At 33.3% G+C, this 144,179-nt stretch overlaps 3 protein-coding genes and 3 long non-coding RNA genes across 7 annotated transcripts in view; 2 read left to right on the forward strand and 4 right to left on the reverse strand.

Annotated features, from left to right (window-relative positions):
- Positions 1–14,254: 14,254 nt before the first annotated feature.
- On the reverse strand, positions 14,255–16,508 carry LOC127730878 (uncharacterized). The gene is made up of 2 exons (XR_007995341.1): positions 14,798–16,508; positions 14,255–14,474 (listed from the first exon to the last, which is right to left on the reverse strand). It is a non-coding gene; the product is annotated as an uncharacterized LOC127730878 (long non-coding RNA).
- Positions 16,509–18,598: 2,090 nt separating this feature from the next.
- LOC127730872 (uncharacterized) lies at positions 18,599–114,056 on the reverse strand. 2 transcript variants are annotated; one of them, XR_007995335.1, is made up of 5 exons: positions 111,907–114,056; positions 109,146–109,307; positions 90,923–91,123; positions 85,505–87,086; positions 18,599–18,979 (listed from the first exon to the last, which is right to left on the reverse strand). It is a non-coding gene; the product is annotated as an uncharacterized LOC127730872 (long non-coding RNA). The 2 variants fall into 2 exon arrangements; XR_007995334.1 differs by lacking the exon at positions 18,599–18,979 and having other exon boundaries at positions 85,217–87,086.
- Positions 37,787–40,114, forward strand: LOC127730867 (uncharacterized). The gene has a single exon (XM_052239477.1). The coding sequence runs from the start codon at positions 38,895–38,897 to the stop codon at positions 39,972–39,974; it is 1,080 nt and encodes a 359-aa protein (XP_052095437.1). The 5' UTR covers positions 37,787–38,894; the 3' UTR covers positions 39,975–40,114.
- On the forward strand, positions 56,707–59,575 carry LOC127730868 (uncharacterized). The gene has a single exon (XM_052239479.1). It carries the CDS (start codon positions 58,378–58,380, stop codon positions 59,395–59,397), a length of 1,020 nt encoding a protein of 339 aa, XP_052095439.1. The 5' UTR covers positions 56,707–58,377; the 3' UTR covers positions 59,398–59,575.
- On the reverse strand, positions 96,113–108,452 carry LOC127730874 (uncharacterized). Its single transcript, XR_007995337.1, has 2 exons — positions 106,846–108,452; positions 96,113–99,816 (listed from the first exon to the last, which is right to left on the reverse strand). It is a non-coding gene; the product is annotated as an uncharacterized LOC127730874 (long non-coding RNA).
- A 29,167-nt stretch (positions 114,057–143,223) lies between the features above and the next one.
- Positions 143,224–144,179, reverse strand: part of LOC127730869 (calaxin-like) — an 11,339-nt gene continuing 10,383 nt past the window's right edge. Inside the window, exon 7 of the mRNA XM_052239480.1 lies at positions 143,224–144,179. This exon is cut by the window's right edge and continues 1,547 nt beyond it. The gene's annotated coding sequence lies outside the window, so the exon portion shown is untranslated.

Below are 144,179 nucleotides of genomic sequence, written 5' to 3' on the forward strand. Positions count from 1 at the left end.
CATGGTTAGATTCAGCATATCAAAGAACCCCAAGAATTCAATTTTTGATGAAATCAAACAAAGTTTAATTTTGGACCCTCTTGACCTCAATGTGGACAAAGTTGATAACGGGGCCCAAAAATCAAAAATCTAAATACATGGTTAGACTCAGCATATCAAAGAACCCCATATATTCAATTTTTGTTGAAATCAAACAAAGTTTAATTTTGGACCCCGATTTGGACCAACTTGAAAACTGGGCCCATAATCAAAAATCTAAATACATATTTAGATTCAGCATATCAAAGAACCCTAAGAATTCAATTTTTGTTAAAATCAAACTGTTTAATTTTGGACCCTTTGGACCTTAATGTAGACCAATTTGAAAACGGAACCAAAAATTAAGAATCTAAATACACGGTTAGATTCGGCATATCAAAGAACCCCAATAATTCATTTTTTGATGAAATCAAACAAAGTTTAATTTTGGACCCTTTGGACCTCAATGTGGACCAATTTAAAAACGGGGCCCAAAATCCAAAAACTTAATACACGGTTAGATTCAGCATATTAAAGAACCCCAAGAATTCAAGAATAAAACTCCATTGAAATTGGTCAAGAAATAAGCAATTTATACGAAGTATCTTCTTTTGCACAATACTGTGCAATTGAATATTTCTTGCTATAGCGCAATACTGTACAATTGACAATTTCTTGCTATTGCGCAATACTGTGCAATTGAAGATTTCTTGCTATTGTGCAATACTGTGCAATTGAAAATTTCTTGCTATTGCACAATACTTATTATATAATAATTTACACATCCTGTTTGGTGTGTATCTCCTACCATATCATTATTATTTGCTTTTAAATATAAATCAGAAATAACCAACTTAAAATGGAAAATTTTAAAGAAAAAAAAAATCCCTCCCCTAAATTTTTTGAACCCCCTTATGATTCATCACCCCCAGCCTTCCCTTTGTGGTATGGTACCTTGCAGTACAATTTCAGAGAGATCCATACACTTGCACACAAGTTATTGTCTGGAAACTAGAAAAATGCTTGTTTTTAGGCCCCTTTTTGGCCCCAAATTCCTAAACGTTTTGGGCAATTACCCCCAAACTCAAACCCAGCTTTCCTCTTGTGATATGGAACCTTGTAGTACAATTTCATAAAGATACAGACACTTACACACAAGTTATTGTCCTGAAACTAGAAAAATGCTGTTTTTTTCCCCTTTTTGGCCCCGAATTCCTAAAATTTTGAGGCAATTATCCCCAAAATCAATCCAAGCCTTCCCTTTGTGGTATGGTACCTTGCAGTACAATTTCAGAGAGATCCATACACTTGAACACAAGTAATTGTCTGGAAACTAGAAAAATCGTATTTTTGGCCCCTTTTGGCCCTTTATTCCTAAACGTTTTGGGCAATTACCCCCAAACTCGATTCCAGCTTTCCTCTGTGATATGGAACCTTGTAGTTCAATTTCAGTAAGATCCATACACTTACACACAAGTTATTATCATGAAACTAGAAAATTCGTAAGGGTTCCGCGGAACCCAGTGTCTCGCCTACTTTTGCTGTTAATCGCAGGCTCAACAAAAATGAGGAAAAAAATTAATAAAAATATTCCTCTCTATACTATCTTTTGATTGTAAGTAGCTTCTGTCCAAGTTTGATAAAAATCCAGGAGAGTTTATGAATCTAATAAATGTTTTGAAAACTTAAACTGCAGACTGTATGTAATGTTAACTGGAAGAAAAACTAAGTCCATTTATAAGTAAAATACAGAAAAAATGGAACAAAATTTCCATGTAGATACTAGCTTTTAATCATAAACAAGCTTCTGTCCAAGTTTGGTACAAATCCAGGATAGTTTAAGAAAGTTGTTAAAATTTTAAAAACTTTAACTACAGAGTGAATGTAATGTTAACTGGCAGAAAAACTAAGTCCATTTATAAGTAAAATACGGAAAAAATAGAATTTTTATTATACAAAATTTCCTTCTGGATACTATCTTATGATCATAAACAAGCTTCTTTACAAGTTTGGTAGAAATCCAGGATAGTTTAAGAAAGTTATTAAAATTTCAAAAACTTTAACCACAGAGTGAATGTAATGTTTCCTGGCAGAAAAACTAAGTCCATTTATAAGTAAAATACGGAAAAAATGAAATTTTTTTTTTACAAAATTTACTTCTGGATACTATCTTATGATCATAAACCAGCTTCTTTCCAAGTTTGGTAGAAATCCAGGATAGTTTAAGAAAGTTATTAAAATTTCAAAAACTTTAACCACAGAGTGAATGTAATGTTTCCTGGCAGAAAAACTAAGTCCATTTATAAGTAAAATACGGAAAAAATGAAATTTTCTTTTTACAAAATTTACCTTTGAATATTATCTTATGATCATAAACAAGCTTCTGTCCAAGTTTGGTACAAATCCAGGATAGTTTAAGAAAGTTATTAAAATTTCAATACTTTAACCACAGAGTGAATGTAATGTTTCCTGGCAGAAAAACTAAGTCCATTTATAAGTAAAATACGGAAAAAATGGAATTTTTTTTTTACAAAATTTACTTTTGAATATTATCTTATGATCATAAACAAGCTTCTGTCCAAGTTTGGTAGAAATCCAGAATAGTTTAAGAAAGTTATTAAAATTTCAAAAACTTTAACCACAGAGTGAATATTTGTGGACGCCGCCGACGACGACGACGACGACGACGCCGACGGAATGTAGGATCGCTATGTCTCGCTTTTTCGACAAAAGTCGAAGGCTCGACAAAAAAATGTTTGTTTTTTGCCCCTTTTTTGGCCCCTAATTCCTAAAATTTTGAGGCAATTACCCCCAAAATCAATCCCAGCATTCCCTTTGTGATATGAAACCTTGTGGTACAATGTCAGAGAGATCCATACACTAACACACAAGTTATGTCTGGAAGTTACAAAAATGCTTATTTTTGGCCCCTTTTTGGCCCCTAATTCCTTAACTGTTGGTACCATTACCCCCAAAATCAATCACAACCTTCCTTTTGTGGTATTGAACCTTATGGTAAAATTTCATGGAGATCCATTCACTTAAACTAAAGTTAGAGTGCGAAAACCAATGTGTCTTCGGACGACGACGACGACGCCAACGTCATACCAATATACGACCAAAATAATTTTAATTTTTGCGGTCGTATAAAATCAGTTGAAAGAGGCTTAACTCATCAGATGGATAAAAATACAAATACTACAACTACAAGTGTACGTGGCCGGGTACTTGTACATCCAAACAACAAAAAGACACTAAGTACAGATCTGAGAGTACTCGCAGTTACTGACAGCTAGTTCAAAGCCACTTACAACTAATAAAAAAAATCATGCATCTAAGACTAAATTATCAATCCGTACACATCCAACATCCAATGGATTTAGTGTAAAGGCGTCATAAACAGTCAGAGAAAAACATGACCTTGTGCAATGCCAAGATACAGGTATCGACAGATTGTTGATCCATGCATGTGTATATGTATATAACAATAATATTTAGTTTGCTTTTAATTTACTGACAACAAAATCAATATGAGTACCAATATTTAATGATCTAATTACAGTGTTGAATTGGCAACCTTTCAGAATAAGTTTATTTAAAGGATCGAGAAGTTTACCAGGATCATTTCTAAATTTCCGGGCACGGTAAACAATATTGCAGTGAAAATGAGGATGTGCAATCCCGTTTGAAATAAGTTTTCTGCAGGTACAACCAAACTTCAAAACCAGATCTTTATATCTGTGGAAGAATTTAGTAAAGGTTTTAAGTAATTTGTGGTAACGAAATCCCTGGCTTAATAATTTACCAGTAGTACATAGATCACGTTCGTTAAAATCACAAACGTCACAACAGACATGGGCATAGCGAACGAGTTGTGAAATATAAACACCTTAAGATGGTGCCAAAGGAACATCACCATCCAAAAAGGGAAAATTAACAATAGGGAACGAAAAATCGTCCTTTTGTCGGGGAATGTGTCAAAGAGACAACAACCCGACCAAAAAGAAGAAAACAGCGCAAGGCCATCATTGGGTCTTCAACAAAGCGAGGAAATCTCGCACCCGGAGGCGGGCTTTAACTGGTCACTGAACAAAAATGTATACTAGGTCAGAGAAAACATGGATGTCGCATTAAACTCCGAAACATATAAATGAACCAAAATTTAAAAAAACAAAACATATAAGAAAACAAAGGCCAGAGGTTCCTGACTTGGGACAGGCGCAAAACTGCGGCGGTGTTAAACATGTTTTGTGAGACCTCAACCCTCCTCTATACCTCTAGTCAATGTAGAATAAGCAAACACACACCAATACGAACAGTAAAACTCAGTTTAAAATTAGTCCGAGTCCAATTTTAGAAAAGTTAACAGAAGAAACTACGCAAAATGACAATGATCAACATAAATTAACAAAGGACTACTAGCAGTTACTGACATGCTAGCTCCAGACCTCAAGTAAACTGATTGAAAGATTATATGTCTTCATCATATGAGTTTAGTATTATATCATCTCAAAATATACGAGACTCCTAATTTACATAGAAATGCAGTTTATTCAATTGAAAAGATGTGATAAACTGGGTAACCAGTTCGGAGAAGATAGTAAGACATCTGTGTTATTAGCACCTCTTATTTAAGAGCTGAAGAGCTTTAAAATCCAAAATATATTCGGTACGTTATTATGAATTGAAAGTACGTGTCAACGATTTAGCAATTGATACTCCAGAAGATTTAATGTCCATCAACATTAGTATGTACAGGTCGTAAATCAAAGACATGCATAAAAGTATGCAGTCCGGGATATTGATCACAGAGTCAATGTTCGCTTTGTTTCAAGAACATTCAACCTTTATTGCAGAGCTTCTAATCATATTAAAATCGCTGATTTCATTCTTAACTGTATGTGTTGACAATTCAAATGAAGGACCATTCAAACTAAAATGTGGCATTATATTTAAATTATGACGGGTATTCAAGTATATTAGAAATAAACTATGATTAAAATTGTCATAATAGTTCATCTTCATTGGAAATCCAAAACTGTTGCGGGGTTAACTAAGGGAAACGAACCAATCAAAGTATATTCAGACATATCTGATAAAACGTGCAAATGAACGGGCAAATTAGAGTTTCTAGTATTACTGAATATGCTGCATCTCCGTGTATTATCGATTTCTTAAAACATTGAATCGGGTTGAAACATGCCGATGCAAGGAGTAGACACCGTTTATGTCAATTCGAGTCATTAGGACAATTTAAAGACAAGAGGCTGTCAGAGAGACAGCAAACCGGATTTTCCTTCACAGGTCGAACCCTGAACAGTTGAGCAAGTATGGACACAACATTTAAACTTAAAACAGCTCTGAATTTGGATTGTGATTGAATATTTGATACAGCATAGGTTTGTGACACAAAATAAATGTGGTCAAAGAACTGAAAATTTTGAAATTGGACATTTACCTATTATCATGGTCCAATATCCAAAATATATGTACATTGCTAGAATCAGCATATCAAGAAACCCCAAGAATTCGATTTTTGATGAAATACTTCTTAGTTAAACCATTTCTGTTCAAAGGGAAATAACTTTATTTCCATGAACCAATAATGTAAATCTAAAATTAGATATGATTTAACCATAGTTCTCTAAAATTAGATATGATGTAATTACATATGATGTTATATTTATTTTCAAATTATAATCTAATATAATTAATAGTTTTCAAATAAATCTGTCACTACAATTATAATTGAGTGATTGACAATTACCAGATGGTGTGTTATCTTGATTAAAGGTCAAAATCATTTAAAAACACTTAGTGTAATCAAACTTTATACATATATATATATATAGTTAATAGTTACCAATATTTTTTCTTTCATTTGTAACAAACTCATAAAGATCTGCAACTTATCTATGAAATTCTACACCATAGGACGAAAAGATGGCGGCAGGTGTAGGCGGTGTATTAACAGCTCTTACAATTTTTATCATTTTAAATCGTCTACTGGCATCACCAACTGAGCCAGTAAACACCAACATCGAATATAAAATAGAAGATCTGGGTTTTTATGCAACAAGGTCGATTCAAACATACCTTCATAGAGAACTTTTAATAGATCTGCTGCACCCCAGAGTACAAACCAAACAGACCCGTCATACATGTTATAAAAATAAAGAACAGATTACGAACTGTAAATATACAATGACTATTTGTATTAGATTACTCTTACTATCAGGAGATGTGTCTTTAAATCCTGGACCAGTAAAATTTCCATGTGGAACTTGCGAGAAGGGAGTCAGAAAAAACCAACGGGCAATCCAGTGTGATGATTGTAACTTGTGGTTTCATCTAAAATGTATAAATCTACCCTTAAAAGAATATGAACTACTTGGAAATTCAACTGACAGCTGGTTCTGCAAAATATGTTATTTACCAGATTTTAGCGATTCGTATTTTATTGATTTTAACGAGGAGTCAAACGCACCTATAAATGACAGTCTATCGTCAAACTCTACTTCCGGTGTAAACAAACTTTTGTTCCAAGATTTGAGAGAGACCAGACGTCTGCATCCAAAGAACTTTATTGCGGCATATGTAAACATAAACAGTCTCAGGTTCAAATTTGATGAGGTAAAAGAACTTCTCACAGACAATATAGTTGACTTATTGATGATCGCCGAATCGAAATTGGACAATACCTTCCAAGACAACTTATTTCAAGTTGATGGTTATAAATTACAAAGGCGTGACAGAGATCAGCACGGCGGTGGTTTACTTACCTTGATTAAATCAGACTTTCCCTCCAGTAGAAAACAATGTTTTGAATCTGATAAACTTGAAAATATTTGCTATGAAATTTATATAAATGATGCCAAATGGCTTATTATGGGAGCATACAAACCTCCATCCATGAAAAATAATGACTTTATTGATAATTTTACAAAATCACTAGATAAATGTTTTGTGTCATATGAAAATATTATTATTTTTGGTGACCTTAATTTTGATATGTTGTCTGCTGAAAAATCTCAGACTTTACATGATATATGTGATATTTTCAACTTATCACAACTGGTTAAAGGTCCAACATGTTTTAAAAAGGGTTGTAACCCATCCCTTGTGGATGTTATTATTACAAGTAAAAAGAATTTGTGTTTTAAAACAACAAATAGTCCAAATGGTGTTAGTGACTGTCACAATATTATTTCTACAGTTGTGAAAGGGAATTTACCTGCACAAAAATGCAGGGACGTAACATATAGAAGTTACAAAACTTTTGATATTGACAAATTTACAAATGATTTACAGAAAATAAAGATTTCAGAAAACTGTACTGAGAAAGATTTAAATAGTATTTATGATGATTATGAAAAAGATTTTAAAAATATATTAAATAAACATGCACCTGTCAAATCTAGGTGTCAAAGAAGAAAACCACTGCCATGTATGAATAAAGAACTGAGAGGGGCCATATATAGAAAACAAATGCTTTATTCACAATATACTAAAAACCGGAGTGACAAAAATTGGGAGAAATTTAGAAAACAAAGAAATTTGGTAACTAAGATAAAGAGAAAATCAATAAAAGTATACTTTTTAGAACGTTGCTCTGGTGGGTCAAAATCATGCGAGTTTTGGAAAACAGTTAAACCATTTTTCTCAAAAAAGGGGAACTGTGGAGAACAAAAAATCTTATTGTGTGAAAATGACAAAATTGTAAATAGTCCTAATGAAGTTTCAAATGTTTTTAATAATTTTTTCTCCACAGTAGCAGACAAAATTGGAGCAGATGTGGTATATGACCCCTCAAATCACCCAAGTATAAAAGAAATTTTGAGTAACAGAAAGCATGTTTCTGACTTTGAATTTAAGAAAGTATCTAACGAAAATGTCAATAAAATCTTGAATAAAATAAACATAAAGAAGGCTACAGGAGCTGATGGTATTCCAGCAAAAATAGTAAAAAATTGTAAATCTTATATTGCACCACAGCTGACAACTCTTGTAAATTTATCAATTGAAAATAACTGTTTCCCTGACAAACTTAAAGAAGCCCAAGTGACCCCCCTTCATAAAAAGAGTGACCCATTATTAAAAACAAACTATAGACCAGTTAGTGTCTTACCCATATTTTCTAAAATCTTTGAAAAAATATATGAAATTCAACTAACTGAATACTTTGATAAAATATTTAATCCTTTTTTGTGTGCTTTTAGACGTGGACATGGATGTCAGACCACACTTCTCAAAGTGTTAGAAGATTGGCGTGAAGCTCTCGATAAAAACCAGTACATTGCAGCGGTATTAATGGATCTTTCTAAGGCTTTTGACTGCCTGCCTCACAATATCTTGCTAGATAAATTATCAGCATATGGTGTATCCCCCCATGCAGTTGCTCTTTTAAAGTCCTATTTATCTAATCGTAAACAACAAATTAAAGTCAACAATGTTCTGAGTGATTTGGCTGACATCCATAAAGGCGTACCACAGGGTTCTATACTAGGGCCATTGTTGTTTAACATATTTATAAATGATATTTTTCTTTTTGTTAAAAATGGTAGTTTATATAACTATGCAGATGACAATACTTTGTCGTTCTGTACTCCAGATTTTGATTTATTAATTTCAACTTTGGAATCTGAGTCAAAAATACTTATTGAGTGGTTCCGGGTGAATAAAATGCAAGCAAATCCCGATAAGTTTAAAGTTTTGGCTGTTGGCAAAAAGACCTTTGAACAAAACCCATCTATACGTATTCAAAACTCGAACCTTACATGTGAAAAAACAGTTAAATTATTAGGCATTGAAATTGACTATCAGTTAAATTTTGATGTTCATATCAGCTCAATCTGTAGGAGGGCATCACAGCAATTAAATGTTTTAAAACGTTTGGGCTCAGTTTTGGATAGACTTAGTAAACTTACTATTTTTCATACCTTTATTCTTAGTAATTTTAATTTTTGTCCTTTGGCATGGCATTTTTGCACTGAGAAAAATTCCAAAAAATTAGAAAAGGTGCAGGAAAGAGCACTCCGTTTTGTATATGAGGATTTTACCAGCCCCTACGAGGACCTCTTACTTAAAGCTAAGGTGCCCTCCTTGCAGATTAGACGGATTAGAACAATGGCTCTAGAAACTTTTAAGATTATAAATAATATAGCTCCTGTGTGCTTACAAAATTTGGTGAGTGTCAAAAAATCTAAGTATTCTTTCCGGTATGTAAATATTCTAGATGTTCCACAGGTAAAGTCAACCCGTTACGGTAAAAAATCTTTCAAATTTGCTGCTGCTACTTTATGGAACAGCCTTCCAAACCATTTCAGGACTGAAAATAGTTTTTCACATTTTAAAAGTCTTGTTCAGTCCTGGAATGGTTTGGAATGTCGATGTTCTGCTTGCAGATAATTCTTGAGATGTTTATTATTTATGTTGCTTTTGTTTGCTCTGGTCTAGCATGTTTTATTTCATTTTAAATTTGTTGCTAAATTTTATTGCATGCTATGTAAGTGAGATTTAACTTCGTATAACAGGTTGTTTTATATGTCAAATTAGACTGTTTTTATGTTATGTATATGTTTTTATATTCGGTCAAAAGCTCTTTAGAGCTTGTGTTGTGTCTTTTAACTTATGCCGAATCAAAATAAAGTTTTCTTATCTTATCTTATCTTATACAACTTTATCTACACAATGTCATGTAATGAAATATATTCTTTAATACAAATAGATTATTATCTAATGAATTTGTAAATCTGGAACAGGATCGAGTAAAAATTAAAATTAACACACACTCAGATAATTAGTTCATACAGAATATCAAATAAACTAAAAAAAAATTCTTCGAGGCGTTTTCATCTAAATGAACGGACACTGTTTGGCAGCCGCCCACCCGCCCGCCGTACATCGCCAAATCAATAACCGATTTTTACTTCGAAAAACCGGTTAAAAAACGAGGATTCCGTTAAAAACTGCACGAGTTGACCGATTATATTAACAATTCTAATATGACGTCCTTCTTTCGCATTGTAAACAACAGCGTGATAAACTTCTCGATATATCTAAACTTTGCGCAGACTCAGAGATGTACATATTAATGGCTGTTACTATTTACCTCCCACGTAAATCCACATGTATCGTAACCCATGTGCAAACACTATGTGGATTTCGTTGTGTTCCAATTGAAATTGAAAAAGAAACTACAGTACCGTTATTCCTATTCAAATGCATAAAAATAAAATGCTTCGCCGAGCGCAGCCTGATACGACCGCAGAGATCGAACCCTGAATAGTTGGGGCAAGTTTGAACACAATATTCAAGCTTGATACTGTCTGAATTTGGATTGTGATCAAATTTTTGACATAATATAGGTTTCTAACACAAAATAAATGTGGTCAAAGACCTTAAAAATTTGAAATGGAACATTTAATTTACCTAGTATGGTCTGATATCCAAAATCTTACAACATGCTTACATTCAGCATATAAAACTATAGGCTCTCAAGAGCCTGTGTCGCTCACCTGTATTTACTGATGCTTTGGAAATCATGTAAAATAAGGTTAAAATCATAATTAATAGTATTAGATATTAGATATTATAATGATATCTAAGATAATAACAAAAAAATGCAAAATTTTTGTAAAATTACTTTCTCAGGGGCAGCAACCCAACAACGGGTTGGCAGATTCGTCTGAAAATTTCAGGGCAGATAAATCTAAATCTGATGAACATTTTTGCCACCTGTCAGATTTGCTCTAAATGCTTTAGTTTCAGAGATATAAACCAAAAACTGCATTTTACCCCTATGTTCTATTTTTAACCAAGTCGGCCATGATGGTTGGAAGGCGAGGTCATCGGACAAATTTTTTAAACTAAATACCCTAATAATGATTATGGCCAAGTATGGTTAAATTTGTCTCAATAGTTTCAGAGAAGAAGATTTTTGTAAAAGATTACAAAAATTTACAAAAAATTGTTAAAAATTTACTATTAAGGGCAATAACTCCTAAAGGGGTCGACTGACAATTTTGGTCATGACAACTTATTTGTAGATCTTACTTTGCTGAACATTATTGCTGTTTACAGTTTATCTCTATCTATAATAATATTCAAGATAATAACCAAAAACTGCAAAATTTCCTTAAAATTACCTATTCAGGGGCAGCAACCCAACAACAGGTTGTCAGATTTGTCCGAAAATTTCAGGGCGGATAGATCTTGACCTGATAATCAGTTTTACCCTTTGTCAGATTTACTCTATATGCTTTGGTTTCAGAGATATAAGCCAAAATCTACATTTTATCCCTATGTTCTATTTTTAGCCATCTTGGTTGGTTGTCGGGGTCATCGGACACACTTTTTAAACCAGATACCCTAATGATTATTGTGGCCAAGTTTGGTTTAATTTGGCCCAGTGGTTTCAGAGGAGAAGATTTTTGTAAAAAGCTAACGACGACGACGACGACGGACGACGGACGACGGATGCCAAATGATGAGAAAAGCTCACTTGGCCCTTCGGGCCAGGTGAGCTAAAACACCAAAAATTTAATTTTAGTTGAAATTAAACAAAGTTTAATGTTTGACCCTTCAAACCTTAATATGGACTAATTTGAAAACAGGGCCCAAAATTAATAAAATGCTTCGCTGAGCGCAGCAGGATACGACCGCAGAGGTCCAACCCTGAACAGTTGGGGCAAAAATGGACACAATATTCGCGCTTGATACAGGTCTGAATTTGGATTGTAATTAAATATTTGACACATAATAGGTTTCTGACACAGAATAACTGTAGTCAAAGAACTTAAAATTGGTTATACAATTTGAATTTATATTCAATTTTTTGCTTTTGTGCAATACACTATGCTGTTGAATATTAACCCCCCCCCCCCCCCCAAAAAAAAAAATATTTGAAGAAATTTTCTTTTTAATTTCTGAAATCTGAAATGAGAAAAATTGTAGCCCCCCACAAATTCTTATTTACCCCCCCCCCCCCCGAAATTTTTTTCAACTCCCCCTTTACCTTATTCCAAAAATAATCTCAATTCAAATTTCTAATAGAGTTTGCAACCATAACTACTCATTTAAATACATCATAAAATATTAAAATATAAAATGACATACAGTCATGGTTAAAATTAATATTAATTAATAGTAACTTCTAAAATAAATTTACAGCTAATCATCTCAAGACAATCATTATTTCTTAATACACAATTTACAAGCAGTGTAAGGGAGGTAATCAAACATATATACAACATTATTCTTTAAATGGATTGGATTACCTCCCTTACACTGCTTTTAAATTGTCTAAATTTTCCTTTAACCATTAACCCTTGTTTTTCCCCCTTTTTTGCCCCTAATTGCTAAATGGTTTGAGCCATAACCCCCCATAACTATCCCTTTGTTGTATGGAAACTTGTGGTATAATTTCAGAGAGATTCATACACTTAATCACAAGTTATTGTCTGGAAACTGCAAAAATGCTTATTTAGGCCCCTTTTTTGGCCCCTAATTCCTAAACCTTTGAGACCATAACCCCAAAAATCAATCCCAACCTTCCTTTTGTGGTTATAAACCTTGTGTTAAAATTTTATTGATTTATATTCACTTATACTAAAGTTATTATCCGGAAACCATCTGTCTTCGGACGACGCTGACGACGACGACGACGACGACGACAACGTGATACCAATATACGACCGAAAATTTTTTAATTTTTGCGGTCGTATAAAAATCTAAATGCACAATAAGATTCAGCATATCATAGAGCCGCAATAATTCAGTTTTTGATGAAATCAAACAAAGTTAAATTTTGGACCCTTTGGACCTCAATGTAGACCAATTAAAAATGGGGCCCAATATGCAAAATAGTAATACAAGGTTAGAACCCCCAAAAATTAAAGACTTAATTTAATCCCATTGAAATTGGTTAAAAGAACAGTTTTCATTTTCAATTGGAGATTTCTTGCTATTGCGCAATACTGTCCTGTTGCACAATACTTAGTTAATCTGTTATATATAATAATTTATACACCCTGTTTGGGGGTGTATCTCCTGCCATATCAGCATTTGTTGCTTTTATATATAAATCAGAAATAATCAATGTAAAAATAGAAAAAAAAAAACAAAAAATTATGAATAAAAAATCCCCTGAAAAAATTTGAAATTTTGAAAAATCTTGAATAAAAAAGAATGACCCCCCCCCCCCCCCCCCGTCCCCAAAAAAAATCCCCCACCCTCCCAAAAAAATGATTTTTAAAAAAAAATTTGAAATTTCAAAAATTTTAAAGAAAAAATTTGAACCCCCAAAAAGAATTTAGAAAAAAAATCCCCCCTAACATTTTGAACTCATCCCCCATCACCACCCCATCCCCCCCCCCAATTTTTTTGAAATTTTGAAGAATATTTTTTGTCAGGAAAAATGTACAATTTCAGAGAGATCCATAAACTTTAACACAAGTTATTGTCTGGAAACTAGAAAAATGCTTGTTTTGGCCCCTTTTTTGCCCCTAATTTCTAAAAGTTTAAAGCAATTTACCCCAACCCCAATCCCAGCCTTCCCTTTGTAGTATGGCATCTTGTAGTACAATTTCAGAGAGATCCATACACTTAAACACAAGTTATTGTCTGGAAACTAGAAGAATGCTTGTTTTTGTCCCCTTTTTTGCCCCTAATTTCTAACCGTTTAGGGCAATTACCCCCAAACTCAATCCCAGTCTTCCCTTTGTAGTATGGCACCTTGTAGTACAATTTCAAAGAGATCCATACACTTAAACACAAGTTATTGTCTGGAAACTAGAATAAAATGCTCCGCTGGGCGCAGCTTGATACGACCGCAGAGGTCGAACCCTGAACAGTTGGGGCAAGTATGGACACAACATTCAAGCTTGATACAGCACTGAATTTGGATTGTGATTAAATATTTGACACAGCATAGGTTTCTGACACAGAATGAATGTGGTTTAAGAACTGAAAAGTTTTTAATTTACCTATTCAAACCATATCATTATTATCTGCTTTTATATATAAATCATAAAAATAACCAATTTAAAATGGAAAATTTTAAAGAAAAAAAAATCCCTCCCCCAAATTTTTTAAACCCCCTTATGATTCATCACCACCAAACTCAATCCCAGCCTTCCCTTTGTGGTATGGTACCTTGCAGTACAATTTCAGAGAGATCCATACACTTGAGCACAAGTTATTGTCTGGAAAGTAGAAAAATGCTTGTTTTTAGGCCCCTTTTTGGCCCCAAATTCCTAAACTTTTAAGGCAATTACCCTCAAACTCAAACCCAGCTTTCCCTTTGTGATATGGAACCTTGTAGTACAATTTCAGAAAGATCCATATACTTACACACAAGTTATTGTCCTGAAACTAGAAAAATGCTTGTTTTTTGCCCCTTTATGGCCCCTAATTCCTAAAATTTTGAGGCAATTACCCCCAAAATCAATCCCAGCCTTCACTTTGTGGTTGGGTACCATACAGTACAATTTCAGAGAGATCCATACACTTGAACACAAGTTCTTGTATGGAAACTAGAAAAATGCTTATTTTTGGCCCCTTTTTGGCCCTTTATTCCTAAACTTTTAAGGCAATTACCCCCAAACTCAATTCAAGCTTTCCCTTTGTGATATGGAGCCTTGTAGTACAATTTCAGAAAGATCCATACACTTACACACAAGTTATTATCATGAAACTAGAAAAATGCTTGTTTTTTGCCCCTTTTTTGGCCCCTAATTCCTAACATTTTGAGGCAATTAACCCCGAAATCTATCCCAACATTCCCTTTGTGATATGGAACCTTGTGGTACAATGTCAGAGAGATCCATACACTAACACACAAGTTATGTCTGGAAGTTACAAAATGCTTATTTTTGGCCCCTTTTTGGCCCCTAATTCCATAAATGTTGGTACCATAACCCCCAAAATCAATCCCAACCTTCTTTTTGTGGTATTGAACCTTATGGTAAAATTTCATAGAGATCCATTCACTTAAACTAAAGTTAGAGTGCGAAAACCAATGTGTCTTCGGACGACGACGACGACGACGCCAACGTCATACCAATATACGACCGCAAAATTTTTTTGCAGTCGCATAAAAATGCTTGTTTTTGGCCCCTTTTTTGCCCCTAATTCCTGAACGTTTGGGACAATTACCCCCAAACTCAATCCAAGCTTTCCCTTTGTGATATAGAACCATGTTGTACAATTTCAGAGAGATCCATATACTTACACACAAGTAATTTTTGAAAATTTCTGCCAAAAAAAAGACAACCTTTATAAATTTCTTCTGATTATCAAGTACAGTGAAAGGAATAAAAGTTATCGCCATAGGTAAAATAAACGGGTAATGTGTCCCATGTACACAGATGAGCCCCCGCTTGCATATAACGTTATAAAGGGACATAACTCAAGAACCATAAAAATGCTGCTACCAAAATTCGTACTTGATCTGTTTTGTGGTAATAAGCATTGTGTATAAGTACCATAACATTTGGTTGTGGTAAACTTTATTTAGAGAACGGAAACGAAAAATTCAGTAATTTATCCATTTGTAAAGGGGCATAACTCTAGAACGGTAAAAGTGACGCCACCAAAATTCAAATTTTATCTGTGTTTTGTGGTAATAAGTATTGTGTATAAGATTCATAACATTTGGTAGAGGCAAACTTAAGTTAGAGAACGGAAACGAAAAATTCAACAATTTTTCTATTTGTAAAGGGGCAGTAATTTATCCATTTGTAAAGGGGCATAACTCTAGCAAGGTAAAAGTGACGCAACCCAAATTCAAACATGATCTGTGTTTTCTTGTAATAAGCGTTGTGCATAAATTTCATAACATTTGGTTTAGACAAACTAAAGTTAGAGAACGGAAACCAATTTCGGGACGTACGGACGTACAGACGGACAAGGGTGAAACTTAATGCCGCTACGGCGGTGGCATAAAAATATAAACCTCATTGATAAAAAGGTTGTTATATATTGTGAGGTTGAAAAGCTCAAGAAAAATAGCAAAATAATATATAGCATGCAATCAAGTGCTTTGATTTGATTTATAAGTTTTATATCAAACCATATTTATCTCTATACTAAAGAGAGATTGACGGAACTGTCAAATGTGTTGCTTTGTCAATACTGAAATCGTACGTTAGTAAATCGACCCGTCAATCAACCACAGGGTTACATTAATGTTAAATTGATTTTACTTCAACCTTCACTCTTACACCACTAAATCTGTATACCATCTCGACATTTGAGGACAACATTTTATTTCAGACTGTACATGTTTTCTAAAATCTAATTACCCTTTCGTGATATGACTTGCCATCGATGTGGTTGACTACCACAACGATGTCAACAAACGCTGAATAAATGGACTGAAGTATCATTGTAAATAACGTTTACAAGTTGTAGAAGATGTTATAAAGCTGTATAGTAAATCAAAATATGGTTCAAATTAAATATAAGAACAGAGCTTAAATATCGTAAAGCTATGAGATAGCTTACAATGCAATTTTCAATATAATTAATATTTACATGGGGCATTACACTTTTAAAATTAGTTGATCGGCACCAATTTTCGAATTTGTCCCAGGCATTCCTGATATAAACCTCTGTTATAAATTTGATAAAAAAAACTGGCAAGAATTGTACGCATGAGGGCGCTTACAATGCAATTTTCCATATAATTAATATTTTTAAGGGGCATAACTTTTTTAAAAATAATTTATCGGCACTAATTTTCGAATTTGTCCGAGAGACTGCTAATATAAACCTATGATATAAGTTTTATGTAAATCTGGCAAGAATTGTATACGTGAGAGCGCGTACAAGACCGGACGGACAGACGCAAGGGCGCACAGACGCAAGGGCGCACAGACGCATGGTATTTCTATGTCCCATGCAACGCGTTGCGCAGGACCATAAAGATCAAACTTCAAAGAAAGAGAGACACAAAACTGTTACCCTCTCCCCCCGCAAAAAAACACCAACCAAACTAAAAAATGAAAGTGCTCAAAGGAGGTATAAGTAATCTAAGATGATACATTTCATTTGTCTCGTTCTCAAAGCAAAGTGTTCCTTGTACCTTATATTATCATTGCAAGAGTGCACACGCTGAAATATCTTGCCAGCTTTATTGACCATGACTGATTTAATATTGAATGTCTGAAAGATAATGGTAACAACTATCGCATTAACTTAACATAACCAATGATCCATGACAATAAGGTCAAGGTCAGACAGACATGTTCACATTACAATCATTCCTTACTGTCTGTCGATAATTTTATTTTGGCATTGCACAATTCATGTCTTGTTGTTCGGTGTGAGCCAAGGCTCCGTGTTGAAGACCGTACTTTGACCTATAATTGTTTACTTTTTACACATTGTGACTTGGATGGAGAGTTGTCTCATTGGCACTCATACAACATCTTCTTATTTCTACTTACACCAAATAAAGTTGACCTTTTGTGTGTAGTATAAAAAATAATAAAATGCTCCGCTGGGCGCAGCTTGATACGACCGCAGAAGTCGAACCCTAAACAGTTGGGGCAAGTATGGACACAACATTCAAGCTTGATACAGCTCTGAATTTGGATTGTGATTAAATATTTGACACAGCATAGGTTTCTGACACAGAATGAATGTGGTCTAAGAACTTAAAATGTTTTAATTTACCTATTATGGTCCAATATCCAAAATCTAAATGCATGGTTAGATTCAGCATATTAAAGAATCCAAATAATTCAATTTTTAATGAAATAAAACAAAGTTTAATTTTGGACCCTTTTGACCTCAATGTGGACCAATTTGATAACGGGGCCCAAAAATCAAAATACATGGTTAGATTCAGCATATCAAAGAACCCCATATATTCATTTTTTGTTGAAATCAAACAAAAAGTTTAATTTTGGACCCCAACTTGGACCAACTTGAAAATTGGGCCCATAATATAAAATCTAAACACATGTTTAGATTCAGCATATCAAAGAACCCCAAGAATTCAATTTTTATTAAAATCAAACTAAGTTTAATTTTGGACCCTTTGGACCTTAATGTAGACCAATTTAAAAAAAAACGGGACCAAAATTAAAAATCTAAATACACGTTTAGATTTGGCATATCAAAGAACCCCAATAATTCAATTTTTGATGAAATCAAACAAAGTTTAATTTTTGGACCCCTTTGACCTCAATATGAACCAATTTGATAGCGGGGCCCACAAATAAAAAATCTAAATACATGGTTAGATTCAGCATATCAAAGAACCCCATATATTCAATGTTTGTTAAAATCAAACTAAGTTTAATTTTGGACCCTTTGGACCTTAATGTAGACCAATTTGAAAACTGGACCCAAAATTAAAAATCTAAATACACGGTCAGATTCGACATAACAAATAAATAAATGTGGTCAAAGATTTTACAAATCTAATGCGCCATACTGTGCAATTAAAGATTACCTCCTCTAAATTTTTCAATATTTGAAATTTGAAAAAAAAATAATATTTAAAGAATAATTCTTTTTTAATTTCTGAAATCTGAAATGAGATAACCCCCACAATTTCTTTTTACCCATAATTACCCATTTAAATTTACCATAGTGCTAACTTAATCTATTTTATAATAGAATTTAAAATATGGTGTTAAATCTTTCATATGGATTTTTTTGTAAAAAAAAAAGATGCAACATTTGCAGATATTTTTACTGGTCTTCCTTTATAAATATGCATTTCTTTAAACATAATTTAAAAGCAGTGTAAGTGAAGTAATCAAAACGTTGTATTTGGATTACCTCGCTTACACTGTTTTAAATTGTCTTAATTGTTCATTAACTATTGCTTTACATAATTTAAAAGCAGTGTAAGGGAGGTAATTCAAATGATGTATTTGATTTATCTCACTTACACTGCTTTAAATTATGTTTTGTACTAAAGTATTTGTCCAATAACCAGGACAACCTTGTTTTCCCCCTTTTTGCCCCTAATTCCTAAACGGTTTGAGCCAGAACCCCCCCAAAGCAAATCCTAACCATCCCTTTGTGGTATGGAAACTTGTGGTATAATTTCAGAGATATCCATACACCGTTCCACAAGTTATTGTATGGAAACTTGAAAATGCTTCTTTTTGGCCCCTTTTTGGCCCCTAATTCCTTAACTGTTGGTACCATAACCCCCAAAATCAACCCCAACCTTCCTTTTATGGTATTTACCCTTATGGGAAAATTTCATAGAGATCCATTCACTTAAACTAAAGTTATAGTGCGAAAACCAATGTGTCTTCGGACGACGACGACGACGACGACAACGTCATACGACGACGACGACGCCAACGTCATACCAATATACGACCGCAAAAATTTTTTGCGGTCGTATAAAAACAGGAAAACTTGACACTGATCAATGAACCCTGACAATAAGGTCAATACCAGATAAACGGTGCCAGACAGACATTGACCAATTGCTTATAGTATCTAAGAAACGGACATAACCAGGAAAAATAAATATAAATCAATGAACCATGAAAATGAGGTCAAGGTCAGATAAACCCTGCAAGACAGACATGTTAAACCTTACAATCATTCCATACACCAAATATAGTTGACCAATTACTTATAGAATCTGAGAAGAGGACCAAACTACAGAAACTTAACATTGACCAGTGGACCATGAAAATGAGGTCCATGACAGATGATACCTGCCAGACAGATATGTACACCTAACGATCATTTATTTGTCTACATCAAATATAGTTGACCAATTGATTATAGAATTTGAAAAACAGACAAAAGATCTTAACATTGGCCTATGAACTATGAAAATGAGGTCAAGGTCAGACGAAACCTTCCAGACTGACACGTTACACTTTCAATCATTCCATACACCAGATATAGTTGACCTACTGCTTTAAGTATCTGAGCAACTGACGTTATCACGCAACTTTAACCTTGATCACTGATCCTTCAAGTTGATATAAGGTCGAGGTCAGGTGAACCCTGTCTGACGGACATGCAGACATTTCAAATTACCCATATACAGTATAGTTATCATATTACTACTCATAAGTGAGAAATTTACATGACAACAAGAGTGCACACACTGGAATGTTTCGCCTGCTTTACTTTCGATTGAATTTATGTTGAAAGACTGTAAAAGAAAAGTTTAACTTACTAAACGTATCTGTAAACAAAGTATTCAGATATTCTACCCTCTGAAATATAAAGCTTTATACAAATAGTTTACACCGCCACCGGATTGTAATCCCTATGTCTCGCATTTTGCGACTTTCGTCGCAGGCGAAACAAAATCTATAAACTGTTATCACAGAGATATGTCTCGCCTTTTTGTAATTTTGATAATGCAAATGTTCAAATTAAAATAGCAATACTTTAACATGTAAGTTATGCAAATATTCAAAGTCGATGAACCATGACTGAAGGTACATGGCTAAACAATCTCCATAGAATGAGATGTGCTAATGCTTATACAACTGCATACCAAATACCATTGACTTAATATAAGTCGTTCCCTTTAAACAAACCTTAACACAAACATTAACTTGTAAACTATGTAAAAGTTTCAAAGTTAATGAACCATGATCAGGGGTGGGGCTATATAATCTCCATGGAAACGAGACTTGCAAATGCCAATAAATTTGCATACCAAATATCATTGACTTAACATTAGCAGTTCATCTTAAATTGATCTAATCACAAACTAATACATGTAAACTATGAAAAGTTTTCAAAGTAAATAGACCATGACTGAGGGGGCGGGGCCAAATATTCTCCATGGAAATGAGATGTGCTAATGCTTATACAGCTTAACATCAATTAACATTGGCCTACCACTAATGGTCCCCTTGAACTGACCTAATCACAAACTAATACATGTTAACTTAGCAAAGTTTTCAAAGTCTATAGACCATGACTAAGGGGGCGGAGCCAAATAATCTCCATGGAAATGAGATATGCCAATGCAAATACAACTGCATACCAAATATCATTGACCTACCACTAGTGGTTCCCCATAAATAGACCTAATCACAAACTAATACATGTAAACTATGAAAAGTTTCAAAGTCAATAGACCTTGACTGAGGGGGCGGGGCCAAATATTCTCCATGGTAATGAGATGTGCCAATGCTAATACAACTGCATACCAAATATCATTGACCTACCACTAGTGGTTCACCATGAACTAGACCTAATCACAAACTAATGTATTGTTGACGCCGCCGTCGCCGTCGCCGCCGACGCCGCCGCCGCCGACGCCGGAAACAGCATATCTATGTCTCGCTTTTTGACTCCGTCAAGGCGAGACAATAAACTATTTAGAAAACCAACGTTAGCTGCTTCTATGCTTTTTTAATGGCTCAAAAATTTATAAAAGTCTAGTGACATAACCATTGACAGTCTTCCAAGGTCAACTCAGTGGTTATTTTGATGGCGTCGGATTCTAAAATATGCACGAAATGTTGCTACTTTATCACGATTTCATGCATTGTTTATTGTTTCCTATAAGACTTTAGTTCTGGTCAATATTTTAGAATGTTATAAATCAAATTAAAGAGTTCGAGTCAAATTTAAATCTATGGTAATGCATTTGGCAGCAAATACCCATTTAAGACACATAAAATGTCTATGCAGGTTTCTTTATACACGTAGAGGGAACAGTTACTTTTAGTAATTCTAGGGAAAGTTCAGGTAAATGTCATTTTGTGATCATTACATGTAAAATCATCTTCTCAAAGGTATTCTAGCTTGGAAAATGTAGGCTGACTATAAATCTTTTCTATTTGGATTAAACCTTGCTGCATGAAACGCAATATAAAAATGATGTTTTTAATAAATCAATCAGAAACTTCTAAAGATTTAATGTAATTTTTGATCAGATGACACTTTATACACGTCTTGATTTTATTGTCGCTAAAGAATTACGTATACCGCCTACATTACTGTAACAGACTGGCAATCAGATTACAACATAATAACTAGTTGCACCTACATGTTCATTGGTGTAAGAATTCAATACAGTAAAAATTAGTTATACAAAATAGTTATCATTAAAATTCTAAATCGAAGATCAAATTTAGACCATTCTGCTAGTTACAGTTATTTCTAATTTGAAAGATTCAATTTTTCAGCTTCATCATATTTCTTGTCACGCCTACTATTTCTATATCGTTTAGTAAATACATTGAAATTGCAAGTACAATGTATTACCGTTTCCTAATAAACCATTATAATTTTCTCTTCATCATCAATTAGGTCAACGAGTATTTGGTTAGTTTATCAGTTATATAGAACTGGTTAACAAAACAGATAGGTTCAATAAACGCGGGACCATTTGCTTAATTATAATGCTCAAGCTTTTTGCGAAATCTTTTGATAACAAAAGACTAAAAAAGTAAAAGCCAAAGCTCTTGCCCGGCGAAAAAAAAACGAAATTATTTTACATCGGTGATCTTGAAAGGTAATATAAGGCATAACGCCTGCTGACAAGAAACACTAACAACATGGCAAATGACCTGAAAGCCACCACAAAAGACAGAAACCTATGACAAAAGACAGAAACCTATGACAAAAAACTTGAAAACCAAAATAAAAGACCGAAACCTATGGCAAAAGATATGAAAACAACGATAAAAGACCGAAACCTATGGCAAAAGATAGGGAAACCACGACCAAAGACCAAAACCTCTGTCCAAAGACACAAAAAATATGTAACAAAAGACCTGAATACTACGACAAAACACCGAAACCTATGGCAAAAGACTTGAAAACCACGACAAAAGATCGAAACCTATGGCAAAGCATGAAAACCACGACAAAAGATCGAAACCTATGGCAAAGCATGAAAACCACGACAAAAGACCGAAACCTATGGCAAAAAACATGAAAACCACAACAAAACATCTGAAACCACGACAACAGGCATGAAAGCGATGTGGCAAAAGACCTGAAAACCATGACAATAGACACGAAAATCTTGTGGAAAATGACACGAAAACCACAACAAAACATCTGAAACCACGACAATAGACACGAAAACCATGTGGCAAAAGACATGAAAACCACGACAATAGACACGAAAATCTTGTGGCAAATGACACGAAAACCACAACAAAACATCTGAAACCACGACAATAGACACGAAAACCATGTGGCAAAAGACATGAAAACCACGACAATAGACACGAAAACCTTGTGGCAAATGACACGAAAACTACAACAAAACATCTGAAACCACGACAATAGACACGAAAACCATGTGGCAAAAGACATGAAAACCACAACAATAGACACGAAAAGCATGTGGCAAAAGACATAAAAAACCACAAAAGACACGAAAACCTTGTGGCAAATGACGCGAAAACCTTGTGACAAAAGACCTGAAAACCACGACAAAATCCTGAAAATCACGTGCACGACAAAAAGACCCGAAAACCACTACAAAAGGCACGAAAACCTTGTGGCAAAAGTCCAGAAAACCAATACAAAAGTCCAGAAAACCACAACAAAGATCGGAAAACCAATACAAAAGACCTGAAAACCACCACGAAAGACTGTATGTCACTGAGAATTGAACGCATGCAAAACATTTGATAATAGTCAATGAAGTGTAAAATGTAGGTCAAAATTATTGGAAGCTACGTCCAAAATGCATCCTTTACATCGAGTTATATGATTGTAGGTGAATTAGTGGATATTTTTGCCTCAAACATAATTGAAAACTAACTCTATTCAATTATAGAACTGAAAGTATTTGCATGTTAAGGCAAAATTTCAAATTACTTCTTATCGTTGCTCTTTGTTGCAAATTAATACTATTTTATAAGAATAGAACATATTTGATTGAAAGAATAATTTTTAAATTAGAATTAACTTTCGGTTATGGAAATGGGATTTCAGGAAGGACAAATAACTAATGCAAAGAATGTCAAGAGAAAATGAAATACTTGTCATGAGCATTTCTATGTGATAGTTTTACCCAAATCTTACTTAAAAAACATTACAAAACGTTTGTTAACCGACCAGATAACTTATTTTTTACTTTCTATTCTTGAGAAACACACAAAAAACCAATTTCATTTATAATAAAGCGGTCTTCATGTTTATGTATTTAATTGTAGATCCGAACATCGATATTCATATTGGTCTCATGTGAATAACTAGTCTATTCTAAGAAAAAGCAATCATGTCCATTTCAATTATTCATTATTGTATCACAGACTGTGGTAGTCCTCGACATACATTGAAATAACTGCCACATAACATTCTAATTGGTTATTTTGAAACGAAAATATTTACGTTATCACACACGATATTGCTTTTACATTTCATTTGAGCTCTACAAACTTCCGCAGTAGAATTTTGTGGATTTGGGGTATTTATGGCAAAAGTGTACAAGACTTAGTGTTTGTATTCTTGTTCACCTTCAACAAGTCAGATCTGCTTTTTCATAAGGCAATAGGAGGAAGCCTCCGATAGATACAAAACTGTGTTGCTTTGTAACGTGTAAAGAAACAGCTCACACTTACTGCATAAACACTAATACATATGTTTCAATTTGATTATTTGTAACAAAATAAAATACAAACATACTAGAATTTTATAGATATGATTATCGATATAAAAAAATCATCTATCAGAGATTATAGTTATGCTTTTTTGCAACAAATTTCTTACGATTATCACCAATCAGAAGGAAAGAGGAAAAATATTTGTTTTTTTTTGTTTTTTGTTTTTTTTTATAGCTTTATCTTTACCTAACATAAATTATGAAAACCAAATTAAATCCTTGATTTGTTATTTTGCATTATTTGAGATGAAATATTGATGTTTTTTTCTCTATAATTCAGTAAATGATATGTTTTCTTTAAATTCAATACGAAATATTATTTGAAACATGAAGGAATATATCCTTTCTCGCACTATCTAGCTTATTTTAAACGTTAATTTGTACTGGTTGGTAACAGACAAAACAAATAATGTCTACTTAATTTTATCAATTTGGGAATTGAAAATTTAGTTTTTTGTGTTTATCGCATTCATATATATTTTTCTCAATATATTAAATATTACAAAACAGCAAATAATGAATAAACGAAAGATATGCATTGGATAAAGAGCAATCAACCCGATCACTGAAATTATCAAGCTAAGACATTTACAAAATCACCATAGTCTAAATATTGATGGTAATTGTAGTTCATTTTGACCGTAATGATATATTCTATGTGATAATACAATTACAAAGGAAAGCTTGTGTCCTATAAATGGCACACACCAGATTATACACAAACTACTGATGGGAATTCAGCGCTGTTAGGGGTACAATCGTTTTAAATGTTTTCTGTAATTGTTAACTTTTGGTTAACCATCCGATTTCCAATTAAACGTATCTAAAATAAGTATACATGAAATACCATATATAGGCTTAGTTATATATTCGTTTAACATTTCGGGGATTGGTGTAAGGGGTAATCGGGCAGTGATATGAAAACCTCATGTCGTATTTTTATTATCACATATATCTAAAAGAACCTTTATCACAAATTCATGGAAAGAATGTTCGCTCATCTTGTTTTTAAAAGCCAATTTTGAAAATCTTGTAAAATCCTTTTTTTTCATAAATTTTGATAGAAACTAGAGGCTTCTAAAGTTTCGCTCCTCTGCATCTATAGCAATGGCCACTTTTTGGTAAAAAATTTCATGAAAGGGAAATAACTGAAATTTCAGTCATGTTGATTTTGTCCTGCTGATCATTTTTGCTGTTTAAAACTTCTATTTACATTTGCAACTATCATACTTTTCACGATATTAGGCAAAAAAAAATGGTAACAATTATCTAAAAAGGGCAATAACTCCAAAAACAAGTCGACTTACGATTTCAGCCATGATGGCTTATTTGTAGATCTTGTCTTGCTGATAATTTTTGCTATTTACAGTTTCTATCTGTGTAATATAGTTTTCACAATAATAGGCGAAAATGCAAAAAATTGGGAAAAGTCGTCATTAAAGAGCAATAATTTCAATAAGGAGTCGACTGACGATTTCGGTCATGTTGAATCATTTGAAGAAATTGACTTGTTGATTATTTTGACCTTTTTAAAGTTTCTATTTATCTAATATAGATTTTAAGATATTAGACAAAAACCCCCAAAAATTGTAAAAATCGTCATTGAAGGGCAAAAACTCCAAAAAAGAAGTCGTCTAACGATTTCCAGCATGTTGACTTATTTGTAATTCTTGTCTTGCTGATCAATTTTTATTTTTAAAGTTTCTCTCTATCTATTATAATTCTTAAAATAATAGGCAAAAATGAAAAAATGGGGAAAACATTTGACAATTAAGGCCAATAACTCCTATAAGAAGTTGTCTGACAGTTTGACGTAAATGGACAAATGAAAAAGTGGGGAAAACATTTGACAATTAAGGCCAATAACTTCTATAAGAAGTTGTCTGACAGTTTTGACGTAAATGGACAGCAGGTAGATATCAACATTCTTAACATTTCTGCCCCTGTCAGATATTCTCAATTCATAGCAGTTTTCCAGAAAATAGACAAAACTTGCATTTTACCCTTATGTTCTATTTTCAGGCTTGTCTGCCATGTTGGTTGGCAGGCAGGGTCATTGGACACATTTTTAAAACTAAATACCCCAAAAATGATTGTGGCCAAGTTTGATTAAATTTGGCCAAGAAGATTTTTGAAAAAATAACGACGACTACGACAACGACGACGACGAACGCCAAGTGATGAGAAAAGCTCACTTGGCCGTTCGGTCAGGTGAGCTAAAATGGGTGTTAAATGTGTGAAAAATTTAGAGAGAACTTTTTCCCGCCAAATTTTCTATGATTAGTATCTCAAAACCAAGGTCACGGACCTTGCATATTTTGGGCTTCTAAATTCAATTATAACAGTGATGACAGTATTTTGAAAAGCTTGTTATTTTAAAACAGAGTAGCCAACATCCTTAGGACGTGACTGGTACGGATCATTATAGATGTTGTTCTAAAATATACATTTTCAGTATCAATATGATCAAATATGCAGAATCTATGGTATTCATCATAAATTTATGATAAAGAGTAAACATTTGCTGTATTATAACGAGTACCGATACACGATGAATTATTGATATAACAGAAACGATACGTGACGCTGAAATAATCTTCATTAAGTAAGTTAGAGTCCAACAGATATGGAAACAGAAACAGAAAAGTAAAACGTGTCTAAGGTTTGCCATAAGGTGTTACATACTTAGTTTTAGAACAATTACGTGAATCTATAAACTGAAAACGTACGTTCAAAAAGCGTGATTTATATGATGTTAACATCGTAGTACTGTTTACTGGACGGATTGTACCATGAATTTTCAAAAGTCCATTGACAGATGAACCACCTATCTGGTAACTATATAGGACAACGATTTTACTACGCTCGTAAAATGTTTTTGCAATTTTAAATATATGTACTATATTTAAGGTTGATATCATATAGAGTATGTCATTAACGCAATTATATATAGTTGTTAATGGCGAGTGAGGTTTTCCGAAAATCTTTGAAAAGGAGAATTCAAATACCCTTTTTTACAGCATGTGACATCATATTACTAGTATTTTATTAAAAATGGTATTTTAATTACTTTACATATTCTTTCAAATAAATATTTTCTTTACAAAATCTTTCAATTTTCTTCTTGCTTCAATTCACTAATAAAATATAATTTTCATGTTCACTCACTTTTGCGAACTACGTATTTGCATTCGAATAATTTTAAATCTTAAATTATTTGCATTAAAACAAAGGCATTGTATGCAATAAACGCATGATAAATAAGTTTTCGTTAAGTAACATGCTTCAAAAATCCAATCTAAAAAAAAAGAAAATATACAATGGCGTCACGAATTGTAAATATAATAAAATGCTCCGCAGGGCGCAGCTTGATACGACCGCAGAGGTCGAACCCTGAACAGTTGGGGCAAGTATGGACACAACATTCAAGCTTGATACAGCTTTGCATTTGGATTGTGATTAAATATTTGACACAGCATAGGTTTCTGACACAGAATGAATGTGGTCTAAGAACTTAAAAATTTTAAATTGGACATTCACCTATTATGGTCCAATATCCAAAATCTAAATACATGGTTAGATTCAGCATATCAAAGAACCCCAAGAATTCAATTTTTGATGAAATCAAACAAAGTTTAATATTGGACCCTTTTGACCTCAATGTGGACAAAGTTGATAACGGGGCCCAAAAATCAAAAATCTAAATACATGGTTAGATTCAGCATATCAAAGAACCCCATATATTCAATTTTTGTTGAAATCAAACAAAGTTTAATTTTGGACCCCGATTTGGACCAACTTGAAAACTGGGCCCATTATCAAAAATCTAAATACATGTTTAGATTCGGCATATCAAAGAACCCCTGGAATTCAATTTTTGTTAAAATCAAACTAAGTTTAATTTTGGACCCTTTGGACCTTAATGTAGACCAATTTGAAAACGGAACCAAAAATTAAGAATCTAAATACACGGTTAGATTCGGCATATCAAAGAACCCCAATAATTTAATTTTTGATGAAATCAAACAAAGTTTAATTTTGGACCCTTTGGACCTCAATGTGGACCAATTTAAAAACGGCGCCCAAAATCCAAAAACTTAATACACGGTTAGATTCAGCATATTAAAGAACCCCAAGAATTCAAGAATAAAACCCCATTGAAATTGGTCAAGAAATAAGCAATTTATACGAAGTATCTTCTTTTGCACAATACTGTGCAATTGAATATTTCCTGCTATTGCGCAATACTGTACAATTAACAATTTCTTGCTATTGCGCAATATTGTGCTATTGGATATTTCTTGCTATTGCGCAATACTGTGCAATTGAAGATTTCTTGCTATTGCGCAATACTGTGCAATTGAAGATTTCTTGCTATTGTGCAATACTGTGCAATTGAAAATTTCTTGCTATTGCACAATACTTATTATATAAAAATTTACACATCCTGTTTGGTGTGTATCTCCTACCATATCATTATTATTTGCTTTTAAATATAAATAAGAAATAACCAACTTAAAATGGAAAATTTTAAAAGAAAAAAAAAAGGAAAAAAAGAAAAAAAAGGAAAAAAAAAAATCCCCCCCCCAAATTTTTTGAACCCCCTTATGATTCATCACCCCCAAACTCAATCCCAGCCTTCCCTTTGTGGTATGGTACCTTGCAGTACAATTTCAGAGAGATCCATACACTTGAACACAAGTTATTGTCTGGAAACTAAAAAAAATGTGTTTTTTGGCCCCTTTTTGGCCCCAAATTCCTAAACATTTAGGGCAATTACCCCCAAACTCAATTCCAGCTTTCCCTTTGTGATATGGAACCTTGTAGTACAATTTCAGAAAGATCCATACACTTACACACAAGTTATTATCATGAAACTAGAAAAATGCTTGTTTTTTGCCCCTTTTTTGGCCCCTAATTCCTAATATTTTGAGGCAATTACCCCCAAAATCAATCCCAGCATTCCCTGTGTGATATGGAACCTTGTGGTACAATTTCAGAGAGATCCATACACTTTAACACAAGTTATTGTCTGGAAACTAGAAAAATGTTTATTTTTGGCCCCTTTTTGGCCCCTTATTCCTAAACGTTTTGGGCAATTACCCCCAAACTCAATTCCAGCTTTCCCTTTGTGATATGGAACCTTGTAGTACAAATTCAGAAAGATCCATACACTTACACACAAGTTATTATCATGAAACTAGAAAAATGCTTGTTTTTTGCCCCTTTTTTGGCCCCTAATTCCTAAAATTTTGAGGCAATTACCCCCAAAATCAATCCCAGCATTCCTTTTGTGATATGGAACCTTGTGGTACAATGTCAGAGAGATCCATACACTAACACACAAGTTATGTCTGGAAGTTACAAAAATGCTTATTTTTGGCCCCTTTTGGCCCCTAATTCCTTTACTGTTGGTACCATAACCCCCAAAATCAATCCCAACCTTCCTTTTGTGGTATTGAACCTTATGGTAAAATTTCATAGAGATCCATTCACTTAAACTAAAGTTAGAGTGCGAAAACCAATGTGTCTTCGGACGACGCCGGACGACGACGACGACGACGACGACGACGACGACGACGACAACGACGACGACGACGACGACGACGACGCCAACGTCATACCAATATACGACCACAAAAATTTTTTTGCGGTCGTATAAAAAAAATGTGATTTTAATGAAAACACTTGATTGTACTGAGGAAGTTTCTATATGTAAAATAGTCAATACTGAAGCTGCCTCTAGGACAAATCCAACAATGCAAAGCATAATAACGTCAAATAAATCTAGATATTTGAATACTGCCAATCAACAATTAATTTCATTTCAGTGGTCTTTTTTAAGCATTTCAGGAATTATTGTCTAAAATATCTGAAATTCATTAATTTATTTCTGAAAAAAACCTTGAATCGTTTATAAAGGGTCTTTTTTCTTTTGATTTGCACATAGTCTTTTTTCTTTTTATTTGCACATAATAAGGCAACTACTGAAAAATTTAGTTGTGAAAATAATTTTAATCAGAAAAAACAACCTAAATCTAACCTACACATGTATATAACGCAATTTTCGATAAACAATTCCATTGATTGACGGATTTAAACTAAAGTGTAGGTTAAAAAGCATGGTCTGACATTTAGAAAAAACAAATTACTGTAATGGTTCATTATTCCCTTATCTTTATCTTTACATTGATGACAAAGAGATAATGTCATAACTTTAATCATCTTTATTATTGAGTTGGAAATAATAATTTCAATTTATACATTAAAGTTATTTTCGTGCCTTGATAAAAATCCTAGATTTATCGCAAACAGTTGTAAAGGCTGTTTCCAGCGACAAAAAAAAACAGCAGTTACGATTACCTTTTTTCAGTCAGGTGTCGGAAAAGAGCAAATATTTGATAGTCCCTTCAATTCGGTTGACAGTTATGATTTTTCTACTCTGTACACTACAGTACCACACACTCTTCTTGAGAAGTTTTCTTATCTTATTAAAAGGTCCTTTGAAAAAAAGTGAAATATGCTAGAATAAGATGTAGCTGTGATTAGATTTTTAAAGCTGTACATTTTCTTCTTGGCAACATCTATGTATGTTTCGGCAATTAAGTTTATCGACAGGTTGTAGGTATTCCTATTGGCACCAATTGCGTCCCTTTAATAGCAGACTTGTTCCTGTATTGTTATGAATCACACTGTTTGGCCAAAATAAGTTAAGAACCGTCTAAATTACATTTAATTGATAAATTTAACAACACTTGATGATATTTTTGCTTTAAATAATCGAGAATTTTCCTATGTTACTGCGGAAATTTACCCAAAGGAACCTGGGACTTTTATTTAGTATAAGAGTCCCAGAAGGAACTTACTAAATCAAATACGTACAGCAATACTTGTCCTTTTTATTGATTTGGATGTTTCAGTTTCACACGGGAAAATCTTTACAAAAAAAACCGACAAAAGAGACGATTTTTCGTTTCCGATTGTTAATTTTCCCTTTATGGGAGATAATGTTCCTTTGGCTCCTTCTCACGATGTGTATATTTCACAACTTTCCATGCCTGTATCTGTAAACGCGTTTTAGATTTCAATGAATGTAATTTGAATACATATACATATTGTGTATATCTGGTAAATTATTAAGTCAGGGATTTCGTTACCACAAATTAATTAAAACCTTACCAATTCTTTTCATTGATACACAGATTTAGTAAGAAGTTTAGCTGTACCTGTAAAATTCTTATAAAAACTGAACATAAAATCCGAATTTTTACTGGGATGTTGACTTTATAATGCCGTTCATTTCGATACGATCCATGTAAATTAATTAGTCCCTTAAATAAACTTATTCTTTGAATATTGTCTTTATTGGTACTAACATTGATTTTGTTTTTGAAAAATTAAAACATAACTAAATATATATTGCTATATATATATACAGTTATGAAAACTCAGTATCCTACATCCTACGTCGATACGGTTTACTTATATTTTGGCATTGCACAAGGTCATACGTTCCTGAGACTGTTTTGACGTCTTTACACAAAATCCGTTGGATGTGAACTGATTGATACTTTAGTCTGGGAAAACATGATTTATTTATTAGTTGTAACTGGCTTTGAACTAGCTTTTAGTAATGAAGAGTACACTTATATCGGTGCTTTGTGTCTATTGTTTTTATCTTTGTAGTTTTTGTGCATCGTACCGATCTTTTGAGTTAAGCCGATTGCAGCGGATTTTTACAGTTTGTTCTTTTGTTGTGCTATTCCACCACCTTCCCATGTTAGAGGGAGAGCTTGAGCGCTCACAAACATACTCAACTCCGCCGCACTCTACATGTGCCGTAGCTTAGTGAGGAGGTTGTAATTCAGTTGTTTTCGTTGGTTCATGTCTGACATATTTGTTTTTCGTAAATTGTTTGTTTAGTTATAGATTAGGCCTTTAGATTATCTCGTTTGAATTGTTTCACATGTTTCATGTCGGGGTCTTTTATAGCCGACTCTACGGTATGACTTTTTTTTCTCATTGTTAAGACCGTACTTTAAATCAAAGTTTGACACTTAAAGAGTTAGCCACTATTTGATGCTATACCTATCTTCACAATAGCACTGGCAGCAACAGTACAACAAAATCACTACACTTCTACTCCAAACATTACGGAAAATGATGAATTTCAAATCAAGGAAATACAGAGTAGCAATAAGTGGTTTTTTTTTAAATTAAATATTGATTACAACTACTCACTGTTTCCAGAATGTAACTAAATTTAAAACGAAAACCGATCGTGATGTATTTCCAAACGCAAGTCGTAGGTAATTGAAATTAATGCAGTTGAATAATTACTGAATTTCAAAAAAGAGAAAGTGTTTACTATGATATTAAGAATATTGAATTTTTGAATTATCTTATTCCACAAATTATACAAAATGCTACACCAAACGAGAATCGTAAAAGCTTTATCCGGTTTGTACCTTCTATACAATTTTATATTGACGACGAAAACAAGAAAAGATTAATGACGCTTAAAGCCTGAAAATTCATCATAATAAGAGTATAACCAAAATCATGGGACGAGCAAATTATTGTTATACAGATTAATGTATAAATTATGTATTATATATCAAAAGATCATATAACATTTGCTGTTTGGTATAACTTAAGCTATAATAACTTGTTTATTGTTCATAGGGGAATATTATTACATTGCATTTGGCCTTTAGTTCTGTTATGAATGCGATTTTCAAATGATACACAATTTATCATCTTGTTACAAGTTCTATTTATAGATGCAGATAATTGTACCAGATATTAATATCGATACGATACGAGTAAAACAGTCATTATTTGACCTCTGAACGTGAAAAGACGTTAAAGTCTTCAATCCTTGCAAATCAAAACAATGTTCATTTTATAATAAAGGAATGGGATAAAATAAAAATTGAATATGAACCACAGCCTTACCCACACTTATATTTACTAACATTAACATCTTTGTATAAGTCATCTTTTAGAAAAATATCTCTGTTTTGGGGGAATGGCTGTGACTCATATTTTCATATTAATGATATCATGAGTGATCACAAAATGAAGCTTATTGACAGGTTTTATAGTTTGTTTGAAAACAATCTGAACCCTTACAGCAAATAAGATATAAAGATTATTTCCATCACACTCAAATTACTTTGACCATCTGAGTTCATTCAGTCACAACAACGAACACTTGTCTAGTGGAAATATTTTTCTTTTTTGATTTTTTTGGTACACAATCATTCCCATCATCTTCCCCGGCTAGCCAAGGGTTACGATCCAGTCCCCTGAAAAGAGGAAGGAACTGGATCATAACCCTTGGCTAGCGAAGATGTCCTTCCATTTGAATAGTTTGTTTAATTACAACATTTTGTTAAAAAAAAGGTTTAAAATTCCCTTTTTCCCTAACAAAATATTACGGTGCAGTCCGTTGTATCCGCGCACCTAAGACTTTTGGCTTCACTTTGAACTCATAAAACCAATAATCGGATAATATTGTGTTAACAAATTCATGACAAACTTTAATTTCATAAAATCTTCTTTAAGTATGGTTTCACCTTGAAGATTGTGTGTAATGCTTGTCCAAAATTAGGAAACCCCTGTTTTGACCTTCAATTGTCCGGTGATTTCGCGCATCCCTTCTAAAAATACCTTATTTTGAATAAAGGAATGATTTTATATTACGAAATATAGCTCAGTTTGAACCAAATGGACTGCAAAGGATGAGGAGCAAAATTTATTTCATTTTGATAATATTTGACTTTAGATGAAACCAATTTTATCTGATGATGTAATTTTTTATGGGAAATGGCTTAATATGGTTGACCATTAAATTGCAATTATAAATTTATGCTTGAACTTTTCAATTTTAATATTTTCTGCCCTTTCGGAAGACTAAAACTATTCTGTTTGTGTTACATTGCCGATATGACGAAATCAGGTAATGCGCGATATTACCGGCCGCGCGGACACAGGGGACTCCACTGTAATTCTATTCAGATATGATCGGGTTATTTTTAATTTTCATTGATTAACACATGAAATGGAGGTATAATCCAGACAGATGAGTAATCATTGAAATCAAGAGAATGGCTATTTTTTAGTAAAAATGCAATTTTGTGACAGTCAAAAAAAAAAATCTTTGAAAATGAAATAATGAGTCAAAATTGTTAGCAAGACAAAAGATTAACAAAATATCTCAACATAAAGCTGGCCGGTTGTCTCCACGTAGCTCACTGATACCGCTGAGTAATTACTTTCCCGTGATTTGATGGTGATGTTATGTCTTATTTAAGTAGTGTTTGTTCTTTAGTAGGACATGGTTGCCAATAAACTTTAAGATAATTGATTCAATGGAACTTGATGGTATTGTTTCTTATATAACACGTAATTGTCGGAAATGTTTGTCGTGTCAAATGCAGTTACTGTCCATTCCATGCTGTATTTCTCTGTTTGGTGAGATCAGGGCGTTGTTTGCCATGTTGCGTCCGTCTTCGACTCCAGATATTCTTCATATCTATTTGTTGTGGCGAAGATGTCGTTGTGTTGTATGTATTGCCGCTGTTGACATTTCCATTCATTATCTGTATCTTCTAACATTTGAAACATCTGCCGGGGTAAAACTTTTTTTATTATTCAAACCATTTAAAATATTTCTGTTAAAATATCTTGGAAAGTTGACCGAATTTGCAATTTGTATTTTAGATTGTGTTAATTTCAGTGGCAAATAGCTAAAAAGTAAAATAGCAAAAATACCGAGCTCAGGAAAATTCAAAACGTTAAGTCTTTTATCAAATGGCAAAATCAAAAGCCCAAACCCATCAAAAGAATGGAAAACAACTGTCATATTCCTGTCTTGGTACAGGCATTTCCTCATGTAGAAAATGGTGGTTTTAACTTTGTTTTATAACTAGCTAAACCTCTCAATAGAATTCAATTTACAATATTCTGTTGATTTTACAACATTAAAAGGCCATGGTGACCTTTATGTGTGAAGTATAAAATCTGAAATAGTACAGAGCAGGAAAGATCATTCATTCAATATGCGTGTGTTTCAATGATATCCTTTTCCGAAAGTTGAGCATCCGATTTCGGAGTGTTCTGACCATTCTCCTCTATTTTGATAATGAGTGTTTTACTGGTGTATTGGCTTAGTTAATGTCTCTATTGTTTGTTAAGTGGAATACCACTGTTCAAATTTCCTGAAAACAAATGCTGGAATGTTGGAAAGATTGACGCAATACAAACATGTATGTCATATTGAAGTAACAATGTGATTATTTCCTTGATATGTTGTACATCATTGTTGATCCTGTCGTTCTTTTGTCAGATTAAATAATAGACCTCTGACCTTTATCGGTTATTCTGAATAAATGAAAATTGACACAGGCAATTTCTCCTTCAATAAATTTCTGCTGGTAATTTTTAACAATATCATTTCCCGAATGGCTAAAACAAATCTTCATATTAATTGCGAATATGGAGTAAGACATGTCCCTATAAGATACATTTTCTTGATTATAATACTTTTAAATCTCGCTATCATCGAGTAATGCAATTCCATTCCATATACTTTAGGTAATAAAATAGTAAAAATTTTCAAGAAAATAATTATGAGCTTAGCACTATAATTTCGCCATCAAAGGACCATTTAATAAAACTCTTGTTTTGAGATTAATGAATAAACAAGTCTTTATTTAATGATGTGATGGGTAATAACGTATCTCAGTGGAAGGAAGCGTGGTCAATGAAGGGTTTTATCTGATTAACGATTTTTTTGTGCCATTATTTAAATCATTACTCGAACATATCGCGTCCTGCTGAAAATCATTATTAACAATTTGCTGGCGATAAATCTCGGAATACAAATTACCCTAAGAGGGAAATTTGCAGGTAAAAGGCAACTTATCTTCATCGGATTTTCGGACGTGTAAACGTAGTAGTTAGAAGAGAAATCTAAAGCCGACTTTCGGCATTGTAAACATAATTGTAATTCATCTTGGGAAGTATAATAAAAGTATTTAATTCAGAAACTTGTGTTTTTGGACGTGTACTTAATTGCTCAAGTCGTACCATAATAAAAACAAATTGAGCACAGTGACTTATAATACTAAAGATGAAAAACTTGGCAAGGCATTTAATTTTACAGCAAGTGTAGACCAAATCAAAACGAAAACCAAATCATAACGAGAGTAATGATAGACCGATAAACGGTTAACATCAACACATTGATCCAGTTACCATTCAATTTGAAGACAAAACATTATACTTTTGGATTTGTCGACCAGAGGAGTTCTACATATTAAGTTGACATAAAAGTTGGAATATGTGAGTGAAAACAATTGGCTTTCAGACATCTAGTATTCCAGCAATTGCTGCTGAACTATTTAAGACATTGGTTATCGTAACAGTGATTTGAAAAATAACTTATTTTTAGAAATCCTTTGTTACATGTAAATGACACTAGTAGAACAATGTCGAAGTAAACACTGAGGAAGGAGAATCTACACCATTAACAAAAGTCATTGATGTAGGTTAACAAAAATATGCCGTCTTACTCTTTATTTTATGAAGAATTGAAATGTATAGAAAGTCATGATATTACTAATACAACTTTTGTAAGTCTAAAATGTAATATGTAGCAAATAATCAAAAAAGCAAAATTAATTTAATGTTAATGAAGGTAGCTACGTAGTTTCAAAAATGATTTTAAAACGTGAATTTAGTTATAATACTATGATTAAGAGTTACGTCAATTCAAAGCAATATCTGAAAAAATTAAAAAAGCTATTTAAAACTTTATTTCAAATACACGCGAAGAGAAGTTATACTGTCAATCAAAGAACATCGTCATTCACTTATGTAGTTATTTGATATTTTTTAGATAGTTACAGTTTACATTACAGACAGAGTTCTATGGATAGGAATTAGAGACGACAAGACTCGGATTAAAACGGGAATACTGAGGCTGTATATCAAAATATGTGTACAATGTATAAATCTTAAATTTTAATCCTGTATTATAGATTGAGATTGCGTTTGGATTTTTCATCAGTATATAAAATACATATACTTTTTAATTTCTTCATTGATTTGGATGGAATTGATAGCCTGGAATCAATAAACAACAACAATGATTAGTCTGTGACAATTTTACTGGCTAATTAGTTATACATTGATTATTGTTGGTATTTTTTACTATACGAATGATTTTTGTTGGAGACGAATAGAATTCCTAGGACACAAAATCAAATCTCGAGCATCTCAAGAGTTTACAAAATAAAATAGAGTGGTGCGATCAGCAGTGTTACTTGTAGAAATATTACCAGTGGACAGTTGTAAAAAAGTACGCAAATGTATCATAATTGCTAGCGTCAGTGTAATACAGATATAATATTGTTGTTTTTTGGCGGCAAGATGTAATCTGGAATCCATCATACAAGACATTAGGATGATCAATTTAATATTTTACTCGATAAAGAATGCATGTTAAAACAGAAATATTGCATTCAGTATTTTAAGTATACTTTTGAAAAATCAATTATTTTGCCCGGATTAGTTCATAGCCTCCATAGGATTGTTTTCTAGGATAATTCATATTGACATATTATGTACATTTGATGAATGTATCAAATCAAACTTAGTTTTACATCTATCAATGTCTACGACATTATCGCTCAAAGGATAACGAAGAACAATAATCAAATTAACTTTATTAAAACGTGGACAGTCCCTGCTGGCTGCAAAATACAACAACAACACATCATTTTTCAATACCTTGAAATAAAAAGATTATAATTGTTTAATATATGTAGTCATAACTAAGCTTTTGTGTATTTCTTAAATGTGAATGAAGAAAAAAGTAAATAATCAATGTTAACACAAACATGGGAATTTTGTGACTTATTTGAACTATCAATAAATGGATGCTTCGGAATAATCAAGGGTAATAACAACACAATAAGATACTTATGAATTCTTGTAACAAACATGTGTCAAGACTTACTTCATCTTTACAACTGTGATTGGAATATTTAACAATTGCATTAGTATTCATTAATAGTACAGATCAGCAAGTGTTCGGAAGTACAACTTAGTCAATCCGCAATTCAAAAAGCGGAAAAAAGTTCGAATAAATATCTTTTGCCGTTTTGCTGCTATTTGATTAAGATCTACATACTGCAATAGAACAATAAAATAAGGAAAATCAATCAGAGAGATAACTGTACATTAAATCGGATTTCCCAATACACAGATAAACATCACTGTAATGCTCGTGACATCTACTATGTCATCAGTGCAAAATATATCTCATATCTTTATTGATAATCTGCAGGTGACGGAATCTAAAAGATCGTCTATAGAAATACTTTGGCGAGCAACTGTCCAAAGTCCACTTAATCTTCTTGGGTATCGAGTACATTATCAGAAGATTGCCAGTTCATATATTCAGTACGGACCTCGTTTGCCACCAACAGACCATTCATATAATGTGAACAACCTTGTACCAGATACTTATTACAAGATTTGTCTGTCAATGTTGAGAAATGACAGTTCCCCTTACCAGAAATGTGTAACAGCATCAACACAAAGCTGGGACCTTCCGGTTTCAGTAGGAAGCAGTATAGGGGCTGTTCTTGCACTAGCTATGATAGTGTTGTTGATTCTAATGGTTCGATGTAAATCTGTTCTCCGATGTAAAAGGAAACAACATAAAAGTAATTACGACACGGTATCTCCACATTGTAATGATATATCCCCACATTGTAATGAAAATGTGTTTAATTTTAGTGAAACACACGTCGACGACGATGCCGAACAACAAACCGACATTCAAGTAAACGACCAGAAGCCTCACACAATACATGACCAAGGTGGTACAGCTTCTGGTGCCATTCCAAAAGTACTACCAACAGACCATGGTTATTCAAAGCATAATCTCAAATGTAACTGTGGAATACAGGACAAATATGAATCAAATCCGAATGGCTTTGTACAACAGAGAGACATTATTCCTAAAACATATACAAATAGCTATCATGATCACTACCATGATAATGCGATAATTCTTCACGTGCATGGTAATTCAGGTTCGGATAATGAGACTCCATCATCACATTTTAGTTCTGGAACTAAATATAATGACCAAGTTATAACGCATAGTACAATAGAATCAAACGACTTAGAAGATACTTTTTCTGATCAAGAAGACATTTTTCTAACATTTCCAAATGCAGATTCTAGTTCTACCTCCACAGCAGAAGACTTGGAAATGACAGACATATCTCATGAAGTACCTAGTGAAAAACATTTTCAGACTTCGCTTGACGCTGGTAATGTTTGTAAATAAGGTTGTAATAATCTCTTTTAGGTAAACGTTGTCTCAATTTTGTATTAGAATAGATAACTTTACAACGTTTCATGCGTTTTTCATTTGAACAAAAGCGAAAATTAGAAGACCAGGAAAGTAACCATTAAAATATCGATTTCAAATGCATTGTCTTATGTTTCTGCAAAGTTTATGATTAAATTCAGCTATGTAGAAAGAAAGATATCATTATGGTTTGGGGATTATTTTGGTACTTTGGATGCTAAAAAGATAATAGTTTCATCTTATTATTATTCATGCATAACACCAATTAGAAAATCAGCCGCTAATTTAAAAGTGATCGATACAGATGACCATAAATAAATTTCGGATACCATGATGTCCAAACCTTTTCTTTTTATGGACAATTGTAATACAAAATCTAAAAAAAAGTTTAAAACGTGATAAATAAACGTATTTTTCACTGTTATTTCGCATGTGAAAAAAATTTTGTGACATGTTTCCTGCACCAATAAGGAAGTTATACAAACGATTTGCACTGTTGTCTAACAGTAATTTACACCATATATCTAATTTGTATGCTTCAGTGATCCCGAATTCGACTCAAGTGCTGGATTTCGTAAGGAAATCTGGTTCGTAGTTAAAAATCAATACAATACAACATTTAATTACCGTTCTTAGAATTTGCTTTATAGACGATGGAACATTTCAATTACGGCTCCACATTGTCTCTGATTGTTTGTTGATCATGATTGATCATGTCAATCAGATCGGTTTGGTATCAGTACTCTCACCTAATAAAAATGATCCACTAGCCAGAAAACAGACAAATTTAAAGGCATGCATACTTGAAAGAACAGCATTAAAAATATAAGCCACATTTTTCACAGTTCATATCGATGCCTCATGAAAGAATAATAAACTGTTATCACACAGATATATGTCTCGCCTTTTTTGTAATTTTGATTATGCAAATGTTGAAATTAAAATAGCAATACTTTAACATGTAAGTTATGCAAATATTCAAAGTCAATGAACCATGACTAAAGGTAAATGGTTAAACAATCTCCATGGAAATGACATGTGCCAATGCTAATACAACTGCATACCAAATAACATTGACTTATTATAAGTTGTTCCCTTTAAAACAAACCTAAACACACACGTTAACTTGTAAACTATGTAAAAGTTTCAAAGTCAACGCAATGAACCATTATGAAGGGGTGGGGCTATATAATCTCAATGGAAACAATACTTGCAAATGCCAATAAATTGAAGTCTTAACATTAGCAGTTCATCTTAAACTGATCTAATCACAAACTAATACATGTAAACTAAGCAAAAGTTTCAAAGTCGAAAGACCATGACTGAGGGACAGGGCCAAATATTATCCTTGGAAATGAGATGTGGCAATGCTAATTCAACTGAATACCAATTAACATAGGCCTACTACTAATTGTTCCCCTTGAACTGACCTAATCACAAACTAATACACATAAACTAGGCAAATTTTTCAAAATCAATAAACCATGACTAAGGGGCGGAGCCAAATAATCTTCATGGAAATGAGATATGCCAAATGCTTATACAACTGCATACCAAATATCATTGACCTACCACAAGTGGTTCCCCATAAACTGACCTAATCACAAACTAATACATGTAAACTAAGTAAAAGTTCCAAAGTCAATAGACCATGACTGAGGGGGCAGGGCCAAACTATCTCCATGGAAACAAGATGTGCCAATGTTAATACAACTGCATACCAAATATCATTGACCTACCACTTGTGGTTCACCATAAACTAGACCTAATCACAAACTAATACATTGTTGACGCCGCCGCCGCCGACGCCGCCGCCGGAAACAGCATACCTATGTCTCGCTTTTTGACTCCGTCAAGGCGAGACAAAAACAGTTCCAATCTTTCCAAAAGATTATATTGAAACATTCTTTTTAATATCAAAATAAACAAAAGAATACCCAAACATCTTCAGCATGAGACAAAACGCATTTATCAACTTTTAAACATGTTTTTTTCCTTCGTGAACTTTCTAAATTTTGGTAATCCAAAAATTACGCCAAAGTTGCCAGAACAAAAAAGTTTACAATTTTTCTGACAATAACAACTCATTTGAAAACCAATAGAAGAAAGTTGACATATGGTTGACTTAATTCTCTTTAGCATCAGTATTACTTTTTCTCTCTAGGAGAAACAACAATAATAATACGCTTGTTATTGTTTTAGTTTACCATACCAAGTCATAACAATGAAAAGGACAAGTGACATCCAATAGCTTATAACAACTCAGGAATGTCAATATACTCTGTAATGAAATTCCACACATTTCAAACATTTGTTGTTAAAATCAAAGAAACATTTGCAAGGTGAATAAAAACTGCTTCGCTGAGCGCAGCTGGATACGCCCGCAGTGGTCCAACCCTGAACAGTTGGGGCAAACATGGACACAATATTCAAAGTTCAATTTCTTCTAAATGTCATATTTGAAATTTATGAAAATCAATAGGGAGATTACATCAATAGCTATAAATAATTCACCAAAGTTTCATGAGAACTGCTGAAAGCATGTTTGAGTTATTGTCCAAAAACTGGAAAATCCCCCCTTTTTTAATGAATAAAATCCCATAACTCAGAAATGCAAAATCTAAAATTTATAAAATTCTTAAGGGAGCTTACATCAACAGATATAAACAATTCACCAAAGTTTCATGAGAACTGCTGAAAGCATTTTTTAGTTATTGTCCAAAAACTGGAAAATCCCCCTTTTTATGAATAAAACCCTGTAACTCGGAAACGTTAAATCTAAAATTTATAAAAATCCAAAAGGAGCTTATGTCAATAGATATAAACAATTCACCAAAAGTTCTTGCAAGTTGGTGAAAGCATTCTTGAGTTATTGTCGGAAAACTGGAAAATCATCCCTTTTTAAATGAATAAAACCCCAAAACTCGGAAACGGCAAATCTGAAATTTATAAAAAACGAAAGGGAGCTCACGTCAATAGATATAAACAATTCACCAAAGTTTCATGCATATTGGTTAAAGCTTTTATGAGTTAATGTCTGACATGTTGACGACGGACGGACGGACAGACGGACGGACGGACGGACAGACGGTCAACGGTATACCATAATACGTCCCGTAAACGGGCGTATAAAAAGACTGTTATCAACTATTATATGACTAAAATATTTCTCTTTTCTCATTGGCTAAAACATATAGTCTTCTTTGATAAAACATTATATTCACTGCGGAAAAAATCACGAGAGGTAAATATAAGATTAGGATCAGCTGACGTGTACCTAAAAATAGATATTACAAGGCAACGTCAATGATGTAGGTATATGACGTCCTGCAAATTCTCGTTTTTCTTTTTCTTCTTGTTTTCGGTGTATTTTTTCCTCTTCTTCTTATTTTCGGTGTATTTTTTTCCTTTTTTTCTTGTTTTCGGTGTACTTTATTTTAGTAAACTTTATTGAATATTTCAACTTACGAAATTTAGAAACCACAAAAGCAGATGATATATTTATAAAAACAAGGAGCAGTTTTAAAAGTATCTAGGGCAAATATAAGAAAATTGGAGAAGGTTAAACAGTCATATAATAAAGCAATCGTTGACTTTTTATTTCAGTTGATACAATGATTTATCAACCTCAGATATATGGCATTCACCCTCGGCCGTTCGCCTTGGTGAATATCATATTTCTGGGGATGATAATATATACCTATTGACTGGTTATGAGGGTAATAGCAAGTTTGTTGTCCATGAGATACCAACTATTGCTCGAGGCGAAGCCGAATTAAGTGTTTTGTTATACCGAATAAAACAAATTTATATTAAGACTACATACACCACTTGGAAAAAAAATCAAATAGTCACAAAGACATGCACAAGATGAACTACCAGTTTTTTTTTGCCCGTGTACTATTTGTCAATATTTTATTACTGTAATCAAGACCAGGAATCTTTGTGTAAAAATTCCCGTGCTAGCTAAAATATTTTACCGTACACCAAAGCAATCCTAGATTATGAAGACGACGACATACCCATACCATACATTTGTTATGTTTTAGTTCTTAAAATATGTCGCGTAGATTTTCTTTTTCTTTTTTAAAATTTGCTTCTAGTAAGTAATATATTAATTTCAAATTACGACGACAGATACATTTAAATTATACCGTTTACGATATTTCAGAGTTTAACGTTGCCAAGCGCACAAATCCAACCAGAATAGTTAATTACGTCATTGTTGTCCAATGAAAAATTAGTATGAAACAGTACGGGAAATATGTTTATAAAACTATGGACCAGGGTAATAGTCTTTGAAACTATTGACTGGCAAATAGTCTGTGGAATGGAATTGCAAAAATATTTCATTCTTTTTTATATAGAAAAAAACATACTGAGGTATAATAAATCATTGTATCAACTTCATCAAAAGTCAATAATTGTATAATGTTACTCTGGCTAGTGAAATTTGTACACATGAATGTATCAGCATTGACATACTTATGCTGAAAGTCAAACTTGTTAGCAGAATATGATTTGCAATTTGTTTCTATCATTATAAATGATCAATATTATCTGATAAAACTGCTCGAAATAACCCTGAACATATTAAATATCCACAATTAAACTGATGCATCTCGTAAGAAATATGGTTCAATAAAGAATCCCAAATAATCCGACAAACATTAAACACAATTTGACGTAATTTGTCTGCATGATGTAAAGCTCAAAGTTTTTATTTTGTTCTTTTTATAAAAACGTACACGTGTCAATCACAAATCAATTTCAAATTATACGCATGTTCTGTATGTCTGTTTGATTATGATTTTATATCTTTGGTATTTTGATATCTGAAAAACCATGGAAGTATTATGTTCATTTCACTTCCATGAAAAAACTAAAGGCTTCCATGAGCCTATATCGCGAATCCGACATGTTTGCATCAAATTCATACAGTCACTAAGATTATTTTTGAAAGTTTCTTTAAAATATATGGGTAAACATCATCATTAAAGGGCAACAAATCATATAAGATTCGTGTAACAGTATGTAAATCTTGACATTCTGGCCGTTTTTGCCTATGTCAGATTTTCTACTTCTACAACGGTATACAAGATATTAACAACCATAATAATAATTCCAAAAGTAAATACAGTTTATAGGATACATACATATACATGTAATGATAATTGTATATGCACAAACAGTGAGAGTTTTTAAAATAATAAACAATTCTTGCATTACAATTCTATTTTTAGCCCTGGTAGCCAAGTTGGTTGGCTAGCGGGATCATCGGACAAATTCTTAAAAATCATTGATTCCCATTGGTCCACTTGATTGAAAGGAAAACATATATATATAAGTTAACGAACGACGACATAGGCCAATTGGTAAGCAAAGCTCACATGGCCATTTGGACCAGATAAGCTAAACATCAATGAACATTTGACGTAAGAGTATATCCTTATTCAACCCTTCATTCAAAAATATCTAGCAAGTGTGCACACGCTGAAATATCTTGCCTCCTTTACTAATTATGATTGAATTCTATGTTTAAAGTCTTCGAGACCAAAGACTTACTTCATTCATCCCAAATACTTTTAAACATTGCAATAATTCAGAAAAGGAGGTTAAGGTGAGATAAACACTGTCCAATGGACATATATACTTGACAATGATTTTATAGAACAAAGATGTCCTTTAACTTATAAACGTACAATCTGATGTAATTAGGACAACTTAATAAAGCCATATAAAACGAGTTTCCGGTGGTTTTATGGTGAGAAAAATTCACAACGTATAATAGGCAAAACATTATTTCATTCAGTGATTGTTGGTCGAAACCTTTGGCTGTTAATAAACTTTTTGGTTATGGTGCCGAAGTTCACCGAGCGTGATCTTGATAAACAATCATCACAATCATGGAACACGTGTATAATAGGTGAGATGATAGAGCGATGTTTACTTGTTTATATATATATATATATATATATAAACAAGTCTAAATTGAAAATAACGTTCAAACCTATGATTGCGTTGGATAAAAACCGTAATCTTTATACGTGTGCATGCAAAACAAATTTTTTGTTAGAGGGGTCTAAATACAGAACAAACAACATTTTCCAAAAGACCAAAAAAGTGAAAAAGTATATTTTAACAATACGCATTTGACTAACAGATCGAACAACAAATGATCTTAAATCCTGCTGACTGCCATTGGCGATTGCCAATAAACGGATCACAAGGTGTAATAAATGGATCTTAACTATAAATTTAATACCGAACAGAAAACAGTAAACTTGCTGCGAAGATGGTATACCGCAAACAAAGGTGCAAAGATTTATATATATATAACTTCAATGCGTTCCAAATTGTTAATGAAACTTTGCTTAACAGTTGTTTAATGATTTGGTATAATATTTTTTTCTGAATCGTTTATACTATTTCCACATCTGTTTACTTTTATTTTATCGCGGTTTTCCTTCACTCTTGATTTGTGCCGTATTTCTAACGACAGGTGTCATGGTTAAGGTCACTGCATTTGAAAAAGCTGTCGGCGAATAAGAGTACTCGACGATAATAATTTAATAGCAATACATTTCTATAAATTTGATTATATAAAGAATTTACTTTCAAAACAAAGTATGTGTACACGTGTTTTACTCATCGTTTTTGATATATTTAACGGATCATATGACATCAACGATTACCAATCGAAACATGAAAATGAAGTGTCAAATGAATCCTGTCTGACAGACATGATTGATTGATTGATTAATTTATTTGTGTTAAACGCAACTTTTAGCACTTTTGTGCTATTTCGTGGCGGTCAGTTTCATTGGTGGAGTCAGCCAGAGTGCCCGGAAAAAGCCACCAACCATCGGTAGGAGAACTGACAATCCTAGTCAAATACAATTGGAGTCAAGGGCACCTGCCACGTGCGGGATTCAAATCACAACCTCAGTGTTGACAGGCTAGTGATACAGTAGTTCGACTATTAGACCACTGGCTCTGACAGTCTATCATTTCAAAAAATATATAGCTTTTCAATTACTTACGGCCAATATTTTAAAGAGACATGTATTGTCGAAATGGGCATCTCGTGTACTTCGCTACTGGCATGGCAATACGGATATTGTAATATTGAAATTGATTGTTACAAAATTTTGGAAATTATTTTAAATAAAGGTATATATCTTAATCTTGCATTTACGAGGGGGATAACATGTAACAGCCATACATATTTACAGCTATGTCTACGCTGAATATATATATATAAATCTAGAAAATTTAACACAATGTTGTTTACATAGCGAAAACAGCACGTCATTAAAATTTCAGTTAGCTTATGTCTGTAAGATACTGCCAAGTTGTTTTGTATGGGGTGGAATTTTGGATGGAGAAAGAGAGGTTCCCTGTTCTGTCTGCCTGTTGAATCGGTTCAAACCGAAATATTTTTCACAGCGATGTCACACAACAAATACCAAACCAATATCTTTTAAATAAAAACATTGGAATGAAAAAACGCGTTTCTATTATGTCTGTTTGTTTTGTTCGCACATTTTATGCGACTGTCATACAAGTTTGAAGTTTAGCTAGCTATAAAACTAGGTTTATTCCACCATTTTCTACTTATATTTCGGCATTGCATGATCATGTTTTTCTCTGTTAAAAACGTCTCTACACTTAATCCATTTAATGTTGGATGTATACTTATTGATATTTTAGTCTTAGATACATGATGTTTTTATATGTACATTTCCCAACTCATTCGGTATTCAAGAGCTTGCAGCTGCTACTCAGACTTTATAAAACGTCGCTAGTGTCTGCTCAGAAAGTTGGTGAACCAGGGTTATGTCAAAGAACATCTCGTCCTTTTTCTAGAAACAAAGTTCATCGGAAGGTACCAAGACCTTGGTGATAAATATTCCGTATCAACTTCACAAATAATACATGATGGTCTTGAAGTATAGATTCTAGGTACTGACGTTGCTTAATTACGTGTTATAGTGTTCTTTTATTTATCTTTGTAAATTATTAACCTTTACTGTTTAGTCCATTTTTGGTAATATTCTTTTGGTGTGGCTCGGTACTTGTACATCCCGCCATTGTGTTATTGTGCTATGGTCATTTTTTGTATTCCTGATTTTCATTTTTGCTTATGTGCTTTGTCTATATGCCATTTTGTTTTTCTTTTGACATATTTTTTTGTTTTTATAGTGATTAAGATTATAACACAATGTTGACTGCTGTACCCCTATTTTTGACATTTTTACCTATTTATCAGTTAGTTTTGTTCACACATTGTTGTAAATATAACGGAATTCTTTATACAAGTGAGAGGTTTAGCTAGCTATAAAACAAGGTTTAATCCACCATTTTCTACATAAGGAAATGCCTGTACCAAGTCAGGAATATGACAGTTGTTTTCCATTCGTTTGATGTGTTTGAGCTTTTGATTTTTGCTATTTGATAAGGGACTTTCCGTTTTGAATTTTCCTTGGAGTTCGGTATTTTTGTTATTTTACTTTTTTCTATATGAAGCATGAAAAGGCCTGCTTGCCGAGCTTTCATTTATCTCATAACAATTAGAGACAGTCAATGACACAGTTACGATAAGTTATATGATAAGTAATCACTATTTTTGTTTATTATGTTCAACTTACAGATATATATACAAAGTATAATTACGTGTTAATTATACACGTTTGCTTTGGTTTTTTGTTGTCGAAACAGATTAACAAAGAACCTGTAATAAATATTCTTCAAGGAAATCCAACACCGATCGGTCATTAACCGTATCACATCAATATCTTATACATAATAATCACGTATTGTTAAATATATAATGTATCAGTTGTGAACAGTTTTACAAGCAGCAGTAAATAATCAATATCATGAAATAAGATCTTTCTTTGCTTACGTATACTGAAATAGAGCAATTGGTTTGGTTTAAGATTACTTGTGGATTGAAAATATCCTATGAAACAGTTGAAACCCTTCTATTCGGCACAGGTATACGTGTAATCGTATACCTGATGTTTTCCGTCTGTATACCCATTACACAACTGCAAACATAATCAAGGTCTACCTAAAAGTGAGCACAGCGAGCCATCACATAGTCTCTATGACCAAAGTAAAATCAAAAAGCAAAATCTGTGTGAATCACTAGGTAATAATTTATTACGTATATCCAAAGACGTAATTGGTTAACGACTGCCTTAATAATGAAATTCAATTAGTAACGTAGGCTATCTAATCTTTCTTTCTTTTCATTTTTGGATAGGAACAATAAAATAACCCATATTAATTTAAATTCTGATGGCGGCCATATATATGTATACACTGTTGTATTTTTGCCGATTTTGGTTATTTCCTAAATAAGATAAGAAACGGACTTTTTTGTTAATTGTTGAAGGCCGAAAGTGAACCATAGTTGCTTAAATGCACGTCATTTGGAATCTGGTTGATAGTTTATCATTAGCAACCATACAAACATAATAAACTGTTAACACAGAGATATGTCTCGCCTATTTGTTATTTTGTTATTTTGATAATGCAAATGTTGAAATTAATTTACTTTAACATGTAAGTTATACAAATATTCATTGCTGCAGTGTTATCTGAACTTGGAAGATTTCCAATATATTTTAATATTATAAAAGGAATGTTATTGTACTGGTATAGATTAGAGAATTTAGGTAATAATTTTCCTCTATTAAAAGAGGCATATACACAATCAAAGACACTACATCACATGAATATAACATCATGGTATGGTTCAATAAATGTTATTTTTAAAATACTTGGTATTGACTATACAAATGCCATAAATGCTCCATTTTGTGAATCCTTATACAAATTAAAGAAATATATACAAACCAAGCTATCAATATTGTTTATTAGCTGTTGGAAAAAAACAAATAAATAAATTTTCAGACAGTAAACTGAAAACCTACCTTTTATATAAAACAAATTTTGGTTTTGAAAAATATCTAACATTGATCAAGAATTTTGAACTTAGAAGTTTTACTAAATTACGTGTATCTTCTCATAGATTACAAATAGAATTAGGTAGATATCAGGGTATTCCCCGAATTAACAGAATATGTAATAAATGTTCTTCGAATACTGTCGAAGATGAGGCTCATTTTCTATTTGATTGTAACAAATTTGAGGATGATAGAAATTGTATGTTAGCTAGTATTGCAAAATATAATTCTTATTTTAATCATATGAGCAGTCAAAGCAAAACTATCTGGTTATTTAGTGTAGAAAATGTTGAGTTACTTAAAATAATATGTAATTTTATATACAAACATCTTCCTTAGTGAAGATTAGTTAAAGGAAATCTATGTGTGTGTAAACATTTGATTGGACATAGAAAATTATATTCATCTGAATATCACAAACATACTAGCCGATTAAAAAAAAAAAATTAATTGCTAGAATATATTATTTATTCAAATGTTCTCTTATATCCTTGAGGCATCGTCCCCTGGTATCAACTGCATTCAAGTTACCTATGATGCTTCCTTGTTTGCTTTTGGTACAGGTAGGAAAGAGACATTTACACACATTTTACATGCCTATGGCCCATAAGGTGTCGCCCCCTGGTGTCAGCTGCCTTTAGGAAACCATAATACTTTCCTATTTGCTGCTGACACAGGATGAGTCATGGACATGCTTAATTTCTACTTTCTTTTTGGCTAATTATCATATGTTTAATTAATCCAACTTTTTGTGTACTATACACATATGGATATCTATTTTTCTTTTTTTCTTTTTGGGCTGCTTGTTTGTTATCTATATCAACCACACTTGCAATAAAATGCATTAGTATTAAAAAAAAAACATACTATAGATTCTTTATCTACGTATTCTTTAAGAACTTAAATAGTTCTCGTTAAATTTTTTTTTTTATCTCATTGTTTGTATTGTATTATGAAAAATTATTGATGTTGTAATGTTTATGCCCTTTGGGGCCCATAATTGGAAATAAAATATCTTATCGTATTCAAAGTCAATGAACCATGACTGAAGGTAAAGGGCTAAACAATCTCCATGGAAATGAGATGTGTCAATGCTAATTCAACTGCAAACCAAATACCATTGACTTTTCATAAGTCGTTCCCTTTAAACAAACCTAAACACAAACATTAACTTGTAAACTATGTAAAAGTTTCAAAGTCAATGAACCATAATTAGGGGGTGGGGTTATATAATCTCCATGGAAATGAAACTTGCAAATGCCAATACATTTGCATACCGAATAACATTGACTTAACATTAGTGGTTCATCTTAAACTGACCTAATCACAAACTAATACATGTAAACTAAGAAAAGTTTTAAAGTCAATAGACCATGTCTGAGGGGTAAGAACCAAATAATCTCCATTGAAATGAGATGTGCTTATGCTTATACAACTGCATACCAATTATCATTGACCTACCATTAACGGTTCCCCTTAAACGGACCTAATCACAAACTAATACATGAAAACTAAGCAAAAGTTTGTCAATAGACCATGACTGAGGGAGCAGGGCCAAATAATTCCCATGGAAATAAGATATGCCAATGCTTATACAACTGCATACCAAATATCATTGACCTACCACTAGTGGTTCCCCATAAATTGGCCTAATCACAAACTAATACATCTAAAGTTAGCAAAGTTTCAAAGTGAATAGACCTTGACTGAGGGGGCATGGCCAAACAATCTCCATGGAAATGAGGTATGCCAATGCTTATACAACTGCATACCAAATATCATTAACCTCCACCTGTGGTTCACCATGAACTAGACCTAATCACAAACTAATACATGGTTGGCGCCGCCGCCGACGCCGGAAACAGCATACCCATGTCTCGCTTTTTGACTCCGTCAAGGCGAGAAAAAAATAACAACAATTTTACCATTAATAACCACTTGTCCAGTTGCTTCCTTGTAAGCAGTAATGCTCTTTCGAGGCAATCGCCATAGAAAACGTAACCTCTGGAATATTAGTTTCAACTGGGAAATGAATACTTCACATGCAATCCTGTTTGAATACTTTAGTAGTAATTAGTAGAATGGATAATTCATAATGGGAATATTGTAGTAGTCTCCTTTCACAAAGTTTAGTTCCCACTGCCACTTTGAGACAATTAGATAACAGTTAGTCAAAGTACGAAGCAGACCAAGTTGTATCTCTGGTATCCCTTATTAGACAGGAAGTATAAAACAGATTAAGATATATCACTGATATCTTATATTAGACTGGAGATATAAATCCGACGAAGCTGTATCTCCATTATCCTATATTAGACTGGAGATATGAAGGAGACAAAGCTTTATCTTATGTATCCTTTATTAGACGGAAAGTATAAAAAAGGTCAAGCTATTTCACTTGTATCCTTTATTAGACTGGAGGTATAAATCCGACCAAGCTGAATCTCAGATATGCTATATAAGACTGGAGGAATGAAGCAGACAAAGCTGTATCTCTAATATCATTTATGAGACTAGAGGTATAAATCGGACCAAGCTTTATTCTATATAAGACTTGAGATCTGAAGGAGACAATGCTGTATCTCAGACATCCTTTATTATATAAGGGGTATAAATCCGACCAAGCTGTATTTCTGGTATCTTTTATCGTGGAGGGGATATGAAGCAGACCAAGATCTATCTCTAGTATCATTCATTAGGGTGTCAATGTATGAAGCAGACCAAGCTATATCTCTGGTATCCTTCATTAGACGGGTGTCAATGTATGAAGCAGACCAATCTATATCTCTGGTATCCTTTATTAGACGGGTGTCAATGTATGAAGCAGACCAAGCTATATCTCTGGTAACCTTCATTAGACGGGTGTCAATGTATGAAGCAGACTTAGATCTATCTCTGGTATCATTCAATAGACGGGTGTCAATGTATGAAGCAGACCAAGATCTATCTCTAGTATCATTCAATAGACGGGTGTCAATGTATGAAGCAGACCAAGCTATATCTCTGGTAACCTTCAATAGACGGGTGTCAATGTATGAAGCAGACCAAGATCTATCTCTAGTATCATTCAATAGACGGGTGTCAATGTATGAAGCAGACCAAGATCTATCTCTAGTATCATTCAATAGACGGGTGTCAATGTATGAAGCAGACCAAGATCTATCTCTAGTATCATTCAATAGACGGGTGTCAATGTATGAAGCAGACCAAGCTATATCTCTGGTATCCTTTATTTGATAGGAAGTATAAAGTAGACAAATATGTATCTATAGTATCCTTTATTAGACGGGATGGAAAATGACTGAATGAATTCGGTTACATCGACCATCAGTTTAAATTACTATATATAGGTTCCACTTATTAGTGCATAGTATTATTCTGTTTGAAATGAGTTATCGTTAAGGAAATAAAATGAGATGTAAGTGCCAAAGAGACAATAATACAAAACACATGTTATTACAGCCGTAGATAACAACAACTGTACAAACTATGTTGCCCAACACTTAAAATATCTGTAATATATCATTCAAAAGGAATCAATACTGTTTGCTTCAGACTACTTAATAATTTAACAACTCTACCAAGAACGGATATCATTTCAAATGCCTAAAAACAAATTATAGATATTTCTTTTTAATAGATACATGACTATTTTGTTCACAATGCTAAAAGATGCTTATATAGAAAAAAAACAATTATTGTAAAATACAACGAAAACTAGTTATCTGGAAAGAAGAAAACAAAGCAATAAACAAGAAACTATTGTATGATTGTGCAGGTATACATCTGTTTTCGTAATATCGTAAATACCTATCTGTTGACATATGTGTTGGTATTAGTAATTGTAACGGCATGTCAGTTATTTGTGCATTACTTCAAGTTTACGTGAGAAACGTCTTAGGCTGTTAACCTAACAGTATTTTACTAGTTTTATCTCCGTAAGCACTCTGTCAACACTAGTTAAATAAAGAATAATAAAAGTGTATCAACTGAAGACCTTGGTTAGCTTTCATACGAAGCTAGAAAGACTCCATCAGGCATGCTCGCAATTTAAAGTTTGAAAAGTTAAATATGTTAACTGTGTGGGAGCATAAAACTCAAAAGGGTCTAACAGATCCATACTCACTAACGACATTTTGAAAACAGATCTTTAAACCAAATAACAATAAAAGGAATGTGTTTTCGATAATCAAACATCACAAATTATCAACCATCCGATTCCACAGAAGAGCATTCCCTCAGCCAGGCCATCAGAATAAAGCGGATTTGCTCCACCAATGATACGGTGAAAAAGCGATTACAAGAGCTTCGCGGTCACCTTACAAATCGGGGCTACAAAAGAAAAGATATTGATAGAAGTTTCTATCTTGCTAACAACATCAGCCGAGATAAACTTTTACAATATAAAGGGTTGTCAAAAGAGTCCCGTTTGTGCTAACTTACCATCCTAAATTTGACAAATGATCACACCTTATCCGCGAAAATTGGAAAGAAATCGTACAAAAAACTACAAAAATACTGTGCATCTCCTACAGTGTAAATGTGGTAAACAGTATGATGGCGAGTCAGAACAGCCATTTCACAAACGTATGAATGGCCATCGTGGCGACTTTGAATGTAAGCCAGACCTTCCTGTTAGCCGATATTTGTGTACCCCTGGCCACACTAAGGCAGATCTCAATCGACCGAGTAAGATTTTTGAGAAGAAAAAAAAAACGTTGGCACCAAATGGGATTAATGAAGATGTGTAATTCAAATCGCACAGCGCTAACCACCGCAGCAGGATGTGTTATTTTTTTCATTTGGGATAAATAAATATACGCAGCCATTTTTGTAAATATTAAATATCTGCAGGTAACCAAATATATATTGATACTTGTATTTACTTTTTTAATATTGGTGCTGTTTTGTACACTTTTTAGGCGTATATATATATATTTTATTGTGTACAGTCTCTTTTTTCATAACGATCCAGCGCACTCGTAAGAAATTTGTTGACTAATATCTAGACTTTTAATTTATATGCCAAAAGTAGAAATGTCGCTTTATTACATGTGGACATGATTTCAGGGTAAGGAAAAGCATTTGACAGTATTTATCTAATTAATCATAAGGACAATCTTAACAGAACCAAACATCATCTTGGAAGTAAAGATTTATATTGTCTATCGGATAAAAACAGATTAATTTTGGTTAAACACGTCGTTCAAAGTAACGTTTATTAAAAAACATTTAAATTTTTTAAATCCAAATGTTATCCAACAGCAATATCTAGCTTTGATAAGCATTTTATGAAAATATGAAACATTGTTTTTAAAAGGATTGAAATTGTTTTAGATAACGACCCTGTGAGTTAAACACATACAGGACTAACTGGTCCTACCTCTTTCTTAAACTGATAAGTCTAGTAAATTAAATGATAAATATAATTCATGATGTTTTTTTGCCATGTTCCTAAATTTCAATAGTCGTCCTATTAAATATTGGGGATGGGGCTGGTATCACATTGCCTTGGTGTATGAAGTTTTAATGGGTAGTGATATGCACACAAGACAATTATAAAATGCTTCGCTGACCGCAGACTGATACGACCGCAGAGGTCGAACCCTGAACAGTTGGGGCAAGTTTGGACACAATATTCAAGCTTGATACTGTCTGAATTTGGATTGTGATCAAATTTTTGACATAATATAGGTTTCTGACACAATATAAATGTGGTCAAAGATCTTAAAATTTTGAAATGGAACATTTAATTTACCTAGAATGGTCTGATATCCAAAATCTAACAACATGGTTAGATTCAACATATAAAAAAATCACCAACAATTTTAATTTTAGTTGAAATCAAACAAAGTTTAATTTTGGACCCTTCAAACCTTAATATGGACTGATTTGAAAACAGGGCCCAAAATAAAAAATCTAAATGCTTAATAAGATTCAGCATATCATACAGCCGCAATAATTCAGTTTTTGATGAAATTAAACAAACTTTAATTTTGGACCCTTTGGACCCTTTGGACCCTTTGGACCTCAATGTAGACCAATTTAAAAATGGGGCCCAATATCCAAAATAGTAATACAAGGTTAGAACCCCCAAAAATTAAAGACTTTAAATTAATCCCATTGAAATTGGTTAAAAGATTTTTATTTATTTTCAATTGAAGATTTCTTGCGCAATACTGTGATATTGTGCAATACTGTGCTATTGCGCAATACTGTGCAATTGAAGATTTCTTGCTATTGTGCAATATTGTGCTATTGTGCAATACTGTGCTATTGCGCAATACTGTGCACTTGAAGATTTTTTGCTATTGCCCAATACTGTGCTATTGCGCAATATTGTGCTACTGCGCAATAATGTGCTGTTGCGCAACACTGTGCTATTGCACAATATTGTGCAATTGAAGATTTCTTACTATTGCGCAATACTGTGCAATAGAAGATTTCTTGCTATTGCGCAATACTGTGTTATTGTGCAATACTGTGCAATTAAAGACTTCTTGCTATTGCGCAATACTGTGCAATTGAAGATTTCTTCATCAAAATTTTCAAAAAATTTGAAATTTCAAACATTTTGAAGAAATAATATGAACCCCTCAGAAAAATCCCCCCAAACTTTTTAAACATCCCCCCTCCCCCCTGGAAGTAATTACCCCCCAAACGCAATCCCAGCTTTCCCTTTGTGGAGAGAGATCCATTCACTTAAACACAAGTTATTGTGATATGCTACCTTGTGGTACAATGCCAGAGAGATCCATACACTTTCACACAAGTTATTGTCTGGAAACTACAAAAATGCTTGTTTTTTGGTCCTTTTTTGGTCCCTAATTTCTTAACTGTTGGTACCATAACCCCCCTTCCTTTTGTGGTATTGAACCTTCTCGTAAAATTTCATAGACATCCATACACTTAAACTAAAGTTATTGTCCGGAAACCAAATGTGTCTTCGTACGACGACGCTGATGACGCCGCCGACGACGAAGACGAAATGATAACATTATACTAACGCAAATAATGTTTTGCGGTCGTGTAAAAAATAGATGTCCAGATCAGTCAACTATAGGTTTTGGTTTTCACCTTACACTATCTAAAAACTCAAATTCCCGATTATATAATCTGCTTTCAATTTTTTTACATTAGTGTCATGATGATTTTTAAAAAGATACACCATCAAAAGAACCCCTGTCGATGTTGCGCTTGGCTTCGCTAATTTAACCCGGTTATAAAAAAAATGTGTTATTTCAGAGAGAGAGAAAATATTCTTCCGACTATAATGACTACACTTAGATGCTATTGTTCTTATAACCATTTCGCGATGAATTCGAATTTTGCATTAAAATCAGAAAAGCCTCTTATTACACAGAAGAATTAATCTGATAGGCCTTAACTATAATGTTAGTATAATTATATTTCAACTTAAACCTCTGTGGTAGTTATTCCAATAAACAGATCCTTACAACAACGGAGTAAGTGTATGTTTATATTTTTGCAAGAGAATAATTTGAAAAATATACAAAATTAATGACGTGTAAACATATAATATTGTTGATGTATTTCTATTGGGATTAATCATCACTGCGAGAGGGAAAATCGATGCACGTGTACTTAAATAGATTGAAAACAATAAAGAAGACACTCAAACTATCTATAAAGTGGTAATTTATCATATTGCAGTGTAAGCTGTTGTAATATTTGGTGACAAACGGATATGCTGATTTGAAATGTAAGATCGTGCTGACGTGTAATGCTGATATTGAAAACATGTGTCAAACATAAACTTATTTATATATATATATATATATATATATATAGCATTCATATGTTCGTCATATTGTGAAAATGATATTTATAGTAAACGTTACACTCTCACAGTTGACACCGCTGAAAAACAACAGATATTACCGTAGGCATTTCCTGTTCTAATGTAGATGAATATTTTCTCCGTATTTAATGGAAATATTGTATTTTGTCAGGGACCCATTAAAAAATGTGTGGGGAAAGAATTGATTTATAAATCAAATAGACGACTTGCTGTGTCCGTGCAATCATTATAAGATTCAGATCATGATCTATGTATTATGATGGTGCTGGGATAATTGTTTCACTGTGAATCTACGATCTAGGGATAATATTTAATTCCAAATTAATTCTGGATGTTGAAATAATCGCCGTAAGTACAATTAAAAATACATTTGCTTTCTTCCAACATAACAACATATATCAAGAAATTGCATAGCACTTTGTTTCCGTGAAACTCATACGAGTATCTTTCGGTTATCAGCAACATTTCAGATAGGAATAATAAACTGCAGATTGCTTATACTGAATACTATTGGAATGGAATAATTCACTTTTTATTCGAGTTACAATCAACAACCATTAGATTATAATATTGTTGTGAAATGATACTTGAAATATTGGAAACAATGGCTTCAACCGAAAAATTACCAATTTACATAGATGCAGTGAAAGTTTCGTCAACAAGTACTTCGTCTGTTGAAATACTGTGGAGAGCAAATCCAGATACTGTGTCAAATGTGCTAGGCTATCGTGTTCATTACCAGAAGATTTCAAGTTCCTACATTCAGTATGGACCCCACCTGTCACCAACTAGCCATTCTTATACTGTTCATAACTTAGTAGCTGACACTTATTATAGACTATGTTTAATGATGTTAAGAAACGATACAGCAACGTTACAAAAATGTGTTGACGCTTCAACGAGAAGTTGGCATATCCCCGTTTCTATTGGAAGTAGTATCGGTGCAGTGCTGGCTCTTTCTATGATCGTGTTTGTTATTTTGTTATTAAGATGGCCATCATCGATACACTGGAGAGGGAAACAAAAGACCCGAAAATATGACAGCATGTCATCTCACTTTAATGATGAACTGTATGATTTCAGTGAGAGCGTAACAATGACTGCTGGTCATGACGACATGTTCTCAGACCAAAGCGAAGGTTATGTATTTGAACTTCCAGTTCATAATAATGGGCATTGTAATGGGAACGCAAATTATGTAATTGCTGGCGTTCACCGAAAAGGTTCATCTTCATCTTCTCACAAACATTCCGGTCACCATCACTACGGTCACGTACACTGTACTCAATCAGGACATTCCCATAGTGGAATTCGTCATCATAGTCATCAGGAGTCTAGCATTATGCAGGACCTCAATCATAATCACCATCATCATCGTCATGAGCAAGGTGATGCGATAATTTCACATGCTAACGATGATCAAGAACAAGAACTTGATTGTAATCAAATTAACGGTATGCCCCATGCTCATACAGAGCCAATTCTACTGTCATCGGAATTTTATGAATTTGAAATGCAAGATATGAAAGAAGTCAGTAGTATGCCGGAGCCAGACGTCAGGCCATATTTAGAAACATCGATAGACGATGATATTGTGTGATTTTTTTATTTGCTCAAACTTAGAAAATGCTCATGAAGTATCCAAATTTATTCCACGGAACAGTGTTTTTTCCTATGGTTTGTATTTTATGTGTTTAATATAGGAAATGCTCCTATATGTACAGGTCTTATTTGTAATAACGTTGTTAACCTTTGTCATTATTAAATCCTTCAATTGACTTTTGTTTTTAAATGTTTAGGAATGCTTCGGATTGCTATGGAATATTTAGCATTCTTATAAAAGTGTATATGCAAAGTTCTCTACCAGTCTAATAAAAAACATGAGGAACTGTTGAAGCCGAATTAAAATTATAACAGTTTTGTAATCTATCTTTGAACAATAAAAAATGGTGTGTTTTCATACAAGAATAACGTATTATCTGTTAGAATTCTGCATTTTCAAAACCCTTAAATATATTTGAATACAACTCTTCCCTCTCCAAATTTTTGTCCACTGTTTATGAAAAAAATAGGAAAGCGTTACACATATTTTATTTGAGACGGGAACAATGCAAGAAATTTTAATAAATACATTATTCAATCCATCATAGTATCCATTAACTTTGATTGGCGTATGTTTTGATTGAACTATCATGAATTCTGGATAGGATGCACCATAAATATCTCGACCACATACTAAGTAAACTGCTTGACTAAACCCAAACCCAAAAATTAACATAAAAAAACGGTACAACAATTCGCTATTCGCTATATTCATCTGAAGAAGAGTCACGCATAACAATGGCATACATACGACGTATTGTGAAACTATAACTGAAAGCAATGTTATTGAGAAAAAAAAAGGACATGCAATATAACACATCCTTTGAAGGTCTGCTGAAGCTTGGTTGGTGTCTGTCTTTCTACATAAGAAAATGTCTGTACCAAGTAAGAAATATGACAGTTGTTATCCATTCGTTTGATTTGTTTGAGCTTTTGATTTTGCCATTTGATTAGGGACTTTCCTTTTTGAATTTTCCTCGGAGTTCAGTATTTTTTTTATCTTACTTTTTAGTTAAATAAAGTTCGAGATAAGAAGTTCAATTGCATATATATATATAGAATAACAAGTACCCTAATTGGCAGTGAATGGAAATTATATAAATAAAAAATATTTATAATAAACAAGCATTCTGAGAGTATTGCATGGCAATACATAGTCCCCTACCGGTTAAAAATTCGTTTTACTGGAACTAAATGCTAACTTGATCTATAACAAATATAACAAATATTAAGTCAATATCTTCAAGCATGACGAAAAAAGTGTGGAAAACTGATTATTTTAGTGAATTTTCTAAGTCCAAGGACAATAACTCTGCACACAATCATCAGACCGGAACAAAATTCGAACTTGATACCAATTATCAAATCAATGTCTTCAAGCATGACGAAAAAAAGTGAGGAAAACTGATTATTTGAGGTTTTTCATTGAGTAGAATTTCTGTTATCTATGTTCTCGGCTTTTATAGATGTAGTTGTTTTCTGTGTTCAAATTGGCAAATGATGAAAAGCTGTTTATGACCTATCGCCTTTGTCATTGTTTTTCCGCAGTACCACATAATTGGCGTACCTTGTTTCATGCACTAGTCAAGGAACCTGTGATACAGTGTAGTCCTAGGGCTGTGATCGTATCTTCTCCATCCATCGACAATTCTATAAAGTTTGAATGTTGCCTGGACTGTGATACACGCGTAGATCACTATGGCTAAGCAAATACACTGGTAAGCCGTTATCTGATGTAGGAGGTAGACAGAATAGTGTTGTGAAAAATACTGCAGAATACATATTCCATAAGCGGACATCGAATTAACAACAGTATTGTAGGTAGCTATGCTGTAGTGGTTGCCTGTATTGTATGTCAGTTTCTAAATAGATCTGTTGCCAGAAAAACGTTGTATTTTGGTAGAGATCTATGGTCAGCAGATATATATGATCCTAAGATGTATAATGTTAATGTCCACGTTATGTATATTACTATTATACAGATACTAGTATAAAGGCATGGCTGTTCTTTTCCTGTGTGTGAGCATTTTACGTAATAAACTTGTTTGGTCAAATGTCTTAAACACTACATGTCCATTTTTCTTAATATGCCGATGATTGATGAATTTCATTTTCTATGAACAGTCTTTCCAGTCGTAGGGTTTACCTGATATTTATATATAATTACACACTTTATACAGTGTTCTATATACCAAATCCAAAGTTTATTTTTTCTTTACCTGAAAGGTACTAGGATATATTTCCTTAACCGTGAAGAGACATGTATTTTAGGAGCTTAACGGGATCCTATATTTTTGTGACTGAAAAATATTGTCAAAAAATCTACTTTCAGAACTCTGTATTTGAGGAAATTTTACTATTGTTCCCTATGGGGCATAAATACTTTTACAGTCTTTCCTAAAATACCCAATGCATTTATTACTAGATATCTCATAGAAACAAAATACTTAACAAGACATGTATACCATTGGCAACACTCTACAATAAGATAGGTACATATCATTTGAAAATAATAACAATAATGCTGATAAAGTTAAGAAACGACTTCGGAATTCCATAGGTGGAGAGATGGGTGGATGCTTAGATTCGTATGGCAGTTTTTGCATAATAAAATAAAGAGATATGGTATGATTGGCAATGAGGCACCTATCCAACTAAGTCCAAACGAAGTGATTTTAAGCAACTCAAGGTCACAGTATGGCCTTCAATGAATATCCAAGACGATATAATTTTATTTGGATATGGATATAACTGTGAAGTACTCAAACGATACTGGAGAAGGCTCACATGGTAACAGTCCACCTTTCGCAGTCACATGTGTTTGACTTGGTTTGATCCTTCCGGGGATCAATAATACGACCTTCCGGAGTACATGTATCACACAAAATGCTTAACTTAATTTGTTAGAATTTATGGGAAACTTCTTTATGTCAAAAATTTGTAGCGTCCCTTTGGTATCTTTAACTTTTGTGGAAATATATATTCCTCACTAGATATATAACTGCCAAGTTAAGATTATCTTAATTAATAACCATCTATTATGCAATATTTACAGTAAATATTTATTATTCACTTCCTGTTAGTATTCTGTTTTCCTATAATGAATTAAGACATTTATAACGCTATAATGATGGATATATTTCTCGAGATATATTTCTTCAAACTTATCATGCCATAACATGAACTGTTATCGTTGTTTAAATGATGCACTTGTTTAGTTGAACATATTTTATTTGATAAAAGACAACAAAAAGGACAAGACACCAGCACGTTTAAGTTTTAAATATTACAATTACACTATATGTATGGTTATGCTGGAAAAAATTACTATAACAAAAATACCTAACTCCAAGGTAAATTCAAAAAGGGGAAGTCCATACAAACTGACAAATCAAACGTTATCAACCAACGGAACGAGCGAAAATTAACTGTCATATTCCTGACTCGGTACATGCATTTCCGAAGTAAATGGTGAATTAAACCTGATTCCATAGCTAGCTTCATCTCCCACTGGTATGACAATTGTTTATAGTTACGTTATATTGACAAAATTGGGTGAGCAACCAAGACAGACATAATAGGTTAATGTGACAATAATTGGGATCCAGCAGCCAAAACTGTGTGAACATGGTGAACATGCATCACAGACATACAATAAAACTGACTAAAAAATTCAAATAAACCTACAAATAAATCTAACAAAGACGCCAACAAAAATTGTTCTAGTTGTAATAATACATACATTTCATGAGAGAAACAGAGAGAGAGAGGGGGTGAGGGAAAGTGTGTACGAGGTATTGTAAATCATTTATATGATTGCAAACTTAAGTAACAGTTACACAGTTACAAGATTTGATATTATAATCAATTATTACCTATGGAATAAGTTTAATCTACGGTCAGACATTTTGATTTCATTTCAATCGGAAAAGTCTTTTAACTTCTATAACAATATCAGATCGGGTTTAATGTTCTCAAAGTATTCTATCTACGGTTAATTATTTCCTTCCATACAATGTCCCTAATATTAATTGACTAGTACATCACTGTAACAATAACGATTTTAAGATTGATTTAATATCAGAAGAGACAAACAAGACAAGACATATTTTCTTAATGAATAAGTATAAATTGAGCACATTTTAATGATGTTATAAATGTACTGCCTGCAAACACTGTAATTAGAGATTTATGTAAAACCAATCTTTGTCTCCGTTATAATATCACAAATGAACTTTTAGAAGCAGTATCATTCAAATTACAACTCAGTAATTCCAACAAAACATTCTCTCAAGATATAATGTATATTTTTAAGAACGACTTATCTGGGTTTTTTCCCAGAGGGACATTAACCACAGTGACCAAGCAGTTTTTTTGCATAGTTTGAGCTAGGAGACAAACGTTCTAGCAAAATTAAGAAAAGGATACAGATTATAAATCTATAAACGAAATTATAGCCTGGTTAACATCAACTGAGAGAGGTGAACGTATGATAGACCTCCGCTTTCTGTAGGCAGAGAAATACGCAACGCAATATTTTCAACTTAATCTTGCCTTTAAATTTCATGTAAGCATCTCCCATTTTAAGTTTGCACTTCCATAGACAATTGGGATAGATATCTATCAGAATAACGCAAGGTGAAATTGGTTAATGAAAGACTATATAAAAACTAATTATGCAATTGAACAGAGAATGTTCTTCAACATCATGAATGATTTCATCAATTTGCTTTGTTAAAGCAACAGATGTCTTTTATCTGAAAGTCACATTTGCTTGCCGTTCATTCTATACCAGAAATAATTTATAAACGCAGATAGTCTAGAAACAAAGTTGAGCTCAATCCCTTCGGACACTATTGATTGGAGTTTACGTCTCAATTTACACTTTACGACCGTGCATGTTTTAACTGTCCCCTTTGTATCTCCCGCTCCTTCTTCACACTTCACGGAATTCATTTACATGGGTGTGCTCCTTACACAAACAATACACTAACAGCGAAGAGGAATGATTGATACGATATTCCAGGGCTTGTATTTCCTATCACGATTTCCTTGATAGAGGGTTACTGCTCACATGGAAGCTACTAAACCAAAAGTTCCAAGTGGCCAGTGAAGTTGAAATCATCCCTTCGAAAATTTTACAGACGCCATCACGAGTTGGTTGACCATTATGGAATATCTGTTTCACAGGTGACGACGGATATGTTCCAATTGTCGTAACTACAATCCCGCCCCCTTTGCCCGAATGTGACCTTCCGAATTAGACTTATCACCGGGTTTGTAGTTACATGAGCAACACGAAGTGTGCCACATGTGGAGCAAGATCTTCTTACCCTCAGTGTTTAGTGGAGTTCGTGTTCCTCAGTCTTTAGTTTTCTATGTTGTGTCTTGTGTACTGTTGTTTGTCTGTTGGTGTTTTATTTTTTTTAGCCATGGCGTTGTCAGTCTATTTTCGACTTATGAGTTTGAATGTCCCTTTGGTATCTTTCGCCACTTTTTTTAAATAGACACTAAATAACTTTTACACTCACAATCACGAAATGATTGACAAATAAAATGTGTCCGTGTTTCAAGTCACAAGCATCATGTTTGAGCGGTCTGAAGAACTTTAGATACCAGAAATGTCGTCTGATCTGTACAATTACCGATTATATCCTATTCCCAATTGTGATAGTTTTATTGAGTATGGATTCACGATGCATGTAGCAGGAGACGCTTAGTCTTGCTCCTTTTGATGTTCATGCGATACCCTAATTTGTTTTAAAACCTTGATGTATCATCTTAATGGATTTATTTGATTCGAACTTCAGTAAACTACTGTTGCCTCGAATGTATTTCATATATGACTGCAATTATCTTGACCCAACTTGGTGAACTTTTGCCTTTATCTCAGATGTCTATACGAGGATCATTTATACCAGGATTCAGCTCAATGCAAACATTTCTCCGAACATTATTAGGGACCCATTAGTATTTCCTTGTATGGATCAATGATGAACTCATGTGTTTGATATATCTGATAACAGAACGTGTATAACCATGATAACCTACATCTTACTTATTTTGTAAACAAGTTTGGAATGTAATTTCTTTCGAGTTAAATTAATTAGAGGGTAATCTTTAACTAACTACTACTTTTCAAGCAATAAACAAAATTATATCAAAGCATCAATTAAACCAAGCTGTTTGTAGAATAGATTTTTTGTGCGCTATTTCGTGTTAATATATAATACAGTTGAAGTTAAAGCTTTCCAGGAGGTCTCATTATTTGAAAATACCAAGGATTGACAAAACGTATGTACAGGAATAACTTCCATACGATGAAAAATCATATATTGTTATGGAAATGTCTGTACCAAGTCAGGAATATGATAGTTGTTATCCATTCGTTTGATGTGTTTGAGCTTTTGATTTTGCCATTTGATTAGGGACTTTCCTTTTTGAATTTTCCTCGGAGTTCAGTATTTTTGTTATTTTACTTTTTACACATTATATGTTAGTACTATAAATGCAAAGTATGCCTAATAGACACAATTGTTGTCAACGAACAGGAATCCCCGATATTCGCTTAAAAAGTTTGTGGTTATCAGAAAGTGATGGAAGGACAACCGATGTCTGCATAAATAATCTATAATTTCTTGAAGAGGTAAATATTTTCACCTACGAGATTTACCAAAATAAGTGCCCTATTCACTTTCGAAAACAATACGCCAAGAAAGAACAGTTTGATTACTAAAATTCTCTCTTTACGGAGGTGAGGATGATTAATAAAGTTCAATACAACCTTACATGTATGTGTCTGATATAGAAAACATGTTCACCTTTTAAAAAACAAAAAGTTGTCTGCTAGTACAATTACATGTTTGCTTGTTCTGTATCCAGCAATACATTGATAGGTAAATATATTGAGTACACGCCACAGACATACTGGGCACCAAAAGATTCTTTCATAATATTTAATAACAAAATAGTTCGCACATTAAGAAAACAGATTCTTCCCAAACACCATATATAGCAAAACATAAATGATTAAAGCATATAAGATCCTATTTAATATTATCAGAAAACTATAAATTTGAGCAACTTTTTGGGATATAACTCTTATTATGTCAATAAAAATTCGAACTTGAACTGTATTGAATATAGTGAATAATAGTATTACAAGAATATTAGATCCTGGATACAATTGGGAAATCTTTTTTACTATTTTTTCTACAAAACCAGAGGCAAAACTTTGTAACTATAATTACTTTTAAAAAAGCTTGATTGATTCGTAGTGGCAAAACTTCGAACTGGTAATTAAGACAACGGTTAAACCCAGCATGACTTATACACAGTGAAATTTCACTCACATGAATTTCACGTGCATTTAAATTCATGTGAATTTCACCTTAAACGAACCTATACTTTAAACTCACGTGAAATCAGTTCATGTCAGTTTCACATGCGATTCACATGAAACTGACATGAATTTTTTTCACGTGAAATTCATGTGAATGTTGATAATAAAATTATCAAAATAACATTTAAATTTTCAAATTTAATTGAAATCATAAAAAATACCAAATTTTTTTTTAAAGTTCATGCAAGATTCATGTGAATCTCAATTCATGTGAAATTCACATGAATATTTTCATGTTTCATGTATAAGCTCGTTTGAGGTTAATTTCACGTGAATTTCACTTGAGATTCAAGTTCACATGATATTTATGTGAAACTCACGTGAGCAAAATTTGCCTGTGTATAATCCACAGCACTAATTTAAAAGTAAAAAGTGCAACCTCTGAGCCAACTTAATTCATCATTTGGAATTTTTTTCACAGACAAAAAAAAAGATTCAGAGAACAAAAATGTGTAATATTTGGTGGATATTTCTGCTTCAAAAATCTTGATTCAACAAATATACAAAATGAAGTAAATATATATATATTCGTATTAATGATCGTTGATTATTTAAAAAGTTTGAACTCAATTTTTCAAATAATAAATAGGAAAAACTGTAAAATTATCAAATGAAAAATATTGATTTGCACAGCATGTGATTCAGAAAATGTAACCATATCTAAAATTGAGAAAATACCATATTATTGATCAAAGAGTCAAAATTGATTTTACCTGTAATGATGACAAATTTTGGCACCCGATTAGAAAAAGAGAATTTAGTATTCAAATATTTGCGAAGGAGTTCAAAATCAGACCATGTTTATGATTTAAGTTTTGAAGTCATATTACACGTCAAATTCCACCAAAAAAAAGTGAAATACATTTTACATACTTCAATGGCTAAGTTTGATTTTTAAACGTGTGTACCTATATTTTCTTTTAAAGAAAATCCTCTATTTTATCCTAATCTTAAGAAATGTACTACTATGGAACTATTGTCTTCCCATACTCTAATTTGCAGACAGCTTTACTGTATGCAGTGACCTTACCATGACATCTCTCTAGAATTTTGGTAACTACACAGTGCAAATGCGAAAAAAAAAAAATGTAATGGAAGATAAGAACGGATTTTCTGCAGAACATTTGTTTAACGTTATTTTTCTGAATAAAGTAATTGTATAATATTTGAATTATGATGTGTTTTTACAGGCTTTTGGTTATGATCTACATGTAATCATTGAGACTTTCTAAATTGTCTAAACGATATGATTCTGTTTACTTTCATTTTGGAACAAATAAAAGCAACAGATGCAGCAGGTATAATGGCCGTTTTACTTGTTACAATTTTGCATTTAAGGCAAACTTGTCAGTATACATGGGAACTAAAGAACCAACGGACATTCGGGATTTCAACCATGGAGCTGTTACATCTTCCGGATCAGCTTTATTGCTTACTGGCCTTCCCACCATATGAATACGAATTGTACAAACATTGAATTGATTTAAGCATACTCCGCGATTGTTTCGAAACTAAAATCACATGCAAAACATGAAAATGGTTTAACAAGTGGAGTCATTGTTTAAATTTTCCTGAACTTAAGAAGTATTTTGTAATTCATTTATTTGTATTTACACCAGTGCATTATGTATATTCACGTGTCAACGTTCAAAACATTTAAAATGAGCCTGTGTGACATTGGATCGGACACAACTGTTTATACAATAAATTTCTTTTTATTCTGTAGTGTATTATCAACATATATGTATCAATATGTATTTAAGTATACTCCGCTATTGTTTAGAAACTTACATTACATGCAAAACATGAAAATGGTTTAACAAGTTTCTTGCGTCGTTTCAATAAAGATAGTTTATTCAATGGCAATAGGTCCTATGACGGATCAGTTGACAAATTCCATTCTTAGACTTATTGGTAGATCTTACTATGGGGAACATTTTTGCTGTTTATAACATATCTCAATTTTTATAATAGTTTTCAAGATAACAACCAAAACCTGAGAAATTTCATAAAAAATATTATTTCAGGGGCAATAACTCCAATAATTGGGTTGTCCGATTCGTCTGAAAATTTCATCACTTATAGATCTTGAACAGTTGATAATTTTTAACCATGTCAGTTTTGCTCTAACTACTTCAGTTTTTGGACATAAGCTAAAAACTGCATTTTATTCCTATGTTCTACTTTAGCCATGTCGGCCACATTTGTTAACTGACCAGAATAATAAAAAACTCACAAACTGTATACTATATATCATAAGGATCATTCACCCCTAGTTAGGTTGTAATTAGTTCAGTAGTTTCAGAGGATAAGATCTTTAAATAAAATGCTCCGCAGGGCGCAGCTTGATACGACCGCAGAGGTCGAACCCTGAACAGTTGGGGCAAGTATGGACACAACATTCAAGCTTGATACAGCTCTGAATTTGGATTGTGATTAAATATTTGACACAGCATAGGTTTCTGACACAGAATGAATGTGGTCTAAGAACTTAAAAATTTTAAATTGGACATTCACCTATTATGGTCCAATATCCAAAATCTAAATACATGGTTAGATTCAGCATATCAAAGAACCCCAAGAATTCAATTTTTGATGAAATAAAACAAACTTTAATTTTGGACCCTTTTGATCTCAATGTGGACAAAGTTGATAACGGGGCCCAAAAATCAAAAATCTAAATACATGGTTAGATTCAGCATATCAAAGAACCCCATATATTCAATTTTTGTTGAAATCAAACAAAGTTTAATTTTGGACCCCGATTTGGACCAACTTGCAAACTGGGCCCATAATCAAAAATCTAAATACAAGTTTAGATTCAGCATATCAAAGAACCCTAAAAATTCAATTTTTGTTAAAATCAAACTAAGTTTAATTTTGGACCCTTTGGACCTTTATGTAGACCAATTTGAAAACGGAACCAAAAATTAAGAATCTAAATACACGGTTAGATTCGGCATATCAAAGAACCCCAATAATTCAATTTTTGATGAAATCAAACAAAGTTAAATTTTGGACCCTTTGGACCTCAATGTGGACCAAATTAAAAACGGGGCCTTAAATCCAAAAACTTAATACACGGTTAGATTCAGCATATTAAAGAACCCCAAGAATTCAAGAATAAAACCCCATTGAAATTGATCAAGAAATAAGCAATTTATATGAAGTATCTTCTTTTGCACAATACTGTGCAATTGAATATTTCTTGCTATTGCGCAATACTGTACAATTGACAATTTCTTGCTATTGCGCAAAATTGTGCTATTGGATATTTCTTGCTATTGCGCAATACTGTGCAATTGAAGATTTCTTGCTATTGCGCAATACTGTGCAATTGAAGATTTCTTGCTATTGTGCAATACTGTGCAATTGAAAATTTCTTGCTATTGCACAATACTTATTATATAATAATTTACACATCCTGTTTGGTGTGTATCTCCTACCATATCATTATTATTTGCTTTTAAATATAAATCAGAAATAACCAACTTAAAATGAAAAATTCTAAAAGAAAAAAAAAAGGAAAAGAAAAAAAAAGAAAAAAAAAGAAAAAAAAAAAATCCCCCCCCCCCAAATTTTTTGAACCCCCTTATGATTCATCACCCCCAAACTCAATCCCAGCCTTCCCTTTGTGGTATGGTACCTTGCAGTACAATTTCAGAGAGATCCATACACTTGAACACAAGTTATTGTCTGGAAACTAGAAAAATGCTTATTTTTGGCCCCTTTTTGGCCCCCAATCCCTAAACGTTTCGGGCAATTACCCCCAAACTCAATTCCAGCTTTCCCTTTGTGATATGGAACCTTGTAGTACAATTTCAGAAATATCCAAACACTTACACACAAGTTATTGTCATGAAACTAGAAAAATGCTTGTTTTTTGCCCCTTTTTTTGGCCCCTAATTCCTAAAATTTTGAGGCAATTACCCCCAAAATCAATTACAGCCTTCCCTTTGTGATATGGAACCTTATGGTACAATGTCAGAGAGATCCATACACTTACACACAAGTTATTGTCTGGAAGTTACAAAAATGCTTATTTTTGGCCCCTTTTTGGCCCCTAATTCCTTAACTGTTGGTACCATAACCCCCAAAATCAATCCCAACCTTCCTTTTGTGGTATTGAACCTTATGGTAAAATTTCATGGAGATCTATTCACTTAAACTAAAGTTAGAGTGCGAAAACCAATGTGTCTTCGGACGACGCCGGACGACGCCAGACGACGACGACGACGACGCCAACGTCATACCAATATACGACCAAATAATTTTTAATTTTTGCGGTCGTATAAAAAGTTTACGACGACAACGGATGACGACGGACACCAAGTACACAAATTTAAAAAGAATATTAGAAATAAAAGATAAATAGAAATTTCGGATAACAAATACTTTTGAGTATGAACTAGTACTGTTCGTTGTAACATGGTGTCTTATTCTTTTCTAGCTATTTTACATCAGTCTTAAATAAAAGTAACACATAATCATGCATTTAGTTTCATTTGAGACTGTGAGCTGAGTTTTCTAAGAAAAAAAATAGCATTTAATTCGTAGTTGTTTCTTTGTTCCTGAAATTTTGGTACTCTCTACATAAGCCCACTTACGTGTCAATAAATTGTTATAAAATAAAATGTATTTGTTCTCATGCTCTATTAAAACATGAACATAATATGATATAAAAATATAAATCTGTCAGCAGTTTCCTGTGTTTCTTGCAGACACTTAGGGTTAATTTACAGAAAATATCGTGTTAAAATCTAATAAAGCACGCATGTTGTTACACAACTATCTAGCATACAAAGGGTACATAATGCATAAAACATTCAACAGCCATTAACACGCACAGAAATATACTAAATAACATATTTTTCTCTTAAATTTATGGAAATCTGGGACATAAACGATCTGCTATGCATGCATATAGTCAACACAGAACTATACCTTGTCTACTTTACAGCAAAGGAGAAATCAATTTGATGGACAGTTAGCAATGACATCAACTCTAAATTCTTCTACATGAGGACAAGGTTTGATTAACCCTGTTAGACAGATAAGTACCTTACAATGATTTTTTACAACAAATCAAAATGACCCTACACTTAGAATTAAATGGAATCTGTTTTACTAAAAAAATACATTAATGTTAATCAAATAAACCATGAAATGATGTCATACTCAGTTGTACCACCCTGTCAGACGACTTGTGCATCTTACAATCATAGAATTAACACAATAAAACTGACCTATTACTTATAGAACTAATTCAAAACTTATCTGAGAAATTTCGAGTTGACCCTTGAACCTTGGATATGATGCCAAAGACAGACCAATCAAGTTAGACGAACATGCACGCCTAATAATCATTATATATGCATCTTCAACAATGGACCCTCTCCAACATTGTGGACTAGAATAGAACTCATGACAAAAATCTCTTAGTTGTTGATCTTGTATTGCTGATAATTTTTTCTGCTTGCAGTTTCTCTCTATCTTTTGAAGTTTTTGCCCAAAATAATTGCCCAAAATAATTGCCCAAAATATATGAAACAGATGAAAAATCGTCATTCAAGAGTTTACTAACAATTTCGGCAGAATTAGTCTTTTGGAAGATCTTTTCTTGTTGATCATTTTTGCTGTTTAAGTGTTTATCTATCTATTACAGTTTCCGAGACAATAGGCAAAACACTAATAATGGGAAATAAAATGCTCCGCAGGGCGCAGCATGATACGACCACAGAGGTCGAACCCTGAACAGTTGGGGCAAGTATGGACACAACATTCAAGCTTGATACAGCTCTGAATTTGGATTGTGATTAAATATTTGACACAGCATAGGTTTCTGACACAGAATGAATGTGGTCTAAGAACTTAAAAATTTTAAATTGGACATTCAACTATTATGGTCCAATATCCAAAATCTAAATACATGGTTAGATTCAGCATATCAAAGAACCCCAAGAATTCAATTTTTGATGAAATCAAACAAAGTTTAATTTTGGACCCTTTTGACCTCAATGTGGACAAAGTTGATAATGGGGCCCAAAAATCAAAAATCTAAATACATGGTTAGATTCAGCATATCAAAGAACCCCATATATTCAATTTTTGTTGAAATCAAACAAAGTTTAATTTTGGACCCCGATTTGGACCAACTTGAAAACTGGGCCCATAATCAAAAATCTAAATACATGTTTAGATTCAGCATATCAAAGAACCCTAAGAATTCAATTTTTGTTAAAATCAAACTAAGTTTAATTTTGGACCCTTTGGACCTTAATGTAGACCAATTTGAAAACAGAACCAAAAATTAAGAATCTTAATACACGGTTAGATTCGGCATATCAAAGAACCCCAATAATTCAATTTTTGATGAAATCAAACAAAGTTTAATTTTGGACCCTTTGGACCTCAATGTGGACCAATTTAAAAACGGGGCCCAAAATCCAAAAACTTATTACATGGTTAGAATCAGCATATTAAAGAACCCCAAGAATTCAAGAATAAAACCCCATTGAAATTGGTCAAGAAATAATCTATTTATACGAAGTATCTTCTTTTGCACAATACTGTGCAATTGAATATTTCTTGCTATTGCGCAATACTGTACAATTGACAATTTCTTGCTATTGAGCAATATTGTGCTATTGGATATTTCTTGCTATTGCACAATACTGTGCAATTGAAGATTTCTTGCTATTGCGCAATACTGTGCAATTGAAGATTTCTTGCTATTGTGCAATACTGTGCAATTGAAAATTTCTTGCTATTGCACAATACTTATTTTATAATAATTTACACATCCTGTTTGGTGTGTATCTCCTACCATATCATTATTATTTGCTTTTAAATATAAAACAGAAATAACCAACTTAAAATGGAAAATTTTAAAAGAAAAAAAAAATGAAAAAAAGAAAAAAAATGAAGAAAAAAAAATCCCCCCCCCCCCAAATTTTTTGAACCCCCTTATGATTCATCACCCCCAAACTAAATCCCAGCCTTCCCTTTGTGGTATGGTACCTTGCAGTACAATTTCAGAGAGATCCATACACTTGAACACAAGTTATTGTCTGGAAACTAGAAAAATGCTTATTTTTGGCCCTTTTTGGCCCCTTATTCCTAAATGTTTTGTGCAATTACCCCCAAACTCAATTCCAGCTTTCCCTTTGTGATATGGAACCTTGTAGTACAATTTCAGAAAGATCCATACACTTACACACAAGTTATTGTCATGAAACTAGAAAAATGCTTGTTTTTTGCCCCTTTTTTGGCCCCTAATTCCTAATATTTTAAGGCAATTACCCCCAAAATTAATCCCAGCATTCCCTGTGTGATATGGAACCTTGTGGTACAATGTCAGAGAGATCCATACACTAACACACAAGTTATGTCTGGAAGTTACAAAAATGCTTATTTTTGGCCCCTTTTTGGCCCCTAATTCCCTAACTGTTGGTACCATAACCCCCAAAATCAATCCCAACCTTCCTTTTGTGGTATTGAACCTTATGGTAAAATTTCATAGAGATCCATTGACTTAAACTAAAGTTAGAGTGCGAAAACCAATGTGTCTTCGGACGAAGCCGGACGACGCCAGACAACGACGACGCCAACGTCATACCAATATACGACCGCAAAAATTTTTTGCGGTCGTATAAAAACCGTCTTTAAAGAGCAATAATAATTAGGAGTCGACTGGCAATTTTGGCCATGTTGACTAACTTGTAGTTGAGGGGGCATAAAAATGTGTAAAAATCATCATCAAAAGGTAAAATAACAAAAAATAAACAACTCCTAGTGAATTCTAAACAGAAAGTCCTTTATAAAACGGCTCAATCACATCAAACGAATGGAAAACAACTGTCATATTCCTAAATTGGTACAGACATTTCCTAATGTAGAAAATGGTGGATTAAACCTCACAGGTTTTATAGAAACAAATAGCAATAACTCCAATACAAAGTCGTCGAACAATTTCGATCATGTTTGACTTATTTGTAGATCTTGTCTTGCTGATTATTTTTGCTTATTTAATTTCCGATCTATCTATTATTGTTTTAAAGAAATGAGACAAAAATGCCAAAAATGGGTAAAAATCGTCTTTAAAGGTTAAGTACTGATATAGAGTCATCGGAAGATTTCAGCAATCTGAACTTATTTGTAGATCTTGTTACTTTTATCTATGATAGTTTTTCCTTAAATAGGAAATTTTTTTTAAAAAAATGGTATAATTCGTCATTAAAGGGCAAAAACTCCTATAAGAAGTGGTCGGACAGTTTTGATGTAAATGGACAATATGTAGATCTCGTCATCCTGAACATTTCTGCCCCCTTTCAATTTTTCTCTTTTGAATGTGGTTTTCGAGATAAAAGACAAAAATCCACTAGGTTAGATATTTATAGCCATGTCGGTCATGTTAGTTGTCAGGAAGGGTCACCGGACAATTTTTTAAACTAGATACCTGAATGATGATTGTGGCCAAGTTTGGTTTAATTTTGGCCAGTAGTTTCAGAGGAGATTTTTTTTGTAAAAGTTAACTAAGACAAAGGACGACAGATGACAAACGATGGACGCCAAGTGATGAGAAAAGCTGATCTGTTCTTTTGGGCCAGGTGAGATAAAATGAGGTCAAGGTCAGATGAATGATGTCAGAAGGATATTAAAGTAAATCTAGCATTCATTCTATACACCATAATTAGTTGACCTATATGCTTATATTATATTAGAAACTTATCTAATCAAAGTGATAACTTAAAGTCGGTTTGAGTTCTATAAATTCCGATAATATACGTATTATTACGTTTTTTTTTCTTTTGTTTTTTTTTTTTTTTTGTATTTTGCATTTTCAGTTTATCTATGTTGTCTACGAACAATAAATATCAAAATTGTTTCTTAAGTAATCAAAAAGTGTTTTTATTTGGTCTAATACTGAAAACAATATTAACTAGGTAAACAAGCATAATTCGAATATAAAAGGAGATCATCTTGGTCAAGGGACTGCAATTTGGATTGTAATGAATGATATTGTGACATTGAATGGCTGTTGCGGCCATGAACAGTGCAGTGCCTCCATTTGTACAGGTTTGAACATGAAATACACATATTCTATAGAGACCTTTCGTAAAAAAACAAGAAAAAGATGGGACACAAATCTAGCTAACAAATATTTGGACTAAATAATTTGTTTAGATCATTTATAACTCAATTGGATTATATCCTTGATCACATAACCTTGACATATGACAAAGGACTGAAGGGGTGCAGCCAAATAATCTCCTTGGAACTGAGATGAACCAATGCTAAAACACGTGCATACCAAGTATCATTGATCTACCACTAGTGGTTCCCAATAAACTGACCTAATCACAAACTAATACATGTAAACTAGGCAAAAGTTTCAAAGCCAATTAATATACCAAGACTGAGGGGTTGGCCCAAATAATCTCCATGAAAATGAGATGTGCCAATGTTAATACAACTGTATACTAAACATCACTGACAAACCACTAGTGGTTCCCCATAAACTGACCTAATCACAAACTTATACATGACTGAGGGGGTCAAGGCAAGACAAAAACCCCGACCCGACCGAAGAGTATTTTTTGTTAAAAATCAAAAAAATTCTTAAGTTTTTGGATAATTTTTAAATTTATCAACCCTATACATCTTTGGCATTAAATTTTTTGGCTTTGATCGTTCGAAACGAAAGTAAATTAAGAAAAGCGCTCCTTCTGCAACTGATTTATAAAGTGTTATTTTGATTTAAGAAAAGTATGTATAAATCATGTCAGTATCGAAGCACTGACTACTGCGCTGGTGACAAACAATCCACCAGCAGCGGTATCCACCCTGTGAGTATACTATGTAAAACAAATATCTTCTTTTTCATCTATGTTCTGTTATTGTAATTGACGGCCATGTTGGTTGATATATCGTAATAAAGTCTGTTTCAAAATAACAAGACTGTTATAGATTTATATTACATCAATGACAGAACTCAAAAAGCAGAAAAAAAATGCAAGGTCCGTGTCCTTGTTTTTGAGATATAAGCCATCGAAAATTTGGCGGGAAATGATTCTCTCTAAATTTTTCGTAAATTCAACCCTTTCTTTCAAAAACTATGAGAAAAAACCAAGGATTTTTTCCCATAGTTTCAAAAATAGTTTTTTAACTAATATATATAATAAGATTTTGAAAAGAAAAGTAGGGGTTTAAAGGGGCACTAGCTACGAGATATATAAAAAATCTAATATATGATTTTTTTTGTTCAATCATTAATGAAAGTGAAATAGTGAAATAATTATTCGCTTTTAGCCGCCAGTATGGTTCAATTTTGTCAAAATAAGCTAAGAAACATTGATGATGAATTATTCACTTGCAAGTGATTAATTCGACCTCATTGAATCTGTATTCATGTGAACTTCAATTTAACCCCTTAGCTAGAGATGGATAACACGTGAATTGTATGTGTGAAGTTATTTAATGGAAAAGAATGTCAACATTGAAAGTGAAACAAAGGTAAATCATTTGATTGAACGATCCGATCCACAAAAAATCATTCTTATACAAACAAGGAATTATTTGAATCTGGAATAATTTTGAATTCTGGAAAATTGATGAGAAATATATGATGAAAACTAACCCAACTAAATAGGGTTAGCCATGCGTGCATGGCTAAGGTGGGTTAGTTAGTTCATACTGAAATGATAGTGAAAGTAAAATTAACCTTAGCCATGCACGCATGGCTAACCCTATTTAGTTGGGTTAGTTTTCATCATACATTTCTAATCAATTTTCCGAATTATTCCAGATTCAAATAATTCCTTGTTTACAGGCAAAAACGATGATAAACATATATTTTTAATCTATAATATGAAATTAAACAGACCTAGAAAAATCCAATAGCACGAGTTAGCTTAATCTATTTATATCTTTATTTATGTTTACATCACTTGTATGGTCATCCGATGACTTTGGAGGTCAACTCGATAGTTAATTAGATGGCTTCTAGACTAAAATACACACGAAACGAAGCTATGTGTTATCATGCCCATGTCCTGTTAACTGTTTATTTTAGACTTTTAATAGTTTGGATAAATGTTTTACATTGTTATAAATCAAATATGAGAATTTGAGTCAAAATTGGTGAACATGAATTTGACAGCTAAGGCCCCTTTAATAGCGGACAAAAAGATGAGAAGCGAACATCCTTAAGTTAACTTTGCACGAGGGTGTTTGAACTAAAGTTTTTTTTATTAATTTCTAAATTTGTCACGGGATAACTTATGAAAGTATGTTATAAATCTTGTCAGTACCATTAAATCATACCATCGGGCAGTAGAGTCCATCTGCAGCGGTAAAAACCCAAGTATACAATATTTAACAATTTTTGCATTTTGATATTCCATCTTGAGTCATGACAGCCATGTTAGTTTATAGATCGTAATATAATTTACACTTATCGTCTAACCTAAAAGGTATCATTCATGTCAATATTGGTTCAATTTGGTTCAGTTGTTAGAGGTAAAAATCCTTTTTTACTCTATTTTGTCACTGAAGAACTTGACTAGTTATACATATAACCAGGATATACAACGGTGTCCACATGTGCACGGGTGTTACTTCCTTTTTTTAGGTATAGGGGATGTGCCAAAAATATGGGTCATAATTTTGCGAGATTTTATAAAAAAAAAACGTCATACCAATATACGACCACAAAAATTTGTTTGCGGGCGTATAATTACCCTCCTTTTTAATGACATCCTATATTAAAATGCATTTACGTTTGATAACTGTACACTGATTTGGGGTATGATCTACATATATATAAATATGCTGTTGAGCATCTTTCTTTATTAATGGTCAATTGATATTTTATAGTGTGTCTTTCTATGTTGTGATGTTACACTATTGTTTCAGATAAGGGTGAAGGCTTGGTACCATTAAAACGTTTAAACCCGCTGCGATTGTTTGCACCTGTCCTAAGTCAGGAATCTGATATTCAGTAGTTGTCGTTTGTTGATATGGTTCATAAGTGTTTCTCGTTTCTCGTTATTATATAGATTAGACCCTTGGTTTTCCCGTTTGAATGGTTTTACACTATTAATTTTTGGGGCCCTTTATAGCTTGCTGTTCGGTGTGAGCCAAGGCTCCGTGTTGAAGACCTATAATGGTTTACTTTTATAAATTTTGACTTGGATGGAGAGTTGTCTCATTGGCACTCATACCACATCTTCTTATATCTTATATCTAATCATTTATTATATTAAATTAAATCAATTCATTTGAAAGTTCACCATTCAAATAATTTCCCAAATGAACCCTGCATGTATAAAAACTTATGGGTAGCTGTATATTTATGAATTATGAGTGATGATATAGATTTAGTGCTAATATAACCATGGGTTATATTTTAAATATTGTATATAAGTATAGGTCATTCTTTCTTAAATATTTATATAACTATAGGTACTGAATTTCAGTGAATGTTATATCAAAATGGGTACGTTTTTTGAGGCAAAAATGGCACACCCCTACCAAAAAAATTTTGAAGTAACCCCCCCCCCCCCCCCCCCCCCCGTGAAGTTCAGTTATTTGTGTTCCCATGTTTAAACATTTTTGTGATTAGTTGCTTTTCTTTCATGATTGTTTTGGATCAATGTTCTCCTATGTATAATTAACATTCTGATTTCCCTTTCTATGCAGTCAGTCTAGTATTGCAAACTCTACCTTTGCCAAACATGATTTGTATGTTTAACTATTATGTAAATATGAAAATGATTAAATAATAAGCAACTGCAGCTGCAACAACTAAACCCATGCTCAGAACAACATTAGGTACCATACAATTATCTAAACTGTGACTTTTTTGTTTTGTGTATCAACAAAACAAGACAGTTACGTAAATATCATAAACAGTTAAACATCCTCGTCCTACTGAATAATCTGTATATTACAGAAGTTTGCATTTCAAGGTCTCTAATTGCATCATCTGATCAATTATTTCTACATATGAAGAAGAATTTACCAAGGACTGGTATAGTTCTATTCAATTCATTTCAGCTTCCACTCTCAAAGGATTGTACAAATAATGTATACTACATTACATGTCCAAACATTTTGTGCTTAATGTACATGTAGAGGACTATATCAATCATCAGTGCAAGGATTGTACACAGTATGTACATGTAGGTGTGTATATCAATCATCAGTTCAAGGATTGTACACATAATGTACATGTTGAGGGGTATATCAATGCTTAGTCCAAGTATTGTTAACATAAAGCACATGTAGAAGAGTATATAAATCCCCAGTCCATGGATTGTGCTCGCGCTATACATGAAAAGTAGTATATATTAATCTGCAGTCCATGAATTGTGCAAGCACTATACATGTAAAGTAGTATATTAATCCCCAGTCCATGGATTGTGCACACCCTATACATGTTAAGCAGTATATTAATCCCCAGTCCATAAATTGTGCAAGCGCTATACATTTAAAGAAGTATATTAATCCCCAGCCCATGGATTGTACACACCCTATACATGTAAAGGGGTATATTGATCCCCAGTCCATGGATTGTGCACACCCTATACATGTAAAGGGGTATATTAATCTGCAGTCTAAGGATTGTGCACACCCTATACATGTAAAGTAGTATATTAAACCCCAGTCCATGGATTGTGCACACCCTATTGAGTAAAGGGGTATATTAATCTGCAGTCCATGGATTGTGCACACCCTATACATGTAAAGTAGTATATTAATCCCCAGTCCATGAATTGTGCACACCCTATACATGTAAAGTAGTATATTAATCCCGAGTCCATGGATTGTGCACACCCTATACATGTTTAAAGCAGTATATTAATCTACAGTCAATAAATTGTGCAAGCGCTATACATGTAAAGTAGTATATTAATCCCCAGTCCATGGATTGTGCACACCTTATACATGTAAAGCAGTATATTAATCCCCAGTCCATGGATTGTGCACACCCTATACATGTTTAAAGCAGAATATTAATCTACAGTCCATAAATTGTGCAAGTGCTATACATGTAAAGTAGTATATTAATCCCTAGTCCATGGATTGTGCACACCCTATACATGTAAAGCAGTATATTAATCCCCAGTCCATAGATTGTGCACACCCTATACATGTTTAAAGCAGTATATTAATCTACAGTCCATAAATTGTGCAAGCGCTATACATGTAAAGTAGTATATTAATCCCCAGTCCATGGATTGTGCACACCCTATACATGTTTAAAGCAGTATATTAATCTACAGTCAATAAATTGTGCAAGCGCTATACATGTAAAGTAGCATATTAATCCCCAGTCCATGGATTGTGCACACCCTATACATGTTTAAAGCAGAATATTAATCTACAGTCCATAAATTGTGCAAGTGCTATACATGTAAAGTAGTATATTAATCCCTAGTCCATGGATTGTGCACACCCTATACATGTAAAGCAGTATATTAATCCCCAGTCCATAGATTGTGCACACCCTATACATGTTTAAAGCAGTATATTAATCTACAGTCCATAAATTGTGCAAGCGCTATACATGTAAAGTAGTATATTAATCCCCAGTCCATGGATTGTGCACACCCTATACATGTTTAAAGCAGTATATTAATCTACAGTCAATAAATTGTGCAAGCACTATACATGTAAAGTAGTATATTAATCCCCAGTCCATGGATTGTGCACACCCTATACATGTAAAGCAGTATATTAATCCCCAGTCAATGGATTGTGCACACCCTATACATGTTTAAAGCAGTATATTAATCTACAGTCCATAAATTGTGCAAGTGCTATACATGTAAAGTAGTATATTAATCCCCAGTCCATGGATTGTGCACACCCTATACATGTAAAGCAGTATATTAATCCCCAGTCCATGGATTGTGCACACCCTATACATGTTTAAAGCAGTATATTAATCTACAGTCCATAAATTGTGCAAGCGCTATACATGTAAAGTAGTATATTAATCCCCAGTCCATGGATTGTGCACACCCTATACATGTTTAAAGCAGTATATTAATCTACAGTCCATAAATTGTGCAAGTGCTATACATGTAAAGTAGTATATTAATCCCCAGTCCATGGATTGTGCACACCCTATACATGTTTAAAGCAGTATATTAAACTACAGTCCATAAATTGTGCACACCCTATACATGTTTAAAGCAGTATATTAATCTACAGTCCATAAATTGTGCAAGTGCTTTACATGTAAAGTAGTATATTAATCCCCAGTCCATGGATTGTGCACACCCTATACATGTTTAAAGCAGTATATTAATCTACAGTCCATAAATTGTGCAAGCACTATACATGTAAAGTAGTATATTAATCTGCTGTCCATGGATTTTGCACACCCTATACATGTAAAGGGGTTTATTAATCTACAGTCCATGAATTGTGCACACCCTATACATGTAAAGGGGTATATTAATCTACAGTCCATGAATTGTGCACACCCTATACATGTAAAGTAGTATATTGATCCCCAGTCCATGGATTGTGCACACCCTATACATGTAAAGGGGTATATTAATCCCCAGTCCATGGATTGTGCACACTCTATACATGTAAAGGGGTATATTAATCTACAGTCCATGAACTGTGCATGCGCTGTAACATGTAAAGCAGTATATTAATCCGCAGTCTATGGATTGTGCAAGCACTATACATGTAAAGGAGTATATTAATCCGCAGTCCATTAATTGTGCACGCACTATACATGTAAAGGGGTATATCAATCCGCAGTCCATGGATTGTGCAATCACTATACATATAAAGGGTATGTTAATTCTTCATCCAAGGATCGTACATACAAAGTACATCGAGAGGGTTGCAGTACTTCCAGAACAAAATTTTTATTCAGTCAAAATTAAAATGAATATAACAGATATTATAAATTGACTAACTGCTTCAGAGTATTTCAAATATTTGGGCCCCAAAACATTTTTTTCATTATAGTTCTCTCATGTTGGTTTTATTTTTCAAACAGGAATACGAATGATATCAGATGTATACACATGAGGTTTATAGTAAGATATCATACTATATATGCAAGCTTAATTGTACAATGCTGTTTTCCAATGCTCTGTTGTCTTGTTACATTTCGTCGTAATCCTAAGTTAGGGATGTTTAACGAACTACACTAATTTATGATATAAGTCGGACGGTCTGTGTTTTCTTTTCAAGATGTTCCTTTTAACATAATGACTCTCGACCCCATTGTCCATTAAAGTATTCAATAAATTTCAGGTGTTATCATGGTTATTAGCTTTGTCAAAGGAAGATAACATGACTTTCAAATTATTCAATACAACTTGAATATAAAATGCTTCGCTGGGGCGCAGCTTGATACGACCGCAGAGGTCGAACCCTGAACAGTTGGGGCAAGTATGGACACAACATTCAAGCTTGATACAGCTCTGAATTTGGATTGTTATTAAATATTTGACACAGCATAGGTTACTGACACAGAAAGAATGTGGTCTAAGAACTTGAATTTTTTTAATTTACCTATTATGGTCCAATGTCCAAAATCAAAATACATGGTTAGATTCAGCATATCAAAGAACCCCATATATTCAATTTTTGTTAAAATCAAACAAAGTTTAATTTTGGACCCCAACTTGGACAAACTTGAAAACTTGGCCCATAATCAAAAATCTAAACACATGTTTAGATTCAGCATATCAAAGAACCCCAAAAATTCAATTTTTACTAAAATCAAACTATGTTTAATTTTGGACCCTTTGGACCTTAATGTAGACCAATTTAAAAAACGGGACTTAAAATTAAAAATCTAAATACACGGTTAGATTTGGAATATCAAAGAACCCCAATAATTCAATTTTTGATGAAATCAATCAAAGTTTAATTTTGGACCCTTTTGACCTCAATATGAACCAATTTGATAGCGGGGTCCACAAATAAAAAATCTAAATTCATGGTTAGATTCAGCATATCAAAGAACCCCATATATTCAATTTTTGTTGAAATCAAAAAAAGTTTAATTTTGGACCCCAACTTGGACCAACTTGAAAACTGGTCCCATAATCCAAAATCTAAACACATGTTTAGATTCAGCATATCAAAGAACCCCAAGAATTCAATTTTTGTTAAAATCAAACTAAGTTTAATTTTGGACCCTTTGGACCTCAATGAAGACCAATTTAAAAAAAACGGGACCCAAATTAAAAATCTAAAAACACGGTTAGATTTGGCATATCAAAGAACCCCAATAATTCAATTTTTGATGAAATCAAACAAAGTTTAATTTTGGACCCCAATTTGGACCAACTTGAAAACTGGGCCCATAATCAAAAATCTAAATACATGTTTAGATTCAGCATATCAAAGAACCCCATATATTCAATTTTTGTTGAAATCAAACAAAGTTTAAATACTGGACCCTATCTTGGACCAACTTGAAAACTGGGCCCATAATCAAAAATCTAAACACATGTTTAGATTCAGCATATCAAAGAACCCCAAGAATTCAATTTTTGTTAAAATCAAACTAAGTTTAATTTTGGACCCTTTGGACCTTAATGTAGACCAATTTAAAAAACAGGACCCAAAATTAAAAATCTAAATACACGGTTAGATTTGGAATATCAAAGAACCCTAATAATTCAATTTTAGATGAAATCAAATAAAGTTAAATTTTGGACCCTTTTGACCTCAATATGAACCAATTTGATAACGGGGTCCACAAATAAAAAATCTAAATACATGGTTAGTTTCAGCATATCAAAGAGCCCCATATATTCAATTTTTGTTGAAATCAAACAAAGTTTAATTTTGGACCCCAATTTAGACCAACTTGAAAACTGGGCCCATAATCAAAAATCTAAATACATGTTTAGATTCAGCATATCAAAGAACCTCATATATTCAATTTTTGCTAAAATCAAACAAAGTTTAATTTTGGACCCTTTGTACCTTAATGTAGACCAATTTGAAAACTGGACCCAAAATTAAAAATCTAAATACACTGTTAGATTCGGCATAACAAATAAATAAAAGTGATCAAAGATTTTACAAATCTAATGCGCCATACTGTGCAATTAAAGATTACTTCTTGAAATTTTTCAATATTTGAAATTTGAAAAAAAAATAATATTTCAAGAATAATTCTTTTTAATTTCTGAAATCTGAAATGAGAAAAAATTGACCCCCCACAATTTCTTTTTATCCCCCCCCCCTTTTTTCCCCCCAAAAATTCTTTCCCTCAAGATATGGTCAAAATCTCAATTCAAATTTCCAATGGAGTTGGCAACCATAATTACCCATTTAAATTTACCATAGTGCTAACTTAATCTATTTCATAATAGAATTAAAAATACAGTGTCAAATCTTTCATATGGATTTTTTTGTAAAAAAAAAGATGCAACATTTGCAGATATTTTTACTGGTCTTCCTTTATAAATATGCATTTCTTTAAACATAATTTAAAAGCAGTGTAAGGGAAGTAACCAAAACGTTGTATTTGGATTACCTCCCTTACACTGTTTTAAATTATCTTTATTGTTCATTATCCATTACTTTATACATAATTTAAAAGCAGTGTAAGGGAGATAATTTCAATGATGTATTTGATTTATCTCCCTTACACTGCTTTAAATTATGTTTTGTACTAAAGTATTTGTCCATTAACCAGGACAACCTTGTTTTTCCCCCTTTTTTGCCCTAATTCCTAAACGGTTTGAGCCATAACCCCCCAAAGCAAATCCTAACCATCCCTTTGTGGTATGGAAACTTGTAGTATAATTTCAGAGAGATCCATACACCGTTCCACAGTTATTGTCTGGAAACTAGAAAATGCTTATTTTTGGCCCCTTTTTGGCCCCTAATTCCTTAACTGTTGGTACCATAACCCCCAAAATCAATCCCAACCTTCCTTTTGTGGTATTTAACCTTATGGTCAAATTTCAAAAAGATCCATTCACTTAAACTAAAGTTAGAGTGCGAAAACCAATGTGTATTCGGACGACGACGCCGGACGACGACGACGACGACGACGACGCCGGACGACGACGACGACGCCAACGTCATACCAATATACGACCACAAAATTTTTTTGCGGTCGTATAAAAATATGTTTCATCGTGACTACATCTAGAAATTCATGGTAATATAAATACAAAGTAAAATTTCCTTCAAATAGTAATGGATCATTCAATATTAGAAAACAGGGAGGACGAAGATACCAAACGGACAATCATACATGATAAATCAAACATAGACACTGTCTATTAGACAGACAGCACCGTGTAGCCTGTACATTTATCGCTTGGAGGCAACAGGGGAATAATTATATTTTAAAATCTATTGTTACCAGTGATGGACATATAAAAGTAGGTGATAAGGCTACACCATGGTTAACAAGAGTGCACACGCTGAAATTTGTCACCTTCTTTACTAACCATTGATTTCATGTTGATAGTCCTAAATATAAAGCTTTACTACAAGTAACACATAAACTTAACATGATCCAAGAAAATGAGGTCAAGGTCAGATAAACTAAACGAGAAAAACATGTGCACCTTACAATCATTCAATAAACCAAACATAGTTGACCTATTGCTTATAGTTTCTAAGAAACAGTCTTAACCAAGAAAACTTAACATTGACCAAAGAACCATGAAAATGAAGTCAAGGTCAGATGAACCATGCCAGACAGACATTGTACACCTTACAATCAATTTATTCATTAAATATAGTTGACCTATTGCTTATAGTATCTAAGAAACAAACTTAACCATGAAAACTTAACACTGACCAATGAACCATGAAAATGAGGTCAAGGTCAAATGATACCTGCAAGACAGACATATACACCTTACACTCCTTCCATACAACAAATATAGTTGATCTATTGCTTATAGTTGAAGAAAAACAGACCAAAACACAATAAAATGCTCCACTGGGCGCAGCTTGATATGACCGCAGAGGTCGAACCCTGAACAGTTTGGGCAAGTATGGACACAACATTCAAGCTTGATACAGCACTGAATTTGGATTCTGATTAAATATTTGACACAGCATAGGTTTCTGACACAGAATGAATGTGGTCTTAGAACTTATAAATTTTTAATTTACCTATTCAAACCATATCATTATTATTTGCTTTTATATATAAATCAGAAATAACCAATTCAAAATGGAAAATTTTAAAGAAAAAAAAGGAAAAAAAGGAAAAAAAATCCCTCCCCCCAAATTTTTTGAACCCCCTAATGATTCATCACCTCCAAACTCAATCCCAGCCTTCCCTTTGTGGTATGGTACCTTGCAGTACAATTTAAGAGAGATCCATATACTTCAACACAAGTTATTGTCTGGAAACTAGAAAAATGCTTATTTTTGACCCCTTATTCCTAAACGTTTTAGTCAATTACCCCCAAACTCAATTCCAGCTTTCCCTTTGTGATATGGAACCTTGTAGTACAATTTCAGAAAGATCCATACACTTACACACAAGTTATTATCATGAAACTAGAAAAATGCTTGTTTTTTGCCCCTTTTTTGGCCCCTAATTCCTAAAATTTTGAGGAAATTACCCCCAAAATCAATCCCAGCATTCCCTTTGTGATATGGAACCTTGTGGTACAATGTCAGAGAGATCCATACACTAACACACAAGTTATGTGGTATTAAACCTTATGGTAAAATTACATAGAGATCCATTCACTTAAACTAAAGTTAGAGTGTGAAAATCAATGTGTCTTCGGACGACGACGACTACGACGACAACATCATACCAATAGACAACCACAAAATTATTTTGCGGTTGTATAAAACTTAACACTGAGAAATGAACCGTGAAAATGAGGTCAAGGTCAAATAAAACCTGTGAGACTGACATGTACATCATAAAATATTTCCATACACCAAATATAGTTGACCTATTGCATATAGTATTAGAAAAAAAGACCAAAACTCAAAAACTTAACTTTAACCACTGAACCATGAAAATGAGGTCAAGGTCAGATGACACCTACCAGTTGGACATGTACACCTTACAATCATTCCATATACCAAATATAGTAGACCTACTGCTTATAGTACCTGATAAATGGACTTGACCACGAAAACTTAACCTTGTTCACTGATCCATGAAATGAGGTTGAAGTCAAATAAAGATTGTCTGATGGGCATGAGGACCTTGCAAGATACGCACATACCAAATATAGTTATCCTATTACTCATTATAAGAAAGAAATTAACATTACAAAAAATGTTGACTTTTTTTTCAAGTCACTGAACCATGAAAATGAGGTCAAGGACAATGGACATATGACAGACGGAAACTTCGTAACATAAGGCATCTATATACAAAGTATGAAGCATCCAAGTCTTCTAGCTTCTAAAATATAAAGCTTTTAAGAAGTTAGCTAAAGCCGCCGCCGCCACCACCGGATCACTATCCCTATGTCGAGCTTTCTGCGACAAAAGTCGCAGGCTCGACAAAAACCAACATTTTACAAAACATCACATAGAAATTTAAAGACTTCATGATGCAACACAAATCCAACCTAATACCGGGGTGATATCAGTTGCATTGGAAGGTAAAGAAAATCCTGCTCCACTTGTGCCCTCCGTTGTGTTGCTCATGGTAAATGTAAACTCATTGATGGGTCAGAAATGGATGGGACTGTGGCTCTCACAATTTGAACGTATCCGTGGTCATCAGTAACACAGATATTGCAGAAAGAGCTGTTGGGGAAACATCAGCATATTGAAAAGGTGAATCTCAGCAAGAGCATATATCGATTTCAAGTTTGGTTACAGTATTATACTTAACACAATCATTTATGGCAAAATTCCGAATAATCAGGAATCAGGAAAAAGTAATCAAAATGGTCCCACTCTTTTACGCTGGAGAACCAAAACATAAAAACAAATTCACTGGCTCAATCAAATTCATCAGTTACTGTAAAACTCAATGAGTAACATCAAATCCTTACTGGATAAAACTAAAACTTTAAACATCATCAAAAGTTTCCAAAATCTAATGAAAAAGTGAAATAATGCTTATTTTCAAAACTAGTGGATGCTGTCTTGGGTTTCTTTTGATACTTTAGCAAGTATCATTGGAGACAACATCTCCAAAGTCAAGCTGTCCATTTGTCCAATATGTCCACCTTGCATAAGGATTGATAAGCTATAACTAGTCATGGTTTAAATGCATTTGGAACATAGTGTTTGTAACAGACAAACAAGAGGACACACACCCCTTGGCACAAATTAAATGAACGTAAAACTCTGAGGTTGTTTTGGATAATAAATATGTTATGTCAGTAACTTTTTTTTTATTTTAAAATTGATAATAATTACCCTCAAAACTTTATTTTTTACTTTCATCTAAATAAATGGGGAATGACACCCCATATAACGTTCTAAAGGGACATAACTCAAAAACAGTAAAAGTGATGCTACCCAACTTCGTACTTGATCTGAGTTTTGTGGTAATAAGCATTATGTATGAGTTTCATAATATTTGGTTGAGGCAATTTAAGTGAGAGAACGTAAACAAAAAATCCTCATCTTTTCCATTTGTAAAGGGGCATAACTCTAGAACAGTAAAAGTGACGCCACCAAAATTAAAACTTGATCTGTGTTTTTTTGTAATAAGCATCATGTATAAGATTGATAACAGTTGGTTGAGGCAAACTTAAGTTAGAGAATGGAAACGAAAAAAAAATTCAGCAATTTTTCTATTTGTAAAGGGGCATAACTCTCGAACGGTAAAAGTGACACCACCAAAATTCGAACCTAATTTCTCTTTTTGGTAATAAGCATTGTGTATAAGTTTCATAACATTTGGTTGAGGCAAACTAAAGTTAGAGAATGGAAACCCATTTTGGGATGTACGGACAGACATACAGAAGGACAAGGGTAAAACTTAATGCTCCTCCGCTACGGCCAGGCAAACAAACTGTATAAAACATGATAAAACTACGATATTTTTCTTTGAGTTAAGTCAAAGGGAGTACGCATTTAAAAAAAGACTTCCACATTTGTATTCGCTGCTTCTATTCTGAGCTCTAAGTTTTAAGGAGTACGATCAAAGATTTGTCAGCTCTGAGTCGAGATAATGTGTCAACGTGTTTTCCAGAATGATATCTGGTGAACTCGTAATCTAAAACTTCTAGTTCATTCTGCCTGTCTAGTACACAGAAGGATTAATATTCATATCATATTGACATGTTTGAGACTTGAAAAAAGTCGGAAGATTATAAAAATCCATCTATCCTTATACAATTTATAGGTCATCACTAAGCATTTGATTTAAATTCAATATCCATATTTAACCAAAATCAAAGATGTGGAATCCTTTGAAACTTTGTGAAGTAAATCCTTAGTCAGACAGGGAAATCAAGCTAAATTATAAAATGTCACTCAATTGTATAACAACAGGGCTTCTTGAAGTATAAACTGATCAATATTGAACTTCTGATAGCTCTTACCAACTATTCATAGTTGATTACATTCTTATTAGATTTCAGGTTAACATATTTCTATAAACTTGTCATTTATTGGTATTTCATTTCTTCAAAATTTGAATGTGAATAATTTTAAACTGTGTTATATATGTAAATATTGAATAAAATGCTCCGCTGGGCACAGCTTAATACGACAGCAGATGTCGAACCCTGAACAGTTGGGGCAAGTATGGACACAACATTCAAGCTTGATACAGCACTGAATTTGGATTGTGATTAAATATTTGACACAGCATAGGTTTCTGACACAGAATTAATGTGGTCTAAGAACTTAAAAAAATTTTAATTTACCTATTCAAACCATATCATTATTATTTGCTTTTATATATAAATCAGAAATAACCAATTCAAAATGGAAAATTTTAAAGAAAAAAAAACCCTCCCCAAATGTTTTGAACCCCCTTATGATTCATTACCCCCAAACTCAATCCCAGCCTTTCCTTTGTGGTATGGTACCTTGCAGTACAATTTCAGAGAGATCCATACACTTAAACACAAGTTATTGTCCTGAAACTAGAAAAATGCTTGTTTTTAGGCCCCTTTTTGGCCCCGAATTCCTAAATGTTTAAGGCAATTACCCCCAAACTCAAACCCAGCTTTCCCTTTGTGATATGGAACCTTGCAGTACAATTTCATAAAGATCCATACACTTACACACAAGTTATTATCCTGAAACTAGAAAAATGCTTTTTTTTTGCCCCTTTTTGGCCCCTAATTCCTAAAATTTTGAGGCAATTACCCCCAAAATCAATCCCAGCCTTCCCTCTGTGGTATGGTACCTTGCAGTACAATTTCAGAGAGATCCATATACTTGAACACAAGTTATTGTCTGGAAACTAGAAAAATGCTTATTTTTGGCCCCTTTTTGGCCCCTTATTCCTAAACGTTTTTGGCAATTACCCCCAAACTCAATTCCAGCTTTCCCTTTGTGATATGGAACCTTGTAGTACAATTTCAGAAAGATCCATACACTTACACACAAGTTATTATCATGAAACTAGAAAAATGCTTGTTTTTTGCCCCTTTTCTGGCCCCTAATTCCTAAAATTTTGAGGCAATTACCCCCAAAATCAATCCCAGCATTCCCTTTGTGATATGGAACCTTGTGGTACAATGTCAGAGAGATCCATACACTAACAGACAAGTAATGTCTGGAAGTTACAAAAATGCTTATTTTTGGCCCCTAATTCCTTAACTGTTGGTAGCATAACCCCCAAAATCAATCCCAACCTTCCTTTTGTGGTATTGAACCATATGGTAAAATTTCATAGAGATCCATTCACTTAAACTAAAGCTAGAGTGCGAAAACTAATGTGTCTTCGGACGACGACGACAACAACGCCGGACGACGACGCCAACGTCATACCAATATACGACCACAAAATTTTTGCGGTCGTATAAAAAGGGTACACCTTTAGCATGATTAGCTGGAGGTATTATACATTTTCTCTATAAAAGTATGGAAATTATTTTAAGATAAATCCAAATAAACTGCTTCGCTGAGCGCAGCTGGATACGCCCGCAGAGGTACAACCCTGAACAGTTGGGGCAAAAATGGACACAATATTCAAGCTTGATACAGGTCTGAATTTGGATTGTAATTATTAATAAATATTTGAAATTGGTTATATGAATTGAATTTATATTCAATTAAAGATTTCTTGCTGTTGTGCAATACACTGTGCTGTTGCACAATACTTAGTAAATCTGTTGTCAGACTAATAACAAATAAAATATTATAACTCGGAAACGAAAAATCGAAAATTTATAAAAATCAAAAGGGAGCTTACAAAAATAGATATAAACAATTTACCAAAGTTTCATAAAAAAAAATGCTTAAAGCATTTTTGAGTTATTGTCCGAAAACTGGAAAATCCCCCTTTTTGTAATGAATAAAACCCCATTAATCGGAAACGTACAGTCTGAAATTTATAAAAATCAAAAGGGAGCTCATGTCTATAGAAATAAACAATTCACCAAAGTTTCTTGCAAATTGGTGAAATTGTTTTTGAGTTATTGTCTGAAACTGGAAAATCCTCCCTTTTTTAATGAATAAAACCCCAAAACTTGGAAACGGTAAATCCAAAATTTATTAAAAACGAAAGGGAGCTCACATCAATAGATATGAACAATTCACAAAAGTTTCATGCAAGTTGGTAAAATTTTTTATGAGTTATAGTCCGAAAACTGGAAAATCCCCCCTTTTTTAATGAATAAAACCCCAAAACTCGGAAACGGTAAATCCGAAATTTATTCAAACAAAAGGGAGCTCACGTTAATTGATATGAACAATTCACAAAAGTTTCATGCAAATTGGTGAAATTTTTTTTGAGTTATTGTCTGAAAACTGGATAATTCCCCCTTTTTTAATGAATAAAACCCCAAAACTCGGAAATGGTAAATCTGAAATTTATAAAAAACGAAAGGGAGCTCACATCAATAGATATAAACAATTCACCAAAGTTTCATGCATATTGGTTAAAGTGTTTTTGAATGTCTGACATGTTGACAACGGACGGACAGACAGAGGGACAGATGGACAGACAGACGGTCAACGGTATACCATAATATGTCCCGTAAACGGGCGTATAAAAACGAAAGGGAGCTCACGTCAATAGAATATAAACAATTTACCAAAGTTTTATGCAAATTGGTTAAAGCGTTTTTGAGTTAATGGCAGACATGTTGACGACGGACGGACAGACGGACAAAGGTATACCATAATACGTCCCGTAAACGGGCGTATAAAAACTGGAAAATCCCCCTATTCTAATGAATAAAACCCCATAACTCTGAAATGTAAAATCTAAAATTTATAAAATTCTAAAGGGAGCTTACATCAATACTGAATAGATATAAACAATTCACCAAAGTTTCATAAAAAATGTTGAAAGCATTTTTGAGTTATTGTTCGAAAACCGAAAAATCCCCCCTTTTTGTAATGAATAAAACCCCATAAATCGGAAATGTATGGTCTAAAATTTATAAAAATCAAAAAGGACCTCATGTCGATAGAAATAAACAATTCACCAAAGTTTCTTGCAAATTGGTGAAATTGTATTTGAGTTATTTTCTACAAACTGGAAAATCCCCCTTTTTTAATGAATAAATCCCCAAAACCCTGAACCAACAACAAAGGTTTGGTAGGATTCAACCACCTTAAAGAAGGTATTTAGAATATGCAATTGTCAAAACATTGAATACAGAAACCACTCCAAAAGGTTCAACAAAAAAATACTATATTAGACTATCCTATATCTATTAAATTTGTGTGTCAATTATTTTCTTGAGACTTACATACATACCAAGTTTAAAGGAGTTGAAAGATAGTTTCATTAAAAGTAGGTCTCCTAATGCCGATTTTGAATTAAAAGAGCAATATCTACAAACTTAAAAGATTTATGTCAACCAAAACAGAAAAACCAAAAGGAAGAAGTGTTGTATATCTTCAGACACCAGTATAGTCATCTGACCTGTAATTTAATTGATTGTGTCCTATCCTGATTATGACATTTTGACTGAGTGTGAATTTGCATGGCAAGTGATGCATTCATGGCAAGAGATGCTTGCCATGTTGACACACCAGGTCTCGCTCCTTCTTGGAGTTCATACGATTCCCTCAGTTTTTGTTTGTTACAATGATTTGTCTCTTTTTAATCGATTTACCATATTTGAAATATTATTTATACAAGTTGAAAAAAATTATAAATCAATCATAAAAAGACTTTCTTATTTCAAGTGCTTTCTTCCTTCACAGGACTTCAAGGATGAAAGCATTAGAAAAACAAATTCAGCTTTAGTTATATGTTACTGGGAGTATAAAAGATAAAATCATAACAATATAATATAAAACTGAGTTTGTTGTCATATAAAAATAGGCTAATGACACACAAAACAGTATTGATCCAATCTGCATCATTTTCCTGTCATATATATAGTTTTCAACATATTTTCCAACAGCTGTCCTTTATAAACAGGCTAATATATATGCAAAGGAAGGATTACTCAGTAAATGATCTGTCTTGGGAAAAATCAATCAAGCTCAACCCTGAGAAGATGTTTTCCACAAATCAAAGTTAATTTAGTCAATATATTAACTTTATTGGTGTCATATGGTACAGTGCAGTACTAGATTTAGGTTATATCACATCTAATAACATTAACAATATCAATTTTCTGCACCAGATGTGCATATCCACAAGTAATATATTCTCTTCAGTGATGCTGGAGGCCAAATATGTTAAAGTCTAAAATCTAATACAAATGCTAGAGAGCTGATAAAACCAAAAAGAACAAAAAATAAAGCCAAACCCGTTCAGAGCTATGCCTAACAAACTAAACAATCTATATCTTACTAATCAGTTATTATGCATTATTATATTAACAACCCTAATGAAACCTTATGGTGTATATATTATATCAATTTATCCTCCTTCCACATAGATCATCTGTGGTTTTGAAAAATGTATGCAACAAGCATCCCATCTTTCAGAAAGGATGTACATGATTGTCTGATGTTAGAAGACTGATACAATTACAACATGAAAAGACCCCTAGGGCTTAATTTGTTAAGAGAGGGATCAATGAAAGCTGATACTTAGACTTAATTATCCTATTTATCTCTCTAGCTACTATTTGTGATGAAAATTAAAACCACTGATTTTTATTCTCTTTTCTGTAAAAACCCACATACCTTTATATCTTAAATCATCATAATCATGTTCATCACTTATATAACATGTGCAGCTTCAAACAGTAACAAACAATTAATCATTGGTTTAAAACAATTTTTTCATAGATCTATCTAATTTTAGTATTTTTGGAAGATTTCTCCAACATTACAAAATATTAACAAATAAAGAAGGCAAATGTGAAAACTTCTACAATTTGGTTGCAGAAAAAATTAATTTATCTTCTTCAACTAATAAGATGTAGTATGATTGCTAATCAGACATCTCTCCATCAGAGACCAAATGACATAGAAGTTTACAAATATATAGGTCCCCATACGGTCTTTAACCACATTTGAGAAAAATCAGCTAAATTGAAAATCTGAATTTAAATGAAAACCAAAAAAAATATTCCCAATTACAAAATGAGTGCATAATACATCTATCTGGAGAATTTATCCTGAATTACTCTTTGTTCTCAATAAAATAATTAATAGGTGTTTCAGAATTTTTTCTAAACATGAAAACTTCAAATGATATAAAAAAAAAAATTTGGTCAACAGACGTCTCATTTTCCCCCCTGGAGTATTATTGGGCCAGTAATTAACAACGTCATGGAAAGAAAATTTATAGGAAAGAAAATTATAAATTTTCTTTCATCATAATAGGAGAAATAAATTGCTTCGCCGAGCGCAGCTGGAAACAACCGCAGAGGTCCAACCGCAGAGGTCCAACCCTGAACAGTTAGGGCAAAAAAGGACACAATATTCGCACTTGATACAGGTCTGAATTTGGATTGTAATTAAATATTTGACACATAATAGGTTTCTGACACAGAATAACTGTATAACAGTAGTCAGAGAACTTAGAATTGGTTATATGATTTGAATTTATATTCAATTGTTTGCTTTTGTGCAATACACTATGCTGTTGCAAATTGACCTCCCCCCAAAAAAAAAATTCCCCCCTCCCCACCAACCCCTTTTTTTTCAAATAAAAAATATTAGAAATTTTCTTTTTGATTTCTGAAATCTTTAGGAGAAAAAATTGATCCCAATCCCAAACCCCCCCCCCCCCCTCGACACAATTGTTTTTACCCCCCCCCCCCCCCCCCCCCCCCCCCCGCCTTTCAATTTTTTTTTAACCTGCCCTCCCCCCCTTTTCCAAAAAAAAAAAATTCTTTCCCTCAAGATATGGTCATAATCTCAATTCAAATTTCCAATGGAGTTTGCAACCATAATTACCCATTTAAATATATGATAAAAGTCTTAAAATAGAAAATGACATACATAATCATGGCTGAAATTAATTTACCTTAATCAGCATTTTTAAAATTATTAAAATAGTAACTTCTAAAACTAAATTGACAGCTAATCACCTCTAGACAATACAACATTTCTTTATACATAATTTAAAAGCAGTGAAAGGGAGGTAATTCAAGCACAACATTGAATTACCTCCCTTACACTGTAATTTGTACTTAAGAAATTGTCCATTAACCAGGACACCCTTGTTTTTTTCTCACTTTTTTGCCCCTAATTCCTAAACGGTTTGAGCCAAAAAAAACCCAAAGCCAATCCTTACCATCCCTTTGAGGTATGGAAATTTGTGGTATAATTGTAGAGAGATCCATACACCGTTCCACAAGTTATTGTCTGGAAACTAGAAAAATGCTTATTTGGGCCCCTTTTTGGCCCCTAATTCCTAAACTGTTAGGACTATAACCCCCAAAGTCAATCCCAACCTTCCTTTTGTGATTATAAACCTTGTGTTTAAATTTCATAGATTTCTATTTACATTTACCAAAGTTATTGTCCGGAAACCAAATGTCTTCGGACGATGCTGACGACAACGATGACGACGTGATACCAATATATGACCACAATATTTTTTGTGGTCGTATAAAAATGAAATAACACTTTAAAAGTTGTATGCACCCCAAGCCCTTTTCTTGATTTATCTTCATCAGGAATGCTTAAAGACAAGGATAAGTACCCAAACATGTCAAGTGCTATACAACCAAATGGGAAAGTTAAATAAGACATTCACTTCTTCAAGTACCCCATGAAAAAAATTTGTTGTCTTTGTTGAGTTTGCATGGTAACCTTTTAGATAAGACAGTGAGACTACAAATATTTGCTAATCAATTTTTAGTCATGCAAGGATAACCAAACTTGTTCTTTTCAAATGACTTTCTGGGTCTAAAAAAATTTTTAAACTTGATTATCAATTGCAATCAAGATTATATTCATTGTTATTCAATTTCATTTAAGACAGTTGAATATTGTTAATTAACAGAAACTCATCAATAACTTAAAGTTTCAGTGCCTGCTAGAAAGGGGTGAATAAGTTTAAAGATGAATAATATGTAAATTAAGTAGACTTTTTGGAGATGTAAACATTCAGTTGATATGTTTCAATCAGTATTTCTACCATCCTTATTATTATAACAATTATAATGTACAACCAATATAGTTCAGTAGGTATAATGTTCAACCTTTTTAATAAATCAATTGGTCTAAGGATGCATTTAACATATGAATTCATAAAGAAATGACAATTCTTCCATGTTACACTTGATGACCATAAACTGGCTTTAAATGAAAAGATCCAAAAAGATAATCCAATTCATCTAATAATCATAAAGTCCAACAGAACCATCATCACTCAAGCAAAATATTGATAAAATTTGAAAAGCAGTTTCAAGAAGCTTAGGTATGATTAGATATTATAAGAAGAAAACCTGGTGCTTATTGAATATCCTTTGAGTGCAATTAGAGCTTATAGAAGGTCCTTGAGGAAGTTCAAATCTTAGCTTATTTAATTAAAATTGGCTGATTTGTTTAGACAGTAATGTTTTGATAAGATAGAATCTTTCACTGCCAACTCCTGACCCTGATATCAATTTTACAATAAACTTATAAAATCAAAAGGGTTCATTCTCTGCTCATACAGGCAGATATCCAGTTGTAATTAAACAAAAAGAAATGGAACTCTTTATTAAAGAAGGTAAAAGCAGCCAAATTGGATTGTTCACATTTATTTCTACAAACTTTAAAAGTTTAATGTAGATTTATAAATAAAGATTGTTTGCATCTTATATACTTATTTATACTAAAAATATAGTATGGCTTCCATTATCATGATTGAAAAACTGTACATGTAATGGGGAGACATTTCTGACCAAGTACATTTCTGCCTACATGTGGGTTGAGCAAACCGAAACTTATTAAAATTAAAGAACCTTAGTGAGCGCGCTCACATACCCCACGTCCCCACATTGTCACTGGAGAAATAAAATAACTGTAAGAAAAAAAAATTGTATAAGAAAAAAAAATTGAATCATAATTTCCTGTCGATATGCACATCTACATAGTATGTCCTTATTATCTACAAAGTTTCATGAAATTCTGTTGTGTGGGTTCAGAGGAGTTGCGATGACAAACTGTTGCAGAGGTATATTGAAGCAAATAAGTTCAAAGGGGCGTAACTCCTAGAAAAAAAATTGAATCATAATTTCCTGTCGATATGCACATCTACGTAGTATGTCCTTATTATCTGAAAAGGTATGATGAAATTCTATTGTGTGGTTTGAGAGGAGTTGCGATGACAAAAGGTTGCAGTAGTATATTGGGCAAATAAGTTCAAAGGGGCGTAACTCCTGGAAAAAAAATTGAATCGTAATTTCCTGTCGATATGCACATCTACGTAGTATGGCCTTATTATCTACAAAGTTTCATGAAATTCTGCTGTGTGGTTTCAGAGGAGTTGAGATGACAAACTGTTGCAGTAGTACATTAAAGTAAATAAGTTCAAAGGGGCGTAACTCCTAGAAAAATAAAATGCTTCGCTGGGGCGCAGCTTGATACGACCGCAGAGGTCGAACCCTGAACAGTTGGGGCAAGTATGGACACAACATTCAAGCTTGATACAGCTCTGAATTTGGATTGTTATTAAATATTTGACACAGCATAGGTTTCTGACACAGAAAGAATGTGGTCTTAGAACTTGAATTTTTTTAATTTACCTATTATGGTCCAATGTCCAAAATCAAAATACATGGTTAGATTCAGCATATCAAAGAACCCCATATATTCAATTTTTGTTAAAATCAAACAAAGTTTAATTTTGGACCCCAACTTGGACAAACTTGAAAATTGGGCCCATAATCAAAAATCTAAGCACATGTTTAGATTCAGCATATCAAATAACCCCAAGAATTCAATTTTTGCTAAAATCAAACTAAGTTTAATTTTGGACCCTTTGGACCTTAATGTAGACCAATTTAAAAAACGGGACTTAAAATTAAAAATCTAAATACACGGTTAGATTTGGAACATCAAAGAACCCCAATAATTCAATTTTTGATGAAATCAAACAAAGTTTAATTTTGGACCCTTTTGACCTCAATATGAACCAATTTGATAGCGGGGCCCACAAATAAAAAATCTAAATTCATGGTTAGATTCAGCATATCAAAGAACCCCATATATTCAATTTTTGTTGAAATAAAAAAAAGTTTAATTTTGGACCCCAACTTGGACCAACTTGAAAACTGGGCCCATAATCAAAAATCTAAACACATGTTTAGATTCAGCATATCAAAGAACCCCAAGAATTCAATTTTTGTTAAAATCAAACTAAGTTTAATTTTGGACCCTTTGGACCTCAATGAAGACCAATTTAAAAAACGGGACCCAAATTAAAAATCTAAAAACACGGTTAGATTTGCCATATCAAAGAACCCCAATACTTCAATTTTTGATGAAATCAAACAAAGTTTAATTTTGGACCCTTTTGACCTCAATATGAACCAATTTGATAGCGGGGCCTACAAATAAAAAATCTAAATACATGGTTAGATTCAGCATATCAAAGAACCTCACATATTCAATTTTTGTTGAAGTCAAACAAAGTTTAATTTTGGACCCCAATTTGGACCAACTTGAAAACTGGGCCCATAATCAAAAATCTAAATACATGTTTAGATTCAGCATATCAAAGAACCCCATATATTCAATTTTTGTTGAAATCAAACAAAGTTTAAATACTGGACCCTATCTTGGACCAACTTGAAAACTGGGCCCATAATCAAAAATCTAAACACATGTTTAGATTCAGCATATCAAAGAACCCCAAGAATTCAATTTTTGTTAAAATCAAACTAAGTTTAATTTTGGACCCTTTGGACCTTAATGTAGACCAATTTAAAAAACAGGACCCAAAATTAAAAAACTTATAATAAAATGCTTCGCTGGGGCGCAGCTTGATACGACCCCAGAGGTCGAACCCTGAACAGTTGGGGCAAGTATGGACACAACATTCAAGCTTGATACAGCTCTGAATTTGGATTGTTATTAAATATTTGACACAGCATAGGTTTCTGACACAGAAAGAATGTGGTCTAAGAACTTGAATTTTTTTAATTTACCTATTATGGTCCAATGTCCAAAATCAAAATACATGGTTAGATTCAGCATATCAAAGAACCCCATATATTCAATTTTTGTTAAAATCAAACAAAGTTTAATTTTGGACCCCAACTTGGACAAACTTGAAAACTGGGCCCATAATCAAAAATCTAAACACATGTTTAGATTCAGCATATCAAAGAACCCCAAGAATTCAATTTTTGCTAAAATCAAACTAAGTTTAATTTTGGACCCTTTGGACCTTAATGTAGACCAATTTAAAAAACGGGACTTAAAATTAATCAAAGCACTGTAAGCGCTGTAGGCAGTTAACCAAAAACCAAGGCAAACGTAATTATGAAAACTGTGGCAGTGTTGCTTCAATTTTTTTTTCAAGATTTGAAAGAACAAACATTAAACATTCGTATATTGTACATTTATGTTCATTTAATGAATTGATTATTAAGGCAAATTAATTAATATTTCATCAAGGTTTTCAAAAGCAACTCATATATCAATGTAAATGACCCCCATCTTCACCCCCATATGTATGATGTTACTTCATACCAAGTTTGGAATAAAATGACAGGTGATTATAAAACAGTTGGTCAAACATTCTCGGGCTTTACACTGCTTGAAAGATTTATATGTTTTCTTTAAAATGAGTCATAAATGAAAATTATTATAGGCCCAGAAATAATTTATTAATAGTTAAAGTAAATTCAATTAACCTAGACTCATTTTTTGCATCAATAAAATTTTATAATAAACAAGAAATAATTGTAACAGGATGCCGTTACGAAGTCTCCCAAACAAAGCCCCCATAATTCATCATTCCCATGGTCTCCTGACATTGGGCAAAGTCCAGTTCATATTGGTTTGGTCTAGTAAAGTGATATGCATATGTGACACCTAGGAGATTGACGCTGTATGTCATTCAAATCTTTTTGAAATGATGAACAGGAATAAATATGGTTTAGGTGTGGGTATCTCGACCGTTTACAAGTTCTCAAACAGGAGGGGTGGGGTGACCCCAGGGACTCCCCCTATATTTCATTTGATTTTTTATATTGTCCCATACATGAATACATATGGTTTAGGGGTGGGGATCTCGACCATTTCCAAGTTTTCAAACAGGAGGGGGTGGGATGACCCCAGGGACTCCCTAAATATTTCATTTGATTTGTTATATTGTCCCATACATGAATATATATGGTTTAGGGGTGGGGATCTTGACTGTTTACAAGTTCTCAAACAAGAGGGGGTGGGGTGTCCCCATGGACTCCCCCTATATTTCATTTGATTTGTTTTATTGTCCAATACATGACAAGAAATAATTGTTACAGGATGCTGTTACGAAGTCTCCCAAACAAAGCTCCAATAATTCGTCATTCCCATGGTCACCTGACATTGGGCAAAGTCCAGTACAAATTGGTTTGTGATATGCATAAGTGTATGTCATTCAAATCTTCTTGAAATGACGAACATGAATATGTATGGTTTAGGGGTGGTGATCGCGACCGTTTACAAGATAAAAGCACATTCTCAAATTGAAGGGGGGTGGGGTAAGAATATAAGGGGGGGTGTGTGATCCCCAGGGGACTCGCCCTTTATTTCATATGATTTTTTTTTGTCTCATACAAGAATATATATGGTTTAGGGGTGGGGATCTCGACCGTTTACAAGTTCTTAAACAGGCGGGGGTGGGGGTGACCCCAGGGGACTCACCTTTTATTTCATTTGATTTGTTTTATTGTCCCATACAAGAATATATATGGTTTAGGGGTGGGGATCATGACCGTTTACAAGTTTTCAAAAAGAAAGGGGGAGGGGGGTTACTCCAGGGGATTTCCCCTAAATTTCATTTGATTTGTTTTATTGTCCCATACAAGAATATATATGGTTTAGGGGTGGGGATCTCGACCATTTACAAGTTTTCAAAAAAAAAGGGGTGGGGGTGACCCCCGTGGACTTCCCCTATATTTCATTTGATTTGTTTTATTGTCCCATACAAGAATATATATGGTTTAGGTGTGGGGATCTCAACCGTTTACAAGTTCTCAAACAGGAGGGGGTGGGGGTGACCCCAGGGGGCTCGCCTTTTATTTCATTTGATTTGTTTTATTGTCCCATACAAGAAAATAAATGGTTTCGGGGTGGGTATCTTGACCGTTTACAAGTTGTCAAAAAGAAGGGGGTGCGGGTGACCCCCCTGGACTCCCCTATATTTCATTTGATTTGTTTTATTGTCCCATACAAGAATATATATGGTTTAGGGGTGGGGATCTCGACCGTTTACAAGTTCTTAAACAGGAGGGGGTGGGGGTGACCCCAGGGGACTCACCTTTTATTTCATTTGATTTGTTTTATTGTCCCATACAAGAATATATATGGTTAAGAGGTGGGGATCTTGACCGTTTACAAGTTTTCAAAAAGAAAGGGGGAGGGGGGTTACTCCAGGGGATTTCCCCTAAATTTCATTTGATTTGTTTTATTGTCCCATACAAGAATATATATGGTTTAGGGGTGGGGATCTCGACCATTTACAAGTTTTTTAAAAAAAAGGGGTGGGGGTGACCCCCGTGGACTTCCCCTATATTTCATTTGATTTGTTTTATTGTCCCATACAAGAATATATATGGTTTAGGTGTGGGGATCTCAACCGTTTACAAGTTCTCAAACAGGAGGGGGTGGGGGTAACCCCAGGGGGCTCGCCTTTTATTTCATTTGATTTGTTTTATTGTCCCATACAAGAAAATATATGGTTTCGGGGTGGGTATCTTGACCGTTTACAAGTTGTCAAAAAGAAGGGGGGTGCGGGTGACCCCCCTGGACTCCCCTATATTTCATTTGATTTGTTTTATTGTCCCATACAAGAATATATATGGTTTAGGGGTGGGGATCTCGACCGTTTACAAGTTTTCAAGAAAAAGAAAAAGAAGAAGAATAATAAAAATAATAAGAACTGAGCAAAAACAATAAGTCTCCAAACTTTGTTTGTGAGACTTAAATATATATGGTTTAGGGGTGGGGATCTCGACCATTTCCAAGTTCTCAAACAGGAGGGGGTCGGGTGACCCGAGGAACTCCCCATATATTTCATTTGATTTGTTATATTGTCCCATACATGAATATATATGGTTTAGGGGTGGGGATATTGACTGTTTACAAGTTCTTAAACAGGAGGGGGTGGGTGTCCCCAGGGACTCCCCCTATATTTTATTTGATTTGTTTTATTGTCCCATACATGAATGTATATGGTTTAGGGGTGGGGATCTCAACCATTTCCAAGTTCTCAAACAGGAGGGGTTGGGGTGACCCCAGGGACTCCCCCTATATTTCATTTGATTTGTTTTATTGTCCCATACATGAATATATATGGTTTAGGGGTGGGGATCTGGACCATTTCCAAGTTCTCCAATAGGAGGGGTAAGGACGACACCCGGGACTCCTCCAAATTATTTTCATTTGATTTATTTTATTGTCCCATACAAGTATATATATTGTTTAGGGGTGGGGATGTCGACGGTTTACAAGATAAAAGTACATTTTCAAATTGAAGGGGGTTGGGATGACCCCCAGGGACTCACCCTATATTTTGGTTGATTTTTTTTTATTGTCCTGTTCTCATTACTGAAGACTGCATGTGTCTATCACTTACTGTTTTTGAGAAATATTCATTTGAAAATTTAAAATTAAAAAAAATAAAATCCCATAGGGTTCTATAGTAAATCCCTCCCTTCTTCAGGCCCCTCCAAATACCCCTAAATATACCCCAATGCACAAACAAAAGATTAATGGCTCCGCTAGACATGTTAGTCTAATATTTTATGAAACCCTAAGTAAATCTGACAAACGGTCAAAGTTGTCTTCTTAGACGGTTTGAGTGGATTCGGTCCGACTTGTCTCGGGGACGAGTTGTCCACATTACTTAAAACATCCCATCAACGTCGATTTCCGCATCCGTTTCATTCATACAATATCAACAACCTTATTTGGCAAGATAAGTTAAAAATTACCGCCCACTTATATTACTTTATTTCCTCTATTATAGAGATTTGTTGTACATGAACAATATTCCTGCGCATTTTGCCATTTGGGAAATATAAACGACTTGTAATTACCGATTTTCGGCGATGAAATATTTCATACAATTGTTCTTTGACATCGTAGCCAAAAGCACAGGGGATAATAAACTACATACGGATTTTTATTGAGCACTACTTCCTATGTGCAACTTCAAAAGTTTTGGGTAGTTCGACGATCATTTAAGGTTTTTCTGGTCATATTTTTTGTATTCCAGAAATAAAAGTATTAAAAAAATGTCCAATTAGTTATAAATAACATAATAGCCAGCTAGATAATAACAATGGCACGTATTTCAGCATTTATTGGGTAGAACACAAATCTAGGGTGCTCGCATAAGGCAGCTTAACTGCCTAAAAATCTAAATACACGGTTAGATTTCGAATATCAAAGAACCCCAATAATTCAATTTTTGATGAAATCAAACAAAGTTTAATTTTGGACCCTTTTGACCTCAATATGAACCAATTTGATAGCGCGGCCCACAAATAAAAAATCTAAATTCATGGTTAGATTCAGCATATCAAAGAACCCCATATATTCAATTTTTGTTGAAATCAAAAAAAGTATAATTTTGGACCCCAACTTGGACCAACTTGAAAACTGGGCCCATAATCAAAAATCTAAACACATGTTTAGATTCAGCATATCAAAGAACCCCAAGAATTCAATTTTTGTTAAAATCAAACTAAGTTTAATTTTGGACCCTTTGGACCTCAATGAAGACCAATTTAAAAAACGGGACCCAAATTAAAAATCTAAAAACACGGTTAGATTTGGCATATCAAAGAACCCCAATAATTCAATTTTCGATGAAATCAAACAAAGTTTAATTTTGGACCCTTTTGACCTCAATATGAACCAATTAGATAACGGGGTCCACAAATAAAAAATCTAAATTCATGGTTAGATTCAGCATATCAAAGAACCCCATATATTCAATTTTTGTTGAAATAAAAAAAAGTTTAATTTTGGACCCCAACTTGGACCAACTTGAAAACTGGGCCCATAATCAAAAATCTAAACACATGTTTAGATTCAGCATATCAAAGAACCTCATATATTCAATTTTTGCTAAAATCAAACAAAGTTTAATTTTGGACCCTTTGGACATTAATGTAGACCAATTTGAAAACTGGACCCAAAATTAAAAATCTAAATACACTGTTAGATTCGGCATAACAAATAAATAAATGTGATCAAAGATTTTACAAATCTAATGCGCCATACTGTGCAATTAAAGATTACTTCTTGAAATTTTTCAATATTTGAAATTTGAAAAAAAAATAATATTTGAAGAATAATTCTTTTTAATTTCTGAAATCTTAAATGAGAAAAAATTGGCCCCCCACAATTTCTTTTTATCCCTCCCCCCCCCCTTTTTCCCCCCAAAAAATTCTTTCCCTCAAGATATGGTCATAATCTCAATTCAAATTTCCAATGGAGTTGGCAACCATAATTACCCATTTAAATTTACCATAGTGCTAACTTAATCTATTTTATAATAGAATTGATAAAAATATAGTGTCAAATCTTTCATATGGATTTTTTTGTAAAAAAAAAAGATGAAAACATTTGCAGATATTTTTACTGGTCTTCCTTTATAAATATGCATTTCTTAAACATAATTTAAAAGCAGTGTAAGGGAAGTAACCAAAACGTTGTATTTGGATTACCTCCCTTACACTGTTTTAGATTATCTTTATGGTTCATTAACCATTACTTTATACATAATTTAAAAGCAGTGTAAGGGAGATAATTTCAATGATGTATTTGATTTATCTCCCTTACACTGCTTTAAATTATGTTTTGTACTAAAGTATTTGTCCATTAACCAGGACAACCTTGTTTTTCCCCCTTTTTTGCCCCTAATTCCTAAACGGTTTGAGCCATAACCCCCCAAAGCAAATCCTAACCATCCCTTTGTGGTATGGAAACTTGTAGTATAATTTCAGAGAGATCCATACACCGTTCCACAGTTATTGTCTGGAAACTAGAAAATGCTCATTTTTGGCCCCTTTTTGGCCCCTAATTCCTTAACTGTTGGTACCATAACCCCCAAAATCAATCCCAACCTTCCTTTTGTGGTATTTAACCTTATGGTCAAATTTCAAAAAGATCCAATCACTTAAACTAAAGTTAGAGTGCGAAAACCAATATGTATTCGGACAACGCCGGACGACGACGACGACGACGCCAACGTCATACCAATATACGACCACAAAATTTTTTTGCGGTCGTATAACAAACACGGTTAGATTTGGAATATCAAAGAACCCCAATAATTCAATTTTAGATGAAATCAAACAAAGTTTAATTTTGGACCCTTATGACCTCAATATGAACCAATTTGATAACGGGGTCCACAAATAAAAAATCTAAATACATGGTTAGATTCAGCATATCAAGGAACCCCATATATTCAATTTTTGTTGAAATCAAACAAAGTTTAATTTTGGACCCCAATTTGGACCAACTTGAAAACTGGGCCAAAAATCAAAAATCTAGATACATGTTTAGATTCAGCATATCAAAGAACCTCATATATTCAATTTTTGCTAAAATCAAACAAAGTTTAATTTTGGACCCTTTGGACATTAATGTAGATCAATTTGAAAACTGGACCCAAAATTAAAAATCTAAATACACTGTTGGATTCGGCATAACAAATAAATAAATGTGATCAAAGATTTTACAAATCTAATGCGCGATACTGTGCAATTAAAGATTTCTTCTTGAAATTTTTCAATAATTGAAATTTGAAAAAAAAATAATATTTGAAGAATAATTTTTTTAATTTCTGAAATCTGAAATGAGAAAAATTGACCCCCCACAATTTCTTTTTATCCCTCCCCCCTTTTTTCCCCCAAAAAATTCTTTCCCTCAAGATATGGTCATAATCTCAATTCAAATTTCCAATGGAGTTGGCAACCATAATTACCCATTTAAATTTACCATAGTTCTAACTTAATCTATTTTATAATAGAATTAAAAATATAGTGTCAAATCTTTCATATGGATTTTTTTGTAAAAAAAAAAGATGCAACATTTGCAGATATTTTTACTGGTCTTCCTTTATAAATATGCATTTCTTTAAACATAATTTAAAAGCAGTGTAAGGGAACGTTGTATTTGGATTACCTCCCTTACACTGTTTTAAATTATCTTTATTGTTCATTAACCATTACTTTATACATAATTTAAAAGCAGTGTAAGGGAGATAATTTCAATGATGTATTTGATTTATCTCCCTTACACTGCTTTAAATTATGTTTTGTACTAAAGTATTTGTCCATTAACCAGGACAACCTTGTTTTTCCCCCTTTTTTGCCCCTAATTCCTAAACGGTTTGAGCCATAACCCCCAAAGCAAATCCTAACCATCCCTTTGTGGTATGGAAATTTGTAGTATAATTCCAGAGAGATCCATACACCGTTCCACAGTTATTGTCTGGAAACTAGAAAATGCTTATTTTTGGCCCCTTTTTGGCCCCTAATTCCTTAACTGTTGGTACCATAACCCCCAAAATCAATCCCAACCTTCCTTTTGTGGTATTTAACCTTATGGTCAAATTTCAAAAAGATCCATTAACTTAAACTAAAGTTAGAGTGCGAAAACCAATGTGTCTTCGGACGACGACGCCGGACGACGACGACGACGCCGGACGACGACGCCAGTCGACGACAACGCCAATGTCATACCAATATACAACCACAAAATTTTTTTGCGGTCGTATAAAAATTGAATCATAATTTCCTGTCGATATGCACATCTACCTAGTATGTCCTTATTATCAACAAAGTTTCATGAAATTCTGTTGTGTGGTTTCAGAGGAGTTGCGATGACAAACTGTTGCAGAGGTATATTGAAGCAAATAAGTTCAAAGGGGCGTAACTCCTAGAAAAAAAATTGAATCGTAATTTCCTGTCGATATGCACATCTACGCAACTCGTTGCGTGGGGTATAATAAATAAGCTATTAAGTCTGTAAAAATGTTCTCAAAAACACTTTTGACCTCAGTATGACCTTTGGCATCTCACTTTAAAAAAAAGACAAGTTTCATCACTCTGTATGATTTAATATACTGTTTCATAAAGATTTACTGTGTCATATTGTCTGTATAGCATTGATAAAGTTTTGAATTCAACTTTGATCTAATCTGAGCATTGCAGAAAAAAAAAGAGGCGAAGGATATCAAAAGGACAACCAGTCGAAAATAACCTGACAACGCCATGGCTAAAACGAAAAAGACAAACAACAGTACACAAAACACAACATAGATAAAATGCTGGGGCGCAGCTTAATACGACCGCAGAGGTCGAACCCTGAACAGTTGGGGCAAGTATGGACACAACATTCAAGCTTGATACAGCACTGAATTTGGATTGTAATTAAATATTTGACACAGCATAAGTTTCTGACAGAGAATGAATGTGGTCTAAGAACTTAAAAATTTTTAATTTACCTATTCAAACCATATCATTATTATTTGCTTTTATATATAAATCAGAAATAACCAATTTAAAATGGAAAATTTTAAAGAAAAAAAAATCCCCCTCCCCATTTTTTTTTGAACCCCCTTATGATTCATCACCCCCAAACTTAATCCCAGCCTTCCCTTTGTGGAATGGTACCTTGCAGTACAATTTCAGAGAGATCCATACACTTGAACACAAGTTATTGTCTGGAAACTAGAAAAATGCTTGTTTTTTGGCCCCTTTTTGGCCCCAAATTCCTAAACGTTTAGGGCAATTACCCCCAAACTCAAACCCAGCTTTCCCTTTGTGATATGGAACCTTGCAGTACAATTACATAAAGATCCATACACTTACACACAAGTTATTGTCCTGAAACTAGAAAAATGCTTGTTTTTTGCCCCTTTATGGCCCCTAATTCCTAAAATTTTGAGGGAATTACCCCCAAAATCAATCCCAGCCTTCTCTTTGTGGTATGGTACCTTGCAGTACAATTTCAGAGAGATCCATACACTTGAACACAAGTTATTGTCTGGAAACTAGAATAAAATGCTTCGCTGGGCGCAGCTTGATACGACCGCAGAGGTCCAACCCTGAACAGTTGGGGCAAGTATGGACACAACATTCAAGCTTGATACAGCTCTGAATTTGGATTGTGATTAAATATTTGACACAGCATAGGTTTCTGACACAGAAAGAATGTGGTCTAAGAACTTCAATTTTTTTAATTTACCTATTATGGTCCAATGTCCAAAATCAAAATACATGGTTAGATTCAGCATATCAAAGAACCCCATATATTCAATTTTTGTTGAAATCAAACAAAGTTTAATTTTGGACCCCAACTTGGACAAACTTGAAAACTGGTCCCATAATCAAAAATCTAAACACATGTTTAGATTCAGCATATCAAAGTACCCGAAGAATTCAATTTTTGTTAAAATCAAACTTAGTTTAATTTTGGACCCTTTGGACCTTAATGTAGACAAATTTAAAAAACGGGACCCTAAATTAAAAATCTAAAAACACAGTTAGATTTGGCATATCAAAGAACCCCAATAATTCAATTTTTGATGAAATCAAACAAAGTTTTATTTTGGACCCTTTTGACCTCAATATGAACCAATCTGATAGCGGGCCCACAAATAAAAAATCTAAATACATGGTAAGATTCAGCATATCAAAGAACCCCATATATTCAATTTTTGTTGAAATCAAACAAAGTTTAATTTTGGACCCCAATTTGGACCATCTTGAAAACTGGGCCAAAAATCTAAAATCTAAATACATGTTTAGATTCAGCATATCAAAGAACCCCATATATTCAATTTTTGTTGAAATCAAACAAAGTTTAATTTTGGACCCCAACTTGGACCAACTTGAAAACTGGTCCCATAATCAAAAATCTAAACACATGTTTAGATTCAGCATATCAAAGAACCCCAAAAATTCAATTTTTGTTAAAATCAAACTAAGTTTAATTTTGGACCCTTTGGACCTTAATGTAGAGCAATTTAAAAAACAGGACCCAAAATTAAAAATCTAAATACACGGTTAGATTTGGCATATCAAAGAACCCCAATAATTCAATTTTTGATGATATCAAACAAAGTTTAATTTTGGACCCTTTTGACCTCAATATGAACCAATTTGATAGCGGGCCCACAAATAAAAAATCTAAATACATGATAAGATTCAGCATATCAAAGAACCCCATATATTCAATTTTTGTTGAAATCAAACAAAGTTTAATTTTGGACCCCAATTTGGACCAACTTGAAAACTGGGCCAAAAATCTAAAATCTAAATACATGTTTAGATTCAGCATATCAAAGAACCCCATATATTCAATTTTTGGTGAAATCAAACAAAGTTTAATTTTGGACCCCAACTTGGACCTACTTGAAAACTGGGCCCATAATCAAAAATCTAAACACATGTTTAGATTCAGCATATCAAAGAACCCTAAGAATTCAATTTTTGTTAAAATCAAACTAAGTTTAATTTTGGACCCTTTGGACCTTAATGTAGACAAATTTAAAAAAACAGGACCCAAAATTAAAAATCTAAATACACGGTTAGATTCGGCATATCAAAGAACCCCAATAATTCAATTTTTGATGAAATCAAACAAAGTTTAATTTTGGACCCTTTGGACCTCAATGTGGACCAATTTAAAAACGGGGCCAAAAATCCAAAAACTTACATGGTAAGATTCAGCATATTAAAGAACCCCAAGAATTCAAGAATAAAACCCCATTGAAATTGATCAAGAAATAAGCAATTTATACGAAGTATCTTCTTTTGCACAATACTGTGCAATTGAATATTTCTTGCTATTGCGCAATACTGTACAATTGACAATTTCTTGCTATTGCGCAATATTGTGCTATTGGATATTTCTTGCTATTGCGCAATACTGTTAAATTGAAGATTTCTTGCTATTGCGCAATACTGTGCAATTGAAGATTTCTTGCTATTGTGCAATACTGTGCAATTGAAAATTTCTTGCTATTGCACAATACTTATCATATAATAATTTACACATCCTGTTTGGTGTGTATCTCCTACCATATCATTATTATTTGCTTTTAAATATAAATCAGAAATAACCAACTTAAAATGGAAAATTTTAAAAGAAAAAAAAAAGGAAAAAAAGAAAAAAAAAAAAAAAAAAATCCCCCCCCCAAATTTTTTGAACCCCCTTATGATTCATCACCCCCAAACTCAATCCCAGCCTTCCCTTTGTGGTATGGTACCTTGCAGTACAATTTCAGAGAGATCCATACACTTGAACACAAGTTATTGTCTGGAAACTAGAAAAATGCTTATTTTTGGCCCCTTTTTGGCCCCCAATTCCTAAACGTTTCGGGCAATTACCCCCAAACTCAATTCCAGCTTTCCCTTTGTGATATGGAACCTTGTAGTACAATTTCAGAAATATCCAAACACTTACACACAAGTTATTGTCATGAAACTAAAAAATGCTTGTTTTTTGCCCCTTTTTTGGCCCCTTATTCCTAAAATTTTGAGGCAATTACCCCCAAAATCAATTACAGCCTTCCCTTTGTGATATGGAACCTTGTGGTACAATGTCAGAGAGATCCATACACTTACACACAAGTTATTGTCTGAAAGTTACAAAAATGCTTATTTTTGGCCCCTTTTTGGCCCCTAATTCCTTAACTGTTGGTACCATAACCCCCAAAATCAATCCCAACCTTTCTTTTGTGGTATTGAACCTTATGGTGAAATTTCATGGAGATCCATTCACTTAAACTAAAGTTAGAGTGCGAAAACCAATGTGTCTTCGGACGACGCTGGACGACGCCGGACGACGACGACGACGCCGGACGACGACGACGACGACGACGACGACGACGACGACGCCACTGTCATACCAATATACGACCAAAAAATTTTTAATTTTTGCGGTCGTATAAAAATGCTTATTTTTGGCCCCTTTTTGGCCCCTTATTCCTAAATGTTTTAGGCAATTACCCCCAAACTCATTTCCAGCTTTCCCTTTGTGATATGGAACCTTGTAGTACAATTTCAGAAAGATCCATACACTTACACACAAGTTATTGTCATGAAACTAGAAAAATGCTTGTTTTTTTCCCCTTTTTGGCCCCTAATTCCTAAAATTTGGAGGCAATTGCCTCCAAAATCAATCCTAGCATTCCCTTTGTGATATGGAACCTTGTGGTACAATGTCAGAGAGATCCATACACTTACACACAAGTTATTGTCATGAAACTAGAAAAATGCTTGTTTTTTGCCCCTTTTTTGGCCCTAATTCCTAAAATTTGGAGGCAATTACCCCAAAAATCATCCCAGCATTCCCTTTGTGATATGGAACCTTGTGGTACAATGTCAGAGAGATCCATACACTAACACACAAGTTATGTCTGGAAGTTACAAAAATGCTTATTTTTGGCCCCTAATTCCTTAATTGTTGGTACCATAACCCTCAAAATCAATCCCCACCTTCCTTTGTGGTATTGAACCTTATGGTAAAATTTCATAGAGATCCATTCACTTAAACTAAAGTTAGAGTGCGAAAACCAATGTGTATTCGGACGACGACTACGACGACGACGATGACACCAATGTCATACCAATATACAACCGCAAAATTTGTTTGTGGTCGTATAAAAACCAAAGACTGAGCAACACGAAACCCACCAAAAACTGGGGAGATCTCAGGTGCTCCAGAAGGGTAAGCAGATCCTGCTCCACATATGGCACCAGTCGTGTGAGCTGTGATAACAGACATTTCTTTTTCATGCAAAGGGTATTTCAAATTTCACTATGGAGTTCAATTTTGAATTTATTTTTTGTTTGCATATATCCATCCCCTCCTCTCTTTGCCCTGTGCTTTGATTATTATTACAACATTTAAGATGTGATAGTTTTTAAAATGTCACAACTTTAACTTATTATACATGTTATAAGCAGATATTTTTGCTTTCTGTATTTTGATAATTTTCATTTCAATTCGTTAAACAACAACCATGTTCATAGCTAGTGTATATATATTGAAGACAGGCTAAATATAAAAACTGTAAAAATACCATTATAAAACAGTCCAGTATCTGAACATTTTCATATTGGTATTTCATTCAAAGGGAGATAAATCTAATCAATAACAAGTTCCTCAATATTTACTTCAGCATTACTCTGAAAGAAGCCAGTGCTAATTACCTTCTACTCATAACAATAACTTTCTTCAAAATTTCATGTAGGAAATAGTCCCTTTTGATAATATATTCTGACTAACACCTTGGGGATATGTACATGATGTATGTGACAAAAATTCTGACTTTCATTCAAGATATGTACATGTATGTATATAAATTCTGACTTTTAGACTGTAAATAAATCCAAACTTTCAGATGAGATATGTTCATGTATGTGAATCATTCTGACTTTCATACTGAAGATAAGTTTGTGAATAGATTCTTACTTACAGACTATAAATAAATTCTGACTTTCAGACAAGATAGATGTATGTACATGTATGTGAATGAATTCTGACTTTCAGACTGAAGATATGTATGTGAATAAATTCTGACTTACCGAGTTAAGATATTTAAGTTCAGATCTACACTTTTTCTCTAATTTCTTTGCATCTTTTACATCAAGTTGCTGGCACTGTGTGATTAAGCCTTCTGCATTCTCAATATAAATATTCAGCAGTTCTTCTATGTCAGTGGAAGGTGGATGGATAATACTTGTAGCCATCTGTGAATATACACACCAGAAATATAATTAAAATAGGCAAGGTAAATTACTAATCTATGCAAATCATCTTTTGACACTTTTTGATCTCATTCCATTGAACAAAGCTGTGAGTTACTATAGACGTTTTAGGAATTTAATTATTTGTTGTGTTTTAATTATATAAACCAAAGTCTGACAAAGAAGGCTGATAGTGAGACACAAATATATTGTTAAAATAAATATTAGAGTACATATAATTGTTTTTCAACTGCCAATAGACTTTTTTTTTAAATAACTAATTTTATCAATTTCAAATCTAATTTATCATACAACTTGTTCAATCATATTGAACATTGTATAATAATTTAATTTTGGATGTAACACATCTTCTGATTGGCTGACGTTGTTTTGTTTATCAGCTCATAGACATAATTTTGTCATGTGACCGTGACATCATCAATGTTTTTTCATGGTTTACACCTGTTTAAAATGGAATTTAGAATTAAATTATAAGAAATGATCTTTACCATGAAAAAAATCAGCATTTCAAAGCATAAACATGTGATAAAATAAATGTGGAATGTGTCCATGGGACACAGATGATGCCCCCGCTTGCATATCTAATAAAGTTATAAAGGGATACAACTGAAGAATGGTAAAAGTGATGCTACCCTAATTTGTACTTGATCTGAGTTTTGTGGTAATAAGTATTGTGTATAAGTTTCATAACATTTGGTTGAGGCAAACTAAAGTTAAAGAACGGAAACGAAAAATTCAGCAATTTTTATGTTTGTAAAGGAGCATAACTCAAGAACGGTAAAAGTGACACCACCCAATTTCGAAATTGATCTGTATTCTGTAGTAATAAGCATTGTGTATAAGTTTCATAACATTTGGTTGAGGCAAACTAAAGTTAGAGAACAGAAACGAAAAAATTCAGCAATTTTTATGCTTATATAAAGGGCATAACTCAAGAACAGTAAAAGTGACGCCACCCAATTTCATACTTGATCTGTATTCTGTGGTGATAAGCATTGTGGTATAAGTGTCATAATATTTGGTTGAGACAAACTAAAGTTAGAGAACAGAATTGAAAAATTCAGCAATTTTTATGTTTATAAAGAGCATAACTCAAGAACGGTAGGAGTGACGCCACCAAATTTCATACTTGATCTGTATTATGTGGTAATAAGCATTGTGTATAAGTTTCATAACATTTGGTTGAGGCAAACTAAAGTTAGAGACTGGAAACCAGCTTTGGGACGTACGCATGGACGGACGGACGTAGGGAAGTACAGACGGACAAGGGTAAAACTTAATGCCCCCTCCGCTGCGGTCGGGGCATAAAAAATTGCTGTTTTGTCTCAGTCTAACTTTTTATAAACAAGCATGAGTAAGCTAATTATCTATATTAATGTATGATCCAGATTTTCCCTTGATTAAACTAGCTGTATAGGCAACCTATTTCATCTATTACAATTACAGCTGTAACATCTCTACCTTCATTGTCAATAGATTAGACTTATTTATTTTGCTCACTTTCAATCACTTCATGCATCATCCATATATATATATATATATGGAAGTTTCATTAGCATCAGTACATAACCACCATAATTAAAGGTTGAGAAAAGTGCATTTCAGCAAATTTGCAATCACGGAACATTGTCAAACTAAATCATTTTAATACAAAAGCTTGTATTTTTATATAAGTGTTGTAGCGATTGATTGTTTCTTGCTTAAAGTTCAGTGGAAAATATTTCATGCATATACAGGACCATGCAATATTGAAAATAAAGATGTGTCAATCTGAATTATGGGTATTAAATGAATACTTGCCCCTCTTATATTTTAAAAACAAACAAGCATTCTGTGAGTATTGCATGGCAATACATAGTCCCCTACCGGTTACAAATTCATTGTAATGGAACGAAATTCTAACTTGATCTATAACTTGTCATGGTGTAAACTACATAAAAATATCAAGTCAAAATCTTCAAGCATGACGAAAAAAACTGTTGAAAACTGATTATTTAAGTGAATTTTCTATGTCCAAAGACCATAACTCTGCACAAATTATCAGACTGGAACAATATTCCAACTTGATCTGTAACTTGTCATGATAAAACTATATACTAATTATCAAATCAATATCTTCAAGAATGACAAACAAACCTACCACTTAATTCTTCAAACAATTTACAAAAGAAAAGGGAAAAAATCCAAAATGTCATTTTGTCTTTTAAAAAATGAGTTATTTCCCTTTGAACAAAAATTTAATTCTAGGGAAAGGGCTTTAACTGAACAAAGAGAAAAGCTAAAATCGTGAAAATTGAACTTGACCTGTAACTTGTCATGATATATAAATAAACCAAATATCAAATCAATATCTTCAAGCAAGAAGAAAAAAAGTCTGGAAAACTGATTTGCCTGACTGACAGCTGGACAGACAGACAGACAGACAGACGGAGTGCAAACCTAAAGTCCCCTTAGACTTCGTCAGTAGGGGATTAATAAAATCCAACATAGTACAAATGATATGGATTTCAGCTACTATAGGTCACTGTTCTGCCTTCAATGAGCAAAACCCATACCATACTGTCAGCTATAAAAGGCCCTGACATGACAAAATGTGAAACAATTCAACCAAAAGAAATAATGGCCTGATTTATAACAAAACAATGAACAAAAACAAATATGACAGACAGCAACCAACTACAAACATTGAATTACAGCTTGGATGTAATTTATTGATGCAGTGTTCCAGCTAAGATTTCAAAAGGGCAGGGTGCCAATCCTGAAAAGGGCATTTAATGTGTGAAATGATAACATGAAAAGGGCATGTTTTCATAAAGTATTAATCAAAACATTGTCTTTATTCATTGATTCACTATTACATATATACATGTACATGTATACAAGTACAACATGAATACAAATTATATTACTGAATGATCGGCCCAGATAGAACTCTATCTTTCTACTTTTTATGCTGAAAACTTATCAAGCACCTTGTCATATAAGGTTGGAGGAGAAAGGTCAACAAGTAACAAATGAGGTGCAGAGTTGGATTGCATTGCTCCATGTACATTTACACTAAGTATCCCAGATTTGTTGCTAATTTTGGGCTTCAAGTTGTTGCCATATATATCTAATTTGTCCTTTAATGGTTACTACACTTTTAGGGAGCTAGATATTTAATATCATAAAATCCACACACCCCCCTTTTTTCCACTTCCAAAAAAAAATTCATAAATGGATGTTAAGTAAGCATATACTAATTATTTCCAGTTTCACTCTGTTCCCCAGATAATATTTATTTTTTTTATGAATTTAAATGGCACTCCTATTTCAGCTGTTAATCAGATTGAAATTCTTTACTGGCTATAAATAACCAGATACAGTGTTGTCCTTGACATAGGGATTTTTCCATATTTGCCTGCCAAAAAGTACATGGCTGCCAACAAATATGTAACATACCTGCCAACCTCTGAAACCTTCAAAGAGGGAGATCTCCCTCTCAGCTATGACAGCTGAGGGGGAGATTTCGAGCGAACGCCATTTTCAAGCTAAATATATGACCTGTACTCTTATTCATCTACAAAACACCAATAAGAGTTAATAAATATACTTTATTTCTTCAATTCATTTTTGTAATCTATACAAGATGGGTTTTTTTCCTTCTGAATCTGAATCTGAATAGGTACGTTGCAGGGCCAGTATATTGCATCTATGGCAACGAAAGAGAGGCGCTGGAAAATTAGTCCAACGATGTGAGGGCAACCAAAGTTTTGAAGCTCTCAATTGTCTTGGCAGGCACGAGATTGTCTGATAGTCTATTCCAATCGGAAATTGTTCAATACCTCCGAGTCTCATAACTCATAACATTCCATATTTTGATTTTGTTGTGAATCTCACACTAAGCATGCTTTTGAACATCGTACAGACCACCAGAAGCAACCGAAAAGTTGATTGAACATAATGTGCACAATAAAGATTCATTGTGCTGAGTGAACTTGGTCATAAAAATTGAAATTTTTTATCCAATCTGCTTGACATTTGCAGTTATATTTCTTCTTCTTAACACTGACGCTTGGTCCACACAAGGACCTCTATCTTGTCGGGTCAGGGTTGGCAAAGTATTACCCGGGCGGGAAAAACCTGGTGGGAAAACGCGGGTTTTCCCGGGCTGGGCAATACTCCTAGAAACAGGTAATACTGGGCAATACTGGGTAATATGATTTTCAAGCTTATTTTTACACAAAATAGTAAAGACTTGTTGTAGTTTAATAGCATTATAGCTAAATATTTACATTTTATACAGATAACCATTGAGAGTCATTCCTGAAGATTGAAAATTCAATTTCTTCCTTTTCTCCACTAATTCTTTGTAGGCAGAATACAAGTTTTGGACATATCAGGATACCTTTTTAATTTCCAAGCTTTGTTTCAATATTAAATCCAAGTTGAAAAATGCATTTTATTGCAGTGTTTAAGTGAATTGTAAATTTTGATTGTTATACAATCATATTGCTAAATAAACACCCTAAGGGGACAGGCCATGAACACTTATAGAAATCAAAAGGCTGATTATTGTAATATAAACAAATCTGTATTATTATCTGAATAATTACTTATTAATTAGTGATGTACATAAACATATGCTCAAACTTAGTAAAATTTTTAGTAATGAACAAAAAATGTTTAAAAGTATTTTTCCTTACATAGATCAGGAACATATATATTGACGGGACTTGACACTACCTAATTGCATACTTGCCAACCTCTGACAATGAGAAATCATGTCATGACATGACATGACATGTCAAAAAGCGTGTGAAAACGCGTGACGTCGATGTGGACTAGTTAAAATGAACAAATTGTGACTTGGATGGAGAGTTGTCTCATTGGCCATGTTGGCACTCATACAACACCTTCTTTTATCTTTAATACAATTTTTTTAATGTAAAAAGAAACAACATTCTACTGTAAACTTGTTTTATATTCAATGGTGGCCTGTTTTGCTGCTTTCAGCACATCACAACTGGGCTGATACTCATAGCAACTGTCAGTTTCATTAAATTTGCATGACAACAGTGCACATAATGTGTCATTGTTCAGCTCAGATCTAAATTCTGTATATATCTTTTTGATTATCAATAGGCTCTTTCACAATCAGCATTACTGTTTGGTAAAACTAAAAATGCTTTAGCAAGCTTTGAGAGTGTGTTAAAACGTTTTTTATCATTGAAGATGTCATCAACTTTTATCAAGATATGATATGGAAACGGACATGTGTTAAAAACGTACTCGCTATTATCCTAATAATTTCTGATTATATCAATAAAATGTCATTCAAACTAGTTTTACAGTGATGCCAGTGTATCAAACTTGTATTCTGTCACTTCAAATTTGTTACAATCGCATTCATTTTATCACAGAATGGTACAGAATGCAAACAGGGTAATAAAGAAATGGCGCTGATTGCCTTTCCAAATTCATAAACATTATAAAACACTTCACATCAAATAAATCACACTTATTTTGGTAATTTTATATGACAAAATGTATCTACTTTATGATAAAACTTGTATTTATTTACGATTAGAATTATGTGGTTAATTTATTGAGCAGTTACGATACTGTTTTTCAGTCAGACGCAACCAAAATCCATAAATCTCGCGAAGTCTCGTGGAGTCCAAGATTTTATCAATTTTATACCGAAAATCCCATCAGATTCATTTCCCGTTAGCTATACTGTTCCCAGCATAGATTTGTTAATTCTTAATATTAGTTATATTTATTTAAAAAAAAAATGAATTCTTCGACTTTAGTCAAGTTAGTGTATTGCATTTGTGATTAATCACTGAATCCTCTTTAAAATTCAGGCCAGTATTTCATATTACCCAGTATTGCCCAGTATTACCTGGTAAAACCCAGTAAAACCCGGGTTTTCCCAGTTTATCCCACTGGGCTGGGCTATACTCATAAAACCTGGGTTTTTGCCAACCCTGGTTGGAGTTTGCATAGCAGAAATGATTTTCGTTTACTAATAAAGCGAACATAAAAACTACTGCCCAAAGTTTTCAAATGATCGCTGATTGTTTGTTTCTTTTTATTGACAGTAAAGAAAAGTGAAGAGAAATACGAACGTGGGTCATTCCGGGTTAAAATATCCGAAAGCGGGAGATTTTATACTCCTGGGAGGGAGCGGACTGGCAATCTGGAGAATTCCGTAATTTTGTCGTTTGCGCTGGAGACTCCTGCTCAAAACTCTTGATGTTCCTATAAACCACCTTTGAAGGCTTAATTAGTACTCAGCTGTCTAAAAATGAATTTTATTGCACAATAATTCATATTTGAAAAATCCACAGGGGCCAAAATGCGAAACCAAACTCCTAATTGTGTATTGCTACCTAATTACATATATAATATGGAAATAGAGATGTGTTAATAGTAAACTATTCCCATAGTCTCCTAACTTGAGCACATAGAATGTGGCAAGATTTGTATAAACTGTTTGTTTACATTCCGCGTTGGTGACATGCCACAGGTTTTAGCAGACTTAAACTTGGGGTTCAATGAAACTTAAAAGTCAATTTGTATACTTGTTTTCTTCCTGAATTGAACCAGAAATTGTGAACAGAATTATCTCTTCAGTCAATGTTTTGGTTGCACCATTCATAGACGTTATGTAGAAGGTTGATTACTTAAATCATATTTACTTTATGTCAAACGCATACACGATAAAAATCTATTTATAAAAGTTGAACCGTAAAAGGTCAATTCAGTATTGATTCCGGGATCAACATTTACAAATACTACATCTCCTTTTTATTTTATTTGGTCAATTGTTTGATGTGTTAAGGGCGTTTGTTTATTTCTTTTCATGTTGGTATGTTCAGTTTGTTGATTAGTTTCTTTGATTGAATTGGTTTATTGATGGGTTTGCCCATTGGTTTTGGATTATTAACCCTTCTGAACAAAATGTCTTTGTTTAGTGTGGTTATGGTATTTCCTATATTGTGACTTTAATTAGTCATGGCAGAAACCAGTAGTTTGGCAGCTAGATGGGAGACGAACATGAACAGCTGATAAAGTAAGCCGTTCTTGAATCGAGAACACCTTTCTCACTTTTGGTACAACGATGGATCTCTTAGAACCCGAAAACACACGCTTAATGTGTTTTCGTGAGATCTACAATGGTGGACATTGCCTGGTACAACGATGGATCACATAGAACCCGAAAACGCACGTTCAATGTGTTTTTGTGAGATCGACAATGGTGGACTATACCTGGTACAACTTGAATCATGCAGATAGACCGTTAACTAATTTCGTTTCCGTTTAAAGGAACTTCCTTATTGAATGCTGTATATATATGTGTCCGTTTACCGTTGGAATATATTCAGTGGATGAACGTACTGTTTAATTTGTGCCGTAAAATTAATTCTTGGAGGATGATATACAGTGATGAACTTTACCAGTAAATGGACTTCTTCTATGTGTTTATTGGTGAAGTAACATTAACATTATATTTGCATTTTTTTATTGTGTTTCGATATAATAATACATTCATTTTAAATATTTTCTTTTATCCAAATGATTAACTTCATTAACATTTGTCCTTAAGGGGGGAGGAATGTAATGAATGTGGTTTAGGTAGTCTCCCTTTAATTGTTTCAGATTAGTATTTTCTTAATTAAATGTTTATTTTATGTTTAATTTGATCTAGACAGGCTAAAATACAAAGTATATATATTTAACTTTAAAAGTATTTAAATTTCATATTACTTTATATATTTGATGAATATTAAGTCATTCAAGTTTTCTTTAATACCATATTTTTATTTATATCTTTGAAATTGATAAGATTTTCCTTATCACTTGATCAGGAGTTGCTACGGCGGGGTGAAAACCACTCCCCACATTGTATATTGTATATATGAGCCGGCAGTGTCAGAACTGCCACCTTTCTCTATATACCAGCTCGCCGGAATGAATCATTCAACTCGAGTTATTCAACAGCAACTACATTGGCATTATTTTGAAACGATTTTCTAAATTGTAAAACACAACGCGAAGTATGTAGTTACTTTTTTATCTAAGTGTTTGATTTGAATAACTATTTTATTTTCATTCATTTGACCTGAAATACTTTTCTTTTCTTTTCCATTTCATTTTTGAACTTAACTTTTGAAATAGTATTCTTTTTCATTTCATTTGACTGTTCTAATTAAATTTTGTACATTTGTAAATAAATTGTTGAGTTCTATTTGATTTGTGTCTCTATTCTGCCAAAATCTAATATCAGGTATCCCGAGGATCGAATAGGGACGAAGTACTAGCCACTACACGTCCCGGGAGGTGTCGTCACCGACCCCCTCCTGTTACACAACTGGCCAATGAATGTTCTGTACAAAAACTTCTTGTTATATATATTTGATGTTTTTAATCTGTCAGTAATCATGAAATAGATTCGTAAAGACCAGACCATATGAAAACAGTAAGTAAATTCTTCCAACAATTAATTATTTAAACAGCTTGTTTAACAACTTCAAATCGAACAGACCTAGATGCATAAGGTCCTTCACAATATTCAGGTAAATGTTCATTTTGGTTTTGATTCTATAATTTTCCTACACTACGTTACATGCAAATGCAAAATAATTAGCGTTGTTTGTTCAGTCCAATTAATTAATATATCTTGTTTTGTTTGGGTTTTGTTTTTAAATAAAAACTATGCCTGTAAACTTCAATGAATAAAATCGTATTAAATAGCCTAAATGTAACATCTTTAGCATCAAAATATGTAGTTTGGGTGGCTCGATCAAAACGTGTATAGATGAGATATTTTTCGCAAGGTTTATCATTATTCTTAAATTGAAATACAATGTATTATATGAAAACAAACACTTTTATTTTAATCGTCCATCATTCCCTTTTCACGTCAAAATGAAGCAAAAACACCTTGAAAAAAACTTTAACCTTTCTTAGTTTTATAATCGTCTGACATAATCATATAAAATAAATCGTAATAAAACAGTAGATAAGAACCATAGTACAGAAATATTTAAAAAAAAATTATAAGCGTTCATTTATCACATGGTTATGTAGTAAATTGAAAAAAAATAACCCCCCAAAAAAAACATAAAAAAATGTTGCACTATAATTGAGTGATTTAAATGGAAATTTTACATATTATATAATAGCATTTTACAAGATCTTGTCTTCGTGTACTATGTACATGGAATAATTTATGAATTTGATTGATATTTGTTTGCTTTACGTCCAGTGGCAAATTTTCATGCATGTTCATGACGAGAACACATAAATCTTAAATACAATAGGTAGGTCTTGTAATAGGAGATCGACATTGAGGTTGGACGTGAAACTTGGAATTTAGTTAAAACATATTTTATTTACTCAAAGTAAAATGGATTGGACACAAGTAAACCATATACTTATGCAGTCCGCTCCGAATAACAATAAATTACAATACAATATTAATGTGAGCATGCAATAATTCAGAATATACAATACTATAAGAGTCTATCTATTGAAAAAAAAAGATAAAACAATAATAACGGAAACATTGGTAATGATGATGAGGATGATGACGTGAATGTACCGCAAATACACTATTAGTATCATATAACAAGAAATCTCTCAGACCTTTTAATAAACTCGAATACATGTTTAAATATATTGACGTTTTGTTCATACGAAAGGTTCGGATTACCAGATGTTAGTAACTTAACATTTAATATAAGGTCACCAGGGAGCCATCTTAGATTGTTCATCAGAATTTCTCTCTGGTGTGTATATAAAGAACAGTCGAAAAGGAAATGATGTACAATCTCAATGTTGCATTTACAAAAACAAGATGGTTCAGCAATTATATTGACTCTAAACAAGTCATAGTTCAAGAAAGATGAATAGCATCTGAATTGTGTTAGAATTATATTTAGTTTCCTCGGTCCATATAAATAGTGCTTCGGTACATCTTTATTTATAGTATTTAGCCTTTTTAATTGGATTTTAAATTTTGAGATAGAGTCTGATTTTCGAAGGGACAAATCGGTATGATTCCATAGTCTAATAGTTGATGGTATAAAAGATTCTTTAGTAAGGGATAATCTACAAAAAGGAACAATGATATCATTGCCATTTCGCAAGGGATATACAGTTGTGCTCTGTACACTGGGTGGAACTAGATTACATAGATAATCCGGAGCATGTTTATATTGAATGTTATAAAGCATTTGTTATTTTCGTCTTTTCCTCCTGTCAGCTAAAGTTTCCCACCCAACTTCCTCATACAGATTTTCAGATTTTGTAAATATAGGCAAACCAGTAACTATTCTAGCAGCTTCTAGCTGCAGACTTTCAAGTTTATTAGCATATCCTATCCCACAATTATCCCAAACCTCAGTTGCATATTCAAAAATTGGTCTTATAAATACTATATAGAGTTTTTCTAAGTTTTTCCTACAAAGTTGATACTTGAGTTTTCTCAGTATATTTAAATGTTTCGTTACACTAATAATCAGATTGTCTATATGGCTTTTCCACCGAGCATCAGAGCAAAACGTTACCCCAGGTGTTTGTGACATTTTGTAATAGGAATTTCTTTGTTATTTAAGCAGAATTTTAGATCTGGAGCGTCATTATTTGAAAAAATCATTATTTCTGTTTTGTCTGGATTAAAAGACATAAGCCACCTTCTTGACCATTCGTTCAGCTCCTCGAGGTCACGACCAATAACATTTTTTATATGTTCTTCGTCGTGCCCGGAGTAATTAAACTAAGTGTCATCCGCATAGAGTCTGGTCAGGGATGTGAGTTTCTCTGCAATGTCATTTATATATATTATAAATAATAAGGGACCAAGGACTGATCCTTGAAGTACTCCAGCTGAAAGACTGCAAAATGAGGATGATGATTTATTAATCACAACTTTTTGTTTCCTATCACAAAGATAACTCTCAAACCAGTTAAGTAAATTACCATGTATTCCGTAAGCTTTCATTTTATGTAAGAGCCCTCTATGCCATACCTTGTCAAAAGCTCTAGAAAAATCGCAAAAGACAAAACAATTTATTTCCTTCTTTTCTAGTGAGTTAAGAATACAATTATACATTTCTAGTAGCTGATGTACAGTTGAGTATTTTGGCAAAAATCCAGACTGATATTCATAAATTAGCTTATTCATATGTAGATGATTATATACATGTTTAAAAACAATTCGTTCCATGATTTTACCTACACAGCTTATTAAAGAGATTGGCCTATAGTTTGAAGGTAATGACGAATCACCTTTTTTAAAAATAGTAATGACATTTGCAACCTTCCAGCTAGAAGGATACTTACATTGTTGAAGAGATTTATTTAATATTATTTGTAAAGGAACCGACACTTTCTTAGGGCAAATTTTCAGCATTCTGTGACTAATCAAATCTGGTCCCGATGCCTTATTCGGATCAATAGTTTTGTTTTGATAATATCAATTATTTCAGTTTGATTTATGTATATATCTTGAATATTAGTATTAGTTTTTACTTTAAATTCTAGAACAGGAACATTTTCTTCCTCGAGTTTGGATATCAAACCAAAATATTTGTTCAACAGGTCGCACTTCTCATTATCCTTATCTATGTCATTGCAATCCTCATCGTTTATTATGTTTTGAAGAGAAGGAATATTATTTGAACTCTTGTTCGACTTAATTAACATTTTCATTATTTTCCAATAGTTTTTTGAATTTGGAGCATTACTCAATATAATATTATCTAAATTAGTTTCAAATCTTTCCTTAGCGATCTTTTTTAAATTGTTAACTTTGTTTCTCTGTTTCTTGTACTTCGCAACATCCGATTCTCTTTTATGTTTCAGGGCATTTTTTCTAAAACGGTCTCGTTTTCGAATTTCTCTTTTTAATTCACCATTAAACCATGGTTTATCAGAACTACGTATAGTAACTAATTTAGTTGGAATGCACTCCCTCGCGATATTTAAGAATGTTTCAGTAAAGATTCCAGATAGTTCATCCACATCTTTATTATCAGGAAGCAGTGCATTCCAGTCAACGTCGTCCATTTTTTCACAGAATTTAACTGCATCAACTTTTTCATAAATCTACACTTCTCTTTTATACGAACGTGTAACAGTTGTCGGACACTCGAGAAAAATGATTGGTGCATCGTGGTCGCTTATATTAGCAGGCGTTGGTATAACATCTGAGATATAGTACGACAAAGTGTCACTTAAAATAATTGGATCGAGTAGTGTGCTACTATGATTTGTCATTCGAGTTGGTTTATCAATAAGATTTCGTAAATTAAATATATTTAGAATTTCTATTAGTTTGTTGTTCTGTGTCTTGAATAAATCACTGTTCAGGTCACCCGTAATTACGATATTTTCATTGAATTGATAAGCCAATCCTATTGCATGATTTAAGCGTGTCCAATAACGACCGTCTGTCAATTCGAGAGGTCTGTAGGTATTACAGAGTAAGAATGTTTGACCTTTAGCACGGATTTCAACCTAGAGAGATTCATCTGATTGATTTTCAAGATCATTTCTACGAAGAATACCAATATCGTCTTAAACATAAATAAGGAGGCCGCCGCCAAAATCGTTACGATCTTTTCTGATGATTTTATTTGAAAATGAATTAAGTTCTAGATCTTTGTCGCATATATTTGAATCTAAGTGTGTCTCTGTGATAGCTAAAATATCAAATTCATCACTGAAATTGTCTAGGAACTCTAGTTTATTCCTTATACTACGGATATTAAAGTGCATATTGAAATGGATTTTTCATTGACCGTTAAGGGTGTATTCGATTCCTTCATTTCACTAGGACCAGGATTTGTTTCAATATTCCCAATAATTAGGATGGAGTGAAGTACAAAAAACAGAAAAATTATGTCGATGTTTGGATTTACTGACTGTAGAAGAAAAAGCTAGAAGATTAAACAAGTAGACCGTAAGTTGGTTATAAATATTTCGTAATAAGAACTAGACCGACAGTCGTGAAATCTGAAAGACTTTTTTCTTGTCATATGAAATGAACCTATGGCTGCCCTGTAGTCTTCTATACTGTTACCCATTTGGGTTCAGTATAGCAAATAAGTTACAGCAAATTGCAGCCAAACGATCCATGTATACCTGAAAATACACACACAACACCATCATCATCATCATAGAAACAAAATGAAAATATATATACAAAATATCACAATCTATGAACAAAATTGAAAGAGAAAAAAACAAATAGATGTGATGGAGATATTTTAACAACTTTCTTACTTTGAACTTGTGATAGATTTTAGATATATAAATAAAGCAAATATGGTGAAGATAGAAATACAAATAAAACTTATACCGCAACTTGATTTTACTTCAAAATAATTGAATGACATATAAACGCAGAGTACATGTGAACCCAAGCAAACAAGTCCTACATCGCAGTTGAAATCGACAACATTAAATTAATAAATTGACCTGCTTTATTTTTTAAAAGTGAGAATGAGGCAAAAACTTTTTCAATGTAAGACTTGTGTTATAAAAAAAAGAGATGATGGCGAATAATTAGAACAATAGTAAGTAAATCATGACATTCTAATTGATATGTAGACAGGAATGCTAATACCAAGCATACTATTAACTGGTCTGAAAATACTTTTTTCACTAGTACAAAATTATATGACATACGATGTCACCTGTTTAAAAGAATGACTTTGGAATACCACTGGAAAATGAGGGTATATTGAATAAGGACAGAAATTTAGCCTTTCAACAGCTGGCCACATCTGGACCCCTCAAATGGTTGGTGCAAGAGTTTTTAATTTGCAGAGAGCGTTGATCCATGAAGTCTACTCTGAAGTCGGCCATCGATATTTACGTGTAGTTTCCAATATCATTTAACGCATCTAATTTAGGTTAGATACTTTGAGCTCGCTTTAGCAACTGTGAGAAGTCTGTGAAACGGTATTGTTCATTGTAATTCGGTTTTTGGTATGATATTCTATACTACCGCTCTCCAGGTTGATCTCGTGGGAGTGTGTTTGCCTCGAGAGCGGGAGGTCGTTGGTTCGAATCCCAACCGAGCCAAACAAAGACGTAAAAATTGATATTTGCTGTTTCAACACTAAACACGCGGCATTTATGAGTAATGATATAGACGTGTAGGCATTGAATTAGAAATGTGTCCGGGTAGGGTGACTTTTCTTCCTACGAACTGTAAGCTTGTGAAATTACACGTTAAAAAATCCGGCTCAGCGTGTTGGTCTAGTTCAAAGCAGGATTAATATTCATATTATACTAATTCAGGCGGAAACCCAGTTGAAATAGAACAAAAGAATCGAAGCTCTTTGTTAGAGAAGGCGATAAATGCTTACTGTCATGTTTACTATAGTAACAAAAATTTTTAAAGTTAATAGAAACAAATAAAATGACAGTTTTCGGCTAAATTTCGAAGTATTTTATCATAAAAACACAATTTACATAAGTTTTCAATTTATCTTTTACATAATTAAGCGGAACAATCAGATATCAAGTCGACGACATGGGTGTCTATTCAGTTGGATCTAAAAAATGCGCAACCTCCGATTTTTATTTTTTTTTACCACGGACGGAGAACATATCAATCTATTTGTTTCTTAATTTTCGTTTCTGCCCTTCCATTATATAACTCAAGAAAAAATTCAAAAAAATTGGTAACAATTGCATCGAAAAGATAAAATCGAGTGCACCTTTTTATGTTAGGGCGTGTTTGAGTTAAATATTTTGTCCTGAAAACGTATAAAGCAAGAGTATTTGATACATCATCTGGCTTCAGATTCTATTATTTTTATATATCAAGGCTACAGGTTGACTTTATAACATCGAAAGTTCACAGTATTAAAAAATTAAATATATGGGTCAAGTGAAATACCTTTTTAATGAATCACAAAAACAGAGTAGGTGTGTTCGAATAGCAAATTTTTACTAAAAGTACTTGACGACTGACTTTCAAGTTGGATCTTAAAAATGCATATCTTCGAAAAAAAACTTCATTTTTTGTGTGTGATACTTAGGGTTTATAGCCTAAAACCACTGAAAATTTTTAGTCTGCCCTTCCACGAAATATTTAATTAGAATTTTTTTAAATGTTTATGAATTTCCGAAAATTCCACCTGACAACCGATCCGACAATAGTTTTAAGTTGACTGAATGCAGACAAGTACTGATGCTCATTAGCTAGTAGATATATTTGTCTTTTAAAATACACCTGGCATATAAGGATCGTAATGGTGCTATGCGGATAAATTTATCGGTTTTCAAGAGCTAAATTGGAAGTGCGTCGTCCCTACAATGGCTTCCATTTTTACGATTGTAAAAATGAATTGACGTAATGCGGAGATAATTTTGACGAAGTAGAATCCTGACTGAATTTAAATGTTTTCGTCGTTGAATTGTTTCATATTTTTCATGTCGGGGCCTTTTATAGCCGGCAATCATACCACATCGCCTTATTTTTATATAACCTTGGTCCCAAACTAACAACTTGTCTTTATAGAAAAACGAACTGAAACAGTCCGAGTAGTATATATATTAACACTGGTATAATGCTATAGTCAAAATATTTTTTTTAAATTTGATACTATATTTTAGGACATTTTTTTTTCTCAATTAATCAAACAACTCAAGTGCTTTATGGTATAACTAATTTTTAGCATATGAGAAAGACTGATGGGAACAAAATGTTTCCCTAAGTACTTTTAGTTAGACCCACATTTATATGAGTATTACTTCCCTAATCTTTCTTTCATAAGAATTGTAACCCCTAGAAAAAAAATCTTGTTATTTACCAAGTTCAGAATGTACTCCTAAAGTTGTTGATAACATACCAGTAATGTCGTCAGCGCATATCAGACAGTAAACTGGGAATTCATTCATAAGAACTGAACATGTACAATGTACTAGTCTACCGACGATTGTGCTTCAGACTAGATTTCATACCGCAATACCATATATAGTAAGAACCCAGCTGATCTTATGCAATGCCCTAATTCTCCACTTTTTTCATATAACAGAAACGACAATAACCTATTGGCTGTGTTAGATCAACAATTGAGTTTAGACGAATGTTACAACTTTTTGATGTAATAATTTCATCAACAGAACTGAAACAGTATCATTGTCATTTCGCTTAGTTTCTCAGTCTGTTAGTTATTCTTACATCGGATTCGGACTTCTTTTAGACTGAGTTTTACTATGTGTGTGTGTTTATTCTACATTGGCTAGAGGTAAAGGGAGGGTTGAGATCTCACAAAACATGTTTAACCCCGCCGCATGTTTGTGCCTGTCCCAAGTCAGGAGCCTCTTGCCTTTAATTGTTAGTCTTGTATGTTTTTTTTTTATTTTGGTTCATTTATATGTTTCGGAGTTTATTGTGACGTCCATTTTCACTGAACATAGTACACATTTTTGTTTAGGGGCCAACTGAAGCCCGCCTCCGGGTGCGGGATTTTCTCGCTGTGTTGAAGACCCATTGGTGGCCTTGGGCTATTTTCTTCTCTTTGGTCGGGTTGTTGTCTCTTTGACACATTCCCCGTTTCCATTATCAATTTTACTACTTAGTGGAATATACTCAGCGTTGAATTCTGTCAAAATGGGTAGTAAGTTTAAATAACACATGCAGAATTTGATACCTTCAATCCGCTTTTATTTCTGTATCAACTTTCATCGGGAATGCTCAAAACCATAGAAACACAAATACTGAAGCAACACAATAAAAAGTAAACAAAAACAGTTAAAACCATCTCAATCCAATTTAATCCGAGGTAGCTGAAACTAAATATTTATAAAGAAATAAGAATATGTGGCATGATTTGTCAATGAGGAAACTATCCATCAAATTATCTTTGCGGACGATACCATCTTGTTCCGTGCCCTTAATGGAGTATCAGACAGTCGAAGGAAGATCTTAGCGCACTTGAGAAATGGGAAAGTAGATTGCAAATGATTTTTAACCCAAGTCAATTCACAGTAATAAGAGTAGCACCTAGTAAGACCAAGACGGTAACACCTACCAAGTACCAGCTTGGAAATAGTTGACTCCAATATGAACCTGAGAGTCAGCAATAGCCAGTATCTTTCCTGGGACAAACACATCGACACATATGCATAGCTGCCAAAGGAAACATAACACTTGGTTTTATTAGAAGAAATCTAAAAGACTGTACCATAACCGTTAATAAGACAAGCTACAAAACAACAGTGAGACCTACAATCGAATATGCAGCCACCATATGGGACCCAACAAACCAAAGTAAAATCAAGGCCCTAAAAAATGTGCAAAGAAGAGCAGCACGCTTTGTCACCAACAACTAATGCCAATTATACGGACATAACTGGACATAACACCTGGATGTGTGAACAACATGTTAACAACACCTGGTTGGCAAAGTCTAGAACAGAGAAGACTCAATAGTAGATTATGTATGCTATACAAAATCCAACACCAGCTTATAGCAATCGACAGTAACATATACCGAATGCATAATGACAGTAGAACAAGAGGCCAACACCGTCTCTTCCAAAAAAAGATCAAACAACGAGGCATACAGAAACTCCTTCTTCCTAAAAACATTCCTAGATTGGAATCTCCTACCAGTCAGCACAGATGCTGCAGCCACCATAGAGAAGTTTAGGGATAACATTGGAGTTAACCTAATCAGTTGTGAATAACCATGCAGTCGTTGTCAGATGAATCCTATCAGATGGACATTTACACCTTACAACAATTATATACCTCAAAAGGATAGTTGATCTTTTGCTTATAGTATCTTGAAAAGTGGCTTAATCACGAAAACTTAATGGTATTCACTAATCATTAAAACTAGGTAAACGTCAGCTGCAGCATAAAACATTGCAAGATATAAAACTATTGTATGACATAAAAATAGAAATTATAGACTATAGGTGACTGTAAGTCCTTCAACAATGAGTAAAACACATGTCGTATAGCAATCCTCAATCATAAGGCCTTATGGCACATTTGAACCTCAAATGTAATTTTTCCATTGATGAGCTTTTTTGTCTTATGTAATATTCTCTATGTGCTTTTTGTTGTTGTCTGCTGGAGCAGGCACATAAAGAATTTATCAAGGTTTAATATTTTGTTGGGCACTCAACCCTCACCATAGCCTGGGTCAGTCTTTTAAAGCATATTAGAACAAACTAAAAATCAGTTGGAAAGAGCTGGAATCATCAGATGGGCACTAAGCACAAACATAACTGTCAAAACTTTTACACAGTTCCTCAAAACTGGTTAAAACCCGATTTCAACTAATTAATAACCCATTTTTACTTGGACTAAAATATCAAACAGTACACCTTCTATGGATTTAATGTAAAGAAGTTATATCTTACCGGTACCTCTCATACATTTCTAGGAATAACATTGGTTAAAAGAGACTGCGTGGAGACCGTGTATATTTCATATGGGGTTAGTAGGCTTGGTTTATTTCAATACACGGTTAATAGTGGTGTTACGTCCCTTTGTAAAAAACAACACGGTGTTGAGGAAAAATCTGAAAGGTTTCAACAGACGAAGAAATTGATGATGAACGATTGAAATAAGTTCATAAAATACATTAAAAGCTAACAAGTTTTTATTGTTGGCATTTGTTTTTGTCTAGACCAATGGAAGTAGGTTCTTAATATTGAAGACTTGATCACTTTGATATGCCACTAGTCTAAATACCACATGTAAAGATAGTCGGTAAGATAAATTTGTTACACAGTGTTCTAGTGGCCTAATATGATATATATGGGGTCAGTAAATTCCATATGGGGATTCGAGCTCCACTCTCACCCCATATGGAATTTACTGACCCCATATATATCGTATTAGGTCACTAGCACACTATGTACCTAATAATATTCAGTATAAGAAAAGCATGTATCATAGGTGTACTTTTATGTAAAAGTTTTTAAGTTAATATTTTAGAAAATATAGGAATATTTTTATTTCAGAAAAATTTCTTGTACAACAAATTTTAGTTAAACTTTAATTATTAATCTCAGGTAAATTTTGTAAATATGTCACTCGTTACTGATTGTTTTGAGCACTTTTGCAATGTCCAAATATTGCACGAACGCTGAATTTCTCATACCAGAGAACGGCAAAGCTCGGATGATATTTTTGCGCTCAATATAGCTGTGTATTCTAGCTATATCACGTTCTTTTTGTTTTCTAGATTTCACATGAACTGGTGTACTTTTTCTGTCCTTTGTTACTTTTGAAAAACACTAACTAGAATAATGTCCGAACTTTCCACACAAATAGCATCTCTGATTGATTGAATTGCATAAATAGAATTTGTGAAATTTACCGCATCTTCCACATGCTGGACTGTAACCTGACTGGACATTCCATGGTCTCCATTGTGGTCGAAAGCTGCACTCCATCGCTGAATATTGTCTATGATACTTGTTTGGGGATCTCGCTTGGCTGCTTGAGGTCTCTGGATCGTGTGCTGAGCATAGAAGTCAGCACGCCGTCGTCGTCCACCAATCTGTCACCGGGGAAACTGGGTGACCTATAAGGTTGTGTAACAAGAGCCTGACTGAATGGCCTCTTGTTACTGAAACAACGAACGATTGCTGTGAATATCAATGAGAACTTTTGCACTGAAACTCTCGTGAAAACTAACTGTTGAGACTCTGGAACTAGCGATGAATAAACCAATAATTCAGCATGGAATACTAATACTTTTATCACAGATGGACTGTGTTCAGTGTAAAGTCCTGAGTCCAAATCTTGCTTATAAAAATTATAAACAAGTATTTATACACAATTGAATTGACAAGTATAGACATACCAAATAACAATTAGTTTGAGTAATATTGTTCACTGATAAGGATTAAACTATGTTTAGAACTTGAAGAATAAAGTTAATTTACTAATCTGATTATGATATTTAAAAATATTTAATAATGAAAAAGGTATAATGTCACTAATTAGCTAATAGAATAAAACATGTCACTCAATGTCCAAACTGAGAATTAAATTGCATATCAAAGCATGTTGATTTTAAGTCCTGGATATTAAATTTAAATAGAAACGAAAATATAAAATTAAATGAATTTTAAAACACATAGAAATAAAGTCTAAATTATCAAAATTGAGAATTTTATATTAAAGTCCAAAATATTAAACTGAAGCTGCATTTTCCCTGGTCACATATGCCTCTCCTCCCAATTAAATCCGTCCTCGGACTTAGCACTATCTAAATCGGCCTCCTCTGCGGTTGTTATGGTGTCTGTTGTTATAGTTGGGTCGCTGTTTGTTTTGGCTGGAAGACAACATGTAGTTTTCATGACGAAGGCTTTTAAGTTCTTCTGTCAACTGTTTGATAGAATGTTCATGAAATTGCAATTTTAAATGAAGGTCTGATTTTTCTTTTTTCAATGATTTGGTGGCGGACCCGTTGGCAAAATTTAGATTCCATTAGCTTTGGCATGGCATTTTTATTAGCAACAGCTTTCAAAATTATTTTTTAAATCATTTAATTTCAAAATTTGTAAAGGAATTTCTCAACCAGAATTTAGCTGAAGGAACAACTCAAAATAAGGATCTAGAATTTAAGATAAGTAACTTTTGAAATAACAATATTCATAAATATTCTAGATATCAAATTGCTAGTTAAGAGCATAAAGTTTCTCCAAAGAAAAGTTGTGAATTCAGATTATTGTAATTGTGCATAAATTTATCAAAGAAAAATGTTTTGTAGTTTGCATACATTTTATGATTTTACAGAAATAGTTGTTCATTCTGTAAAAATCTAAGTATAATATTTCTATTAGTAGTCATGGGGAAAAAGAGAATGAAGAATGTATGGTGCTGCAGAAAATCAAGATGTGCAAGCCTTTCAAACGTAATACCAAGAGAAGCAGACATAGAGTTCAAATCTTCACTAGACAGGAACTTTATGCACCTCAACATTGAAAACGCAGATGTAAAGTGTTTAATGGACAGTGGTGCATGAATTAGCTGTATAAGTCAACACCTTTTGAAACAACTGAAACCATGAGCCATCATACGGAGATCATTGATTTTCAAAATTTTTCAAAACTTTCACATTTTCGAAACACTGCATTCTAAAATTCTTCTTGGATTAGACTTTGTGGTAACTCACAAAGTGAATATGGATTTTAGAGAAATGACAATTTCTGTACCAACTGTAAGAACAAATCATACTGCCAAAAAGGAGAACATGGTTTCTACAATTACAGTTCCAACATTTCCAGATAATAATGTTCAGATATCAATGGCAACCACAGTGGATTAAGTCAAAGTGCCACCTCAGTCTGAAATAATTATCCCAGTACATGTTGGTAGATTCAAACATGGAACAAGTGTGATTTTGGTACCTAAAGGAAACCTATCTATTGAACATCAGATAGCAGGAGGAAAGACAGTTTCTACAGTTTTAAGAGGTATGGCTTCATACAGACTTTTAAATCCGGCAAACTTATGGATCTACATTCATAGAAAGAAAAAAGTTGCAAAAGCAGAAACCGTTCATTCTAATCATGTAACAGCATTCACAGATAGATCATCAGTGCCTATAAATTCTCTTACGGATTTTAATAATGATAAAGCATGTAGTGAAATTTCAGACCTAGGATTTAATTTGGACAATTCAGAACTTACAATGGAGCAAACGCAACAAATTCAAAACTTTCTGATTAAAAATAGGGACATATTTGCGAACTAAGTGAACTAGGACAATCAAATTTGCATCACCACACAATTCATACTGGTAATGCAAAACCAATTAGTGCTGCTCCATATAGACAATCTCCACAAATGCACAGGGAACTAGATAAACAACTTGATGAGATGCAAAGATATAAAAATATTGAGGAGTCTACTTCACCATGGCATAGTCCAGTCGTACTTGTTAAGAAAAGAGATGGAAGTATTCGCGTATGTGTAGACTTTAGGGCTTTAAATCGTATAACAGAGCCTATGTCGGCAGTGATTCCAACTATGTCGGATATATTTGACACTTTAGCAGATTCAAAACCAGAACTATTTTCATCTCTCGATTTAACGTCAGGATTTTGGCAGGTCCCGCTAGACCCTTCAACAAAACATAAAAGTGCATTCATTACACACAAAGGTGTATATGAATTCAACAGACTTCCATTTGGCATGATGAACTCTCCATTAACTTTTCAGTGTTTGATGACAAAAGTGTTAAAGGATTTAAATTTCAAAATTGCCTTAGTTTATATCGATGATTTTTTTTTTTTTTTTTTTTTTTTTTTTTTTTTTCTCTCTCATTTTCCTATTAAATGTACCTTCTGTTATGTGTTTTTTTTTTTCTCTCTACATATAAATAGTTTATTGTAACACAGTCAACCATATTGTCAAAGTTTTATATAAATCTCGCCAAAACGTAATACTAAAAATGAATTCAGGAATGAAAGTATATATACATAATATTTATGTTATATGAATTTAAGGCGCAATTACTACATAAGTAAGCCGCCTACCAAAACCAATAACAACAACAAATATCGATGACATTCTAATATTCTCAAAGAATTTTGAAGACCATCTAAATCACCTACAACAAGTGTTTTTAAATCTACGCGAAGCTAATCTAAAACTCAATCCAGAAAAATCTAAATTTGCCACCCGAAAAATAAAATATCTTGGAAATGTAATATCAAAAGATGGCATCTTTGTTAATCCGAAAAATACAGAAAGAGTTGAGAACTTTAACAGACCAACCAATGCTAAACAGGTTAAAAGTTTCTTAGGAATGGCGAATTACTACCGGAAATTTAACAAGGACTATGCTCACATAGCAGCTCCATTAAGCAAGCTCCTAAAGAAAGATCAACGTTTTCAATGGACTCCAGAATGTGACAATGCATTTCGAAATTTAAAAGACAGATTGACAACGGCTCCGATTTTATCATATCCGCATTTGGACAAACCTTTCATCCTTTCAACAGATTCTTCTGAATTTTTCTAATGGATATATTCTAAGTCAAATTCAAAATGGATTAGAACATGTGATTGCATATTGAGGTAGACAGTTAAGGGGTTCAGAACTTAAGTGGCATATAACTGACAAAGAAGCTCTCGCTTTAGTAGAAGGTGTTCAACATTTTAAACATTATTTAGGAAATCAAGAATTTACAGTGTATACAGACAATGTTTCAGTTAAATATCTCCAGAAAATAAAAGATTGTCAGGGAAGACTTGGTAGGTGGAGTTTGCTATTACAAGCCTATAACTTTAAAATTCTACACCGTGCAGGATCCAAAAACCCAACAGACTGCCTATCAACACAAAATCATTCAGAGACTAACAATGGTGCTTCAAATGACTCAAGTGAACTAGCAGAACAGCTAATATCCATAGATATAAACAATTTTACAGAAATAACATTAATATATAAGGGTGAAAATGAAGAGGCGGTTATTTCAAGTTTACAATCTGTTACAATAAATGACATTCACTTAACAAATCTAGCCAAGGAACAAGAGAAATGTAAAGACTATGCCGATATCATTATATATAAACAGTCAGGAAAAGTACCACAGGATCCAGATCTTGTAAGGACAGTCGCAGCCGAATCTTTCAACTTTGAGATAGAAGATGGAATATTAAAACACTTCTACTCAAAACGTGGTAAGAGAGTGCCAAAAGATGAGCGACTAGTCAAACAGATTGCAGTTCCAAGGAATCTTCTTGATTCAATACTGAAAGCCTATCAAGACTGTATTCTGGGAGGAGGACACCAAGGTTTTGATCGGTCGTATGCAGCTATTCGTAACAAGTACTTCTGGCCGTCCATTTATATGGACATAAACCAGTATGTTAAAACGTGCGAAATTTGCCAGCAGTCAAAGCGTGCCTTCAATTCAAGACCACCACCTCTAAAACCTCAACCAACTAATGATATTTTTGGCAGGTGGCACATGGATATTTTAAGTGGACTACCAACAACAAAAGATAAATATAAACATGTGTTACTGGTAGTCGACAGCTACTCAAAATGGTGCGAAGCTTTTCCATTAAGAACAGAGGAAGCAGGTGAAGTTGCTAATGTTTTATATCGAGAAATTATATCCCGTTATGGTGCTCCTAGGACTTTATTATCTGACCGTGGACGTAACTTTGTATCAAATTTAGTGAAAGCTCTTTCAGAACTGTTTAATATCAAAAGACACCTTACAAGTTCATACCATCCGCAGACAAACGGTGCATGTGAGAGAATGAACTCTGTGATTTTACAAGCATTACGTGCATATACTCAAAATCAACAAGATGATTGGTATGATGTACTACCTGGAATTTTAATGGCCAACCGTGCTACGCCAGCTACCCAGTCAACAGATTATTCACCATTCTTTTTACTCTATGGAAGGGAAATGACTTTACCCATTGACACTGCACTAATACCAAAAGATCGTTTGGCACAAGACCACAAAATATTTTTAAGTAGAATTCTTCAAAATTTGGAAACTTTAAGAAAAAAATCTGCTAAGAATATCGAGCAAGCTCAAGAACGGTATAAACAGCAATATGATAAAAAATCTAAAGAACCTGAATTTCAACCAGCTCAACGTGTTTGGCTTTATTGTACAAAAGTACCTGTGGGAAAAGCTCCAAAATTACATAGAAAATGGTCAGGACCCTATTATATTACCCGAATTGGACCTCACAGCACCTATAAATTAAGAAATTGTGCCACAAACAAGGAAGTACAATCAATGGCAAATGCTCAAAGACTGAAGCCATATTATGATCCTAAAGACAGACCAACAAATATACCAGATGCATTTCAAGGGAGTGAAGACGAATTAGATCCAGAAGAACTACAAGATAACAACGCCGTTGAGGAACATCCACCTATTCAGAACAACCATCAACAACCTGTGTCAAGAACTAACAATAATGGCAATAATGGACAACATCTACCTATTCCTATTAATATCAATAATAGGCCAAATCATGACCAACAACAAAGTGATATTCTTAGAACCAACAATACACAACTTCCGAATCAACAAACAGGTGAAACAAATAGGATAAACCCAGCCACTTCAAGATATTCAACTGCTGATGCACCAATTAAAGACAATACACCATCTTGTCAAGACTGTAATGACAACAAATGTATTGCATTCAAGGAAGAATATATTCAGCAAGTTCAGTCTTCAGCTAGTGGTAATGTACTTTGTATTATAAAATTAAATTCACGGACAAATCAAGAAATGCAGAATGGCATTTTCCATGCAAAGTGCCAGCAAAGTTAATCAGAGAGTTCCATGCACAACGAACAATGAGTGGTAAGAAAAGAAAGAGACCATTGCAGCAGAACAAACATAAATTTTTCAACAAACCAGATACAACTATTAATAGTGTTAACCAAATATCAACTAAAATTATGAGAGAAATAAGCACACAAACTGAGAGTTTCAATGAACAAGATCCAGAAGAGAAACATAAAGAATTATTAGCCGACCGAATTGTTAATCACCGTCCATACTTTAAAATCAGATATGGAAAATCAATCAGATATGAAGCAATGACATCCGCTTTTAACTATGCACAAAAAGTTTTAGTTGAACATAAGGAACGTTTTAAACAAAAACTTTTAGAACAAGATATTGAAATCGCTGAAGAGAAGAGATTTAAGCAAAATAAACACGAACATTTCTTTGGAATCACAAAAGATGGAAAAATTCATGAAGTTAGGTATAATGCAGATGGTACCACAGATTATTTATCCGGATTCAAAAATCCAAATATAGCACCCGAATGGAGTAAGATAATTTCAAATGGAGCTATGAACAATTTCATACATTTGTTAGAATCACAATATAACAAAGAGATAGCTGTACTATGGTAATTTGATTGTTATGTATAAGAGTAATTTCATTGTTATGTATAAGAGTAATTTCATTTAATCTTAGTATTTTTCAGAATCAAGTATAGCTTTAATTATACCCCACGCAACGAGTTGCGGAGGGTATAATGTTTTTGACCCGTCCGTCTGTCTGTCCGTCCGTCCGTCCGTCTGTCCGTCAGTCCTGTTTCTTGTCATCGCAACTCCTCTCAAACCACACAACAGAATTTCACGAAACCTTTTTGGATAATAAGGACATACTATGTAGTTGTGCATATCGACAGGAAATTACGATTCAAATTTTTTTCTAGGAGTTACGCCCCTTTGAACTTATTTACTTTAATGTACTACTGCAACAGTTTGTCATCTCAACTCCTCTGAAACCACACAACAAAATTTTATGAAACTTTGTAGATAATAAGGACATACTACGTAGATGTGCATATCAACAGGAAATTACGATTCAATTTTTTTTCCAGGAGTTACGCCCCTTTGAACTTATTTGCCCAATATACTACTGCAACCTTTTGTCATCGCAACTCCTCTCAAACCACACAATAGAATTTCATGAAACCTTTGTCGATAATAAGGACATACTACGTAGATGTGCATATCGACAGGAAATTACGATTCAATTTTTTTTCTAGGAGTTACACCCCTTTGAACTTATTTGCTTCAATATACCTCTGCAACAGTTTGTCATCGCAACTCCTCTGAAACCACACAACAGAATTTCATGAAACTTTGTCGATAATAAGGACATACTAGGTAGATGTGCATATCGACAGGAAATTATGATTCAATTTTTTTTCTAGGAATTACACCCCTTTGAACTTATTTACTTTAATGTACTACTGCAACAGTTTGTAATCTCAACTCCTCTGAAACCACAAAACAAAATTTTATGAAACTTTGTAGATAATAAGGACATACTACGTAGATGTGCATGTCGACAGGAAATTACGATTCAATTTTTTTTCCAGGAGTGACGCCCCTTTGAACTTATTTGCCCAATATACTACTGCAACCTTTTGTCATCGCAACTCCTCTCAAACCACACAATAGAATTTCATGAAACCTTTTCAGATAATAAGGACATACTACGTAGATGTGCATATCCACAGGAAATTACGATTCAATTTTTTTCTAGGAGTTACGCCCCTTTGAACTTATTTGCTTCAATATACCTCTGCAACAGTTTGTCATCGCAACTCCTCTGAAAACACACAACAGAATTTCATGAAACTTTGTCGATAATAAGGACATACTAGGTAGATGTGCATATCGACAGGAAATTATGATTCAATTTTTTTTCTAGGAGTTACGCCCCTTTGAACTTATTTGCTTCAATATACCTCTGGAACAGTTTGTCATCGCAACTCCTCTGAAACCACACAACAGAATTTCATGAAACTTTGTAGATAATAAGGACATACTATGTAGATGTGCATATCGACAGGAAATTGTGATTCATTTTTTTTTTCTTAGTTATTTTATTTCTCCAGTGACAATGTGGGGACGTGGGGTATGTGAGCGCGCTCACTAAGGTTCTTTAATTGTTTAAGAGTTATTCCAATGGCCATAGAATAGAGTTTATTATAAAACGGTAGATACCAGTATTGTATATATTTTGTGTCATATGATTTAGTGTAATACTAGCTAGTAGGTATTTTTATTTTATGTTTGTTTATTTTCAAAGTATTGTTAAATCTATTTTTCAAAAACAATTTGGAGTTGGACTGGTCATTCAACTCCACACCCTGCACTTGTATAGGGCTTGACCACCTTGTACAAGGAGCAAACATTTTGTTGTTTTTATAAATTTTTCTCTATTTCTGTTTAGAATTCTTTATCACATGTCACGTCTTAATTTATAGTTTTCATTTCTTATTTAGCATTTTTTTAAGTCAAGCAATATTTTTCTTTAATGGCAATCTTATCATGTCTGGAAGTAAATGAACTTTTATGTAGTATTTTTTTTTTACTTTTCATGAGTTTTGTATATATATTTTCTAATGTTTTTAGTTTTTTTGTATATATGCATATTTTCTAATATTGAGGACAAACATATTGGAGAAGGGAGGAATATATCATAGGTGTACTTTTATGTAAAAGTTTTTAAGTTGATATTTTAGAAAATATAGGAATATTTTTATTTCAGAAAAATTTATTGTAGAGCAAATTTTAGTTAAACTTTAATTATTAATCTCAGGTAAATTTTGTAAATATGTCACTCATTACTGATTGTTTTGAGCACTTATTGTATCTTGTCATTTATCATAATTAGTCTTGAGCTATATTCTGTTTTTAAATAGTTTCAATAGTATAAGTCATTTTATCTGTAATTAGTAAATTCAAATTGACACTATTCATATTTCACCTGCTGATATTTTAACAAATTTATTATGCTCATATTATATTCTCAATGTCTGTCATTTTCTGAGTTGTTTTCAGCATTCGGAATAAATATCGTAGTCAAACAGTAAGTCGTCAGTCTCGTTCGGTGTAATCCAGTAAGAAGTGCTACCAAAGCCATCCAGGGAATAGGAAATCAACTCTACCCATCCGGCTCAGCTACTCAGGAGAACCATCAACTCAAAAGACTCAAACTCAATCATCTCAACATTCAACCAATATTTAGGAACTAATAGTGATAACGGAACATTTAGTGGAATTATTTTAATTGAACTTTAACTTCGGACATTTAGAACTTTCAACTTTAACTGTGATTTTGGATTAGTGACTTTATAATTTAGAACATTTGGATTTTAATTATTTGTTTATTGTTTTGACATTATCATCATCATTTAGATCTGTTATTATTTAAAACTGTTAAATTTGCTGCTTGCTGTATAGTTATGCCTGCCATTGCTTAAGTCTTGCGAAAGACTGACCCCCTGTCCCACGAGTTGGTGCATGTTTGATAGTCCCCCTTAAACTCAACGTGCATTGGCCCCTGGTGACAGATTTCCTATGTCAGTGAGCTTGACCCATAACAACTATTCTGCTTTCAAATCTCCTCTCTCCATTGAAAAAAGGTATTGTCTGTTGAACAATAGAAAACTTAAATCATCTACTATCACAAATTTTATTAAAGATTAAAAACTGCAATCCTTAATTAACGTAAAAATTAGGTAAAAATATCATGTTAATATTTATCAAACGATATATAAAATAATAATTATATTATGGCATTGACTGAACATAACTGGCAAGAAATCAACAATTAGGTAATAAGATTACAAGATACACACATTATAGAGACACATGGACATTTTTTTTTTATATTTTGTTATTTACAGTTAACAGTAAAATTTCTGTCAAATTTAAATACAAAAATAATGTATACCCTTTGGCAATACATTGCTATATGAATGGATAAAAAATACTTGCTGAAACAAATCTTAAATGTCATGGGGGTCCAACTTAAAATAAATTATGTAGACTTTAAATAGACTAGTAAATCCTGAAAATAAGACATAAATGCACTTTATTTGGACTAGTTTTATCAGATATCACAATTACTTTTCACTGACAATAGTTATAGAATTCAACATGTTTCTAATCACAGAAAAGCTTATCTAGGAATAAAAAAGATAAAAAAAAAGTTTAAAAAAAAAAACATAAAATGTACTAAAAGGTAGATGTTATGAATTTTACTGCTTATCAATTAGGGGAGAAGTTTGGCCTCCCTCCATTTAAAGAACACGTTTAACCTTATATTTAATCTGATAAAAAAAAATGTTAATGATAAATCTAATAAACAATTATGAAGTAAAATAATGCTATAAATTCCACACTCAAATATTCCCTGGGATCAATTTATCTCTGTCTTTTCTGTTTTTGGCAATACATTTATTAAAGCCAAGGATAGCACTTTCATTGAACAGGTAAATGCAGTAAGCAATAATTTCTTTGGTTAAAATAATTTGCTAAAACTGTCACAAAAACAATGGTTTCAAATGGAAAAACACTCATATAAAACTGGTTATAATTCAACAATATAATCAGAAAAACATCTGTTACCTAT

This window comes from Mytilus californianus, unplaced genomic scaffold, assembly GCF_021869535.1.
Source record: "Mytilus californianus isolate M0D057914Y unplaced genomic scaffold, xbMytCali1.0.p SCAF_2, whole genome shotgun sequence".
NCBI classification, from domain to species: Eukaryota; Metazoa; Mollusca; class Bivalvia; order Mytilida; family Mytilidae; genus Mytilus; species Mytilus californianus.

Bases quoted from the DNA above. Each gene is read 5' to 3' on its own strand.
- LOC127730867 (XM_052239477.1), top strand. From the start codon at position 38,895: ATGCTCGTGACATCTACTATGTCATCAGTGCAAAATATATCTCATATC.
- LOC127730868 (XM_052239479.1), top strand. From the start codon at position 58,378: ATGATACTTGAAATATTGGAAACAATGGCTTCAACCGAAAAATTACCA.